We start from the raw sequence: 137273 nt of genomic DNA, 5'->3' as shown, positions 1-137273 counted from the left end.
AAATCCATTTTAAAATCTTGATTTTGAGGATGATGGCCTTTAAGATGCTCTTACTGGTGGTGATGGTGAGCTAAATGTTATCAAAGTGCATGCCCATGATGAAAACTTATATATTAACCTATGGTCCAATTTTTGTAGTCATAGCAGCCTCCAGCTAAGCAATATTTAAAACGAAAAAAATTGCAATTTTAATTTCTAAAATTCATGAAGTAAATAATGTAGTTTTTAGATAATAGTTATATTTCATGTTGAGAGGCTCCACTGGAGGCTGCTATGACTACAAAAAATGGTACATAGACAAGTTGTTGTAATGGTCATGTACTTAGATAACATTTAGCTCACCTTCACCACCAGTAAGAGAATCTTAAAGGCCATCATCCTCAAAATCAAGATTTTAAAATGGATTTTTTTAACACATCAAAAAAACATTTTTGTATACTTTTCAGGGTAATTTTTATCTTTAACATATATTTAGCTTCATCCATAAGACTGGGGGTCAGCAGCTGTCCTCTAAAGTGATAGGGATAGAATTTATTTTTTTCAATTATTTCTTATTTAGAAAAATCATTAAAATCTACCTTAAACTGTTTTTCATTATAATTAATGCATAAATCCCATAAAAAATTGTCATTTTATCAGAATTAATTTTTAAAAGTGGAGAAAAGGGCAAAACAAACATTTTCCCATTGATTTTCTTTTGATTTGCATAATGAAGGTAAAAAATACAAAAATATAGATTTTTATTGAAATATAAGCATTTTACTTTAACAAGAATCTTTTTCTTTTATCATACGTGTTGCTTTAACAAATAGAAACAATATACTGTAAAGCTGAACACCTATGGACTACCGTAGACAAAATATCCAGGAAAATGTAGATTGCATAATGAACTGGTTCTGGGTTTAGATTAATTTATCTATTCTTCATTATAAATATGTACAACAGAGATGTTCTCCTAACTTTGATTGACAGCTCGCTCTAATTAACGCATATACATCAGGGCACAAGACATCGCAAAAATAGTCAACCCTTAGGCAGTTCTTATGCATTATTAGGCCTATTTATTATCAGTATACTTCCATATATGGATAATATAGGCAAATCTATGGTAATCTATATGTGATTAACTAATGTAATATGTTTATAGTGAACTATGTAGCCATTGTTAAAATAACCATGTAACTATTTATGTAAACTAAGCATACCTAAAGCCATTGATCTATTTAAGCACTCGCTTAACATACAGACACTGTCATGAACAGACAGAACACTAAATCCGGGTAATATATTATCTTTATAGCTTGCAATCACTTAAATCCTCAGTTATTTATTAACTCTTGAACTAAAAGGTTCTCCTCTCTTCTCTCCTGGCTTAAAGGTAATGACTTAGTTAATTTAGCATGCATTGTATAGTTTAAATTTAGGCTCCTTTGTACTTGGCATGAATTGTGCATAGGTCTTATGTTAAAGGCCTAACACTATGCACAATTAGATGCTTTGGACTTAGGCACTCTCTTGTCCTACACTACTTATATTTATTATCTCCTATCCTGTAACTTTCATACTTAGCTGATTCACCTGTAATATAAATACACTTAAGTAATCTGTTTTCCTTCTTTTATACTTGACATACCTATATTATATAGATCAAACACCATAATCAACCATTTACTCTTAGTCTAAAGCAATATAATACCATGCGTGGGTATTTGTTGGACTGTCACGGGTTCAACCAAATTCGTATTATAGTTGTGGGAGTAAAAGGATAAACATTCTTCACTGACACCGATTTTGAGAATGTCTATGGGTATTTCATTGAAAGTCTAATTTAAGTAGTACTCATAGAAGAGCGATCTCCATATACCAGATTTTGGACAAGCGCCCCATTTGCACTACCATAACTATTATTCCAGTTTGGCTTCAAAATCGTTAATTTACGCTGAATTAGAACCAGTTCTCAGACATAATGAAAGATCATGTATTTCATCGTTTTACAGACAATTTTGAATGAATATTAAAATATAAGTAACTAAATTAATACCAGCTTTGTTAGCCCGGACCCTCAGGTCTACCAAAACTGAATGATTAGAGAGGTAGGGGACATTGGAATGTTTAGGTATTACATTACTGCCTAAAATTTTATGATAAAATCTTATTGGTTGGTTAAACATCTTTGAAGACTTTAATTGAAATTTCATTGATTGGTTTTTAAAGTTGAATGTGGAAACGTTTCAACCACTAATTTTAATCTTCAGAAAGGGTAATTTTGTGTGTCATCATTGGGGATGTACATCAATTTATCGGCCAGTTAGATCTTTTCCCTTTAGATCTCTGGAATTAATTATGAAATTGAAAGGGGTGGTGTTCAAACAAGAAATTTAAGCAGCATTTAAGGTTGGGGGGGGGGGGGGTGTCAGTGTCAAGTACCGCCTTGGTACATATGTTTTGGACAGAGTGACAAAAAACTTTGAGTGCCCTATCTTAATATTTAAACCATTTCGGTCATGTTTTACGGATTGATGCAACCTATGGCCCCTCCCCACAATCTGCCCCTATGTAGAAGAACTTCAGTCCCTAAATTTGATGACGGGTAAGAAAATACCATTTATCAAAGTCGTACGCATCCATACGCAATATTTGAAGGGTGACGAATTATCTAATTTACTTATTTTCTCTTTCAGATAAAAGCGATGCATTAAAGATTTTTTGATTCGTTAGGATATAAAGATGCATTTTTTCTGATATTTGCGTCAGTCTTCCAATATTACGTATGAAAGCGTACGACTTTGAAAAACAGCATTTTCTTACCCATCATCCATAACTTTTCTTAAGCTTTAGGCTACAACTAATGTATGTATGAATATTATTCAAATAAATATATTTTGTTGTGTTGTTTAATACAAAGTACTTATTTTTATATGTTATTAAGTAGTGAAATATGATTTTTCTTTAATGAAGTTTCAAGATGAATAAAGAATATTTAGAATAAAATGAGGTGACTTTAACCCTTTACAGTCGGGCCCCTTGTCGCACCTTAATCGGTCGGGGGGGGGAGGCGTTCAACGCCCCCCCTAATTATCTCAGTTCCTATTAGAGCTAGAGGGCTAAAATTTAATGTGCAAGTCCCCTGTTTGATACTGAATTTCCGACCTTTTATAAGTCTAAGTCAATTTTCGCTTCCTTCACCCTTTTATTTAACAACCTTTGTTTTTAGGTCTTTTTTATTTAAAAATTTCAAACGGCTGTAATTTTCTTATTTTTGAAGCTAGAAGAAAAATTTTTCCCAGAAAATGTTTATTTTTATGTAAATTTTACATTAGAAATATCAAAATATAAATTTCAGCGGCCGCAGCTGTACTTGGCAGCTGCCAGCCGCGGCAGTCGGCGGTCGGCGGGAAAACGGCGGCGGATCTTCATGAAATTTTAATATGTTATGTAGACATGTAAGAAAAGCTTAAGTTTAAAATTTGAAGTCTCTAAGTCAAAAATTGCGGCCACAGGAGCCTTTTAAAGATTTCTGGAGACCTGGAGGATCAGGACCTGCAGGATCATACCTGGAACCTGAAAGTGACTTGAACACCTGTATTTCATATAAGGATGTACTACTAGAGGATTTTTTAGTATTTTGGTATGATAAAATGCTTTGTTTTAGTCAAAAAAATATTTTTGCTCTTTACCTGGATGACCCTGCCAGGTTTGCTGGCATCTTGTGCCCGCCAGGATGGAGATATTCAAAAAATTCCAACTCTCAGTTATGTGTCATACCCATACTTAAAAAGTCAAGCAGTTTGGGCTCTTTATCTTTCACACACAGAAAATGAGATAGAAAAAACCGGATGGGGGGCGTTCAACGCCCCCCCCCCCCCGACCGTTAAGGGTTAAAGGGAGTGTGAACGTAAAAATTTCTCATCTGATTATCAAATCTTAACATTTACTAAGCACATTTCACTACACTGATCAACCAAAAATGTCCTATTCACAAAAATATCCAGAACTAATGCCTTGATTTTATGGTATTTTGAGAGGGAAAATGGAAAAAACAGGGAAAATCTGAACGTTTTTGTTTCTTATAATGTTTGTAGGGATATTTAACTTGTCATATATAGTTGAAACAATTTACTTACTGTTAAGGATTTATTTTATGCTATAAAATTGCCAATTCGTTTTTTTATAACGTAGTAATTAGGTAATAAAGACATATTTTAAATTCATATTATTGACAAAAAAAATACCTCACTGTCTACAAAGGGTTGAATCTCATAGGTTATATAAAATAATAATATCCTTTTTTATTGTGTTGAACAATAAATAACCCACTTTGGAGAATTAGTTTACACTTTTATCAGACTGTTTATAAAGAAATATTGCGTCTTTAATATTTACAAATTTGTAATTAAAGGTGGGCGAGAGATGGGCCATTTAAAGTTAATTGGATACTAATAAAAAACCTGTTTCTGGCTTTGTTATTGTATTTGGTTTTCAATAAAAAAAATATTGCTTATTTTATCAATTTCTAAGTAACTATACATTGGATTAAAGCAAGGATTATGTTAAAAGTCAGCTTAACTGTTAGGAAAAATCTAGAACTATGTGAAAAAGTATAATTTTAGCTATAATGGGAGAAAAAAGCAATTTAATGCACATTTTATATAGAACGGAAAATTTCTTCCTTTCCCCGTACCTTATAAAAATCGTCGGAAAAAGCCGTTTTTTAAGCAAACAAAAGCGCGTTTTGCTCTATCTGTGAGATATTATGAATGAGATAATGTTAAGATTTGATATTTAGATGAGAAAAATTTACGTTCACAGTCCCTTAAAGTGAAAATTAAAGCACCAAGAATAAAGGTATAAGTATAGATGTATAACCCAGACAACTACCTGGCCCAAGTGGTGGGGACCTTTTTCGTCTGCTAGCAAATTGCTTTTTGCTCTTTTGTAGTGACTTGGCTGTATTAATATTTTTATTCCTAATGGTTGATAGTTCAAAGACCCAATTGAAAGTCGGCACAGGGTCCCACCCAGTGAGTAGAGTTACATATAGTTCATATTTATTTTCCAATAACATTTTGTAAGTTAGAAAAAATTCTAAGGAAAAATTGATGGTAAGTTAGCAATAACTTTCCCACTCCCATCCCCTTTTTTTATTAGTAACTTAAGTAAGAGAGAATATTTTCCTTAGTCTAGTCATATAGGGTGTTTTTTTTCCCGTAGGGTTAGACACCGCAGGACAACCCCCCCGTAGGGTTTAGGCATAGGAAAAAACTCTGCAATAAATTTTGAAACCCAATAAATAGCTGAAAACCTGCCCCTGCTTCTCACTTCATGTTTAAAATTTAGCTTGAAAATGCATTAATATTGTTTTGTCTAAAGATAGTGCTGATTTTTATAAAACTAAGTTGTTTTTCCAATACAGCAAATTTTGTTTTAAAATGAGTAAAATAATGGTCAAAAATTTATATTATGAATTAAATTTAAATATTACATGTCTGCTTTAGTAATATCATGCAGGGAGGGACGGGAAATTGGATTGTTTATTACACTTGTCCCAAAAGTTTTGTAATAATGTTTTCTTATTCGATGGCTTAACAACTTTGTAAACTATATTAAATTTTGATTAGTTGTTTTATAGTGAGTGACCATACGTTTCTACAACTTATTATAATGTACAGATGGGGTAATTTTGTAAATCATTATTGGAAATTTCAATTTATTGGCCATTGTCTTATCCCTTTAGATCCCTGAATATCATTGATGCTATAATTTATTCTCACAAATTAAGGACTGCAAATCATTGCCCACCCCCCCCCCCCCTGCACCCTATATTTAAAAGTATAATTTCTACAGGGCTATCCTAATCCTTGGTAAATAAATTTAGATTAACATTTAAAAATTGATTTTTGTTTGTTTTTAGCTGAGTTGCAAAGATAAGAAAATTTAAGCATTTATTTCAATATTTAGTAAGTTCTTTTAAGTTCTAATTGTACATTCTATATCCGCGGAAAGCTGTTAATGATACGTTGCAAGAAATAACTTTTCTCGTACTCATTCGAATTCGATGGATAGGAACTGGTTCTCATTTATACGAAAAAACTATGTCTAGCATAGTATTATATCCAGCTTTCTACGAATATAAAAATGTACAATCATAAGATTAAAACCAGTTTTTTAGCCCGTTTTTTATCTTAAAATTGTACATTCTATATCCGTGGAAAGCTGTTTATAATACAATGCGAGAAATAACTATTATTCCAATCGTTCGTCTGTCTGTACTAAAACGAAGGATGCTGAATAGTTATTTATCGCATCGTATTATAAACAGCTTTCCGCGGCTTTAAAACTAGCTTTAATCTTATGATTGTACATTATCAAATTCGTAGAAAACTGGATATAATATCACGATGCTCTACAGATTTTCTTGTTTGGCTGAGATCTACTTCTAATCCACCAGATATTAATCGGTTTAGAAGCCTTACTGGAAAAAACATGATTTTTATTATTTTCGGATTTTAAAAAAAGATTATATTTATGCACTGAAAATCTACTCTATAATTTTGATTAGTTACTGTGATATTTCTATGATTAAGGATTTTATTTCTCAGTTCTTGAAAATGTTGACACCCCTCCCTCCTTTAAATCCAAATTCTGGGGGGGGGGGGTGGATAAACCCCCCTCATGCACGCCTCTGAATTAATCATTTTTTATGTACTAGCTGCTGCACCCCTAGCATATAAGAGCTTTTTATTTTAAGGGATATGGAAGGGCAGAAAAAAAGAATAAAACAAAACCAAGACTTATTTATAAAAACAAAATAGCCTAAAACCATTTCAGAACTTGGAAGTGTAAATGAGAACAATATCGGTCCTATACTATAGACAAAAAAAATAACCTTACTACTTAATATAATAAACTAGCGGCTTCGCCCCTAGCCTCTGGGGGCTTTGCCCCAAGAGGTTTGATCAAACCAATTTTTCGTATTTTAGATTTAAAAGAAAATTTTTTTTAAAAAAATCTTTGGGGGGAAATTTTTTTTTTTTTTTTTTTGGGGGGGGGGGGGAAGTAGACTCCACTATTTTAATTTAAGTTTTAAAAAGAAAAAGAAATTTTTTTTGGGGGGGGGTATTTTTTATTTTTGGGGAGTTTGGGGGTGTCCCACCTCCCAAGAAAATAGTTATAAACCTTCCCGGGACTTATGAGAAGCTACCCTGTAATGGAGAACCTGATCTGTTCAGCGGTTAGCGAGATCCTTTGCTACAAACAGACAGACAGACATCGTTCTACTTTGTATTATAGATGAGCTCATAAACGTTTTCATTCTTGTTTAATTTCTTCAAAATATCAAAAATGTTTATTTTGAGATTTTAATTGCCTATATGATAGAATCATATTACAATACTTTTGATTAAAAGGGGGACGTAACTGAAGACTTTTTGATGCAGGGGGGGGGGTTTTCTCCGGAACCACTTGATGAACCGTGCAGATTTTTTGGACTTAAGCTTTTATGGGTATGAACATCTCATGGTTTCGAAGTCACCCCCCTACCCCCACCCCCTAGCCCCCCGGGGCTCAAAAACCCCCTAAAAATGAACCTAACCTTAATTTTCTCAAAAACTATTTGACCAATAAATATGATTTCCTAGAATTAAGCTTTCATGCTAATCAACTACCTTTTAGATTAGAAATCTCCCCCCCCCCCCTGCTACCAACCCCTAGCCCTCCGGGGCTCAAAAAAACCCTGAAAATGAACTTAACCTTAATTATCTCAGAAACTATTTGACCAATAGATATGATTTCTTAGAATTAAGCTTTCATGCTAATAAACTATCTTTTAGATTAGAAGTCACCCCCATGCTGCCAACCCCTAGCCCTCCGGGGCTCAAAAAAACCCTGGAAATGAACCTAACCTTAATTATCTCAGACACTATTTGACCAATAGATATGATTTTTTAGAATTAAGCTTTCATGCTAATAAACTATGTTTTAGATTAGAAGTCACCTCCCTGCTGCCAACCCCTAGCCCTCCGGGGCTCAAAAAACCCTGGAAATGAACCTAACCTTAATTATTTCAGGAACCATTTTTATGCTTATAAACTGACTTATAGTTTCGAAGTTACCCTCCTGCCGCCAACCCCTAGCCAAACCGGGGTTCAAATTAACCCTAAAAATGAACCTAACCTTAATTTTCTCAAAAACTATTTGACCAATAGATATAATTTCTTAGAATCAAGCTTTCATGCTAATAAATTATGTTTTAGATTAGAAGTCACCCCCTGCTGCCAACCCCTAACCCTCCGGGGCTCAAAAAAACCCTGGAAATGAACCTAACCTTAATTATCTCAGGAACCATTTGATAAATAGAGATGATTTCTTAAACTTAAGTTTTTATGCTTATAAACTGACTTATAGTTTCGAAGTTACCCTCCTGCCGCCAACCCCTAGCCCTCCGGGGCTTAAATTAACCCTAAAAATGAACCTATCCTTAATTTTATCAGAAACCATTTGATCAATACAGCAGATTTCTAGGACTTTTATGGTTTAGAAGTCACCCCCCTGCCCCGATCCCCTAGACCCCCGGGGCTCAAAAAACTACTTTTCTAGGAGAAGAAGGATGTCAATCAATTTTGTGAGAGTTGGGACTCAATACTTTGTTTATTGAAAAATCTTACAAAGCAAAGCTTTTATTTAATTAGATATGGTCTGTGAGGGTTAGCTTTTTTCCCGTTCATTTTGACATGTTATAAATGTCCTATAGATTTTAAACTTTGCATGTTGTTTTCTATAGCATTTAGGTACGTCAGTCACAAACGGATAGCTTTTTTAGTTAATTTAGGCATGTTAGAATTGTCCTATTGATTTCAAACTTTCCATGGTGATACCTTTAGTAGTTAGGTACGATTTAGAAAGCGTAGCAACTCTATAATCATTACAAGAATGTCCGTACGTCCATTTTAAGCATGTTGATTTTTTACTTTTTTAACAACAAATTTTTTTGTGATCTAATCATCCGATTAATCTGATTTTTGGTATGTTTATTCCTGGGACAACAAAAAAAGTATAATGTTTCAAGCGAAGCAACTCTATAATCAAGTCCTAAAAATGTAAGTATGTCCATAAACATTATCCTGTATCAAGCAGTTTTTCAACAAAATTACACTTACAATTTTGCTTCAACTCTTATACATTTATATTTTGATTATTCAGTTCTGACACTATATAAGTGTTAATGTCTGTTTGTCCTACAGTTTCAGTGCTTCGCTTTTATGGATGTTGTCATCCTTGTTTTTTTAACATTGATTGATTTTCTATCTATATTTCACATCTAAAACATAATTTATTAGCATGAAAGCTTAATTCTAAGAAATCATATTTATTGGTCAAATAGTTTTTGAGAAAATTAAGGTTAGGTTCATTTTTAGGGTTAATTTGAGCCCCGGAGGGCTAGGGGTTGGAGGCAGGAGGGTAACTTCGAAACTATAAGTCAAGGTATAAGCATAAAAACTTAAGTTTAAGAAATTCCCTCTATCTATCAAATGGTTCCTGAGATAATTAAGGTTAGGTTCATTTCCAGGGTTTTTTGAGCCCCAGAGGGCTAAGATTTGGCAGCAGGGGGGTGACTTCTAATCTAAAACATAATTTATTAGCATGAAAGCTTAATTCTAAGAAATCATATCTATTGGTCAAATAGTTTTTGAGAAAATTAAGGTTAGGTTCATTTTCAGGGTTAATTTGAGCCCCGGAGGGCTAGGGGTTGGAGGCAGGAGGGTAACTTCAAAACTATAATTCAAGTTATATGCATAAAAACTTAAGTTTAAGAAATCATCTCTATTGCTCAAATGGTTTCTGAGATAATTAAGGTTAGGTTCATTTCCAGGGTTTTTTGAGCTCCGGAGGGCTAGGGGTTGGCAGCAGGGGGGTGACTTCTAATCTAAAAGATAGTATATTAGCATGAAAGCTTAATTCTAAAAAATCATATCTATTGGTCAAATAGTGTCTGAGATAATTAAGGTTTGGTTCATTTCCAGGGTTTTTTTTAGCCCCGGAGGGCTAGGGGTTGGCAGCAGGGGGGTGACTTCTAATCTAAAACATAGTTTATTAGTATGAAAGCTTAATTCTAAGAAATCATATCTATTGGTCAAATAGTTTCTGAGATAATTAAGGTTAGGTTCATTTTCAAGGTTTTTTTGAGCCCCGGAGGGCTAGGGGTTGGTAGCGGGGGGGTGACTTCAAATCTAAAAGATAGTTGATTAGCATGAAAGCTTAATTCTAAGAAATCATATCTATTGGTCAAATAGTTTTTGAGAAAATTAAGGTTGGGTTCATTTTTAGGGGGGTTTTGAGCCCCGGGGGGCTAGGGGGTGGGGGTAGGGGGTTGACTTCGAAACCATGAGATGTTCATACCCATAAAAGCTTAAGTCCAAAAAATCTGCACGGTTCATCAAGTGGTTCCGGAGAAACCCCCCCCCCCCCTGCATCAAAAAGTCTTCAGTTAAGTCCCCCTTTAATGTTTGTTTTTTACAGGGATTAGGTCAATTTTTGAAAGCTTTCGAATTTTTCACGCAGTTAGAGTCATTGCTAAATTAGAATTGTTGGTGGTTTACCTTAAAATGCATAGCGACCATAGAACCCACCTCAACATTATAAATAAAAAATGTAACAGGGGGGGGGGGGGGGGGGGCGGTGGATTAGTTTTCCTTTCCTATTCTGCCCCTGCTCTTATTTTTTAATGTATTTAAAATAATTGTAATCTACAGAAATGGTAGGTAATTATGTGTATCATCATTGGGTATTTTTGCATCAATTTATCGGCCATTTTTTTATCCCTTTAGATCCCTGGTAATAATGCTTTCTATTGATCATAGGGCTGTAGTAGGCAGTTACTTTTTTACTCTGATACTAATAATACACATTTTATAACCCTTCTGAAGTTTGTGAAAAATTCTCTAGTTATACCTTCCTTTGTTAGAGAGTGATAACTCTACTAATTCTATTCTTTTATATAAAGTAGAAATAATTTTTGGCTGTTGCTTAAGATATTGATAACCACTGAACTGATTATGTTCTACATTTTAGGGACGATTCACATGGGTCTTATAATGGTTTTAGGCATTTATTTTTGCTTGTAATTTGCGGATATTTGAATCCATTCTTAGCTTTGAACTGATTATGTTCTCCAATTTAGGGACAATTCACATAGAGCCTATGATGGTTTTAGGCTATTTTATTTTCAGCTCAAAGTTTTGGATATTTTTAGAGCTTTTTTAGCATTAGGGCTACGGGCGAACCCGGTAGTATAATATTAAGTTGTACATTTTTTTTAATGTACTTCAGTGCAGCATTAATGTCTTGGAATGGGTTTAGACAATTTTCCTAGCCCCCCCCCCTATCCCCTAGAAGCTACGGCCTAGTAGTTTTAGTTACATATTAAAATACATGCAAAAATGGTGTTGAAATAATATCTATGATTCCAGATTTAAAATGTCTGAAGATCTTACTATTGGAGAAAATAAAAGTTCTATTACCTGGACAATTAACACAAACATCTATAATCGAAATGTCCCAGATACATTTTTAAGTAAAACCTTCAGTGTCTGTGACAGAAGTAATAATCATGGTATTTGCAGGCTAAGACTTACTCGTTCTTCATTGGAGATAACTCTAGAAAATGTAGGCAATAATAAAATTACTTTAGATGGTGAAATACAATTTTGCAAGAAACAGTCAACAGTATTTACTGCCAAATTTTATGAGTATATAAATGAGTATATTAAATGGACTATAAACAATCAAACTATAAACAATCAAACAGGCGTCTATTTAGTAAAATTGAATCTTAATTCGCCATGTTTTATCATTGATCAAGACTTACTCACGAAATTTAGAGCTTATATCAAAGATGATAATGCTGCTGAAACGAAGGAAACTGCTAGAAAGGAGACGCCAGATCTTTCCACTGATCTTGAGAAACTATTGTATGAAGGCAAATACTCTGATGTTGAAATCATTAGTTCTGATGGAGAAATTTTGAAGTGCCACAAAGCTCTTTTATGTGTAAGAAGCCCAGTTCTGGAAGCAATGTTTAGCAATGATTTCAAGGAAGTGTCCAGTGGCCAAATCAAGTTGAATTACTTTGATACAGAAGTTGTGAAGGTAATAGTTTCATTGCATCTCAAGCCTATTTATTTTTTAAAGCAAAATTCATTGCATTTCATTGTATTTTTTAACAGGAATAAGGTAAAGCCTTCAAGCAAATAACATTTTCAACAGTATTTTCACCTACCCAACTTCTTTTCTCGCCAAATTAGACAATTTTCTACCATCTGAGATCATTTTTTTTTCATAAAAATTTCCCGTATATTTTCACTTGACACGTGTAATATTTCAAATATGTCAATATTTAAAAATCAAGTGTCAAGTGCAAATATATTGAACGGCATCATACTTCTAGTAAAACCACACTTCTCCTCTCCTGCATTTACAGCCTTCCACTTTCCTGTCGTTCCTTACTTTTGAATATAGCCACAAAACACACATAAATTTCGGAGGGAGCCGCGGTTCCGACGCCATTTCTTCACAGATCCATATCTTACCTCTTGAAAGCAACTGCCATGCCAAATCTTAGAGCTGTATCTCTTTATTTAATTGAATTCCTTTGACTTTTAGTTTTGGTTTTAAAATGTGTCACTTCCGCCTCCCCCCTTTATTGTGCAACATAAATAAGAAACATTTCTAAATAAGTCATTGCATACAATTATACCTTAATTGCAGGATTTGCTGAGCTACATCTACACTGGAATGCCCAAACATTTGGAGGACAACGCTGAGATTCTTATTCAAGCAGGAGAACAGTTTCAGATGGAGGCTCTCAAAGGTAATAAAAATAGATATTTTTTAGTAGAAAAGCTACTCTATAATTCACTATGTCAGTGTGTAAGGATATATTTGTTGGTTGGTCTGAAAGTTAGGCATCAACAACATTAATTTTAAAACAAAGAAAAATACACAATAAAGTCTTATTCATGACAAAATACCTTTATTTTTACAAGAAATAACATAAAGGGAGGGGTAGGTTTCTTGTAAAATCCGTAAAGGTTATGTGTTATAAGTTAAAAACAGTAGTAGAACAATAAAAATTTATGATAACTTTTTTTAAAAAAATTTTCTATAGTTCTTTTCAATAAGAAATGCACATATTTAGTGAATATAATCGTTCTACTACTATTTTTAAGCCTTAAAACACACACCTTTACGGATTTTACCAGAAACCTACCTCTCCCTTTTTACTACAATTTACAACTCTTTTTTTGAAGATGAATAACTAAACTATTGTTGGCAATTTGAATATTACATAATGACAGACAGAGGATGGACAGTCAAACATCCTACAAACTCTTTATTACTATTTTACCATAATCTCATATGATATAGAAATCTGTGGTAAGCATTTGATCAAGAAGCTGACTAAGGACAATGTGCTGGAGTATTTAGCTCTAGGAGACAAGTACAGGCAGCAGGATCTTAAGGAAGCTTCCCTTGAGATGATTGTTAAGAATGCAAAAGATATGAAGGAAGATACCAAGTTCACTGAGTTTGCCATCAACAATCCTGAACTCATGGTTGAAGCTTTCAGTGCTCTGGCATTCAAGTAAAGATATTTTTAAAAGCTAACAGTTCAAAAGTATAAATCTTTCTTATATCAGATATGTTGAAATACCCAAAATCAAAGTAATGAATTATTGTGTTGTTTCAAATATTGTTTTTGATAAAGTACACTTTCAAAGTTTTTTTTGGCTTAAACAACAGTTTGATTTATTAAGATTATTTAAACAATTTTTTTATTTTACGTTGCACATTTGATTTAGAATTAAAATTTCTCTTATATATCACAAAAAATAAACTTAAAAATATTGAAATCATAGTTCAGTGGTTGGTATTTGATCAGTATCACATAGTTAATTTTGATGGAAAATGGCATCACCTCCTTTCAATTTATTTCATTACTTTTTTTCGCTAAAAAAATACCTCCTATCCATCTATATTATAAAATAGATTTAAATTCCATTAACTTTTGTTGTTTCAATTTCATTTTTTGGTTCAACTTTATTATTTTAAGTTCCTTAATTATTTTTGCAGTTCTTATTTAAAGGAAAAAAATCTGGTATGCATATACATTCTATATCTATATAAAACTTTGCTTTTTGATAATTATTTACTTTTACCAAGGTAAACTAAATAATGTTGTGATTTATAATTACTATAAATAAAGTCTTTCTAACATGATTATTTGACAGTTTAAAAGATGTGCAAATTTTTTTCCATGAACTGAAGAAAAGTTCAGGGTGACCACGGTGTACTATATGTACTATATGTTCTATATAGTCAACTCTAGGGGCTTTGCTTCAAGAGGTGATCAAAAAAAATTAAGGCGAAATTGGTAAAAGGACCAAGGAAATCTTCAGCAAAAAAAAAGGACCAAGGAAATCTTCTGCAATTAAAAAAAAAAAGGACCAAGGAAATCTTCAGCAAAAAAAAAAAAAAAGTGAGGGAAGATTTTTTGTTTTTGGGGGGGTTGGGGGTGTTCCATCCCATAAGAAAATAGCCTAAAACCAACACAGGACCAGTAAGTATATTCCCTGAAGAATAGAATCTGATCGGTTCAGTGGTTACCGAGATCTTAAGTTTCAGACGGACGGATGGACGGATGGACAGACGGATGGACAGACAGACAGACAAAAAGACATCAAGCTACTTTATATTATAGAATTGAGTTGAAATTTTGGTACTATATGGTACTGTATGAAAATTTTTTCAATATTATTTTAAAACTTATTACCTACATAAGTATGATAATATTGTTTGTAATATTACAATGTACTTACTAAATAAAATTTGTAGAAATAGTATCTATTTTACCTGTTTTTTATATTATTACTAGCGGCTTCGCCCCTAGCCTCTAGGGGCTTTGCCCCAAGAGGTGAACAAAAAAAATTGAGGCAAAATTAAGGAAACCTTCAACAACAAAAAAATAAATAAATAAAAAAAAGTAAACAAAAAAAAAGAAAATAACAAAAAAAATAACAAAAAAAAAATTTAAAAAAATAAAGACAATAAAATTCATCCACATTCATATAAAAATCATTATTGAGTTTATTTTATATTACAACAATGCTTTTTAATATTTTTCTAAATTCCCTTCAGCCTTACAATTTCAGCTCTAACACAATAGAAATATAAGAATAGAAGCATATTATGAACCCTTTTTTCGTCAAATCTAAGAAGGAACATTTCTAGCAGACATAAGTATTGTTTACTTTTGACTCAAGCTGATGTGGATTCTTAAAAAAATGATAGACTCGCTACTCGATAGTGAGGCAAAATTATTTTTGTGAAAAGCACATTGAAAATCTACAAAATTAAACAAAATCATATGTTAATAACCCTTTCAAGATTTTATCTAATTTTTGTAAATTTTTATATGCGATTTTGGAGGATTTTTCACAAAAATAATTTTGTCTCACCAGCGAGTAGCCAACCTAACTTTTTTTTAAGAATCCACCTCTGTTTGAAGCTTTCAAATTTAAGACGAAATTTTTGGGCAATTTAGTCTGATTCAGCAAATCTTTCTACTAAGAAAATATGACTTTTATCTATGCATTAAATGAAAAAAAACATGCATTTGTAACAAAATGCGTACACAATTTCAACCAATGAGATTTAATGTATGTTCCAATGCAATTCTCCTTTTGGCTCAATCAGACATTACCTCTCTTGTTTTACTAACTTTATTAAAGTGTCATGTTGTTGTTTGTTGCCATGATTCTCTGAAGTTTGGATTCAGATGCACACGGAGATTGGAGGTGAGAATCCTTTGGCCACAGCTGGGTGTATTCTATGATACGTTATATGCTGACCCGCAGTTCTCGTGGAAGCTACTCAGTTATTACATCACCCTGGCCTAGAGTTTTGGCAGGTGTTCCATATTAAGCCACCCTAATTAATGGCACTTATATTTAATTTGCTTGATATGTAGAATCCTAACTTTCTAAAAATCTCCCCCCTTACAACCCTAGGGCATCTCAGGGAAGGTTGCGTGTATTTGACAAATTGCAACAACATTTGTCAACCAAATGGAGGGACTTGAACTCGGTTTCTCCTAACCAAAGCGTAGTGCGCTAACCACTACATTATGGGACACCCTGTTAAAGTGTCATGGACATCATTCTTGCCCATATGAGGCATTGTGGTAATCCGACAGACTGTCGTTTCCTTGAGGAACTTTGCTTCTAGCCAACTATTGATAAGATATCAGGTGTCTAATCTCCTCCCAACAAATTCCTCAACAACCCTTTTATTGTTTGACCAGCAGATTAGCACGGTCAAAACTGCCAGCCGCTAGCAGGGGGAAGGGGTTGCCCCTCCCCCCTCATGTTCCAGCCAACCTACCCTTTTCCGGGGGACACCAGCCTTACCCCCAAATGGACCTACCCTTCTTCTTCTCACCTTGACAACACTTTCCCATCATCTCCATTCCCTTTTTCTGCCTACCAAATATCTATAATTTGTGTATATAGGCTATGATTTTATTATGTAATATTAGTTCTAAATAAATCTTCAAACTGTAACCACTTGGAGTATTTGTTGATAGAATCATTAAGGCTAGGGGCTCTTTCGCCAGACTTCGCCAAATAGGGCTTGAATCGCTTCACCACTATTACAGTATCTTTTCTTTTAAACATAAACATGCCAACATTAAATTTAGACTAGCTAATTGGGAACTTTCATAACAGTAAAAACAAAATTTAATAACTTCATTTTAAAAAGTAAAACCAACCAAGAAAAATTGTTACCTAGGCTGATCAGGAAGGGAGGGGACAATGGGCATTTTGTTGCATTAGTCCTCAAAGTTTTATAATAACGTTTTCTGATTCGTTGACCTAAAAACTTTGGGGACTATTATTGAATTCTGATTGACTGATTCACTAAGTTGTTTGTTAAAACGTTTTAACTTTCAACCACTAATTTTTTATCTATATAAGGGGTAATTGTGTGTATCATCATTGGAGAAACACATCAATTTTTCAATCATTGTCTTATCCCTTTAGATACCTGTAGGCAGGCCGTATAGAAATCTATAATATCATCGGAAAAATAGCAAAAATGCAATTTGAAATATTGTGCTACAAAATGAAATAGTATGGCTTCAATACCGATAAATATCCGCTAGATTAGAACCGGTTCTCATTTATACTAAAAAATCATAAAGCATAGCATAATTTTTTTTAATATCATCGTATTACAGACAATTTCCCACGAGACTTTGGCCATTAGGGGCTAACAGAACAGGTTTTAATCTTATAATCAAGCCAAAACATAAAATCTACTTATACCAATTAATAAAAATAAATAATAAATAGCCGCCTAGCGGATATTTTTCTGTTAACTAAAATCAAAAAGGCTACCTGTTCTTTGCAACAACGATTAATTTAATTTTGATACTGTCACCCAAAAAAATTATAAAATCGAACCCAAAACACCAAAAATATAGAAAGGTGTGAAAGAAAAATTTACACGGGTTTGTTGATATGAAGTTTCAGCCCTATATCTTTTATAGATGCATAGAAAATTATATTTCTCCCAAAGGTTTGAGACATACATGCGAACCTAATTATTTATCACGATAATTTCTTCCATAAGTAAATTTATTACCTCTATCAATTTCAGAAAAGGCTTGATTATTTTTTTAATTTTACAGCATCTCTTTTATATTATTTTAATTTTAGACCACAGCGAACAAAAGTAAACGAAAAATATACAAGAACGAAAAATTAGAAAACAACGTTAGCCGCTCAAAAGCCAAATAGTCAGCTGCAGAGATCCAAAGATATTATCAACACGTAGCGCATCCGCTCGTTGTCGGGGAGGTTGTAGATTCGAATCTCGGCCTAAACTAAAGACGTTGAAAAGGGTCCCTACTGCTTTTAAGTCAGATGTGCGCCACGTAACTAGTTGAGTAGGGATAATGCCTTGGTTCATAAACAGGCGCAACATATTACCATGCACAGTTAGGACTTATCAGACAAAGGTCGTGTAATCAAAGGGTTGGTTGTCAGTCGGATGTTACTGAACCTAATATCCACAAGTTGGGGTTAGAGCATTGCATCCTAGGGTTCTCTAGATGATCTCTTGTAATCAAAGTAGAATTCCGCCCCAAATTAGGTTATAGTTATTAACTCAAATTTCTAGAAAACTTATCATTGTAGATCCATGCATTCGATGCGCTAATAGAAAACTACTTTTTAAAAAGCTAAGCTTTTCTATAATTAGGTTAGGTCCATCCGTAACGATTAGCTCTTTTGTTAATTTAAACATTTTAGAATTGTCCTATCGATTTTAAACTTTGCATGATGTTTGCAACAGTTCTGACACTCTTCACGTGTTAATGTTCGTTTGTCCTACCATTTCAGAGCCTTGCTTTTATGAATGTTGTCATCCTTTTTTTTATTGCAAACAAACAATTGCTGAACATTTTCTGATATTGGAGAAACTTGAGTTTTATATTTCTAGAGAAGGGATATTAATGTCTTACCAATGGTCAGAGATCTAAAGGGATAAGACAATGGCTGATAAATTGATGTACATCCCCAATGATTTTACAATGATTTTACATCCCCAATGAAAAAATTACCCCTTCTGTAGATTAAATTATGGGATGAAACGTTTAAACATTAACCAATCAAAATTCATTAAAGTGTATTTATCAAAGACTTTGGGGACTAGTGTAATAAACAGCCCATTGTCCCCTCTTTCTCTGTCAATGATCAGGGATAAAGGGGTGGGTTGGTCGACAGACTTTTGGACTGTTAGTGTTAATATCAGAAAGGGAGGGGACATTGGGCTGTTCACGACACTAGTCCACAAAGTTTAATAATATTTTTTTTATTCGTTTATGGTAATGTTATTTAACATTAACAACAATTATGTTAACTTTTTATTTTATTTTTTTGGTTGGTTCATGAATTTGAATGTCTGCACGTTAATATTATAATTATTAGTATTCCTAAATATTGTTAACTATATTTTAGAATCTACTTAAGGTTAACATAATACAAGAATTTAATACATTTTCCTGCATTTTCTCTTAAGAAGGAGCGGACCGGATTTCGGATTTAATACCATATATGTTTATAGTAAGAATTGTAATCTGGAATAATCCAATATAGCCTGTAAAAAAACACTGCTTTCACCTCCCGGCAACCAGTGCCCTTTTATTCTCATGACCATGCACAAGAGAAACCAATAATATCTATTTACTTTTCAGTCCAATCCTTAAACCCCTTTTTTTAGTTTTATGAAATGTTTTTGTTAACATTTCTCTATTAACATTTGAGTTACAACGTTTCAACCACAATTTGTAATCCGTTAAATGGGTAATTTTGTGTATCATCATTGGGGATGAAGATCAAATTATCAGCTTCGATAAAATTCTGATAGCTTTACTTGGTATATGTAGCTATTGCTATTTAAGAATCCAACTTTTAGTCTAATTCAGAGGGAATTCAATAACAAGGAAGATTTTTTTAGTGCAGCAATAATAGACAATTGATTTATTATTACTTGGATGTTGCACCAGATTTTCATGTACTCTGATAAAGTAATGCTTGTTGGCTAAAAAAACGATACCCCTTGTACCACACAACCGTTCCTCCTACTGGATGAACAAAGTGGTCAATAAATGAGATCCTTAGTAGCAAGTTGAGTTGGTGCCAAATTTTCTCTTTTCAGAATATTTTTGTATCACCTATATCCATGTAATAAACTAAGATTTAAAAGAACAATAGAGTAGAATACAGAGGTGCTAAAGTTTCTCTGCTTAAATGGAAGTAGCTTATAGTGTCTAAACAATGACGTTATACAATACAAACAACCAATGATAGGCCAGTATACATTTTAATTGACCAATGGGAAATGTATACTGGCCTATCATTTGTCATTTATATTGTATAACGTCATTTTTATAGGCCATATAAGCTGCTTTCATTTCGACAAAACACTAAAGGTTTTAAAAGGATTGTTAATGATCTTATTAAGACGGCCGGAGAAATGGCTAAATATACTACTATAGAGTAGATGCGCTATTAAAATACGAACTTGACCTAATATACAGTTTCCATTGGAATTCATTTTTTTACAAGTCTGCTGTAGTCTTGGTGAAATAATTTTGTACTTTTAAAATATTGATAAAAAAATGATAATAGTTGTTTATCACATCGTATTATAAACAGCTTTCCGCTAAAATGAAAATAAAAAAGATTTAAACCAGTTTTGACAGCCCCGAGGTGCCAAAGGTCCGGGCTAACAAAACTAAAGGTAATATTATTATTTCGATTTTAATAAACATGGAAAATTGACTGTAATACGAGGCTATACATGATTTTTCAGCATAGCTGCGAAACGGTTATAATCCAGCGGATATTAATCGGTTTTGAGGCCATAATAGAATAATTTTACCTATTGTTTTCTATGAAAATTGTCTATCTATTAACGCTGGACTCGTGTTTGAATAAATGTGAAGAAGCTTATAATGCCAAAAAAGGCGTCTTACATTACAAATGACCAATGATAGGCCCTACACATTATAATGACCAATGATAAAATGTATACTGGCTTTTCATTGGTCATTTGTATTGTATGACATCATGTTTTATTTTTTTTTGGCACTATAAGCTGCTTAAAGTGTAGGTGTATATTCCAGACAACTATCTCCCCCAACTAGCAAGGACCCTTTAGCTAGCAGACTTACCTTAAACTTTTACAGTTAAGCTGTCAGAAGCTTTTGCATGTATTTTTTTGTTTGGTTTGCTTTTGATAAAAGGGTTACATGAGAAGATACATTGTAAAGGTGAACCATATCGGTTCAAGATCCTTCAGTGCAAACAGACAGTCAGATACATATCCCGTTATGGGCACTTGAGTTATGGGTTGATAAATCCCAAAACCCATTTTTAAAAATTTAGATTAAAAAAATTGGGGGGTGGAGAGTGGGAGTGGTCGACCCCTCAACCCCCCCCCCCCATACTCAACCCCATTTTCTATCTTTTTTTAATCTTTGGGGTTATGTTAAGCTACCCTGTTAAGGAGAACCCAATCGGTTCAGCAGTTAGCGAGATATTCCGGTACAACCAACCGAAGACCATTATGTAGTTTGTCTGAACAGTGTTTTTCAAAAGGTAAAAGCATCAAACTACACCTTCTATTTTCTAAGAAATTAGTTAAAAGTACGTTAAATTAAGGACAAAATGGTTCAACACAAATTCCTTGGAAATTTTTCCTGATAAAATAATCTATAACACGAGGCAAGAAATGTGACCTAAACCATTCTTTTATTGACTTTTTGATGTAAAAATAAAAATTGTACGATTTATTCTTTTCTAGCGGCTACGCCCCTATTGGCCCCTAGGGGTACTTGAGTTTATGATGGCTTGAATTCGACCCCTCATCCCTTTTTTTTGGTTCAGAAAAATAAAGGGGAGTTTGGGGTGTTTTGGTTGGTGGTACCCTCTCTAAAATAGCTATAAACCTTCCCATGACCTATGAGATGCTACACTGTAAATAGGAACTGCATCGGTACAGTGCAGTGGTTAGCTATATCCTTCGCTACTTTATATTATAGGACTAGCCTCTAGGGGTATGCCCCAAGAGTTATAATTACATCTTTTATTACATGGAGATTCCCCACTCCACCACTATTTTAAATAATTAAAAAAAAGGCAGGAGGATTTTTGTTTTTTTGGGGGGTTAGGGGTGTCCCACCCCCAAAGAAAATAGCCTAAAACCACCACAGGACCAGTAGGTAGAATCCAGGACCAGTAGAATCCGATCGGTTCAGTGGTTACCGAAATCTTAAGGGACAGACGGACATACAGACAGACTGACAGACAGACGGACATACAGACGGACAGACAGACGGACAGACAGATAGACGGACAGACAGACGGACAGACAGACAGACGGACGGACGGACAGACATCATTCAACTTTGTATTAGAGATTTTTCCCAATGCTATAATGCTAAATCCGTGCTATCAAGTATCTAATATAATCTAACCTAACCTGAATTAATGTAATAAATATAAAAAAAAAGAAAACCACTTATTTTTAAATTTATTTTAAAATGAGTAGGGAGAGGTAATCAGTCCTCAAGAGGGTATTTTGTGTGTTTGTGTAAAACATGATATCTTTTTCAAGTCTTAAATGTATTTAAAAGTATCTTGGACTAAAAATTTTTAAACTAGATTAATAAGGGTAATCCCTGAAAACAACAGTATATGTGCGTTGGTTGAAAAGGTCATGGATAAGAATTAGTAATTTACACCCCCGATGATGATACACGAAATTACCCCTTCTCTAGATTATAATTAGTGGTTGAAACGTTTAGACACTCAACTTAATGAACTAACCATTTAAAATTCAATAAAAGTCCCCAAAGTTGTTTAGCCAACTAATAAGAAAACTCATAAATAACAGCTGAATGCTTAATAATTATCTTAACTACATAATTTTATGCATTTTTTATCTTTGACTTTAGAAAAGTGTTTGACTATCACCATTAAGAATATTCCACTAGCGGCAATAGACATTAAGTACCTAATTATTTTATACCAAATATTAAGCTTTCCTAAAAAGCACAACTTCACCCACCAATGCTTTCAGAGACCTTCAAACAAAAAACTTTGCTTCTTTATAATTAAGAATAGCGGCTACGCCTCTAAAGGCCTCTAGTAGCACTTTAAATGTTTTTTTTTTATATAAAAATAATACGCTACCTATCTATGTTGCTTTCAAGTTTCTACGATACCTTGCTATGTTGCGTAGGAGTCTCTATCAAGTTTCTACGATACCTTGCAATGTTACGTAGGAGTCTATTAAAAATAAAACATTTCGATTTATTGTGATTTCTCTTGGGAGGGTGGTGGTACCCTCCCCCAAAATAGTTATAAACCTTCCCGAGACCTAAGAGAAGCTACCCTGTTAAGGATAGCCCGATCGGTTCAGCTGTTAGTGATACATCCTGTTACTTTATTATAAGGACTAGAGGTTGCGCCCCAAGCATCTAGATCTTTACTATATAATATAAAAGATTATTCACGACAATGAGTAAGGATCCTCCAGTTACACAAAGTTTTTTGTTTGTTTGTCCTTTAATATCTTGCTGCCTTCATCTAGGCATGCGATTATTTTAGCTATCTTTTTTTAAAGACCCTGGATGGTTTTAATTTTTTTCATCTTACTTCACTCTTTTCTTTTTATGAAATTCAGTTTAGCTTGGCCGGAGTTGGTTGCATACCTGTATTTTGACCAAACCATTACCTCTTGGCGGCAGGATTCTCCCTCGATTTAAAGTGATCATCAGTTAAAGAGTAGCAACCGCTTAATAACAGATGCGATTATATAACACGAATGTGAGGTTAAGTAACAGACAACCATTCCTTTGATTGCACAATATTTGTCTGGAGGTCCTAACTGTGCATGGTAATGGAATGCGCCTATTTGAAGACCAAGGCATTCCCCCTACTCTAACGGTTAGTGTAACGTGGCAGAAATTGTAGCTTTAGATACAATTTTTAGCGTCTCTAGTACAACGCAATGTTGGGCCGATATTCAAACCTATCATATCCCCGTACTTTTTTACTTTTTAACGTCTTTAGCTGTATTGCATTTTAGAAGAGGCTAGAACCACTAACAATACATATAAAGTGGGCGTCGTGGCTTAGTGGTTGCAGACTGAACTACAATGGTGAGAGTTCCAGTTCAAATCTCCACGCAACTTCCCCCTGGTTGTGCAAGAAGGGAGATTATTGGGTACTGCCACATTTCAAGAGAGTGTCATTAATTTGGGACACCTGCCATACTCGGCAAATGTTAGGTATTAATGAAAGTTCTCCTGAGATAGTGGGTCAAGTCATAATATGATTGAACGTGGAGCTTGAGCTGGCCCTAGTGGCCATACAAAAATGTCTCAACCTACTCCATGACGATTTAGTTCCAAACCCTAAGAGACAATGGCTAATCAATCAATAAATATAAAAATTTTATATCAAATATATTATTTATTTGATTCATGTTAAACACATAATAATAACATTTTAAAAACAATTGCACAGTAAAATTATTAAACCCCAAACCACTTCATTATGCAATCTATATTTTGCTGGATATTTTGTCTATGGTAGTCCATAAGTGTACAGCTTTACAGTACATTGTTTCTATTTGTTAAAGCAACACGTATGATAAAAGAAAAAGATTCTTTTTAAAGTAAAATGCTTATATATCAATTGAAATCTATATTTTTTTATTTTTTACTGATCCACTTCATTATGCAAATCAAAATAAAATCAATGGGAAAATGTTTGTTTTGCACTTTTCTCCACTTTTCAAAATTGATTATGATAAAATAACAATTTTTAAGGGATTTATGCATTAATTATAATGAAAAACAGTTTAAGGTAGATTTTAATGATTTTTCTAACTAATAAATAATTTTAAAAATGAAATTCAATCCCTATCATTTTAGAGGACAGCTGCTGACCCCCAGTCTTATGGATGAAGCTAAATACATGTTAAAAATAAAAATAACCCTCAAAAATATACAAAAATGTTTTTTGATGTGTTAAAAAAATCCATTTTAAAATCTTGATTTTGAGGACGATGGCCTTTAAGATGCTCTTACTGGTGGGGATGGTGAGCTAAATGTTATCAAAGTGCATGCCCATAATGAATACTTATATATTGAACTATGGTCCAATTTTTGTAGTCATAGCAGTCTCCAGCCAAGCAATATTAAAAAAGAAAAAAAATACAATTTTAATTACTAAAATTCATAAAGTAAATAATGTAGTTTTTTGATAATGGTTATGTTTCATGTCGTGAGGCTCTATTGGAGGCTGCTATGACTACAAAAAATGGTACATAGGTTAATAGACAAGTTGTTGTAATGGTCATGTACTTAGATAACATTTGGCTCACCATCACCACCAGTAAGAACATCTTAAAGGCCATCATCCTCAAAATAAAGATTTTAAAATGGATTTTTTTAACACATCAAAAAACATTTTTGTGTACATTTGAGGGTTATTTTTATCTTTAACATGTATTTAGCTTCATCCATAAGACTGGGGGTCAGCAGCTGTCCTCTAAAGTGATAGGGATTGAATTTCATTTTTAGAATTATCTATTAGTTAGAAAAATCATTAAAATCTACCTTAAACTGTTTTTCATTATAATTAATGCATAAATCCCTTAAAAAATTGTTATTTTATCATAATTAATTTTGAAAAGTGGAGAAAAGTGCAAAACAAACGTTTTCCCTTTGATTTTATTTTGATTTGCATAATGACGTGGATCAGTAGAAAATAAAAAAAATATAGATTTCAATTGATATATAAGCATTTTACTTTAAAAAGAATCTTTTTCTTTTATCATACGTGTTGCTTTAACAAATAGAAACAATGTACTGTAAAACTGTATACTTATGGACTACCATAGACAAAATATCCAGCAAAATATAGATTGCATAATGAAGTGGTTCGGGGTTTACAAATGATACTAAATAATTTATAAAAACCTTTTCTATTAGTGGATTTTTTTATATAAAACATTAATTATTTTTTGTTTAAAAAGCTCGTAAACTTGATTGAAACCAATTTTCAATTATTATCTTGCAAAAATCCACGGTTCATAACATTTTTTTTTTGCATTAAATTGTTCACTTTAAAAAAGTATTCCTATAAATAAGACTTTTCCAATAACTCTTCAAATTCCTTTAGATGGACTAAATATTTCAATGTACATTAACATTTTTTTTTGAATGTTTGAATGTATGAATAAGAAGGGATCTAAAGGGATATGACAATGGCCGATAAATTTATCTACATCCTCAAAGATGATACACAAAATTATCCCATATGTAGATTACTATTAGTGGTTGAAACGTTTGAACACTCAAATTAATGAATCAAGCTATAAAAATATAATAAAAGTCCCCAAAGCTGTTGAATAAAAAAACATTATTATAAAACTTCGGGGACTAGTGTAATAAACAACCCAATGTCCACTCTCTACCTAGTTATAATGAAAAATGAAAATCCACAAAATCTCAAATATGTGAATACATTTTTAACAGTGAAACAATTGCAAAAATAAAAATAGATCTAATATTGAAAGTAAAAGATTACAAAATATTTTTATGATTTCATTCGATAATTCTTTTTCAATTTTCCTGGTAGTTTTTTTTTTATCAATTTATACTTTGATATATAAAGTTATTGTAAAACGTTGTGTATAATTTTAAAAGTATTTCTAAGTCTTTTTTGATATTTATGTTTGTTCTAATATTAATTACAAAAATGCCTAATTTTACAAGAAAATGGGAAAGATTTTTAGCGATTTTAATCGACTTTACTTGGGAATTGTTTGTATTAAATTAATGAAAAATCTATTGAATTTCCCAAAAGTTTTAAAAGTTTTTCCTGTATGGCTTCGAAACTGATTAATATCCGTTGGATTAGAACCGGTTCAACGCTATACTGAAAAATCATGTATAGTTTCGTATTACAGACAATTAACCATTCATATTGAAATAAAAATCATAAAAGTTTTCAGCCCGTGCGCTAGGTTCCCTTAAGGCTTACAAAACTGGTTTCAATCTTTTAATTTTTCATTTTAATATCCACGGAAAGCTGTGTCTGTTTTAAGAAATGTCGAAATCATTAAAAATCTATCCCAAATCCAGTAATTTTTACTACATTCATATTATAATTTATGATATATAAAAAAAGACACATTATTTTGTATATAATTGTATATATTGATAATATTTACTGTTTTAACCATACATATATAAATAATATTTTAACAAGGACATTTATGTTCATAAGTAGTAAAGCATAACTAGCTAAAATTATTCAGGGATCTAAAGGGATAAGACAATGACTGATAAGTTGATGTATATCCCTAATGATGATACACAAACTACCACTTCTGTAGATTAAAATCAATGATTGAAACTTTTAAAAACTTCATAAAATAACCAATCAAAATTTAATAAAAGTCCCCAAAGTTGTTAAGCAACCGACAAGGAAAACGTTATTATGAGACTTTGGGGACTAGTGTAATAAACAGCCCATTGTCTCCATTAAAATACTGTTAAATACAAACAAAACAGACATACCAAATTATAAAGTAGATGCGCTACTAATAATTTTACAACATATTTCACATGTAAATAGTTCTATATAAAGCTTTGATTTTAATTCTTATTTGATTACAATTACATATAATATTCATGTTTTACTTTACTTTAAAAAGTCTATATTCAATAATTTATTATTCCTACAAAAAACGAACCATGGAAAGAAAACGAAGTAGCGGGTTTTGTCGTATTTTCACAGTAGCTTTTGATAGGTTATTTTAGGTTAGGTAAGGTAACTATTAATGATTTCCCCGCAGGGTTAGAAAATTAGCCCCGTAGGGTATGATAAGAGCCCCCAGCAGGGGCTAACAATAGGAGAAAAGGTAAGGTAAAAATACGATGAAACCCGCTACTTCGTTTTCTTTTCGTGATCCTAATTTTTATAAATGAAATTTTTAAAACAGTTATACATATATCAAACTTTAAATATATTTTTTTTTAAACATTTGAAAAGTTTAATAAGTTAATAGTCTATGAATAAAAAGTTCTAAAAATGCTATATTTTGCTTTACAGTGAAGCAATTAAAATCAAATACTAAAAAAAGATTCCTATCTTAAGTAATATAATATAGTATTATAATGCCATAGGGGTTTTAATGTATTTTTATGGTCAAAATAAGTTTAACAAATAAGTAATATTTAATTTCACTATGTATATTGTATTTTTCACTTTTGATAATTTAAAATTTTATAATTAAAGAAAAACGTACTTTTTTTATTCTAAAATGTTTTTGTTTTTCCTAAAAGTATTTTCTTCGTTTTTTCTATTTGTTTATGGTTCTCTTTTCTAACCAGACAAAAACCTGAAAAAAATATTCAATTATTATATGAATTCTTTTAACTTTTAGTAAAAAAACTGGGATCTAAATGGATAAGACAAAGACCGATAAATTGGTATACATCCAACATGTTAAGACTCAAAATAAAAAAGTTCCCAAAATTGTTAGGCCAACGAATAAATTTTTTTTTCTAAAACTTTAGAAACTAGTGTATAATAAACAGCCCTTGTCCCCTCTCTCTCTGTATTTTTCTTGTTTATCAATAGGTTTCGAAAATTCAAAACATTTAAGAATTAAAATTAATTAGAATATCAAAACTGGGATGACAACAATGGATATATAATACGTGGATATATTGACAGGGGAATATTAGTCAATTAAATTACTAATATGGACCACGTCCTCATTTATTGATAAGTTTGTGCATTCAGTAGAAGAGAAGGGATAAAGCTATTGTTATTTTATCCTGCTGCGAGTATCACTTTAATAGAGTAGATGAAAATCTGGAACAACATCCAAATAATTATATATCAATTCTTATGACAAATAAGGAACTTTATCCCCCACCAGAGCTGGATCTTTAAATCATTTTAGTGGTGAACCAGATCGGGGTGAGCCAACTTTCCACCAATGAGAGCACAGCATTTTAAGAAATACCGCGCTGTGATTGGCTGAAATTCGGCGCACCTCGATGGAGATGCGATCCTCAATTTTCAAATTCTTTGAACGTACATATAAGACTTTTACAGAAATGCTTCGCATCCACAACTATCTATCTATGCTTGATATAAAATCAACACTATATAGATCATATTATGAACCTTTGATTGACACGCGCCCTGCAATTAACTAGTAGCACTCAGGGGCACGACACAATTACTTTAGCTAGGCCCAAGGCATTATTTGTATCAATTTATGCATTCATAGGCCTGTCTCTACCTATATGACACCATATATGGGTAACGAAAGCCTATTCATGGTAATCTGTATGTGATTTGCTAATAGTATATGTTTATTAAAGATATTATGTTTATAGTTAATGTAATCATATAAACAACCAGTACATATATGTATGCCTACAACCATGCCTGATTTACGTCACATATTAACACACAGATATTTAATTGCACAGACAAACACTAAAATCCTGGTCCAGAGCTAATGTTATAGCATGTACCTCTTGAATTTATTCAGTTATTTACTAACTCTCCTACCATCAACTTCTCTTTCTGGCTTTAAAAGGTAATGACTTAGTTGTTTGGCATGCATTGTAGTTTAAATTTAGGCCCCTTAGTACTTAGCATGAATTGAGCTCAGGCCTTATGTTAGAACTCTAACACTTAGCACAATTCACTGCTTGGGACTTAGGGCACATTTCTGTCCTACTCTACTTATAATTTTAACACTTATCCTGTAAATATTTCCATACTTAACTTATGCACTTGTGATATAAATACACTTTATAAAAACATTTTCCTTCCTTAATACTTAATATACTTATATGATTCTGATCGAATATCAAAACCAACCATTTATTCTTAGGTTAAAGCAACATAATACTTCGCGTGGGTCTTTTGTTGAGCTTCCACTAGCTCAACCAAATTCGTATTATACTTGTGGGAATAGAGGGTTAAGCATTCTAAACAAGCGAACCGACGATGAGAATGTCTATGTGTATTGCATTAAAATTAGGTTTTAGTAGTACTCATAGAAGAGCGGTCTCCATACCTAAATATGGACAAACGCCCCATTCGCACACACAATGGTGCAACTTACCGGTTGTATCTTGGAAAAATTTTACTTCATAAATTTTTTTTTCTTTTTCTTCCTTACCGTTCCCGAACCGCCTAAGGCAGGTATTTTTACCAAAATCGAATAATTGTAGCTATGGCAAAATCGGATTTACCAAAACCTGTGATACTATTTGAGAGCAAGGTTAGGACTATGAGGCGTTTGAAGAGATAGGGACTGAAAGGCACGACACAAATGCAATTGAGAGCCTCGTGTACGAGCAGTTGCACTAGCTGACACTCTAGAGGCCCTAGAGAATGCTAGCATATTTGTGGCCATTGGTCGCCGCCCTATAAGGACACTCGCACTGGTTGACACTCTAGAGGCCCTAGAGAATACCAGCACACCGGCACCTCCATGTCCGCCTCTCTTTAGTAAAACACTTGATTTGGAATAATCTATGATTGAGCTATGTGCAAAACTTTGATTTCTGGACTTAGTCAGAATTTTGAAATTTAGGAGTTGTGCTAGGTGGCGGAGTATATATAAATCTTCGGACTTAGTATGATTTTTACTTATTCGAAAATTCTCTAAGTGTTGAAATACTTGAATCTTTGATACTTAAACCAGAACTTATTAAGAATCAAGCATGGAGTAACTTTTCATTTATAAGCTATCAAAATACTATTTGTAAAGGACCATTTTGAACTGCCTTATTAAATGAAAACTTAGGAGCAAATCCTATAGAACACGGGAAACGCTGTTAGTTGGGATACATATTGTCTTTGGAGCCATGTTTCTGAAACAATATGCCGAAAGCAGTTAGTACTCTTGAGTCGTAGTAAAGGGCCAAAAGATTATTACAAACTTGTAGCATTTATACTCAAGTTAAACTGTACTAATACTTTGGTGCCGTTAGAACCGATTTTCTGAGATTTGCACTTACTTATACATGCCTAGGACTTATATTCTTAATGCAATTCTGATTTATACGCGGATGTATCAAAATAACTATCGCCTCAAAAAAAATTTGAGTTAAACAAAATATTTCAAAGTCTCAAAGATATTCTCAACATCGATCGGTTGGAATAATATAAGTGTAGACAAATTGCTGTATGCAATCAGAGAAATAACTCCAGAGACTTCCTGAGACTCTGAGCAAAATATTCCACTTTTGGACTTAGCACCGTTTCTATTTCTTTTGTTACAGAGAATCTCGAATTTCTGGACTTATAATAATTTCTATGAAATTGTGAACTTGGTTGGAAATTTACCAAAATTCGGACTTGTAATAATTACGATTTTTCCAACTAGATTAACAAATTTCATTTTCCACACTTAAAAGAAAATTTTGTCTTAGAGTATTTTTGTCTTAGCCAAAATATTCCAATTATGGACTTAGAGAGATTCTATTTCTTTTGGTGAAGGATAATTCTAACACTCTAATACTTTATAATTTTAAAATCCTTAACTTAGCGAGATTTGCATTTAGTCAAAATGTTCCAACAGTGGACTTAGAGTGATTCTATTTTTTTTGACTTATAGGCAATCTCTAAAGTAGCGTTGTGGATGAACTGTTAGGAAATTTCATCTTGGACAAAATATTCCACGTCTGGACTTAGAGTAATTCTATTTCTTTTGTCTCAAGAAAAATTCACCAATTTTGTACTTAGCATAATTTCATTGAAAGGTTATGGACTTAGTCAAAATTCACTAATTTTGTACTTAGCATAATTTCATTGAAAGGTTATGGAGTTAGTAGAAAATTCACTAACTTTGTACTTAGTATAATTTCAATAAAGAAAATTTACTAATTTTTGTACTTAAGATATTTTTAGATTTTTTTTTTCCAAGCCAAAATTTATTGATTTTGTACTTAGAATAATTTCATTAGAAACTTTTTGGACTTAGTCAAAATTTTCCAACTTTGGACTTAGAGTGATTCTATTTTATTTTGACTTAGAAAGTTTTAATTCAATCTTAACTTAGAAAATTTTTTGTATGATTCCTTACAAACACGTACATAAATACAATAAACAGTTCACTCAACAATAAGTAGGACATGAAAACTAAATTTTTACTTGCTTTGCTAATGCTAACATTTCTATTTCATGTACCACCAGGATTCAGCAGTGAAAGTGAAGACAAGTTAATTACTAGTGATAGTGACCATTAGTGATATAAAAGTATAGTCAACAATATAGGCCCTATATGTACTGAGTAGCACACTTTAAGAGACAAAGTTCTATACACCAAACGCAGCAGGAGGTTGCAGCAGCCTACCTTGGGAGAGTAGGACGTCTCTAAAAGAAGTAGCAGAAGTACTACGGAAAAGTACCCTACTGTCTTTAAATATCCGGAATCATAAAATTTTATATCGAGAAACGTATGTTTACTTAGGCTTACTAGCACATAGACTATAACCAAGTAACATAAAAGTGTGTCTACATATAGCCCAGAATTTTTATAACCTAACAAATTACTTTTAGATAAGTTAAAAAAAAAAAAAGTGCACTAAGATCAGTCAGATTAGTTTTCAGAAAAAAAAAAGTATAAGTATTGCTTAATTCAAAGTTGATAGGCTCCTTTGAAGTTTGATTGACAACCTCCACATTATAGGTTGGCCACCTAGTGTAGGATCTCACACTTCCTCAGAGTAAACTTGCACTTGAATATTGTAATACTACTAATTATAATTAGATTACATCCGGTCAGATAATTTTGAAAACAATCTTTACATATATAAATATAGGTATATCTAAATTGTATATCCCACTACAGTTATAAGAATTGAAGTCATAAGTGAAGCCCCAATTTTGCGCAAATTACGTTATAGGATTGGAAGGAAACCCCTAATACAACTATAAGTAAGAGGTGGCGAGATCTTTGACATTCAGGCAAAATTGTTGCAATATTATTAGAATATAGACGATCCTTTGGGAGTGAACCTTAGTAAGTTATATTCATAATAGCCTTACAGGAATAAGTAGATCGTAAGCTATAAACACATATCCTTGGAGTGAAGTAAGAGTTCAACAAGGATTATAAATTGCTGTTTCTTTTCTCGACAACCATAATTTGCTAGGAAAGTCGACTCCTGAGCAAACTAAAAGTTAATTTGTGATAGTATATAAGCATACCCAAATTAACTCCGCTGCAAACATTACTTAACTTAATAACCAATTTGAATAGCTAACTAGCTCAAATTGACTCCATAAATAAAACTATATAAAAGTTAAGTAGGAGTGTTTCTACAGTTGAGCCTAATTAAGGATAAGGGTGCATTAGCGCACATCTTTAGAATATCAATCAAAAGCTCACACGTACGTATATACGACGTAGAAACAACTATAGGTGAAGCATATATCATACCCATCTATAGCTAAACACAAGTTAAAGCAAAGAATTGTTAACTTAAACAGATTCTTGATTGTTTTAAACTATACCCATTATTTGTAATCCTCTCGAACTTCCGCTATTTTTATCATAAAAATAGTACAACATTCCACTGGCATCTAAAAGAACTTACAATTAGTTCTAAGACTTTACAACTATTATCATGTCATCTGCCCGCAAGCAAGGCCAGCAGGATGATGAAGCTGGTAAGGAAACCACTCCTTGTCGGGGACGCTCGACAACACCTGGTATGAACACCCCTTCAGCTAATACAGACATTAGAGACTCCGATGCTTATGAGGAAATACAAATATCCAATTTAGAAGAGTCAGAACAAATTGACAAGAGGAATATGGGCCCTGAGGTGAATGCGATATCTCTGGCCTCACTATCAACACAAGCTAACTTATCAGACTCATGGAAAACTGTTTCCCACAGGCGGACAAAAGTAGCAGAACCAGCAGAAGAACTTCTACTCTCACAGAAACTGAACACAATACAACTTGGTAGACCTAACACGAGTGGTTCACTCGAAGTTGGAAGGCATCTCTGCACAAACTGTACAACGAGTATAGAACACAAGAGAATCCACACCACCAACACTTCGAAATCTAAAGAGAGAAGAGCTAACTACGGAGACAGACAAATTGCCAAAATAGAGGCCATCTCAAATTATCATAGAAGAAAATCCACCGTTAAAGAAATGGCTACAAAGTCACCCAATCCCAAACCTCATCACAGGGATAACAGGGACAGGCATTCTCAGAGGAATACCAAACGGGATTATCAGGCTTCTTATAGGTTATCGCCTGGACGCTACTGTGTAGCATGTGGACAATATTCTCACGACATATCTGATGGATGTAGATTATTATGTGATGATACAGGGCGATTATACCCAACTGTATTGACATCAGCTTTCTGTACAAACTGTTATAAGACATATGGTAAAGAGTTATACCATTCTCGACACTTATGTCCTGGAAGGCCAGCCATGATGGAATTATACCATAGTGGTAAGGTGAGACCTAGTGGTGTCTTCAGGCAAACATATGAAGACTGGGCTAAAGCCAATGCTGAGGAATCATCTAGAGATTGTAACCTCAGTGGAATCACAGCTGCCACAGCAGAAATAGTTCCCAATGAGCCTAAAGATCAAGTAGGAGATAACATTACACCAGCAAAAGAGGAAGAAAGAAAATTGTACCTTCATTGCTCTGGTTGTATGCCAGAAGAAATAGATTGTAAATATGACTATGATGTACGCATGACAGCTTTACTTGACTCAGCAACAGATAAAAACATCATATCAGCCAGGTACTATAGCAAGTTGTTCGGCATAGTAATGAACGATGATGAAAATCAGCTGGAAGAAAGTCATGATCTACCAGTTACACGTGCAGATCACAAGATCCCCGAACCCAGAGAAGTAACTCTCATGATTCGCCCCACATCATTCTCAAGCCGTCACTACCCAATTCCCTTCTCAATTGTAGCTGAAAACCATGAGGATGTCGCACCTATGATAATTGGACTAAATGGTATTAGAAGCCTACAGCTAACATGGACGCCTGTCACAGACAAATACCGGTTAGCACCGTGTTTGTATTCCATTCTTCACCCTGAAGGACCGCTGAGCAGTATCTTCTGTTCTGAACTTGAGCTCCAGCTCTGTAAACACAACTCATTATCAATGATGATGGACAACTCAGTGGCAGAGCTTTAATAATCAACAACTCCGATCACACTATCACCAACACAGTTATCACTGGTTACATAGAGTCCAGCGACCAATCTATTGTCAGAGAGGTAGTCGTTGATTTTGACTTCTCAGGATCATTCATATATGGACTACCTATGCTACCAGAAGTAGACGAATCTGATGATGAATTGGATCAACTTGCCATAGCACGAAACACGCCAGCTATTAATTAGATCACTCTAGTTACTAGTAGCCAACCCAATAATACTCTTATACCAATCTGAAACACAAAATCAATTATTACATTGATTAACTTATTAAGCTGATAGATACACTTTAATTCATACAGCTATCAAACAGGGCACTCACATATCATGAGTGATCTTAATCTGATTATCATCTTAATGCTAAATAAAAACTCCAATCTCATCTACTCCTGAATACAGTAAATTCATTGAACATATAGATGATGATGTAGAAATTAGGTTAAGGTGTATGGTCAAGATTGAAAATTTCACACAATACTATTTCAAAAAAAAAAAAAAAAGAGAGAGAAACTTGAATAATAATATAGCTAATATTTTATGGCATAATTCTAAAATCTTCATACATTCACGTGTAGACAAAAGAAAAGGTCCTGAACAATCAACAGTGCCAAAATACCACTGGGACTTTGTCTAAAAGACTATCATTACTTGTGAAGCAAACTTTACACTAAGACTCACCCTAAGACAGACAAGACAAAATTGTAAAACAAAAATATATATTAAGGACATGACCTGGATAGTACACTCCACCCCAGGAGCCCAGTATACTTAGGGAGTATCCTTAAATTGATTGAACTATCTAAAAACGAAGTCAGAATTACTGAATATATATTTTGAATACTCTGAAGAAAGTTGTGGAGAATACGCACATAAAAGATAGAAAATTTAGTTTGAGAAAATTTCACTTACCTTGAAAAGCTGTAACTTTTCCTTGGTTCTAGTTTTACAGGTCTATTGCAGTATAAATTGAAACAAACATAGCAGTTTTCAAAAGATATATAGACTTACAGATTTTACAAAAAAAACTTTTTATGCGCATATTCACAACAATAGGCATAAATGAACCAATAGCACATTCGATCTCACTTATACCTTCGGGTTGGATGAACTTTTGTCTCAATCCTAGCACAACGGTGAAACTTAGAGGACACTATGAAAGTTTGGCAATTGAACCAATTTTGGTAAAATTAACTAGCGCATTGACATGTAAAATAACCCTGTCAAATAAAGCTAGTACCACCTCTAGCTTTTATGTAATAGTCTTATTATAAACTGCATTATTAGAACTCACAAACCACTTTTACCACCTGATCTAATCTTTATATAAGCATACAATACTATATCACGCCTGGTGATAAGATACCAAGCTTATCGTTGCCTTTGCAAGCAAGGGAAAACAGTATTGAATCGCTTGACTTTAAATTTTTATTATCTCGAAAACCCTATGAATTATAATTCCCAAGTAACCTTGCAGTTAACATTAAGTCTAAGAAACACATCTCGGATACTTAACCCATCAGCCTTTAATAATGCCTGAAACATGTATCCAAAACCATGCTGTGGCAAAGGTGCATCTAATTTGTATTAATTGTGATACAGACAAAAACTATCGATTAGAATCTGTACGAACAAAACTATATCTTTAATGCTCTTATTTAAGAACACAGCAACGGTATACATTGTGATATGCCACAATTTCACCCATCAATGATTCTATTTAAAAATCTAATAATTAAGCAAAAACCATTGCCCACCCTCAAAGAAAATTTCAATCAAACAAGATTAAGTTTTCTTTCTTGCATATTGTACTCAGACTTCTTTAAAACTTTAAACTTCAGAACTATAATATAACCCAAATACCAATACATCTTGTCAACAAATGATTAACAGGTATATTGCAGTTCTAACCAAATTAGATTTGAACTGCTACACCAACAACACAACTAATAATGATGCCATAAAATATTTAAGTTATAAACCATATGAACTAATTATAGCTCATACTATAAGAAGGGAACACTATTGCTCTTCTTTCCTTACGCAATATTATATGCTGTACGCAATTTTTGATGAAACAGGGATATTTAAAAGTTTAAATAATAAAACTCCCCTATATCTATTTTAAGAATGCCAAAACCTGTTTTAATTGCTAATTAAAGATAAGATTACAACTAAAAATCACATAAAAAAAATATATAAAGGTAAACTTACAGAAAATTCATGAAATTAACTAAATACTTTCCACGTGAGACCAATCCTAATATCACACATACCCTCTCACAGTATTAATAAATTGCAAGTGTTCAAAATAAACATGGTTGAAAGGAGATCTGATATAAATACAGACAAGTTAAATACCCTTTCAAAATCAAAGAGTTTCAAACCAATTGGCTAATATTTTGACACTTTCATAGAGAATACAAAAGAGTAATTATAAAGTCTTACAATAAAGTCATGGACTAAAAGATAATTAACTAAGCGAGACGCTTCCGCTTATAAGTTTGGCCAAAGCAAAATCTGCGACTAAAAATAAAATATGTGCACAGTCATTCCTTTATGCACAAATAAGCAACATAATGACTATCATCATAACAAAATGCAAACTTAATTAATACAAAGCCTATAATTCTGCACACGTACAGAATTCATATCTATAAAACATTAAACATAAATTATAATATCAAATTTCGAGAGATATAAATCAAATCCAATAACAATCACTTGCATTTCCGTTTACCCTGTAAACTCGGGAACAATATAATAGTATGTTATTCTAATCTGATAACAGAGATATCATAATTTATGTAGAATTTTCCCACTCAAGGTTATATATCCAGTGGTAAAAATTTACGTCTTCTCTCTTGACAGGGGGAGACCAACCATATACAATACATGTCGACTAAATAAGTCGATCCCTTCAAAAATATTTATACACAAAAATATATAAAAGGAAAATTGTATATGTATAAGTTTTGAATCTGTATAATCTAAACAGAGTCAAACGAGTAATACAAACTGTACAAATATACGCATGTCACTGCGTAACCCAATATATACAAAACTGAGTTAAAAGTTAAAATATCTAATACTTCTATGTAAATCACGCAAGCATAAAAACATTATTAGACAACCTATATATAAATGCCTTGAATTGAGATGAACTTGATTAGTTATTAAGCTTATAACCAATCTACATACAAAAAAAATATGTCAAAAACTTTAATTATAGTTTGAAGCCGGAAACGCCCACTCAGGATCTAGCAGTAGCGAAAGTGGGATAATAAATAGATTTTGGAAAAATAAGTCAGTTTATCATAGAACTCCAAGCAGTGAAGACCTTAACTATTAGTGTAAGTGTACCAGTCAGAAAAGTAACTTTTGATTGTGGATATAAGCATCTATTAAATAAACTTAACTGTTTAACAATGTATTCTAAGATAATATTAATAATACTAAGTATGTACTACTATAGTACAACAGCAGACACAATGACAGACTTGATACCCACTCACTATCAAAGTGGAGAATATATAGGCTACACAGCTGTAGCAATTTGATCCATTCAAGTTGATATATCTGTAGACAATACAGCGCCTGAAATAGCAATCTATGATGGCCTGAAGACTCAATTAGACATTAGCTACGATGGACGCACATTCACTTCAGCACAAACTAAACTTATAGGCAAGTTATATACCAAAAAGATTAAGGACTTGCTTAATGAAGTAATAAAACTTATCCGCAAAATCAAGGAAGCTATTGAAACAGTAACTCCTTTAATAAGTTCTAACCGCATTGAAGTGACTAATAACGTAAATAAGCTTTCTTATAAGCTAGATCATGATAAGTTTGACTTTACACAGTTATTGCTTGCGGAGATAGTACCACAAATTGTAAGTGGTATAATCCTTCATGCCAAAGCAGCTAACTTTGTGCAAACAGCAGAATACTCTTATGTTGATAGCTTGAGCAACTTAGCCATCACGAACTTAGAAGATCTTAAAGCAGACTTGAACTTCAGACTTACTCTAATTCAAGATCTTGCAAAGACAGACATCACAGACTCTATTAAAACTTTTGTAAGGCAAGAACTTAACTTGGACTATACTCATAATCTTGGATTGGAAGTCCAAAGTCGTTTAAGTGGTGGTACCACATCATTTACCACTATCCTATCCATGGAATTAAGTTCTGAGCCAATAAAAATCTACAGATACGCACCAATTCCTTTTGATGAGTGCTATATCGATTCCATTTATTATTTGGATAAAACCAAAAGAGTTTACAGACAATCTTACTATAACGCTTATCTACCGGTTGAAGCTGACCAGTGCCTTAAGGGACTACTTAGCGTTAATGAAACATTGATAACCAAGCACTGCCCTTTGGCAAAACAGACTTATCCCTACGCTCATGTGCAAGATGGAATTGTCTTTACTAGCTTGAGCGAGAATACTAACCGCAGTTTAGAGAATGCATCAATAACTATTACATCCACTCCTTTTATTATAACAGGAGGATCATATAATCTCACATTGGGAGATACGATCGCACAGTTCGCATTAGGATATGACCGACAGACCACGGCACGAACTTTACCATTTGCGTCAGAAGCACTGTGCCCACCAAAACCTAAAGAACCATTGACCGTTAGAACTATCTTCGCTCATATAGAAGAAATAGCTATATACGTGTCAATAACAATTATCATGGTCATAATATTAGACAGGATCACTACATTCCTAGTCAGACTCTTGAAAAGAATATTAAGAGTATTTCAGAGGAGTTTGCGTATACGCGGTAGAACGCTTGTCCCTCATCGACCAGATGCACATCATCATAACCTAACGGTAATCTACGGCAGGAGAGGTCACCCCGCCGCGACTAACGCTAGTTATCGACCTAGAAACTCAAACAGAATAGTTAGATAAATATACAAGTTAACATGACTCCTATAACTTAACTTCTAATGCATCCAGATGGAAAGACTAACGGACATTCCCAATGATATAAAAGACCTTGCCAAACGGAAAATATAATACTCTCGTAGTTACCTATACAATATTGTACTTGTATTCTTGTACGTTTCTTATAAAAATCTCCACGTTATTATTATATGAGTTATCTAAAAGGGTAATGATAGAAACGGTAAGAAAATAGACCACATATATAATAACTATAATACCAAAAGAACATAGTAGGTAATGTTAGTACTCATTTTAATTGTTATAAAATAAGCGAACTTTAAAACTAGGCTAGACGCTTCACAAAGGTAACAATTTAATTTAATTATTATCACTACTAACGTGACAAACAAACAAGTAACGCTTATAGAGTAAGCTACGTAATTTTATACAACATATGTTAAACCAGTAATTAACAAATTATGTATGTTACTTAAAAATCTCTATATTTATTTTAACAAGAGTAGATAATCTTTAGAAAAGGTATAAAAATTTGACAAATATTTCTCTTTGGTGAAAATTATAAAGTTAAGACAATTTCGAAAACAGAATATAAACTTTCATTTAACAAAAATCGTTGGAAAACAAAATTGTGATAATAAGAAAGATTTCTGACAAGTTTTAACAAATTTAGTTAATATTTTTTTTGGACTTAAGCTGTATAGTGGCACATAAGAAAAATTCCGAGATCATAAAAAAAAAAAAAAATAATTGAGCAATAAATGCAAAAACTTATATATATATATAGGCACACAGCCTATCAACGACTCTACTTGAATTAGGAAAATTCTATTTGGTGGAAATAAAAAATTTTTAGATTTAACTTTAATGACAGGCCTAAGAAATTCTACCCCGAAACTTAAGTTTTACGGTTATTGTAGTAAGAATTAAAGGGATGTAAAGTTCTATAGTTTTGAAGAGGAATGATATATATTCTAAACCTTAATAAGCTAAATAATCTTCCTTAATAAAATTACCCGATCAATGAAACTACTCTAATTGCTCAAATATTAAAATTTACAAACAGTCTTTACATATCTCTCTTATAAGTACTTGAATAAGCATATTTGAATAAGCTTTGTCTAACGTCAGTCCTTCAGTCTACTTAGATATTGGTTACAAAAAATATACGCTATTTACAGGTCCTCTATATATATCACAGCACAATTAAAATTCACGATTAATGCACAGGGATGGATATAAATGAAAGATCAGAGAAAAGGTACTGAGGCGCAAGTTCGATTAAATATCTATATACATAACCCTTAAAGCTAACAAGAATGAATAAATTGTGATATAAGGCTGAAAATTAAAATTGTAAATATAATATTGAGAAAAGAAATTTAGTTCAACTATGACGAAAGTAATTGAGATTACACGAAGTTTTAAATTAGGGGAAAAGAAAATACAACCTTATACCATTATTTCCTTACATACTAAGTCCCTTACAAGCTAACATGTAATGATATAACAAAAATAACAATGGTGTAAATTATTTGGTCTTGTACAGTATGAAAGTCATAACGTCTAATATTTTACTGAATAGTAATCACTATTTTGACTAGTTACATAGATTAAGAATTTTGTCACACGTGTCTGAGCAGTCTTTGTCTAATAAAATTTACAATGTCTATGACCAAGCTAACATTCGCCACTTCAACGCGTACGCTTAGGGCCGGCAGAACCCCGTCGCCGAGGGACACCTTCAGCATCGGACTCCTCTCTGCTGTTATCCGACGAACGCGCAACTGAGGTCAGGCTAGCAGTCTCGGAGGCAGTCTCTGGTGGAAGAGATGGGGTGGGAGTCTCGACTGTAAGACGCAGCCGCTCTAAACCTCCAACCATTCTCTCTGGCAATGGGAACCGAATCTCACTACCCATGGAACCAAACTGGCTGGATGGTATATCGATCTCGAACACGTTCACCAGAGGAAGGGTATTTTCCGCTTCCTAAAATAGGGAAGTAAATATTAGTTAAAATAGAAAATCTTAACAAATAATCAGGGAGAAATATAATAATGGCTACCCATATAGATAATTGAGCAGCCTTGACACTTTTAGAAAATTTTTATTAATTCCGCTAAAGTCATGATGCTAACCAATGGAACGGGAATAGCACCATGATTAAAATAACTTCTTGTATATACGCATAGCTAAGGTCACCAACTTCTTTACCTCACGTCACGTAGTTTTGGCGATTAATAATATTAAACGAATGTAGCAAACTTACCGCTGAAAGGTCCGCTGCAGATGGGGAATCAATTCGACTCAAGCATAGGGATGAACTATAGCTGGATCCTTCTGCAGACCTTCCAGAACTGGGTGGGCTAAACCTTAGCATGTTTGTATAGTGTTCCTCCAGATTGACTGAGTTGGTCGCCTAAAATATAATAGATCTTATTAGTTTAATCGCAATGCCAACAACGAGTCTAGGAAAATCAGGAAATGAGAATGCCTAAAATCCTGTAAAGCTATATGATTAGGTAGCAATTCAACCCACTTTATACTAGAATTAAAATCTTAGATCGGTTCAAAAATGCTTATGCAACCATACATTTTAAGATTAATATTCTACCAATAAAAGAATTTTAGTTGCAAATATCTCTAGATACGTGTACACATATACAGCCTCTTTCTGAAAATTAATAGAAAACGAAAGCATGGATACTTACATGTAAACGCTCTGTTTGATCAACAATCAACGGACGGAAGCCAGGACTTCCCGTCGAGGTTTCCAAGCCCACAGGCACACTTCTTCCAGTAATCCGATCCTCAGTGGCAGACAAACAGTGTACGGCAAACAGGCCAATTCTGGACCTTACTTCTGCTGGAGTCGATGGACTAGCAGAGGGAGCCTAAAACAAAAGGAAAACATTAAAGTCTTGATCTAACATTTAAACCCCAATGAGAAACGTACGGCACGAGCAAACTCTTAACTTTCCCAGAGGGAAATAATATTAGGTTGCTACTTAAGATTTTAGTAAATGTTAACTGGTATCTCAACTTAATTGCGGTAACCGAGCAGATTTCTCTGGCGACATAAAACGACGACAAACGGTGAGAGATATATATGGAAGAGCCGAAAGTCAACGTTGAGGAAGTGAGAATAGGACAGAACAACCCTGCCCCAACATGATGCTTTATTAGACAAATCGGGTGGCTAGAAAAAAAATTATACAAAACAAAAAAAAAGAAATATACAACAGAAGAAAACTCACCTGTGTATCCGACAGAATATCATCAATCTCAGAGGACGCGGCTTCATACATGGTGTCCGACGGCTCCGCAGTTGGCGACATAGCCCCAGCTCTAGTCCTGTTGGTCCTGTTACTGCAGTGGAGAAGCTCAATGGTCCTGACGCCTATGTTTCGGAGGCGCGTACATACATCTCTTATCCAGCGAGCCAGCGACCTGTCTGAGGTGTTGTCAATACGTGTAAGAGTCTCAAGCCCTACAGCGCCGAAGAAGACCACTATAAGAGCACATGAAAACAAGCCAAAACCCAACAACATGTTAATTAAGCCATCCATGTTGAAGGTGTCCAGACTCGTCTTCTGGTCTCTCCCCAACTCGGCAGACCCAGAATCACCTCCGGCAACATCGTCACCAATGTCACCGCAGGAGTTCTGCATCACCGAATTGAGGAGAGACCAGATGATTTGTATCGTTCTACTAAGCATCAGTGAGAGATGCTCGTTGCCGAACATCTCCCCTTGATCCCTTTCGGACTCTACAGTACTTGTACCCCCATAGTCATCGACATCAGCAAGGCTTGGCATCCCAGACTGATCGCTGTACACTGAACTCGAGTCGTCTAAGGAGTTTTCAAGAAACGAGGAATTGGCAAGAGTGGCCGCAGCCGCCCTCATTGATTCCTCGAATCTTTCCTTAATATTCTGATGCGCGTCCAGGCTGTCAGGCACATACATTATGAGCAAATGTAAATTTAAAATAGAGGACTAGTGATTCTGAAAGGCAATATAGTAAAGTTAATTTTGTGAAAAAGACTGTACACACGAATTTTTGTATTCTAAGCAACTATGGTTGAACCTCCTAACCATTAAACTTTGATTTATCATCTAAAAGTAAAATTCTTTAAGTTAAAGAATATGTAATTAATTTTACATGATTCAACGCTTGAAAATAGCTATCGTTAAGCTATTCAAACATTAAAACTTTGTTTTATTAGATTCAATTAAGTTAAAGAATATGTAATTAATTTTACATGATTCAACGCTTGAAAATAGCTATCGTTAAGCTATTTAAACATTAAAACTTTGTTTTATTAGATTCAATTAAGTTAAAGAATATGTAATTAATTTTACATGATTCAACGTTTAAAAATAGCTATCGCTGAGCTATCAAAAACATATTCATTATGATGTATTAAGCAATTAAAAACTTATATACTAGCTAAATCTGAGTATCTTCACTGATGTTTTAAAAACACTTTCGATAAAGCTAGCTAAATATAATTTTTGTAAGCGACCATTTTTTTTAATATGGTTGAGTTACTCGTAACGTAAATAATCTATCAATTAGCGTCATTATAATTGAATTAAGCAAAAAGAAAATCTTATTTTAAAACCTATAGTAAAATTGTTTTAGAAGATTTGAATCAGGACTCAAATAAGTTTTGATTGTAAAAAGGGAACGCTGTAATCAAAAGTTAAAACGAGTAGAATGATGGAATATATCTGTGTCATTATAGGTTTTGTTTACGATGAACGAATTTAACTTTTGCAGACGGAAAACGTAAACAAAACAAGGTACGTCAATTTACCTGCTGACTCAGATATGTCCTATCAAAACTACAAATATAATATAGAATAAAATTGTCATATATTGAAGATGTACCCATATTGTTTCTAACCCACTTTCGTTTAAAAACACAGTGATAAAGGCCTTATCGACAAAAAAAAAAAAAGATTCTTGAGTCTTAAATAGCGGCTAACGAATGCAATAATGGGCATATCAACAATCTATAACATAAAAACATTCATATAAAACAAACGGGTTACTATATTTTATCACTTTTATATAAATCCTCTTGGAATTTAGCGGTAAAATTAAACACTCGAACGCAAGCTCCGCTCGCAAAGACAATTATTATATAAATGAGCATAATTACTGGGCCGCCAGCTTTTTATAACCTCGCTCAAATCCAACCCCTATCACTTTTGACCGCCCAAACATAAACAAAGGGTTGACAACTTATTGTTGCGTAAAATTTAATTACGGACGTCGAACGATATATTTTATAGATATTAAGTTTAAAAGGTACACTTGATAGCGACGTAATGTAAGATATTAGTCTTTAAAATGATTAAAATTTATTCATGTTAAAAATAACATAAATACAGCTAATACCAACAATGGTATAAACCATATGTACATATACAAAATATACAAACAAAGGGTTACCAACTATTGTTAGTAAAATCTTATATTTTTACATATATACGAGTAATGTAACCAAAGAAAATAATACGATATGTAAATACTAATTGTACTTATACATTTTTATATAAAATATTGTTTATATTCAGGAAACAGTTATATTTAACAGAAATAGAGATAACTAACCAATCCATTATAGGTCTATCTGTAACGAAAGAATTTCTAGAATATCCCAGGGATAAAAGGATTAATAAAAGATTATTAAAACTTCTTTTGTTTAGATTACCATAGCCAGGATACCCCAAGGAACCGGTTGGAGCACGCGCACTAACTCTTTTTAGGATCTACCATGGACCAGCCTGGAGATAACCTAGATGATCATGGAGTATTGGAGCCCTACCACCACCCTACCTTGGACGGATTGCGGTTGTGTTCCTGTCAACACCTTGACACTATAGACGAGAACAACAACATCATCACCACACCAGAGTACGATGGATTCTCAGAGAACCTATCCATCACCATCAGGAATTTCTTGTTAAATACAGCCCTGACTACCAGAGAAGATAGTAGAGTGGAGACCGATAGTGACACCAGCTCCAGCAGCACACTGTCCCTCTCCACCGATGACCTCAACCAACTCTACTATGACCTGGAAAATCACTCAATCACCTTGGACGAGAATGGAAACGAGGTAGCACAAGTGGACGCCCTTGACTACATATCTACCTCACCCCCAACCTCAACCTACACTTCGAACGAGAGCACTTCACCACCTAGTTCATCATCAGAAGAAGCTGAACTATCCAGAACAACCAACGCAAAAACATTTATTGATGTGACAATGTTAGATAAAACTAAACCCCTCAAGAAAAGAATGTATTCTATTTGGGAGGTTTATCATCTTGTATACCCAGCTATGAAAATACGCAAATCATACTTTCTTAATGGAAAGCGTATTTAACTTAGCTTGGAATACATTTATAGTTTATTATATATGCCTATATACTGGGACTACTAAACTTTTTCTTTTTCTCTTTTTTCTTTTTTTAACAACTTACCCCCATTGGAGATGCGATCCTCAATTTTCAAATTCTTTGAACGTACATATAAGACTTTTACAGAAATGCTTCGCATCCACAACTATCTATCTATGCTTGATATAAAATCAACACTATATAGATCATATTATGAACCTTTGATTGACACGCGCCCTGCAATTAACTAGTAGCACTCAGGGGCACGACACAATTACTTTAGCTAGGCCCAAGGCATTATTTGTATCAATTTATGCATTCATAGGCCTGTCTCTACCTATATGACACCATATATGGGTAACGAAAGCCTATTCATGGTAATCTGTATGTGATTTGCTAATAGTATATGTTTATTAAAGATATTATGTTTATAGTTAATGTAATCATATAAACAACCAGTACATATATGTATGCCTACAACCATGCCTGATTTACGTCACATATTAACACACAGATATTTAATTGCACAGACAAACACTAAAATCCTGGTCCAGAGCTAATGTTATAGCATGTACCTCTTGAATTTATTCAGTTATTTACTAACTCTCCTACCATCAACTTCTCTTTCTGGCTTTAAAAGGTAATGACTTAGTTGTTTGGCATGCATTGTAGTTTAAATTTAGGCCCCTTAGTACTTAGCATGAATTGAGCTCAGGCCTTATGTTAGAACTCTAACACTTAGCACAATTCACTGCTTGGGACTTAGGGCACATTTCTGTCCTACTCTACTTATAATTTTAACACTTATCCTGTAAATATTTCCATACTTAACTTATGCACTTGTGATATAAATACACTTTATAAAAACATTTTCCTTCCTTAATACTTAATATACTTATATGATTCTGATCGAATATCAAAACCAACCATTTATTCTTAGGTTAAAGCAACATAATACTTCGCGTGGGTCTTTTGTTGAGCTTCCACTAGCTCAACCAAATTCGTATTATACTTGTGGGAATAGAGGGTTAAGCATTCTAAACAAGCGAACCGACGATGAGAATGTCTATGTGTATTGCATTAAAATTAGGTTTTAGTAGTACTCATAGAAGAGCGGTCTCCATACCTAAATATGGACAAACGCCCCATTCGCACACACATCGATCTGGCTTATAAACACAATTTCTCATCTGCTAGCTTAAACTTTGGGTACTATTATATAATATACTTTACCTCCAATAATTTTAATCTACAGAAAGGATAATTTGGTTTAATTCAATTATTGTCTTATCCCTTAAGATCCCTGATATGAGTAAACGTAACGTTGCATTGTCAATTTTTCAAAATTCATTTTGACAACGACACTCAGTTAATCTTTGACATGCAGTTTTTTATTACAAATTTTTCTCTGTTTTTCTTTTGGTAGCGCAGCTACTCTATAATTCAATTTGTCTGTCCGTCAGTCCGGCAGTCAGTAAGTATGTAACGCTTTAGGGAAAATGTGATAGACAGCTGAGCTGGATCTTTAAATTATTTTAATGGTGCGCTAAATCAGGGTGCGCCGAATTTCAGCCAATCACAGCGCGGCATTTCGTAAAATGCTGTTCTCTCATTGGTGGAAAGTTGGCTCACCCCGATTTGGCGCACCATTGAAATGATTTAAAGATCCAGCTCTGAAAAGACAGTTTTTACATATTCCCACTCTTTTCTATTCTTTATTATGACAACTAAACATCTGCTTTATAATTCACTTTGTCCGTTTGTCCATTCCATGATTATATTTGTGCTTTGCTACTTATGGATGTTGTCATCTTTGTTATTATTCCAGATAACTTTTTTTGTTTGTGAGCTGTTGTGTATGTATGAAATAATCCAGAGTGTTCAGCAAAAAAAATAATAGATAAATTAAAAAAAACAAAACAAGGACCTTAAATATACATAAGAAACGAAGACTGTGATTGTAAAGATTATTCTTAATAAAAGCAACAAGATGTCTATGTATCTGTCTGTTCCTAAATATCTCGCTAACAACTGAACCGACATGATTCTTATTTAGAATATAGCTTCTAAATTGTCCTTGGACCCCTCTCAATCTATCAAGTTTTTTTCACTATAATACTAAATTGAAAAGAAAGAGACTTTAAGCCCCCCCTCCCCCCAACAAGTGCCTCTTGATGCCTGTGACCAATAAAAGTCAGAATGAACATAAACCTATTTCAATTTATAAATTTTTGGACACCCACTATGAATATGTGTGTGTGTGTAAGTTTGCGAATTTGTGTGCATGAAAAAATTCGCGAAATTTGAAACATATTTTCAAGGGAACATCTTTGTATTCAACAACTTCTGTGTGCGTGTGTGTGTTTGTGTGTGCGTGTGTGTGTGAGTGCGTGTTTGTGTGTGAGTGTGTGTGGGTGTGTGTGTTGGAGTGTATTTGATTACATGGATCTAAAGGGATAAGACAAAGGCTGATAAATTGATGTACATCCCCAATGATAAAAAAAATACCTCTTCTGTAGATTATAATTAGTGTTCGAAACGTTTGGATACTTAACTTAGTGAACCAACCAATCAAGTCTCCAAAGTTATCAAGCCAACGAATAAGATAACGTTATTTAAAAACTATAGGGACTGGTGTAATAAACAGCCCAATGTCCCCTTCCATCCTGTCACATAATCGCTTGGGACAATAAATATTGATTTTCATTTTTTTCTGAAACATTTCTGACAATTAGAATTGTGTTCTTCAAGCATTTTTGTTGTTGTTCTTGTGTAGCAATTCTATAACATATAAGTACGTCCGTTTGTTACTCAGTCCCCAGCAGTTTGGACAGTTGACAGGTAGGGAGGAGACATTGGGCTGTTTATTACACTAGTCCCCAAAAGTTTTATAATAACGTTTTCTTATTCGTTGGCTCAGCAATTTTGGGGACTTTGATTGGTTAATTCATTAAGTTGAGTGTGCAAACGTTTCAACCACTAATTGTAATCTACAAAAGATGTAATTTTGTTTGTCATTATTGGGGATATACATCAATTTAACGGCTATTGTCATATCCGTTTTGATCCCTAAATGCCTTTATCTTAAAAATAGCATCCTATAATCCCTACAGTTATATTCTTTATAACAGTTAATTGTTCTTTTCCATTGCATTTGGGAAATATGTAGAAAAACTTATGAACACAATCATTGTTGTTTGATTGTGTCTTTAAACATTTTTATGTATTTCATAAAACAATGTACAAGATCTTTTTGTTGCATAGAAATGGATTTTTATTTGGTAGATTAATTCTAGTTCAACTTTTTAGGTGTTTGGTAGTGTTCTGAAGGGATAAGCCGATGGCCGATAAATTGATGTTCATCCCCAATGATGATACACAAAATTACCCCTTCTGTAGATTAAAATGGGTGGTTGAAAAGTTGAACATTCAAATTAATGAACCAACCAATCAAAAATTAATAAAAGTCTCAAAGGTTGTTAAGCCAACGAATAAGAAAACGTTATTTTAAGACTTTGGGGACTAGTGCCCAATGTCTCCTCCTTCCCTGGGGAGAGGTCAATGGTTGTTAAATTAATAAAACAACTTTTTTCGTTTGCTCTTTTGTAGCGACTTGGCTGTGTTAATATTTCCTATGCCATTGGCTGATCTAATTAAAGTTGGCACAAGGACAACGGGGTGGAGACATACGGTTAATGAACCTCCTTCCCCTATATTCTTTTACTTTAATGTTAAATTGATCAAAATTTAATCTATCCATATACCTAACAAGGATGACATCATTCATATGTAACAAAGCCAATTGAAATACTAAGGAGCACAAGTTCAGTAGTCAATATTCAAGAATAATTTAATTGAATAAATCACAAAACCTGTAACATCTTGGATGCTAATTGATAAAGGGAATCTTCACCAAAAATCATATATACCCCATAAAGTTACGGACAGACGGACAGATAAATAATAAGATAAAACAAACCTGGACTAAAAACTAAAAATTAAGCTCATAGATAAAGGGTTGAGGACAGATTTCGGCTGCGGCGGGTTAACGGCGATGCATCTGAGCCGCGCGGGATAACGCCACGGCGGAGGCGGGTTGTACCCAAACCATCGCGGGTACCCAAACCGTCTTGCCGACCTTTGTCCGCCACTAACAGACTTGGTTTACTCGAGCTCCTGAAAATACAAAAATTATTAATGCAGATCAGTATTATTTATATAATAGTACCCAAAGTTTTATATTTTTTGTTGGTTAAAAACTTTGGGTACCCTTGTTGAATTCTAATTTGAATAGTATCCATATCTTTCGGCCAGTAATTTAAATATACATAATGGGCAATCTTGTTTATCATCATTGGGGATGTATATCAATATATCGTCAATTGTCTTATCCCTTAAGATCCCTATGCAAATGTGGGAAAATTAATGTCAGATTAATAGTTGGTCAAATCAGATGCATTTTTTATTGCTGGTTTTGGAACATTTTTTTTCTTCACTGGTGGTTGGCGGATTTACCACCGACAAAGATTTTTTACTTTACCGGGATCTAAAGGGACAAGACAATGGCCGATAAATTGATGTACATCCCCAATGAGGTTACCCAAAATTAGATTACAATTATTGGTTGAAACGTTTGAAAAGCGTTATTATATGGCTTTAGGGACTAGTGTAATAAATAGCCCAATGTTCCCTTCCTCCCTTATTACTTTAATAGTGTCAAAAGGCCAACACTTATCTTTACATATTTTGTTAATAATAGATGTAAGGGAGGGAGGGGACATTAAGAAGTTTACTCCGCTAGTCCCCAAAGTTTTATAATAACTTTTTCTCATTCATTGACTCAACAACATTGGAATTCAACTGAATTTCAATTGGTTGGGTCATTTAGCTGAGTATCTAAACGTTTCAACCACTTATTGTAATCGACAGAGGGGGTAATTTTGTGCATCACCATCAGGGAGGTACATCAATTTATCGACCTATGTCTTATCCCCTTGGATCCCTGAAATCAATAAATAAACTGACAAAATAGCAACACTCGAAATTTTACTGTTGTAAATTTTCTGACTTTGCTGAGAAATTAATTTTATCCACAAGGTTATTTCATTTTAAGTAATAATTATTATTTTTAGTAATTATGATCACGGCGGAAAAATTACCACGAAAATATTTTTATAAAATCAGATAATTATAATTTATTATTAACAAAAGATGAATTTACTAGTATGGCTTCGAAACCGATTAATATCCGGTGGATTAGAACCGGTTCTCACCATACTGAAAAATTATGTATAACATCTAACTAAAGACAATTTCCAACAAAAATCAAAATAAATCATAAAATTATCACCATTTTTGTTTGCCAGTGCCTTTGGACCCTCGAAGTTAACAAAAAAAGTTTTAATCTTACAAGTTTTCCTTTTGATATCCGCAGAAAGCTGTCTATAATACGATGCGATAAATAACAATTATATGACTTTTATTCGTCCATATTTTAGCATGGAGGCAAATTAATCCACATTCCATTTTTTGTTGATGGAAACCCTCCCTTATCCCTGGCCAAATGAAAGAATGAATTTATTAGTCACTAAACGCCAATTCATTGTTATATATGTTCATTTTTTAGCCAAAATATAGTAATATGTTCATTTTTTGTGGTTTAATTAGTTTTTTTAAAGCGAAGGTTTTCTGTAATTATGGTCGGTCCTACCGTACGTCCGGAAAGGTTAACTCTTTTCTATAATTTAGCCATATTAGAATTGTCCTATCGATATCAAACTTTGCATGATATAACAATAAGGTATAATTCAGAAAGCGTAGCAACTCTGTAATCGTTACTAGAAAGTCCATACGTCAATTTAAAACATGTTGCTTTTAAACAACAATTTTTTATGTGATATAATTATCCTATTTATCTGCCTTATCAGTTCTGACACTATACAAGTGTTACGTTCACTTGACCTCTAGTTTCGGAGCTTCACTTTTATGGATGTTGTCATCCTTGTTTTATTTTAATGTTTTAGTACTTTTCAATGGCAAAGCAACTCTATAAGAATCATACCATAACTAACCTATTATCTAAAGTAGTAAGGTTTTTTGTGTGTGAAGCTTAAGATCTCGGAAAATGCTGATAACATTAGTTTTACTTTGTATGGCAGCTTTAATTAGGTACGTAGTAAAAAATCACGAAACCTTTATGATGATTACAATTTTTATTGGTATAGTGAATCTTCCCCCAAAAAATTTCCACCATCTACCTTGATTATATACGATTTTTCCAAATAAACGGACATATCTTTTTATAGAGTATTTTTACCAATTAAAAATTTCATTTAAGTTTAAGATTGTTGAATTTGTTTATTTCTTTATTTTGTAAACTGAAACAAAGAATTTATTTGAAAATTGAGAAAATTTGGCTTTGTTACATTTTTAATAAAAAAATTATTCAGGAAATTCTCATCGAGTAAAAGAATACTTTTTATCATTAGACAGGAAATATTATTATAAAAAAAAGTTGTTTATTGTATATTATTTCCAGCTTTCAGCTTTCCATGCAAATTAAGATGACTTTAGATTAAAACCAGTTTTGTAAGCCCCGAGTGGCCGACAAAAATGGTTAATTTTTATGAAATTTATTTTAATGCTCATGGAAAATTGTCTATTATGCGATGCTATACAAGATTCTTCAGTAAGGCTGAGAATCGGTTCTAATCTAATATCACTCGGTTTCAAAGCCATAATTAAATAGATTAGCTCACTTTCTAGCGAATAAAGAAGCTACTCTATATTACAGCCCGACTTAACATTAACTAACACTAAATATAGCGTTTACATAAGATAGCATTTTCGAATTTAATAACTCTGGTATTGCTGTTCTACTTCTTTAGAATCTTAAGTGATAAGACAATGAACGATAAATTGATATTCAATGATGATAAACAAAATAATCCTTTCTGTAGATTAAAACTATTGGTTGAATAGTTTGGAAATAATAGTCTCGAACCAACCAACCAACCAAAACTCATTACCCAAAGTTTTAAAACCAAATAATAAAACTTTGGGTACCAGCGCATATAATACTCTGAACAACTGCCCCTGTAGCTGAAGTTTTACAAGAAATTTTATGTTCGTCCGTTGGGAAATTAGAAATATACACTTCATAACTTTTATTTATTTACATAATGGGGTTTTTAGTTGCAAATATATTCTTTAATTTGGCAGAGATCTTAAGGGATAAGAAAATTAATGGCAGAAATGTTTGGACACTCAACTAAAAAAAAAACAATCAAAATTCAATAAATTTCCATAGTTGTTAAGCCAACGAATTACTATTATAAAATTTTGGGGACTAGTGTAATAAACATAATGGTACCCAAAAATTTTTAAAACATATTATCTCATTAGTTAGCTTTATAAACTTTCAAAAATTTCAATCTGCAGAAGGGGTATTTTTGTTTATCAATACTTCGATAGTACATACTGGTTGCTCATTGGTTAAAAATCTACAAACTAATTGTACTAATTGTAATCTACAGCAGGGGTACATTTGTGTATCATCATTGGGGATTTACATCAATTTATCGGCCATTGTCTTATCCCTTTAGATCCCTGACAAAAATATACTAAAAAGGCGGAGGTTAATGACATTTTATAATAAAAATTTCTACGTTTATGCTTTGAAGCTAAAAAATCTAATACTAACGGCTACGCCCCTACAGGCCTATTTATGATATGGTTGTATCTTAACCCAATCCAGGAACATTACCAGCAATCTACAGGGATAAGATATTGGCCGATAAATCGATGTACAACCCGAATGATGATACACAAAATTATCCCTTCTGTAGATTACAATTAATGGTAGAAACATTTGAACACTTAATTTATTGAACCGACCAGCCAAGTCCTAATAAGATTTATGTAATAAAACTTTGGGGACTTGTGTAATATATAGCCCATTGTTCCCTACCTTGTTATGTTTTAGCTAATTGGGGTAAAAAGTTTTTTGGCTAAAAGATAAACACACCAAAAATTTCATTATAATGTGCTCAGTTCATTTGATGACAGAACTAAAGAGTTCAGAGACCAATGGTGCCTCAAAAATACAAAACTTGTTATTCGTTTTTCTGAAACAAATTTACTTACAATAGTTTTTGACTCAACATTTATATTCTGATTTTTTAGTTATGACACTCTACAATAGTTAATGTTCTTTTTTTCAACTATTTTAGAGCATTGCTTTAATGGATGTTGTCATCCTTGTTTTTTTCCCTATAAATTGTAGCCCCTTCTAGTAAAACTAGGCGTTTCCGCTATTTGTTTTCTGTTTAATCTCATGCACATACATACAGAGATAGGTGTACTTACAATGTAACCAGTAATATCTATGTTTCCACTATTTGTTTTCTGTTTAATCTCATGCACATACATACAGAGATAGGTGTACTTACAATGTAACCAGTAATATCTATGTTTCCGCTATTTGTTTTCTGTTTAATCTCATGCACATACAAAGATAGGTGTACTTACAATGTAACCAGTAATATCTATGTTTCCGCTATTTGTTTTCTGTTTAATCTCATGCACATACAAAGATAGGTGTACTTACAATGTAACCAGTAATATCTATGTGTCCGCTAATTGTTTTCTGTTTAATCTCATGCACATACATACAAAGATAGGTGTTCTTACAATGTAACCAGAAATATCTATGTTTCCACTATTTGTTTTCTGTTTAATCTCATGAACATACATACAGAGATAGGTGTACTTACAATGTAACCAGTAATATCTATGTTTCCGCTATTTGTTTTCTGTTTAATCTCATGCACATACATACAAAGATAGGTGTTCTTACAATGTAACCAGAAATATCTATGTTTCCACTATTTGTTTTCTGTTTAATCTCATGAACATACATACAGAGATAGGTGTACTTACAATGTAACCAGTAATATCTATGTTTCCGCTATTTGTTTTCTGTTTAATCTCATGCACATACATACAAAGATAGGTGTTCTTACAATGTAACCAGAAATATCTATGTTTCCACTATTTGTTTTCTGTTTAATCTCATGAACATACATACAGAGATAGGTGTACTTACAATGTAACCAGTAATATCTTTGTTTCCGCTATTTGTTTTCTGTTTAATCTCATGCACATACATACAGAGAGGTGTACTTACAATGTAACCAGAAATATCTATGTTTCCACTATTTGTTTTCTGTTTAATCTCATGCACATACAGAGATAGGTGTACTTACAATGTAACCAGTAATATCTATGTTTCCGCTATTTGTTTTCTGTTTAATCTCATGAACATACATACAGAGATAGGTGTACTTACAATGTAACCAGTAATATCTTTGTTTCCGCTATTTGTTTTCTGTTTAATCTCATGCACATACATACAGAGAGGTGTACTTACAATGTAACCAGAAATATCTATGTTTCCACTATTTGTTTTCTGTTTAATCTCATGCACATACAGAGATAGGTGTACTTACAATGTAACCAGTAATATCTATGTTTCCGCTATTTGTTTTCTGTTTAATCTCATGAACATACATACAGAGATAGGTGTACTTACAATGTAACCAGAAATATCTATGTTTCCACTATTTGTTTTCTGTTTAATCTCATGCACATACATACAGAGATAGGTGTACTTACAATGTAACCAGAAATATCTATGTTTCCACTATTTGTTTTCTGTTTAATCTCATGCACATACATACAGAGAGGTGTACTTACAATGTAACCAGTAATATCTATGTTTCCACTATTTGTTTTCTGTTTAATCTCATGCACATACAGAGATAGGTGTACTTACAATGTAACCAGAAATATCTATGTTTCCACTATTTGTTTTCTGTTTAATCTCATGCACATACATACAGAGATAGGTGTACTTACAATGTAACCAGTAATATCTATGTTTCCACTATTTGTTTTCTGTTTAATCTCATGCACATACATACAGAGATAGGTGTACTTACAATGTAACCAGTAATATCTATGTTTCCACTATTTGTTTTCTGTTTAATCTCATGCACATACATACAGAGATAGGTGTACTTACAATGTAACCAGTAATATCTATGTTTCCACTATTTGTTTTCTGTTTAATCTCATGCACATACATACAGAGAGGTGTACTTACAATGTAACTATAGACGTACAAGGGTGGGGGCTAACTTCTAAGTTATCCCAAAAACTTTTAAACCTTTTATTTTACCCTCTTCTCCCCCCCCCCCTCTTTCAAATTTAAAATTAGACTACCCCCCTCAAACCTTAAAAACACCCTCATTATACCCCTCTAAAAACTAAAAATCTGCTAATAAAATCTTATTTTGATTAGATTATTTAGTAAGATCATTTGATATTCCGAATTAATAACTTTTTGCATTTTTAGATAAACATAAGTGTATAGATATTAAAACAATATCATAAAAACATAGAAATTAGAGATTTAATCTTTATAGCTTAATTTCTACTTTAATTGTTTTTTGTTTTGTTTACAAACTTAAAAATTTGGGGAAGCCAAAATTTAATTTTAGAAATCGCAATGAATCATGACTGGATCATGCAGACAAAGGAAGCTGTTACAGTGTTTATAGTGCTTATAAAAAAGGACGTCGTTCTGGCACCAATTGTTCTATAAAAATGTATACTGGCCTACCATTGATCGATTAAAATGTATACTGTTCTATCATAGGTCAATTTAAGTGTATACTGGCCTAACATTGGTCAATTAAAATGTATTCTGGCCTGCTATTGGTAATTTAGTTTGTGTATTGTTCATTTGTATTGCATGTCATTTTTTGTAGGCACTATAAAAAGCTTCAAGATAAAGGTGTAAGTGTCAAAGTGCCTGATTTAGAAAAACCTACCTTTTCAAAGTATCGCCACTACTGCTGTGATAATTAGCCGAGGACTTGTGATGTACGGGGGTGGCCGGCTGCGAGACACTAGGCCCAGACGTCCTAAAGTCCCACGCTAGGTTGGTCAGCGACTTTGGCCGCACCAGCTTGCGGCTCCGCTTCTCTGGAATGTTGCGACTGCCCGCAGAATCGAAGGACGTTTTGCCGCCGGAATTACTCGAGTCCAAAGTGTCATACTCCTAAAAAAGTTATTTATAGTATTAGGGTCAGCTTTCCGCGGATATTAAAACGAAAAGTTATAACATAATAACCAGTTTTCTTAAACCCGCATGGCCGTAGGCCCGGGCTATGATTCTATTATTTTATTTCAATATTCGTGGAAAATTGTTTGTAATCTAATGTTATACATAATTTTTCAGTATGGCTAAGAATCGGTAATAATTCAGCGGATATTAATCGGTTTCAAAGCCGTATTGTAAATATATGGGATTGTATATCGGCCATTGTTTTATCCCTTTAGATTTTGTTTTCTGTATTTACTACCACAAATAGGAAGTATATTATACAAACAGAATTAATTATAGAGTAGCTTTAATAAAGCCATAACATAACCATTACAGTGAACGTGCTAAAGTTTTGACTTTGAAATATATGTATCAAAAAGTACTCTCACTAAAAGGGAATTGTTTGTTGAAAAAGAATTTGTTTTAAGTCAAGTCCCTATTGTATTTAATTAGGGAGGGAGGCATGTTTTACCGTAAATTACACTGGTACCCAAAGTTTTATAACCAGGCCATGTTATCTTATTCGATTGTTAAGATACTAACATATTTTTGGTTCTAAACCAATAGTATCCAAACTTTTAAACTAATAATTTTAATCTAAATGATTGGTTCTTTTGTGTATCGTCATTGTGGATGTAACCTATTCTATCGTCCATTGTCTTATCCCTTAAGAATATCACACACAAAAATCTTTGATTGTTTATTTTCTTATCTGTGGATAATACCTAAAAATTATACCTATATTTATGAAGATAAAATTATTTTAAGAATTGTTATCACTATTTTAAAATTATGATATATTAATTTATGAAATAATTATTCTTAAAGTTTGAAACAAATGTGAAAAAAAGCAATCATCAGTGGGATACTTCCATACCAGGGATATAAAGGGATAGGACAATGGCTGATAAATTGTTGTACATCCCCAATGAGTATATATAAAATCACCCCTTCTGTAGATTAAAATTAGTAGTTGAAACGTTTGAACCAATGAACAATCAACTTAGTAAACCGACAAATATTCACAAAAGTCCCCAAAGTTGTTTACCCAACGAATAAGAAAACGTTATTATAGGACTTTGGGGACTAGTGTAATAACCAGCCCATTGTCCCCTCTCTCTCTCTCTGCTTCTATAACATTTGATATACAATATACATGGATATTATGACAGGGGTAAAATTGTCGTCAAATTAGGTTGATAATATGGAACTCAAATATTGGTCAGTTTGTTCATCCAGTAGGAGAGGAGGTAATCAGTTAACGGGGGTGGATGGAGATTTTAGCCAGCTGCGAGTGCCACTTTATTAGAGAGTATGAAAACTAAACTACTAAACCCAGGGAGGGAGGGGACATTGGGCTGTTTATTACACAAGTCCCCAAAGTTTCATAATGCCGTTTTCTTATCCGTTGGCTTATCATCTTATGGGACTTTAATTGCTTCATAGGTTGGTTAAGTTAAGTGTCCAAAGATTTCAACTAATAATTGTAATCTATAGAAGGGATAATATGTTTTATTATTGGGGATATACATCAATTTATCGGCCATTGTCTTATCCTTTATATCCCTGATTTATAACCACAAAATCTATACAGTTAAAAAATGATATGCAAATAACTATAAATGAGGAATATTACTTTTATAAGAGGCGCAGCTCAAACAGCAAGATAAGGGCAGGGATCTACAGGGATAAGACAATGACCGATAAATTCATGTACATCCCCGATGATGACACACAAAATTATCCCTTCTGTTCATTTCAATAAGTTGAACTTTATTGACCAACAAATCAAAATTCACTAATAGTTCCCAAAGTTGTTGAGCCAGCAAATAAGTAAACGTTATTATAAAACTTTTTAGACTAGTGTAATAAATAGTCCGATGCATACTATTAAAAAGCAGTTATTTAGTTCAAACACGTCCAAGTTATTGAGTAGCTACGCTTCTGATCTATATAATTATTATTTATTGTTTGTATGTGATTGTTGGAATTTTAAATGTGTGATTTTTTTGAAAAAGCGATGCTACTTAAAATTCCTACTTCCCGCTGCGACCCTAGCATCTAAGGTCTCAGTATTGGAAGGGAAGGGGTGGGAAGAAAATAGCCTGAATCCATCCCATGGCCTAGGTAAAGTTCCCTACAATTTAGAACTCTTATGATTGAATAGTTCTCGAAATATTAAGCTAGAGAAAAAAAGGTTACAACTTTAAATATTTGAATTTGTTGTGTAATTCTGATGAATCAACACCCAAGCACACACACACACACACACACAGCAGTAAGAAAAAAATGGCGGCTACAATTTGTAAAAACGCCGACTAGGCAAACTATTGAAAAAAAGGCTTGATTTCCTACAGCGGCGGTTGAAAAAAGCTGCGGCTGCCAAACCCTGGTAACTAATTTTCCATTATGGCTTCAAAATCCGATCCGCTGGATTAGAACCGGTTCTTAGCCATACTGAAAAATCATTTATAGCCTCGCATTTTAGACAGTTTTCCACGAATATAAAAAAATCATAAAATTAATCCTCAAATTTTCATTTTAATATCCGTAAAAATCTGTCTATAATACGATGCGATAAATAACTATTATTAGATTAGCAAAATTAAATTAAACCAATCAGATGTTAATTGATATAATTGAACAGTTATTGATGGCGAGTAAACGAGATATTTTTTTTCATTGGACTTGTCAAATTTTTAGTAATTATGAATTATTATGATAGGACATTCAGTGGATTTTTTTACTTCCTTATAAAAAGTCACACACATACACACACTCATACACACACACACAGAAACACAGACATACACACAAACACAAACAAACACACACACACATAAATACACACACAAACATTTATGCACACACACACATACACATACACACACCTACATTCACGAAAACACACAGAAAGAGGTGCAGATATATTTCAGTATGGCTTCTAAACAGATTAATATCCGCTGGATTAGAATCGGTCCTCAGCCATACTGAAAAGTTATATATAGCATCGTATTTCAGACAATTGTCCACGAATATTAAAATTAAAATCATACAATTTGAATTAGTTTTGTAAATCCGTGCTTCGGCCCCACGGGAAGAACTGGTTTTGATTTATAATTTTTTATCCGCGGTAAGTTGTCTATAATAGAATGTCATAAATATTCTTTTATTAATAAAAAAAATCAAAAAAATAATCATTCATTTTGTATAGTGTCCAAACGTTCAACCAATTTTAATCTATATAAGGGGTAATTTTATGTATCTCCATTGGGGATATACATGAATTTATCGGCCATTGTCTTATCCCCTTAGATCCCTGGGTAAAATTATGACAATAAATGGCAATATGTTACACTTTTGAACTAAACTGTGGTTAGGGTTATATCCACAAAATTTTATACATTTATTTTCTCGTATTCATTCGAATCCGGTGGATAGGAACCGGTTCTCATCCATATGAAAAAACTATGTCTAGCATCGTTTTATATCCAGCTTTCTACGAATATAAAAATGTTCAATCATAAGATTAAAACCAGTTTTTTAGCAGGTGCCTTCGGCACCTCGGGGCTAAAAAACTGGTTTTAATCTTATAATTGTACATTCTATATCCGCAGAAAGCCGTTTATAATACGATGCGAGAAATAACTATTACAGGCATCTAAAGGGATAAGACAATGGCTGATAAATTGACGTACATCCCCAATGATGATACACAAAATTACCTCTTTTGTAGAAAAAAATCAATGTTTGAAAACTCAACTTAATGAACCAATAAAAATTCAAAAAGTCCCCAAAGTTTTTAATAGATATAATTATGTTCATAAGTAAGGCATAAATAGCTTGGACGAAAAAGAACAGTAGAATTAAATAATCCTAAAATGAAAATAAAAATATAATAACCACTAGAAAAAAATTACCCCGCTTATTTTATCTCATTTATTTTTTTCTATTAATTCTTAAATTGAAAATGGATTGTGAAAGACTTCCTTCTCCCCCCCCCCCCCCCTCCCCCTCTATCTTATATACCCTAAGAGTAACAAACGTACTTACAGAAATATAGACATACATACAACTTTTAAAAGTAAAATTGCACATTACTTTTTAAAATGTTTGAATATGATACCATGTCCTAAAATAATGCAACATAATAATATAAATATAACTTAAAATGGATGTAGGGTGAGGTTAATTGCATGTAATTTTTTTGATAACTCACCCTGAGGGGGTTCTGAGGTGGGGGAGAGGAGACATTTTTAGGGCGTGTTTTTCTTGCTCCTTTAAAAAATAGCGTTAAACCACCCTATGACCAGTAGGCTTATTCCCAAACAAGTAAAGCACAAAGGGTACTACAGTTTAGACGGACAGAAAGACAGACATCGTTCCTTTTGTATTAAAGACAAAGAAATAAGATTGAGAATGATTTAGCTTCCATTGACAAATCCCTGTATTCCTCATAATAACAATGGATGTAAAATATACGTGGATATTATGACAGGGGGGGAAAACTATAGGTTCCTAACATTGAATTCATTTATTTGTCAGTTTGTTCATACAAAAGAAGGGGAGGGGATGGATTAAAGGAGGTAGATGGGGGTATAGTTTTAGCCCGCTGCGAGTTTCACTTCAATAAAAATGAACATGAAATGTAAGAACATGAAAATCTGGTGTAACATCCAAGTAATAATATATCCATTATAATAACAAAAAATGTAGGGAATGTACTTTAAAATCTGTCATTTTGTGGTTACACAAAAATTTAAATTACTGTATAATGCAGATTAAAAGAGAAAAAGCAGAAGAGAGAGAGAGAGAGAAAGAAAGAGAGAGAGAGAGAGAGAGAGAGAGAGAGAGAGAGAGAGAGAGAGAGAGAGAGAGAGAGAGAGAAAGAGAGGGAAGTTAATAAGAAAGAAAAAGAAAAAATGATGGATTGATAAAGGGATGATAAGTAAAAGACTTTTTTTTCATTATATTACTAAAATTAAAAGTGTAGGGGATCCCTTCTTTCTCCAAGGTTTCCATAGATGCCTCTAGGGGCGTAGCCACTAGTATATAGATAGATAAATTGTTTACCTGGGCTGTTAGATTGGTAAGACTTTTGTATCTGAGATGGAAGAACGAGGGAGGCTGAATCCCCAACCCCCCGCCGCCGCTCTCCTTGCTGCCCAACGGCGGGGGACCATCCTTATCCTTGTCTTTCTTGGATTTGAAAAACTTGTGCTTAATGGTAGAACTGCTGCCGCCGCCGTTTTGCTTGTGCGACGCCTTGATATACCGGTTTGTCTGGCTCGGCGTGGTATGGCCGTAGCTTGTTGTCTTGTCCTTATCTTTGCTGCCAAAAAGACCGCCGCCACGGCTGGCCGAATCGGCCGTTTTTGGCCGTTGGCGCTTTTTACTTTCACTTGACTTTTCGTACAGTCTTTCGGCTGCGGCGGTGGTATGGGCCACGCCCGCCGATTGAGTCCGTTCCAGCGTGCCATTATACGGCGATGGCGATGGAGTAATAACGCCATGCATGTAACAACCGTTAATATTATGTTTAGTATTATTATTGTTATTATTGGACGGGTGTAACGGTAACATATTAGAGCCGTTTTCGGCGGCTGGTTGATGTACCGGCGAGCCCCAGGGCGGGCTATAGTTAGGGTTAATCGGCGGCGTGTTGCAGTCAATATGAGAGGGATTATACTTGCGGGACGGAAGTGTCTCTAGGGGTGGGGGCTCGGGCGGCTCGTTTTCGGCTCCCGCGTCGGTTGTTGCCGCCGAGGCGGAAGTCGGTGATCTGATGGATAGCGGGGCAACATGGTGCTTTTCATAATCCTTGGAAGCTCTTGTTGTTCGACCATACCCTGTTTCCTAAAAATAAGATAATAGTTATTTATCGCACCATAGTATAGACAGCTCAAACATAGCCTAAAACCTCCCCGAAACCTTAGTGAAGTTTCCCAAAAAAAGAAAAACTCATTCTGTTCCATAGTTATTGAGATCTTAAGTTTCGGACAAAAAGCTTACTACTTTATATAATAGAATACATTTGCAGTATTACACAGCACCGGTTCACATCCAGCGGATATTAATCGGTTTCCAAGCCATACTGAAAAGGTGAAATACCTTTTTATCCTCCCCCTTGGCCTCTTTCCCTCTGGTAGCCGCTCCTCCCTCCGAATGGTCGTTAGTGTGCGGCCCATGCTCCGGAATATACTGCCAGCCCTTGGCGGACTTGGGCAGCGGCGCAAAGCCGCGGACATAGTCGTATATCTGGTCAATCTCGTCATAATCGTCCGGCGGCTGCTTTCCGCCGCTGCCGCCGTGATGGCTGCTCGTATGGCTGTCCCGGCCGTTATGGTCGGTTCTGCTTGAGATAATGCCGTATAAACTGGATCGCTTGGTCTCCTAAATATATAAAAAGGATAAGACAATGGCCCGATACATTGATGTTCATCCCCAATAATGATACACAAAAATAACCCTTCTGATTCCTAAAGGTAAAATTTGTGATTGAAACGAATTAAGCAAAAACGAAAAATAAATACAAGTTTCTATTATTTTGTCTATGCTAATCATCAACACAATTTTCCTTGTTATTTTATTTCATAGATTTCAGAAACTCATTTTGATGTTTGTTTAAAAAATTAGGAAAATCCACGAAAATAGGTTGATAGAAAATAATGTAAATATTTTGACAACTCAAAAAAAATTTATTTCACGAAAATTGATTTGAAAATTGATATAATTGATACAAATATTATTGATATAAAATATTCTTATTTTCAAAATCTTAATTTTTATGTCAAATTGATTTTTTTTTAAATTTAAATCTAAAAATAATGCTTAATTATCTAGGGATCTTAATGGATAAGACAATGTAAATTTATGTAATTGCTAATTTTGCAGCGAAGATACTATATAATTAACTTTGTCTGTCTGTCAGTCAGTCCGTAACGCTATGAAGGTAATGTAGTTTTCTCGGCTGCTTTTGAAGATATACAGCTGAAATTTTCCTATGATATCTAGTATGTATACTTTTTTTGTCCCTATTTCCATCAGTCATGTTTTCATTTTTTAATGTTCTGTGATATTTTTTAAATATATTTTATACTAAAGAAAAATATTTATTTTACTGCACGTATGGTTTTTAATGTTCATGTTAAGTTTAAAGTGAGGAAGGGATGTTACATTGGGCATTTCATTACACTACTCCCCAAAGTTTTATAATAATGTTTTCTTATTTGTTAAAAAAAATTATTGAATTTTGATTGGTTGGTTGGTTCATTAAGTTAAGTGTTTTTACTAAGGATTGTATTCTACAGAAGGGGTAATTTAGTGTATTAACATTGGGAATTTAGATCAATTTATTAGCCTTTGTCTTATCCCTTTAGTTCCCTGAAAGTTATGAATATGTAGATTATTTATAATTTCAACACTTCAAAGTTCTATATATCATTCTAATAGAACAGTATCATTAGAGTGAAGAAATCCAGGAATCTAAAGGGATAAGACAAAGGCTGATAAATAGATGTACATCCTCAATGATTATACACAAATTACCCCTTAAGTGGATTGAATTATTGTTTGAAACATTTGAACACTCAACTTAATAATCTAATCAAAAATCAAAAAGTCCCCAAAGTCGATAAGCCAAACGTTGATATAAAACTTTGGGGACTTGTGTAATAGATAGCTCATTGCCCCCCCCCCCCTCTCTCTCTCTCTCTACCTAAATCAACTTATCCTATATTTCAGCTTTCTATGTAATTATTTTACTGTTTTTCTACATATAGCAATGTATTTATGAAAATAATTAAACCCTTCAACCTTATTTTAAAAAGATACAAAGAAAAGCTACTCTACAATTTGAAATTAAATTTTAAAATGTTTTTTTTTTCTTTAATATTCCCCGTCCCCCTGGTCATCCTATATTAAAATAATCAGATATATTTCTGGCTGTTTGTAAGTCTGACTCTGTAGCTTAAGATTTCGCTAACCACTGAACCGATATGGTTCTTATATGCTCTTACATAAAAGAAACATCCTCCCCCCTATTTTCCTTTTAATTTTCTTTTCAAAACTACACCCTCTCCTCCCATCGCTCTCCAAAGTTTTATACTAAAGTTCTTTTATTCGTTGGCTTAACAAATTTATGCAATTTTATTGAATTTTGATTTTTTTAGTTGGGTCATTTAGTCAAGTCTCCAAACGTTTCAACCACTAATTGTAATCTTCAGAATTTTGTGAATCACCATTGGGGCTGTTAAACAATTTATCTTATTGTCTTATCCCTTTAGATCCCTGTGAAACTATATTGCATGTAGCAGTTTTAGTTTCAAGGATAACATATTTTTTTCTTCAGGATTGTTAAAAACTTTTCTCATGATATAGATATTTGTGCTAATGCACTCTAACATGCCAGGGATATAAAGGAATAAGACAATGGCTGATAATCATTTGATGTACATCCCAAATGATTATGCAAAAATAAAACCTGTAGATTACAATTAATAGTTAAAATGTTTGGACGATCACCTTTATGAACCAACCCATCAAAGTTTAATAAAAGTCCCCAAAGTTGTTAAGCCAACGAATAAGAAAACATTATTATTAATATTTGGGGACTAGTGTAATAAACAAATCAATGTCCCCTCTCTCCCTGCTAACATACAAACACACACACAAACTTGAAAAAAAGTTTTTTAAACAAACGAAACTTAACCAATGAAAAGAGCATTATTATACATACGTATTATTAATAATGAAGCTAATCTTTAATTGTTTTGGCCGTCTGTTTTAAAAGAAAAAACAGAGTTTTAAAATAAGGTTCCATTTACTAATAAGCAACTAGTATATTACTTATTTATAAATGTGATTTTCTTGACTAATTTTTCATGAACACTGTCCGTCTGTCTGTCTATACTATCATCACGGCAATTTTCGGGGATAAATTTAACTTCTGATTATTCATCTAATTAATGATTTATTTTGAAATTACTTTATTCCGCTATTCATTTATGTTTTCATAGTTTTTTATTGTAAAAAAATTTTTTTGGAAAACAAATTTTTTTTATGTATTTAAATTTACTTCATTCAAAAGGAAATAATTTCATAGGACTTACAACTATTTACCAGATTTAAAGGCTCTGTAATGGGTATTCCAGTATTCATGTCGTATTATGGACAATTTCTCACGAATAATAAAATAAAAACCATAACAATAAGACCAGTTTTGTTGACACGAGTTTTCGGCTTCTCGGTCCAAAGAATCTAGAATTATTCTTATGATTTTTCATTTTACTATCCGTAGAAAGCGGTCTATATAATACTACTAAAATATATGTTTACCTGTGTTAAAGATGTATTTTTCAAATTAAGCTGCTTCCTATCATGTAGTGTTGGCTCCTTGGGTATACTAACATCATACACCAGTATACTATCACTCCAATCTTCAAACTAAAATAATTAAAATAATTAGTGGTTGAAACGTTTGAACACTCAACACTAATGAATCAAAGTCCCTAAAGTTGTTAAGCCAACAAATAAGAAATATTATCACACAACTTTGGGGACTAGTGTAATAAAATGTCCATTTCTCTCTCTCTCTCTCTCTGGATTTCAGGAGCAAAGCTACTCTAATTTGTCCGTTTGAACTTGGGTATACTAACATCATACACCAGTATACTATCACTCCAATCTTCAAACTAAAATAATTAGTGGTTGAAACGTATGAGCACTCAAAACTAATAAATCAAAGTCCCTAAAGTTGTTGAGTCAACAAATAAGAAATATTATCTTAAAACTCTGGGGACTAGTGTAATAAATTGTCCATAGTGACTCTCTCTCTCTCTGGATTTTGGAAGCAAAGCTACGCTAAAAGGAATCTGTCTGTTTGTCCTTCTGTCTATCTAAAATGATAGTTTTGTTCGATTCGTTTTGAAAATGCCTTCAACATTTAAATAATAGCAAAAAATTAGATTGAAGCTTTTTATGGTGACTATAAAAAATTACGTCATAAAATACACATGACCTATGATAGGCCAATGCACAGACTAAATTACCAATGGAAGTATGACGTAATTTTATGGGTACTATAAAAAGCTTCATTTGTTGAAGTGTTCCTAATTCAAGTAGATAGTAACAGTATGTCGTTCTGTGTACTAACTGCTGAACCGATATGATTCTCCTTTAGTGAAGTGTAGCTTCCTAACGGGCATGGGAAGGCTTTTAACTATTTTGAGGGATTGTACCACGAGCGCATCCAAAATGAAATGGCCCCTAGAAAAACTACTCCATATCAAAAAAAAATTTAAACTGAAAATGAAAGTGGGGGTCGACTCCTCCTCCTCCCTAGAGGACTCTAGGGGCGTAGCCGCTAGTTGTAAATAAATAAATATGCATAAATGAAATAAACTGGTGTTTACCAGAATCAAATATAAGTTGCAATAAAAAAATATAGGTAAAATCAGGAGAAAAGGGATAAAGATCTATTTGTGTATCATTTTCTGGACTACTGCCAGTTAATTCAGAAAACGTAGCAACTGTAAAATCGTTACCAGAAAGTCCATACGTCTATTTAAAACATTTAAACCACAAGGTACAATGTAAAATGAGAAGCATTCTCCATAAAAATGTAAGTATATCATTAGACAGTATTTTATAAGTTTTCTTACAATTTAGTTTAGACTTATGCATTAATATTCTGCTTATTTAGTTCTAACACACTACAAGTTATAATTTGCGTTTGTTCTACAATTTCAGAGCTTCGCTTTTATGTATGTTAAAATACTTGTTCCCTAAATATTATTTGTTTTTTTTTCATACCCGTCCCTCCATTCCTGTAAAAATAGAGAGCTGCCATATTCTGCACAATTTGAAATTAAACTCGGTGCAAAAATTGAAAAAAAATAAAATGACATAATTCAACCCCCACAAATAACAAGGACAATAACCAGAGAGAGAGGGGACAATGGGCGGATTACTACACTAGTCCCAAAAGTTTTATTAAAACGTTTTCTTATTTGTTGGCTTAACAACTTTGTTGGGTTAGTTTAATAATTTAATCTACAGAAGGGGTAATTCTGTGTATCATAATTTGGGATGTACATCAATTTATCGGCCATTGTCTTATCCCTGGATAACAACAGTAAAAAGAAGCCCAGCAATAACACAATTGAATTTTCTTTCCAAACAAAAAACTGGTTTTAATCTTTTATGTTTTCATTTTAATATCCGCAGTAAACTGTCTATTACGATTCGATAAATATCTATTTAGTGACTAAAACACACAAATCTAAGAGTACAATTATACCTTTTAGACAACAAACTCTTCGATAGCAAAACATTTAAATAAGGTAATTTTTTCTATTGAAGACATTCCCTGACTCCATCCCCTCTCCTCCTATTGATTGAATAAACTGGCCAATAAAGGAGGTACCTATTAGCAACCTAAACTCCCCTATAAATATTACAAAACGTTTAAGGATAACTAAAATCATTGAGTGGATCCGCTATTAAATATAAGAATTGTCAATATCTAAAAATATCTTGCGGAGGTTGGCAGGGAGGGAGGGGACATTGGGCTGTTTATTACACTTGTCCCCAAAGTTTTATGATAGCAGTTTCTTATTTTTTTTGCTTAGGGGACTCTTACTTTAATCTTCAGAAGGGATAATTTGTGTATTATTATTAAGGGTATCCATTAATTTATCGGCCACTGTCTTATCCCTTTAGATCCCTGGGGAGAATGCATGGCGTGGCGAGGACAGCAAAATGATCACAAAATTGTAAAAATATTTGTTTTCAACGTCAATATTTGGAAAGTAGCACAGCTACTGCATAATTAGTTATCTATATTTCAAACAAAAAAGGAATAATATATCCCAGTATGGCTTCGAAATTGATTAATATCCGCTGGATTAGAACCGGTTCTTATACATACTAAAAAGTTATGTATAGTAGCGTATTACAGACAATTTTTTTACTAATATCAAAATTAATATTATTAGCCTGGGTTATAACAAACAGTTTAAATCTTATAATTCTACATTTTATATCCGCGGAAAGCTGTTTATAATGCGAACCAATAAATAACTATTCTGTAGTTTTTATGATGTAGTCATTCTTGTGTTAAAAAAGTAACTAATAATTTGATTCTCTAGTTTCCAATAAAGAAAAAGTTCTTCATTAAAATTAAACACGTCACAAAATTAAAAACTTTGTTTTTGATTTTGAAACTTTTTCTAAAGTATTTTTGTTCGTTAGTCTATATGTAATACTATTTCTTTCACTTACGGCTACGCCTCTAAAGTCCTATTTTTCAGGGGAGATATTTTTTTCCAGGGTTTATCTTGGGTGGTAGGGGGGGGGGGGGGTGGGGGTGGTACCCTCCTAGAAAACATTTTAAACCTTCATTGGAGCTGTATAAAGCTTTACTGTAAAGAAGAACCATACTGGTCTATCGGTTAGCGAGATCTTAAAGTACACAGACAGACAGACAGATAAGCATCATGTTATTTTTATATGGGAATCCTAAAATACCAAAATCCTAAAAAACAATAAGGGTTAGATTAATCAAAACTACTTTATTTTCTTAATATTTATAGGTATACTGTATTTACACCAGAAACCTATATCTTCCATGCCAGGCTATTCTAATTATGACAATTTAGCTAGATAAGTCTATTTCAATTAAGCTTTTTTGTTATAGAACTTGATCATCCTTGAATTGAAAACATCAAAAAGTTCTCTTTCTATTTTATAAAAATATAAAAGTTTCTCAAAAAGTACATTGTAATGTACTTTTTAATACAGGAAAATGAATGTTTGGTCAAGTTCTTTTATCATGGGAGGGAGAGAACAATAGATAGGGTCAGTCTGTCTGGACTTCCGTCCGTTACATATAGCTTTTTTCGTTAATTTAGGCATGTCAGTATTGTCCTATCGATTTCAAACTTTGTACGGTGATTCCTGTAGTAGTTAGGTACGATTTAAAGAGCGTAGCAACTCTATAGTCACTACCAGAATATCCGTACGTCCATTTTAAACATGTTGATTTTTTACTTTTTTAACAAGAAATTTGTATATGATCTAATTATCCGATTGATTTTTAATATATTGATTCCTGCGACAACAAAGTACAATATTATAAGCTGAGCAACTCTATAATCAAGTCCTAAAAATGTAAGTATGTCCAAAAACATTATTCTACATCAAGCAGTTTTTTAACAAATTTATTTACAATTTTGCTTAGACTCTTATCCATCTATATTATGGTTTTTCAGTTCTGACACTATATAAGTGATCATGTCCGTTTGTCCTACCGTTTCAGTGCTTGGCTTTAATGGATGTTGTCATCCTTGTTTAATGTAGAATTAAGGGGGAATCATTAGTTAATTGTCCATTATGATAATTCTGTATCCTGACCTTTATCATATTATCACCAAATGTAATCATATTTTTTACAGGGAAGCGGGGAGTGGTCAATGGAATAAAGGTTTGAATAATCAATGGCAGCATGGACGACCAAGCAACAGATCTATAGTATAGATGTATATATAGACATCTACCTCCCTTCTTTCTTCAAAAACCTCTTTCGTCTGCTTCTAAACTAGTTTCTGCTACTTGGCTGTGTTAACATAAGCGATACCATTGGTTGATTTTACTTATTCTTTAACCCGTGGGTATAATTCTTTTCTTTTGAAAACACGGGGAATCTATGCATGGTATTAGTTATTATTTAACACGGACAATTATTTTAATAAGTAGCGCCTCAATTAAAAAAAATAAATATTTACTTTTTCTTTATATTCTATAAATATTTTTATTTAACAATCCCTCCTAAACAACTAGCTAAAAAATCTTAATCTTAATCTTAATATTTATCGCCTTTTTATTAATCATTAATATGTTTAACGTAAAGCTGAAAAAAAACTCTAATTATGGAGTAGCTGCGCTACAAATAATGTACAAAGATTATACTAGTACATTATAAATCAGGGAGTGAAGAGACATTGGGCTGTTAATTACACTGGTAACCAAAGTTTTGTAATAATGGTTTCTTATTCGTTGGCTCAGAAACCTTAAGTACAATTCTACTAAAATTTGATTGATTAGCTCATTAAGTGAAATGTCCAATCGTTTTAACCAATAGTTTAATTCTACAGAAGCCTGTAGGGGTAATTTTGTCTATAATCATGGGGGTCACATAATAATTTATCATCCATTGTCATATCCATGATTATAAATTCCCACCCCAAATTATCATTAATGCTAAAATTAGGTTATGTACACAAAAAAAAGTAATTTTTCATATATAAAACGTTGGATAATAATAGGGTGTTAAAAATATAACTTTTTGCAATTATAATTTGGGGGCACCTAGGGGAAGATCTTCAAAGTACCCATAAAAAAATGAAGTCATACAATATGAATAACCAATGATAGGCCAAACCACAAACTAAATTACCAATGGCAGGCCAGTGTACATTTTAATTGACCAATGGTAGGCCAGTATGACATCATTTTTTATATGCATTATAGCAGGCTTTGAGCATAACTTTATCAAGAAAAAAATATTTAAAGGGAAGATCAATTTGTTATACTTTTACTTTTAAGTGCCCATAAAAAAATGAAGTCATACAATACTAATGACCAATGATAGGCCTATACGCAGACGAAATTACTGCAATAGCAGGCCAGTATACATTTTAATTACCTAAGGGTAGGCCAGTATGACCTCATTTTTAATAGGTACTTCAAAAGGCTTCCACAGGGGTAACGAAGCCCAATCTGCACCACTCTTAATTCTTGTGACGTCATAAAAATGAGAGAGATGAGAGGAGAAATGGGAAAGAAAACTGCTAAAAAAGAGATGGAAAATCCCTCATTTTTATGACCTCACAGGAATCAAAAGTGGTACAAAAGTGGTGCAGATTGGGCTTCGTCACAGGGGTTTATGTACCCCTTTAAATCCCCCTTCTATTCGTATCTGGTTAAAACATATTCCAGAAAACGACACATGGTCAAAAACGTGTTTTTTTTCTCCAAAAATAAACATAAAAAACATTCTAATTTACTTAGTTAATGACATCATCAATATTACATGTTTATTTATTTATTACATTTTACGATAAGATTATTTGTTTTTTTGTTTATATAGTTAAAAACTTTTTTACGTGTATTTTTGATAAAAACAGCAAAAAAAGATGGAATTCTCAATTTTTCTTTCTGCATAGTAAGGGGATTAGATAATGGGCGTTGATTAATGTAAATCCCCAAAATTAGCCCTTCTGTAGATCAAAATTAGTGGTTGAAACGTTTGAACACTCACGTAACAAAATTCACTCAAAGTCCCCAAAATTGTCATGTTAACGAATAAGAAACGTTATTATAAAACTTTGGGGGACTAGTGTAATAAACAGCTCATTGTCCCCTCTCTTTCTGTTTACTTTTATACATAATTGTCCTTGTTTAAGTAGAACTTTTTATATTTGTGAATACTTGCTTACATTGATTGGTCATGCAATTCCGTTATCCTTTTTTTTTTGTATACTTTTGTTAGCCGGGGAGGGAGGGGATATTGGACTATTTATTACTGTAGTCCCCAAAGTTTTATAATAACGTTTTCTTATTCGTTGACATAACAAACTGGAGACTTTTATTGAATTTTAGTTGGTTGGGTTATTAGATTGAGTGTCCAACTGTTTCAACCAATAATTGTGATCTACAGCAGGGGTTATTTTGTGTATCATCATTGCAGATGTATTTCGATTTATCGGATACCTGAGCACAAATAATCTATCTTATAGAATGTTTGTTCGTATAACAATATAACCTAACCTAAGCCTTAAACAAACTACCCTCCCCCCTTTTTGTCATTTAATTCAAGATAAGGAGGGGATGGGGTTTCTATGCTCGACTAAAAACGTTAATGGAAACTGCCTTAAATTTAGCCTCACCTGAGTTACTGCTCGTGTTTCTATTCTTTTTACTTCAGCCATTCCTAAACAAAATTACATTAAATTAAAAATTCTTTAAATAAATACTTCCTAATCTAAACCAGTCACTTAATTACGATTTTAAATTAACATTCTTCAATTCATGATTATATGTTTCAAGAATCTGACATTGCAGCAGCGAGAATATTTAACTCCATTGGTTACGAGTATCAGTAATATTTGTCGTATAATCATTTCACATGTATTCATTTTACATAAAACATTTTACATAAAGTATTAGTAGATAGATATAAACTCATTTCCCATAAAGGTACAATTCACACAAAAACTTTTTACATAAAGGTACACTTCACATTAAGAAATTAAATAAAGTTGCGTTATATTTATTTTAAGAAATTCTAAGGTTGAGTACCTGCCCCTGCTGCCCCATACAAAAAAAAAAACTTTACCTAAATGTTATATCTAGTACTTGCATCATTGTAGTTTATATTTTACAATTTTCTAATCCAGTTATAGTAAGTAGTAAAGTGTAAGGTTTATATTGAAAAAGTATTGAAGCGATTGGTCATTTTTAAATATCCTTCAGTAATGAGAAATCTATGATCTAGAAAAGTTTGAGAATTACACAAAAATTAACAAAGATAGGTAAAATATGTCGGACAGTCGACAGGAATTTTTAATTAGTACCTTTGCTACTAATAAGATAAAGATTGCATTGAATGTGTTAAGAAAGGGCACCACACACTTAAGGTACATTTCGCTCTTTAAGCCGTGATTCGAACTATTTATTGTTTTATCATGTACTTTTATTTTTAAAACACGTTTCAGAGATCTTTGTAGCCCACCTGAGATAAAGTCAGAGTTGGACACAGGCTGTAGCTTCAAGTTTCCAGTCAGAGGTAGGTACACACTCATTAGTTCCTAGATAGATAGATAGATAGATAGATAGATAGATAGATAGATAGATAGATAGATAGATAGATAGATAGATAGATAGATAGATAGATAGATAGATAGATAGATAGATAGATAGATAGATAGATAGATAGATAGATAGATAGATAGATAAATAGATAGATAGATAGATAGATAGATAGATAGATAGATAGATAGATAGATAGATAGATAGATAGATAGATAGATAGATAGATAGATAGATAGATAGATAGATAGATAGATAGATAGATAGATAGATAGATAGATAGATAGATAGATAGATAGATAGATAGATAGATAGATAGATAGATAGATAGATAGATAGATAGATAGATAGATAGATAGATAGATAGATAGATAGATAGATAGATAGATAGATAGATAGATAGATAGATAGATAGATAGATAGATAGATAGATAGATAGATAGATAGATAAATAGATAGATAGATAGATAGATAGATAGATAGATAGATAGATAGATAGATAGATAGATAGATAGATAGATAGATAGATAGATAGATAGATAGATAGATAGATAGATAGATAGATAGATAGATAGATAGATAGATAGATAGATAGATAGATAGATAGATAGATAGATAGATAGATAGATAGATAGATAGATAGATAGATAGATAGATAGATAGATAGATAGATAGATAGATAGATAGATAGATAGATAGAAAGATAGATAGATAGATAGATAGATAGATATATAGATAGATAGATAGATAGATAGATAGATAGATAGATAGATAGATAGATAGATAGATAGATAGATAGATAGATAGATAGATAGATAGATAGATAGATAGATAGATAGATAGATAGATAGATAGATAGATAGATAGATAGATAGATAGATGGATAAATAGATAGATATAAAGATAGATAGATAGATAGATACCTTAGTAAGTGGGACAGCTAGAATGCCAGTATCCTCAGTTCCACAAAGCACCCGTAAATCCGATGTAAATGTCTAAATAAATAATCCATCAAACACAAGAAGGGAATATTATTGGCTGATTTAGAGTGTGATAAGACATTGGCCGATGAATTGATGTCATCCCTAATAATGATACACAAAATTATTTCTTATAAAGATTAAAATTAGTGGTTGAAACATTTGAACATTCAACTTATTGAATCAACCAATCAAAGTTCAAAAAAGACCCCAGTTAAACATCATTATAAAACTTTGGGAACTAATGATAAAAAAGCCTAATGCAGCTTTTAGGCTATTTTAAGAAAACTATTAAATTATCACCTGAGATATTTTTTGTCCTTGTGGTGGATTTCCATGTACAAGTCTGGCCATCAAGGGTAACCTTTTCTTCAGCAGGTTCTGTACATTATGTACACCTGAGAAAGTACAAATAGTACAGTTATAGTACATACAAGAAGGTACTACAAGTCTGGCCATTAAGGGTAACCTTTTCTTTAACAGGTTCTGTATATTATGTACACCTGAAAGTACAAATAGTATAATTTAAGTACATACCAGTAGGCTCTGTACATTATGTACACCTGAAAGTACAAATAGTACAATTATAGTACATACAAGTAGATACTACAAGTCTGGCTATCAAGGGTAACCTTTTCATTAACACATTATGTACAGCTGAAAGTACAAATAGTACAATTGGAGTACAGATTCTTTACATTATTTACAGCTAAAGATGCAAAAAGTAAGCTGAAGTACCAAAAAGTTTATAATTTAAGTTTTTTTTTTAACAGTTTCTGTAATACAATAAAATAACCACTTTTGCTTTTTTTTAAAGTAAGTTATTTTAGTTTTTTTTTAAGGTTCTGTACACTAAAAGTACCCCCTAAAAGTACAAAAAGCACAATTAAAGTACATCAGTAAATCAAAATATACAAAAATGTCGGCTGAAGTACAAATAATAAAGTTAAAAGTCCCACCAAGTTAGCTATTACATCAGATTCTATACATTATTTTCCAAGTAAAAGTAAAGATTTTAGATTTTTTCACAGTTTCGTACATTTTAAATGAAATTCACATTTGGTTTCCTAAGTAGATAAAAACAGCAAATGATTATATGATTATTTTCAACTTATGGGGAAGTTAAAGGAAAATGTTTTGCCTTTAGATTAGGTCGAAAAATAATTATTAAAAGAGTGTAATAATCATAAAAAATATAAAACTAGAACATTAAGACAAAGGTGGAGATGCGATCCTGCGCCCCATTCGCACTACCAAAGGTTTGAAGATTAAAAAGGTACCTGAGATGTTCTCCTCTTTGGCAATGGCACTGAATTTTCCCTTGGTCTCCAGGGGCAAATATATATTCTCTCCTCCGCTGTCCAAACATCTAAAAAGTAAAATAGATTTATAACCCTAGATGACCAATAAGACAATAATGCAGAACTGCTACAGGATAATATTTAAGGACATACTTACATTTTTAGGACTTGCTATAGAGATGCTTCCCTTCTTATATTATACTATGTTGTAATATGAATCAGTGTTCAATAAATTAGACAAATAGGATAAATATATCACATAAAAATTGCTGTTAAAAAGTGTAAAAAAAACAACATGTTTTAAATGGACGTACAGACTTTCTGGTAAGTTGTAACGATTATAGCTATCATCATGCAAAGCTTGAAATCGATAGTATAATTCTAACATGTCTAAATTAACAAAAAGAGCGAACCGTTTTTGGCGCTCGGACGGACCGCTTTTAAAAATATGATTTAAAGGAAGATGAAATGTGATACTTTTGCTTACCTAAGGTATTAGAACTTCTTAGACGTGATTATAAACTTTTGGGACTAGTGTAATAAACAGTCCAATGTTCCCTCCCTCCCTGCATAGTTTTGCTTAGCATAGGTCAAGGCATGGTTTTAGGCTATTTTTACTTACCTAAGGTAACGAGATTGGTTCTTTCCCTTGGAGCTCAAGACCTCACCAACCAGTATTAAAACTTCCCCAGACATTAATCCCCAATTATGATACTCAAAATTACCCCTTCTAAAGAATCCAATTCGTGGTCTGAACGTTTGGACACCCATCTTAATGTACCAACTAATTAGAATTTAATAAAAGTCCATAAAGTTGTTCAGCCAACGAAAAAGAAAACGTTTTCATAAGACTTTGGGGACTAGTGTAATAAACAGTCCAATATCCCCTCCCTCCCTGCATATTTTTGCTTACCTAAGGTAACGAGATTGATTCTTTCCATTGACGCCCAAGACCTCACCAACCAGTATTAGAACTTCCCCTGATGTTCCTCCCCAATTAGGATACACAAAATTGCCCATTCAGTAATTCAAATTAGTGGTTAAAACATTTGAGCACTGTCCCAAAAGTCCCAAAAGTTGTTAAGCCAACAAATAAGAAAACGTTATTATAAAACTTTGGGGACTAATACTTTTACTTACCTAAGGTAACGAGATTGGTTCTTTCCCTTGACGCCCAAGACCTCACCAACCAGTATTAGAACTTGCCCTAATGTTCATCCCCAATTATGATACACAAAATTGCCCATTCAGTAATTCAAATTAGTGGTTAAAACACATGAGCACTGTCCCAAAGTCCCCAAAGTTGTTAAGTCAACGAATAAGAAAATGTTATTATAAAACTTTGGGGAATAGTGTAATACTTTTGCTTACCTAAGGTAACGAGATTGGGTCTTTCCCTTGACGCCCAAGACCTCACCAACCAGTATCAGAACTTCCCCTGACGTGATTGTCCGGGACTTGTCTTGTATACTCTCCACATCATCGCTCTTTGATACAAATGCCTAGAATGGGTAATTTTGTATATCATCATTGGAGATACAATTTATACTCCATTCTCTTATCCCTTAAAATGTCAATTGAAAAAATGGATAAAGAATACGTGGATATTGTGACAGGGGAATTTTTGTCGTCAATTTAGGATGCTAATATAGTACTCAGATATAAAGAGGGTGGGAGGGGGGGGGGGTATCGTTATATTAGCAAGCTGGGAGAAACATTTTATCAGGGTATACAAGAATCTGTTATAATATCAACATATTAGATATCTATTGTAAAAATGTAATTATTTAATGGTTTGTTTCTGTATATATTCCTTTATTTGGTCTGTTTTCATATTTCATATCAGATCGGTTGTTTATTGTCTGTACTGCTATCTGTGTGTTCGTCTGTCTGTTTGTCTATCTGTCTGTATGTATGTATGTCTATCTGTCTCGGTCTTGTCTGTCTGTATGTCTGTCTGTATGTCTGTTTGTATGTCTGTCTGTATGTCTGTCTGTATGTCTGTCTGTATGTCTGTCTGTATGTCTGTCTGTATGTCTGTCTGTATGTCTGTCTGTATGTATGTCTGTATGCTAGTCTGTCTGTCTGTCTGTCTGTTTGTCAATCTGTTTGTCTATCTATCTATGTATACCTTAACATTATCCCTAACAAGAACAGTTTCCGGAAATATCCTTGATAATTCTGTCTTGTTTGTCTGTCTTGTTTGTCTGTCTGTCTGTCTGTCTATCTGTATGTTTGTCTTTTCTGTCTGTCTATCTATCTATATATACCTTAACATTATCCCTAACAAGACCAGTTTCAGGAAATCTTCTTGATAATTCTGTCTTGTTTGTCTGTTTGTCTATCTGTTAGTCAGTCTGTTTGTCAGTATGTTTGTCATTCTATCTATATATACCTTCACATTATCCCTAACAAGAACAGTCTCAGGAAATCTTCTTGATAATTCTGTCTTGTTTGTCTGTTTGTCTGTATGTTTGTCAATATGTTTGTCTGTCTATCTATCTATCTATGTACCTTAACATTATCCCTAACAAGAACAGTTTCAGGAAATCTTCTTGATAATTCTGTCTTGTTTGTCTGTCTGTCTGTTTGTCTGTCTGTTTGTCTGTCTGTTTGTCTGTCTGTTTGTCTGTCTGTATGTCTGTCTGTATGTCTGTCTGTCTATCTATCTGTACCTTAACATTATCCCTAACAAGAACAGTTTCAGGAAATCTTCTTGATAATTCTGTCTTGTTTGTCTGTTTGTCAATCTATTAGTAAATCTGTCTGTCTGTCTGTATGTTTGTCAATCTGTCTGTCTATCTATCTACACCTTAACATTATCCCTAACAAGAACAGTTTCATTAAATCTTCTTGGTAATTCTGTCTTGTTTGTCTGTTTGTTAATCTGTTTAAAAATCTGTTTGTCTGTCTATCTATCTACAGGGTGGGGCAAATAAGACCGGACAAACTTTAAACGGCCATAGCGACAAAACTACTTGACCAATCAGGACGTTTGACCACACTATAAAAAGCTCAGGTAATGACCTTTTAGCACAAAAAATCTTTGGAGGAAGATGGACGTGTACTACGAGCTTGCCGCGCATATGCTCAACAAGGCAGATTCCAAATGCGCCGGTGGTTTAATCTGGATTCTCGACTAAGGCCCACTAAATCTGACCACAGCCCATTTGTAGGTGAGGTAGAGTTATGCAACTTGCTGGGGATACTGTTAGATACATAAGTAAGACACCAGAAAAGACTATAGCTCTCTATCTGAAATGGCTTGGCCGTAGTATTCCAGCAAAGTGAAACGGAAGAGATTTTGAGATGTAAAAAACGTCACAAAACCGTGAAAATTTCTCGGTTCTTGACTTCAGGGACCCATATTGAACTTTAAAACTTATTTTAGACTATGGGTTGCGCTGACAACCCTAGCTGAAACTTCATGCCATTTATAAAAAGGTAAAGAACGTCGTTCTAGCTCAACTGTGGTCCAAATAAGAGCCTCCGTGTCAAAGGGTAGCTTGAAAGTTGGGCGAATTTGGATCCTGCGGTTACTCACGTTCCTAAGAAAATGTGGCCTCCCAGCAGCCCGATCTTAATTCAATGGACTTTTGGGCCTGGGGCTACTTTGAAGCATGCACCAATAGACGTGCCCATACCACAAAGACCTCCCTCATTGCCACTATCAAGGAGAACTACGCCAGCTTGGACAGGTACATTTTGACCTGGACCTGCCGGCGGTTGAGAAGGCGGGTAGAGGCGGTTATTAGGGCTGGCGGCGATTTTATTCAATAATCTAATAGTCATATACCTATTTTTCTTGCCAGTTTTTAAAACTCAATAAATTCTTTAAAATTGACGATTTTATGTTTGTTTGTTTAGAATTAAGAATTTGTCCGGTCTTATTTGCCCCACCCTGTATATACCTTAACATTATCCCTAACAAGAACAGTTTCAGGAAATCTTCTTGATAATTCTGTTTTGTTTGTCTGTTTGTCTGTCAGTCAGTCTGTTTGTCTGTTCTGTCTGTCTATCTATCCACTATACCTTAACATTATTGTTTGTCAGTTTCAGAAAATCTTCTTGGTAATTCTGTCTTGTTTGTCTGTTTGTATTTTTGTCAATCTGTTTATAAATCTGTCTGTCTATCTGTCAGTCAGTCTGTTTGTCAATCTGTTTGTCTGTCTATCTATCTATAAATTAACATTATCTCTAACAAAAACAGTTTCAGGAAATCTACTTGATAATTATGTCTTGTTTGTCTGTCTGTCTGTCTATCTGTCTGTCTGTCTGTTCTGTCTGTCTATCTATCTATCTATACCTTAAGATTATCCCTAACAAGAACAGTTTCAGAAAATCTTCTTGATAATTCTCTCTTGTTTGTTTGTCTGTCTGTCTGTTTGTTTGTCAACCTATTTGTATGTCTGTCTGTCTATCTGTCAGTCAGTCTGTTTGTCTGTTCTGTCTGTCTATCTATCTATCTATACCTTAACATTATCCCTAACAAGAACAGTTTCAGGAAATCTCCTTCATAATTCTGTCTTGTCTGTCTGTCTGTTTGTCTGTCTGTCTGTCTCGGTCTTGTCTGTTTGTTTGTCAATCTGTTTGTCTGTCTATCTATCTATAAATTAACATTATCCCTAACAAGAACAGTTTCAGGAAATCTTTTTGATAGTTCTGTCATGTTTGTCTGTCTGTCTGTATGTTTGTTCGTCTGTCAGTCAGTCTGTCAGACTGTATGTTTGTCTGTCTATCTATCTATACCTTAACATTATCCCTAACAAGAACAGTTTCCGGAAATCTCCTTGATAATTCAGCTACGCTCTCTATACACCTAAAAACAAGAACGAATGCGTTTAAAAACAGCTAATTTTTTTTTACTATTTATCAATAAAAACTTGTATTGGTTTGTTGTTTGAAACTTCTTATTTTAATATAAATACAAAAAAAAATGTGGATGTTAATCGGATAAAGCTATTTTAATAACAGATTTCAAGATTAATTACGTATGCTCATTGTTATAGGGAATCTTCACAATAAAAAGCATCCGTCTAGCCGTCTATTGAAAAAATCACATTTACAAATAATATTAGTGACTGACCTACAAACTGACAAAGTGAAAAAAAAATGTTTCTTGTGGTTTTTATATTATAAATAAATCAAAATGACGTCAATACCAACCAACCAATTAACAAAAAAGACTTATAACAAAGAAGCTCTTTGTAGTGTCTATAAAAGATGAGATCATACAATACAAATGACCAATGATAGCGAATACACAGACTAAATTACCAATGGCAGGCCAGTATACATATTAATTAACTAATATGGTATGCTAATATTACGTCATTTTTAGTGGCACAATAAAAAGCTTCTGTAACAAAGAGCGTAGCTACGCTATTCAACTTACCTGACGCATCGTCCGTCCTCACTGAGTATTTCAAAGTACCCATCATAGGACCTGGGAATTGATAACTTGGGACCTACGGGTACAACTCGTTTACCATCCTTCAAATACAAAATGATTAGTAGCAGGGATAAGACAATGACCGATAAATTGATATACATCTCTAATGATGATAAACAAAATTATTCCTTGTGTAGAATTAAATTAGTGGTTAAAAGTTTGAACACTACGAGGTTTTGAACCAACAATCGAAATACTCAAACATGAATAAGATAAAGTGGATATAAAAAGTTAGGAAACATTGTAATTTACAGTCCAATGTCCCCACCCTCCCTATCAAAAGGACATTACAAGTAACGATGAGTAATAGGATGTCTGTCTGTGTGTCTATCTGTCAATTTGTTCCCAAGGATCTCGCTGATCACTGTACCTACATATATGGTTTCACTCTACAGGGTAGCTTCGGGAAGGTGTATAATAATTTTGGGGGGATGATACCACCACCCTCTCAAAACAAGTTGGGGGGTCAACTTCCTCACCCTAAAGTGCCCCTAGAGGCGTATTTGCTAGAGGAGAAATAAACAATCATTACCTTAAATTTAACAGATTGTGCTATGAGAGCTGGCCTTGGTTGTGGCGCAGCCACCAGGAGGACATTACATGTCAGGGATGGGTTGGACAGAGTTGATACTCCAAGGTTCTGGTACTGACCCTTGATTACCTGAAATTAGGACACATTATTTAGTTGACTTTTAATTATACATAATTGTTTCTCTCTGTTTTCGGCACATCGGGGCTAAAAAACTGGTATTAATCTTATAACTGTACATTCTATATCCGCAGAAAGATGTTTATAGTACGATGCGAGAAATAACTATTCCTAGTTATTATATTCTGTGCCAATGTGAATGTCCCCAGGGTTCAAAAGGGATAAGACAATGAAGGATAAATTTGCTTCCATATGATAATAATCCGTCCTATGAATAAAAATTATTGGTTGAAAAGGTTGGACATTTATTGTTTGGAATTAACCAATCAAATCAAACAAAATACCCAAAGTTTATGTGTCAACCAATAAATAAACGTGATTTTAAACTTTTGGTTCCCCAAAAATTACCAGTCCAATGTCCCCTCCCTCCCTGACGGCCTGGAATGTCCCTGACTGTAAAGAAATTAAAAGGAACCCAAAAACCGCAGTTTCGACATTTTGCTTCCCCCAAATGTGAACTTGTAAAAGCAGAGACGCGGTTATTTATTAGGAAATTTTCCTGGGATCTAAAGGGATAAGGCAATGCCCGATAAATTGATGTACATCCCCAATGAGGATACACAATGTTCCCCTTCTGTAGGATACAATTAGTGATGGAAACATTTGGACACTCAACTTAATGAACCAACCAATCAAAAGTCAATAAAAGTCCCCAAAGTTTTTAATCCAACGAATATTAAAGAGTTATTATAAAACATTGGAGACTATTACAATAAACAGTCATTGTTTCCTCCATCAATATTTCAAAAAGATAGGGGAATGATTTTGTAGATCGAAATTATTGGGTGAAAAGATTTGTAAAATATCCAACCTACCAATCAAGTACCCAAAGTTTTAAGCCAGCTTTGTTAACTTTGGGTACTAGTGCATTTTACTGTCTAATGTCTCCTCCCTTTCTGATCCTTTTAGATATCAGTCTGTAAAAATCTACAAAATGTTTTTCCATATATATTTCTCTCTGTCTTTGGTTAAAAATGTATTTTAAATAGGTCTTACTACATTAGGTTTTATGATATCCTATTATAATAATATTATATAAAGTAGTAAGTTTTTTTTTGTCTCAAGCTTAAGTTCTCAATAATTACTAAACCGATTGGTTTCTCTAATTTATGCAAACTTCACTAGGTATTGTGAAGGTTTTAATAATTTCTTTCTATCTTCTCTCTTGCCCTTCGAATGCTTAGCCTCTAGATGATAGGACAAAGTCAATAGTTCAATATATTTATAAAAAAGGGTAAAATTTAGCTTGCTAAAATAGTTCTCATTTATTGGTCAGTTCGTTCATTCACTAGGAGGAGAGGAGGTGGGGTTAATGGGATGGATGTGGGGTAACATTATTTCAGCCAGCTGCGGGTAGTACTTTATCAGAATACATAAAAATCTGGTGCAACATCCAAGTAATAATATGTCGATTACGATAGATAAATTTCATTCGACTTTGGTTTTTCGTTTGTTATAGCACCTCTATAAAATGGCTATTAAATATGACTTTAGGTTGCACCGATAGGTTCCAGGAACCATAAGGGATAAGACAATATACGTTAATTTGATGTACATTCCAAATGATGTTAAAAAAATCACCCCTTTTGTAGATTAAAATAAGTGGTTGAAATTTTGAACACTCAACTTAATTAAATAAAGGCTCCAAAGTTGTTAAATCAACTAATAATAAAACTAGTGTAATAACATTCCGGACAATGTCCAATTTCAAAACAGATTTTTATTTAAATCTGACAAAAGTTTTTAATCAAATGCTTAAAAATCTGAAATATGTGTAAATTAATATTAAATATATATAATCATTTGTTAATAATGTAGGGATCTAAAGGGAAAAGACAATGGCCGATTAATTGATGTATATTTCCAATGATGATACACATAACTACCATCTCTATAGATTTAAATTCGTGGTTAAAACATTTAAGCCATCAACTTAATGAACCAACCAATCAATATTCCCCAAAGTTGTTGAGCCAACGAATAAGAAAACGTTATAATAAAACTATGGGGACTAGTGTAATAAACAGCCTATTGTCCCTAATCTCTGTTAATTTTCCGGTCAATGTCCAATTTCAAACTAAAGTTTAAAATAATCTAACAGAAATTTCGAGTCAAATTTTTGAAATTATCTCTAAATTAATATTAAATATGTATAATTATTTGTTAATAAATGGCTAAATTAAAGATAATTTTCACACTATTAATATTCAAGTTTTACACATGACATTGAAATAATGGATATAAGATATATGTGGATATATTGACACTGTCAATTTGACAGTGAAAACTTTGTCGTCAATTAAGCTTGCTTATATAGACCTTATCTATTGGTCAGTTAATTCATCTAGTAGGAGGGGAGGGAATGGGGTTATCATTGTTTTAGCCAGCTGCGAGTATCACTTTGTTAGAGTACATAAAAATCTGGTGCAACATCCAAGTAATAATATATCGGTTATTGAAATGTATTAATTGTTATCATGTATTACAGCGAAATTTAGCGTAACTACATCATTATGTTTTTTTCGATTGTCTATCAAGATATTTTTTTCTTAGTTATGGAGCGGACTTTTCCATCAATGGTTTTAAAATGTATAGGAGTAATTTTAAACATCAATATGGGGACTTTTATCGTCCATTTAAAATTCTTATATGCCACTTTTATGAATTTGAATTTTTATTATTGTTACTTTTGTTTATAATATTGCCAAAATTGTTGTTTTGTGTTAATATCGTTAGATAGTTATTCAGAAAATTAGGATAATAGTGTAGATTAAAAATAAACTAATAATTATTTATCGCATCGTATTAAAGACATTTTTTCGCGGATAGTATACTAATGGAAAATGGAAAACTGTCTATAATACGATACGATACATGTTTTTTTTAGTGTGACTCAAAGTTCACAAGATTTATTCTAAACTTTACAAATATTGCTATCAAACTGTCTCAAGTTACAATAGTCATTACTTAGACGACATGTATTGTTTTCTTCATGTAAAGTGTAAAATATAAAGCTGTAATTGTGATCAAACAACTTTACAGAGCTGTATTAAGATAGGCGAAAAATGTTGGAGGTATAGTAGTTGTTCCTTATTTAAAACTCTAGCGGCTACGCCCCTAGAGGCCTCTAGTGGCACTTAATAAGATACCTTTTAATGTTGCGATGGAGTCTCTATTAAATTGCTACGATACTTTGCAATTTTACGTAGGAGTCTCTATTCGGGGGGAAAAAAATTCGATTTATTGTGATTTCTCCTGGGAGGGGGGGGGGGTGGTACTCTCCCCCAAAATAATTATAAACCTTCCCAGGACCTATAAGAAACTATCCTGTTAAGGTGAACCCGATCGGTTCAGCGGCTAGTGAGATTCTTCGGTACAAACATAAAAAAGTTTTTACACTGAAAGCAACAAATCAAAATTCAAGTACCTATCTTTTTTTGAGCCAACGAATAAGATAACGTGTTTATAAAACTTTGAGTACCAGTATAATTTCCAGTCCAATGTCCCCTCCCTCCCTCCCTGAATATTGTAGGCTAATTATGACCCCAGGCACTGTAACAACCAATAAAATTACTTTGGGTACTAGTATAATTTACAGTCCAATGTCCCCTCCCTTCCTCCCTGATTATTGTAGGCTAATTATGACCCCAGACACTGTAACAACTAATAAAACTTTAAGTACCAGTAAAATTTACAGTCCAATGTCCCCTCCCTCCCTGAATATTGTAGGCTAATTATGACCCCAGGCGCTGTAACAACCAATAAAACTTTGGGTACCAGTGTAATTTCCAGTCCAATGTCCCCTCTCTCCCTGAATATTGTAGGCTAATTATGACCCCAGGCTCTGTAACAACCAAAAAAACTTTGGGTACCAGTGTAATTTCCAGTCCAATGTCCCCTCTCTCCCTGAATATTGTAGGCTAATTATGACCCTAGGTACTGTAACAACCAATAAAACTTTGGGTACCAGTATAATTTACAGTCCAATGTCCCCTCTCTCCCTGAATATTGTAGGCTAATTATGACCCTAGGCACTATAACAACCAATAAAACTTTGGGTACCAGTATAATTTCCAGTCCAATGTCCCCTCCCTCCCTGACTATTGTAGGCTAATTATGACCCCAGGCACTGTAACAACCAATAATACTTTGGGTACCAGTGTAATTTCCAGTCCAATGTCCCCTCCCTCCCTGACTATTGTAGGCTAATTATGACCCCAGGCACTGTAACAACCAATAATACTTTGGGTACCAGTATAATTTCCAGTCCAATGTCCCCTCCCCCCTCCTCACTCCCTGATGATTGTAGGCTAATTATGACCCCAGGTACTGTAACAACCAATAAAACTTTGGGTACCAGTATAATTTCCAGTCCAGTGTCCCCTCCCTCCCAAAATATTGTAGGCTAATTATGACCCCAGGCACTGTAACAACCAACAGATAAAGCTCTAACAAGATACTTTAAATAATGATTAAATTTATAATCATCACCATATAATCACAGGGATGAAGGGGACAGTAGGGTGTTTATTACACTAGTCCCCAAAGTTGTATAATAACGTTTTCTTTTACGTTGGCTTTATAACCTTGGGGACTTTTCTTGAATTTTAATTGTTGGCTAATCTAGTTGAGTGTTCAAAAGTTTTAATCACTAATTGTAATCTACATAAGGATAATTTTGTGTATCACCATTGTCTTATCCCTTTAGATCCCTGGCATATTCATTATTTTAAATAGTTTCACTAGTGAGGAAGAGAAAATCAATTTAATTAGACGATTATACATGTAAAATTTATGCTCATTAAAGCATCATTTCTTTTTATTTATAACCAACTGAAGATTCTTTTTAACGTGAAACACTGTGTATTAGACTTATCAAATAAAAATAACATGTATAATTAAACTGTGTTGATCACTCTATGTTATATAAAAAATAACAGGATCTCTGTCTCGCTAACCGCTGAACCGATATGGTTCTCATTTAAGATGTAGCTTCTCCTAGGTCCTGGAAAGATTTATAACAAGTGTACTAAGTGGACTTTTCTTAAGTAAAATCGTAATACATATTGTTTTTATAGTTAATTAGAATTAATATTTAATACAAAAAAATATAAAACAAATGTTTATTTTATATAATCTTGTCAAATAATTAAATTGAAAAAGAAAACATTAAACATTTTAATTTTTCACCCTAGACCATTTTTATGAAGTTTTAAATCCCTAGAACATTTTACTTAAGATATGGAAACAGCGCATATAGTCAAATAATGACGTCATACAATACAAATGATCAATGATAATGTATACTTGCCTATCATTGGTCATTTGTATTGTATGACGTCATTTTTTTTATTGGACACTATACGCTGTTTCTAAGAGATGTCTTTCTTGTACATTCGTCAATTGGAGGGTTTGTTCCCTCCCCCCCCCTTAGTACGTTTGTCGGTGTACCAATAGAATTATCGAGCAGCTGCGCTGCTAGTAATTGATTGTCGGTAAAAAGCGAATTTGTGTATTTTCTCTCCCTCTCTCTCTAATTTCTCTATATTACATGTAGATTTAAATCAGGACTTGAGGAATAAATAATCTTCAATTTTGCAGCCTCTCGTATTAGTTATTATTTGTCGCGTCGTATTATAGACAGCTTTCCGCGGATAGAAAATATTTTTTTTTCTAGTTTGGTGGGCCCTGAGGCATAGGCGTCCAAGGGGGGGGGTAATGGGCCATTTGGCACCCCCAAACGATTTTGGGGGTGCCGTAGGCACCCCCAAAATTTTTTGAACAATACCCCCCCCAAAATAAAATTACCCCTACCTTGGGGGTGCCGTAGGCACCCCCAACGATTTTGGGGGGGGTATTTACCCCCCCCAAACCATTTTGGGGGGGGTAATTACCCCCCCAAAATAAATGTTCTTAAAAAAATTTTTTTTGGGGGGGGTATTTACCCCCCCAAATTGAATGTTCTTAAAAAAAAAATTTTACTGAAAATTTTTTTTTGGGGGGGGGGATCTATGATGTAATTGTAAAGCACTGAAGATTCCATAAAATAGATACCTAACTAAATTAAATATTTCATTAAATAATGAAAAAGAATTTCTATAGGCGATTTCTTTTGGGAGGATGTCAGGATGTCTCAAAACTAGTTATAAAACTTACCAGGACCTATAAGACGCTTCACTTTAAAGTATAATCATATTGGTTCATTGGTTAGTGAGTTAATTATTGTATTTTTATGTTCTAAAGAATGAGATACTACTATATATTTGAATAGTAGTGGCGCCCTTAGCATCTAAGAACTCGTGTTTTCTAAAGGGTAAAAAGGGAGGAGAAAAATAGCCTAAAACCACTCAAAGGATTGACCTATAATAGTGTGGAACCATCATGGGATCTATGTGAAGCTTTCCTAAAAAGGAGAACTCAGTATTAAAAGTAATGAAATCTGAAGCTATAGTCAAATAAACCTTACTTACTACTTTATGTTATAGGATAGTACTTATTTACTTAATAGATTAGGTAGGTGCTTTTTTTACATAATTAAATTACCCCCCCCAAAAATTTTACCCCCGGGGTAAATTAGTTTGGGGGGGGTAATTACCCCCCCCAACAGATTTGGGGGGAGTATTTACCCCCCCCAACAGACTTTAGGGGGGGTAATTACCCCCCCCAATCAAATTTTACCCCCGGGGTAAAAATTTTGGGGGGGGTAAAAAAAAATTTCGGCGCGCTTCGCGCGCCATTTTACCCCCCCCAAACACGAATTACCCCCCCCCCTAAAATTTTTTACCCCCCCCAAAAAAAAAAGCTTGGACGCCCCTGCCCTGAGGGGAATCGGTTTCGAAGCCAAACTGGAATAGTTATTTATCGCATAGTATTATAGACAGCTTTCCGTGGTTGCTAAAATTTACTAAACCAGTTTTTTACCCATAGTTTGACCGATTTGGTTTCACTTTTAAGTGCCCCTAGTGGCTTTCAAGGATTTAACTAATAAAAAATATTCTCGATTTACATATCCTTAAATTTGTGATATGCATAATCTTTGTAAAAAGATAATTGCTTAATATTTTATGCCTCCGGTAACTTAAATACAAAATAAAACAGAAAACATGTCAGTATTTATTTTATTGATAGTGGGACACTCATAACCTCTCGCACCCAGAGTGAGAGAGGTGACAATGGGCTATTTATTACATTAGTTCTCAAAAGTTTTCTTATTCGTTGGCTTTACAAATTTTGGGACTGAATTTTGATTGGTTGGTTTACTAAGTTGAGTGTTCAAACTTTTCAATGAATAATTGTATTCTTCAGAAGGGGTTATTTTGTGTATCCTCATTGTAAATCAATTTATCGGCCATTGTCTTATCTCTTTAGATCAGGAATATATTATATATATATATATATATATAGGATACAAATTATTGGCTGAAAAGTTTGGAACTTTGGATACTACTTGTTTGGAACCAACCTATACTTTGGGAAGGGGGGGGGGGAGTTAACTTGAGAAATAAAGGGTTCTATTTCTAACCTAGATGAATATCAGAGCTAAAGAAAAGTTAAATCGCATTGTATTATTGATATTTTTCCGCGAGTTTTGAAGCCAAAATTGGTAAAACTATATGCTCTAAAATTTTATTTTCTTGATTTTGATACTTAAAGATCTTTAAATGTAACTAATTTTTACTTCATAATTATTAAAAGGTTTACAAAAATTGATAATTGGAATGTACTAAACATGAATAAAATAGGTTTTTGAATTAAATTGTTTTTTACTAATCTTTTTCTCTCGACAAACGAAGGATAAGCATAAAAAAAATAAGAAATAAAGAGAAAGCGTTACAATAAACTAGATTCCAAATCGCTGAATCAAAACCGGTTCTGATCAATACAGCAAAATCTTGTTATGTATAGTATATATATATATATATATATACCTTTTTCTAAATGGTAAATAGATAGATAGATAGATATATAGAGAGAGATAGAGAGAAAGAGAGAGAGAGATAGATAGAAATAAATAAAAAGATAGAAAAACAATTTACAGATAGATATATAGATAGAGATAGAAAAAAGAAAAAGCAAGAGAGAGATGGAGAGAGAGGTAAAAGAAAGATAAATATAATAGATAGAAAGAGAGAGAAAAAAAAAATTTATAGATTGAAAGATTAAACAGAAATAGCTAAATGATATTCAAAAGATCAAAGAGCAAAATAAAAACTTTAAAGAAAAATTTATTTTTTTCTCAATACCTTTTGTCTTATTTAAGAAAATTTACAAAAGATACTTCTTTTCAAGTTAAAACAAGTTGATTATTATTCAGTAGTAGCGAATTTAAAATAGAATAAACTTGGTAAAATTGTCTTTTCACATTCTTACTTTAGACAATGACCGATAAATTGATGTATTCCCCAATGATGACACACAAAATTACCCCTCTGTAGATTCATATTAGTGGTTGAAATGTTTGAGCACTTACTTCAATTAACCAACCAATTAAAATTCGATAAAAGTACTAATAGTTAGATAGTCAACGAATAAGATAACAAGGTTATTTAACTTTGGTACCAGTGTAATTTACAGTCCAATATCCCCTCCCTCCCTGATAAAGACTGCCAAAGAATGAAAAAGTACAGATGCACGGTTATTTCTAGTTATAGAGAAGCTGCACATATATAAAGATCCGTTTAGTAATAAATTATAAAATTGTGTATGATCTAGTATTGGATATAGAATATACGTGGATATATTGACAGGGAAAAATTTGTCGTCAATTTAGGTTGCTAATAAGGACCTCATTTAGTAGTAATTTTTCACCTACTAAGAGGGGAGGGGAGGGGGTAAAGGAGATATTCATAGTTTAGCCAGCTGAGAGTATGACTTTATAAGAGTATATAAAAATCTAATGCAACATCCAAGTAATACTATATCCATTTCAAAGCTAATGGTAACAATTAGAGACGCGTTGGAACAGTTTTATTTAATTGCTTTTTAACACTTTTGTTTAGAGGCACAGATACCAGGGATCTAAAGGTATAAGACAATGGCCGATAAATTGATGTACTTCCCTAATGATAATACACAAAATTACCCCTTCTGTAGATCACAATTAATAGTTAAAACTCAACTAAATGAACCAACTAATCCAAATTCAATAAAAGTCTACAAATAAGAAAAAGATATTATAAACTTTGGGAACTAATATAATAAACATCCCAATGTCCCCTCCCTCCCTGCAATACTGAACATAGACACGCCCTCATATTAGTAACACGCAAACAGGGAATAGGGATAAAGATTTCTTTGACAGCAATGAATAGAACACTACAGACTAAGATTTGAGACAACTCTTCGCGGATAGTAAGAAAATGATAGGATTAATTCCAGTAATTCCAGTTTTGTTGGAAACGAGGGGCCAAAATCCCGGGCCAAGAAAACTGTTGATAATTTTATGATTTTTATGGAATTTTTCGTGAAATTTTTTGGATAATATGATACGATTTTTCTGTTTGACTCAGAGACGGTTCTAATCCAGTGGATATTAATCGGTTTCGGAGCCATACTGCCATTTACATTTCTAAATATTAGAAATAGCTAGTGTCTAATCAAAATTATTAAACCTTTTTTTTTGAGTTTTTCAGGGTATATATATTAAATTTTTTTGATGATTTTGAATATTAAGCATAGGCTTTTTATGAAGCATAATATTTCTTCTTTGTACTATATATTTTAACACTAAATAACAATTTAAAAATTTAAGAATCGATCACTAAGGGAAAGGAACTCCATTACTATATCAGCTGTATAAATTAAAATTAAAGAATATATTTGTATTTATATCTTAACAGTTTATTTTTTTAAGTACTTATATACAAACCTTTGTACAGTAAAGAACTAATATGAAGAAGGTTGACAAGGATTAGATGTGATTTAATCGAAATATATTCCTCCAAATTGAGCTGTGTGTTTTTCCTTGGATAGTCTCTTTTCAACATCGTTGCCGTGTATTATTCCACTTATATACAATGATTAGACAATCTAAAACTTTAAGGATTAAACTTTTCAGAAATAGGGCCTATAACTTGTAATCAATAACTATATTCCTATTATATCAAAACTGAATATAACAGGACTCTATGCATAATTTTTCAGTATGGCTGAGAACTGTCTCTAAACCACCGAATATCAATCAGTTTTTAAGCCATACTGGAAAATGTTTTAAGGATCGAGCTTTCAGGAAAAGGCCTGTAATTGATTTATTGTCTGTATTTAAAACAAAGATATTCTACACTGTGGGAGATTAAATAATCATATACCAAACTAGAACTGCCATACAAGTTTTTTGACGGCTTTAACTATCTAGGTATTGGAGTAAAACAATAGAGGGAGAGGGGTTAAGTAACTGTATGTCCCCCAACCCGAGGACCCTGTGCTGATTTTCAATTGGATCTTTAAAAATCAGCCAATAGCGTCGGGAAACAATTTGCTAGCAAACGAAAGTAGTCCCTAACAGGAGGATCCGGGTAGTTTTTTTGGTTATACAGTCATATTTATAGATACAAAAATTATCTAGGTTCTGTTTTCTAGCAACGATTTTGCTCTACAATTCATTTTGTCTCTTTGTCCATCTGTCCGTCCGTCAAGCAGTAATGTAGTCCCGATTATGTTTTGCGTCTTTGAAATCAGCTAATAGCTTCGGAAATATAAACAATAAACATAGCTGAGTCCCTACAAAAGAACAGAAAATAATTTGCTAGCAGACGGAAAGGGTCTCCACCACTTGGGCCAGAAAGTTGTCTTGATCATAAATCTATACTTATACATATTTATTGTTATAGGACAATATTTGTTTATCGCCCATTGCTCTTTCCCTCCCAGAGTATATTAATTATAAGTGGACAATTAATATATTTTTTTTGTTAATTATTCTAGTTAATTGTAATCTATTGAAATAAAGAGTATGTGATTTGTTATATTTCTTGGCGCTGTTTAATAAACTCATCTAGTTGAAAATATAGTTTTTTTTAATACTAGCGGCTTCACCCATAGACTATAGTTTTCCCATCCCAAAGTAAAGTTAGTTGCTGTTTATTACACTAGTCCCCAAAGTTTCATAATACAGTTATTATAGTTAGTATAATACCTTTGGGGACTTAAATAGAATTATAATTGGTTTATTCAAAACGTATACAAACGTTTCAATCATGAATTGTAATGTACAGAAGGGATAATTTTGTGTATCATCATTGGGGAAGTACATCAATTTATCAATCATTGTCTTATCCCTTTAGATCCCTACTAGATAGCAAATATAGACTCAAAGACGAGTTAAATTGTATATTTATAGCTTCGCTACTTAAATACAAGGTAAAAAGTACTTTTTATGACCAGTAAATATTTGTTTAATATAAAATCTATAATCAATACTGCCCAGACCGTAATTTAGTTCAGGGCCCAGCAGTAGATATATTATTACTTGGATGTTGCACCAGATTTTTATGTACTCTAATATAGTGATACTCACAGCTGGCTAAAATAAAGATACCCCCAATCTATCCTATCATCCCCATCCCTTCTCATTCTATTGGATGAACTAACTGACCAATTAATGAGGACATATTTTCCCCTGTCAATATATCCACGTATTCATTATATCCATTAGGGCAGCACAGTAAGAATAAAACTAATAAACATAGAACCTTTTTAATGACACGCGATTGATGGTCATTATTGGCTAGCAAACAATATTAAAATGGTATTACAATTTTACAATTTAGTTCTCCATTAAAGATAAGATTCTATAGATAGTTTTACTTTTTTTGAGGAAAGATATCTTAACCCTCAAAAGAGAAAACGCCACCAAATTTTTGTTTTACTTTTTCTTTTTTTTTTCTAAAAATTGGGAAAAACAAATATTAAATAAACATTTGATGATTTAAAATTGTTTAAGTACTTTTTGTATTCGGGTTGAATTGTATTGTATATTCATAAAATGTGAATTGTCTTTGGCCTCAATGTGATGTCATTTCTGATGAAAAATGTTGTACAGTTTCTACTTTTCAATACAAATTGTCGCGAAATATTTTATACAGAGGGAGTAATTTTGTGAATCATCATTTGGTATGTCACTAATTTAACAGCCATTTTCTTATCCCATTAGATTAATTCAATTAAAATTTGATTTAAAAATTATATTTATGTATGTTATGTACTTTCAGCAAAAAGTAAGAATTAATGAATTAATAAAATAAAAATGTTAAAACCGTTGAAAAAATATTTTTTCAAATGTTCAACATTTTTACACCTACGAAACTTTTACAACCCTAATTTCCTTTAAAATTTCAAACGATCTTAACCGTATTTTTTACATTAATGTATTACGAAAATTCCTTCTAATAATAGACAAATTACAACAGTACGTTGAAAAATGAACCGAAAAATGTGTTAATTTATAGTAAAGCTTCGCTTCTATAAAAGTGTAAGGGAATGGAAAAATGGAATATCGATACCGAGAAAAAACGCATGAAATGTTAATAGCAGAAAAGTTCGAGGGAAGAAAGAAATATTTAGAACAATAAATAGAGGAAGATTTTCTAATATTGGACAGGGATCTAAATGGATAAGACAATGGACGATACATTAATACCAGCCAATCAAAATTAATTAAATGTAACTAAATATTTTGAGCCAAGATAAAACTTTGGGTACCAGTATAATATATAGTCCAATATACCCTTCCTCCCTAAGTAGCTATGTTTTTAAAAAGTTGGATGTAAAACAGTTTTTGTTTGAGGAGCCATATCCCTACCCCTGGTGAAAGTAGGCCAAATGTCAAACCTTCAAAAGGGATTTTTCGTGTTTGATGAACTTAATGGATTTAGGATATACGTGGATATATTGTCAGGGGAAAATTTGTAGTCAATTATCCTGCTAATATGGACCTCATTTATTGGTCAGTTTTTTCAACCAGTAAGAGGAGTGGGGATGGCGCATAGGAAATGGTCGGGGGTAGCATTATTTTAGCCAGCTGTGAGCATCATTTTTTTAGAGTTCATGAAAATCTGGTGCTACATAAAAGTAATAATATATCGATGATGAACTTAGAACAAAGATTACATTCATAAGTGGAAAAGCACTAAATAAAACATGGATAAATATACGAACAAAGTGAACAAATATTTTTTTAAATCCCCAAACCAATTACTTTTGCTTTTATGTACACTTTTGTACCATTTCTGACAGACCGACGGACATGATCATGAACTAGATGTTCAAAAAAAATCAGGCGTCTATTTTGAATAGCAGTCAGAAAAATCATATTTCCCCCATAGCGTTTTGGATTGACGGACTGACGAAAGGCCAAGAAATCATGCACTTCATTAGCAAGATGTAGTTACAGGGTTACTCCGAAATAAGACCTTAAAGTGCATCATGTACTTTAGAGATTATTAAGTGAGGTCATATAAGCTCTTATCTAGAGAGAGAGAAGTCAATGGACTGTTTATTAAACTAGTCCCCAAAGTTTAATAATAAAGTTTATAATGTTGAGTGTCGAAACGTTTCAACCACTAATTGTAATCAACAGAAGAGAGAATTTTGTGTATCATCTTTGGGGACATCAATTTATCGGCCATTGTCTTATTCCTTTAGATCCCCCAATTTTCTAAGATTAACCCGGTTGCTATGAAAGATGTTTGAATACGTTTAAATTGAGATTTTAGAGATTTCTCTTATTTGCAAAAAAAAGTGTATATTTGGTTTTTTTCGGTTAATCTGTTAGGCAGGCGTGATATCAATATTTAAAATGTGTTTTCTCATTAGGGCTGTTTATTCCACCAGTCCCCAAAGTTTCATAATAATGTTTTCTTTTTCGTTGGCTTAACAACTTTGGGTACTTTGAATGGATTTTAATTGGTTGTTTTATTAATTTAAGTGTTATCCAATTTAATTGTAATCTACAGAAGAGGTAATTTTGTGCATCATTATTGGGTGTGTACATAAATTTATGGGCCATTGTCTTATCCCTTTAGATCACTGGTAAAAATCAGATCAAAATGTCCTGAAAGATCTTTTTAAACAAAAGAATAAACGAGTTGCAGGCAGGTTTTAAGCTATTGGCATATGTTCTAAATTTATGTCGTTTGTTATATTAGGTCTTTAATGTAATATAAAATATTGTTTTTGTTTGTTTGAAATGTCTTGGGTTGGCTTTAGGCTATTTTTCTGACCTCCCCAACTTTTTCGTAGAGGCTTGGGGCAAAACAACCAGTCCTAATTTTTTTTGCCTGAAGTTCAAGATCTCAATAACTACTGAACTGATTGAGTTCTCCATTTAAGGGACGCTTTACATAAGCTTTACTTAAATATTTAAGCCTTGTGATAGTTTTAGACTATTATTTTTCAGCCCCTTTAAATGAAAAACTCTAAATTTTTTTTTAGTTTTTTTGCACAAACGGTTTGATGATATTTGCAACATAATGAATTAAAGTTGAACGAACTCAAAACTTTGTACAGAAGTACATTTTAGATAAGTAGTATTTATATTTAGCGCATTTTTTTATTTTTTCATTTTTTTGGGTTACAGGTCTATGCCATTGGCAGATAAATTAATATTTCTCCACTTTTTCTGATTTGTTATGTTTAATTACTCTTTCTCTCTCCCTTTCTCCATCCTTATAATAAAGTAATAGGATGTGTTAGTGTGTGCCGAAGGATCTCGCTAACCTCTGAACCTAAATGTATCGCCTTTACAGGGTAGCTTCTCATAGGTCCCAGAAAGGTGTATAACTTTTTTTGTGGGGGGGGGGTGAAGTATTACCCAAAAAAATAAGGGGGGATTGAACACTAAAATTAGGTTGGGTCAAATTTAATTCGCCAACACCTAAAGTGCCCCCTAGAAGCCTCTAGGGGCGTAGCCGCTAGTATAATAATGTTATTCAATTTCGGTCTTATTTAAAATACTTTATTTTAAAATCTTTGTTCGTATCTGTTGTGTGTATTAACAATGAATTTGGCTTCAAACCTTTTTTTTCCATGATTATCTTAAAAATTGCTTCACTTTTTTAGGCTTACTTTATGTAGCGAATAAATCAATTTTTGATAATTGAAAAGTATTTTAGTGCTCTAATATAAACAAAGTAATGCCTAAATTGATGTACATCCCCAATACTGATAAACAAATTTACCCCTCCCGTAGTTTTAACTAGTAAGAAACCATTTATAAAACTTTGGGCACGAGTGAAATAACAGCCCAATGTCCCCTTCCTTCCTGATATTTGCCTTACTCCCACATCATTGTTACATCCAATACTTTGAGATCATCGACGGCATAATTGTCATGGATGGAGGGGACATTTGGCAGTTTATTAAACTAGTCCCCAAAGTTTTATATTACGTATTCTTATTCGTTGCCTGAAAAACTTTGGGGACTTTTATTGAAATTAGATTGGTTGGTTCATTAGGTTAAGTGTTCAAACGTTTTAACCACTTATTTTAATCTACAGAACTGATAGTTTTGTGTATCTTAATAGGGTATTTATATCAATATATCGGCCATTGTCTTATACCTTAAGATCCCTTCATAATAGAAAAAATTAATGGCGCGATTTTTAAGTTTATCCCATTTTGAAAATACTAGTAAATTGATAATAAATACTAAAGCAATCAAACAATAAATTTTATTTCAACTTCCTAACTTTAATTTTAATTATCTTAATTGTATTTTATTTATTTCAAATTAAACCTTCAAATTATTTAAGGTCGTTTATGTGAATTTGTTTGTAAACAGAACAGCTACTCTATTATTAGTAGTAAAGCTACTTTATAATTCAATTTGTCTGTCCGTCAGTCAGTACCTAACGCTATGGGGGAAATGTGAATTTTCTCGGCCGCTTGTAATATAGACATCTGGAATTCTTTGTTAAGAATTCTATGATATATGGTCATCTATTTTGTATATTGTAATGTCCGTATGTCTGTTTGTATGCTTAAAAAGATGTAAACGTAATTTTCTATATAGTAGTAATTTTCTCTGCATTTAAAGAGTGCATTAAAATCGTACCTTCTTATAATTCTAATTGCGCGGCTTGTGTTGATAGTAAAAATGTCATTCTCCTGTGAATATACTAGTATTCAAAGTTTTTTAAAAATGTTTTCTTATTCATTGGCTACAACATTTATTGAATCAAATCTTGATTTATTGGTTCAAAACTAGCAGTGCCTAAACTTTGCCACCAAACATTTTTTACATGGGTAGTAATTTCTATCTATAATACAAAGTAGAACGATGTCTGTCTGTCCGTCTGTCCGTCTGTCTGTCTGTCTGTCCCTTAAGATCTCGGTAACCACTGAACCGATCGGATTCTACTCTTCAGGGTATATACCTATTGGTCCTGTGGTGGTTTTAAGCTATTTTCTTGGGGGGTGGGACACCCCCAACCCCCCAAAAACAAACCCCCCCCCATTTTTTTTTTTTTTTTTTTTGCTGAAGATTTCCTTGGTCCTTTAACAAATTTCGCCTTAATTTTTTTTATCACCTCTTGGGGCAAAGCCCCTAGAGGCTAGGGGCGAAGCCGCTAGTACATAATAAGGTATGTAGAATTAAGTATTGTTTATTGTCTTATCTCTTAAGATTCCTATTAATCTCCCAAAACTAAGATTGTGGACTTCTCTACACAATTGGATGTCTGTCTGTTTAAAATGCAGTTATCTTTTACATACCTAGAAAAAGATATAAGAATCTTTAGAAAAAACATGTTTATCTCATTCTAACTCAACCCAATGAAGGAAAAATTTTATTAAAAAATAATAAAAAAAGAGCCAGTCCGCAGAGGCTAGGGTTGAAAACCACTAAACATCTAATAAAATTCTAAAAATTTTATTTCTATTTTCAAAGAAAATTTTAAACGCTTTACGGCCTATTAGTTCAAATAACTGAAGGAACAGGCAAACTGAAGATAATATTTTCTACTCAAAGATAGGATGTAATGAAAAATATTTTAGCCCAAATTCAATAAATCCTCTTATAAAAATAAAATCATAACGAATCATATTTCCTCTTTAATCTAAAAAAAACTATATTTTAGATTTATCAACCATTGCCATATCTCTTTTTCCCTGGTTGTCTATAAGAATTGATTTTCCTAGATTTTAATCTATTTCCAAACTCATAAATTAATCACTTTGATACAGGAAGGGCCACAAAAATAATAAATATACAACATTAAAATAGCTGCTTTGTGCCAATGAGGTCATGAGTTCGAATTTCAGACACAGAAAAAACTTTTTAGTATGGCTTCGAAACGATGCTGTGAGTATTGGTTTAAAAAATATGACGTAACAAAAAAAATTAGCCAATGAGAGTCCACTACGCATGCCGCCATTGGTCAATAACGGCCTCTCATTGGCTATTTTTTTTTGTTACGTCATATTTTTTAAACCAATACTCACAGCATCCTTCGAAACCAACTAATATCCGCTGGAAAAATCATATATCGTATAGAATTATAGACAATTTTCCACCAAAATAATAATCATAAAATCAAAACTATTGTTGTTGACCTATGGTCTTCGGGGCTAACAAAACAGGTTTTAATCTTATAATACGTAATTGATGATTAGAAGATAAAATTTGAATTATTATTCAAATTTTTATAATTTTGGAAGACCTCTCTTTCTATATTTATACTAATTTTATTGATCGGCCTATGCCCTGGCCTTAAAAACGGGACATGTATATCAAAAACTTTTTGTTTCACTTCTAGCATCTAGGGGAGGATGAGGGAAGGAAGGGGGTATGGAAAATAGCCTAAAACTACCCTACGTCTATTGAAAATCTTCCCTAAAGATTCGAACCAGCAATTCTTGAGATATCTTATGCTTCATACAAAAACTTTTTTACTTTATATTATAGGATGTACAAAACTTGTATATTTAATATTGGCATTCCCTGTACCTTCCTTTCCTCCCCCCCCGCCCCCCCCCCCTCCAAAAAAATATATATTTTTAAAGATAAAATTACAAGTGAAGGAACGACTCCTGCCCCCTTTGAAAGTGGACTTGGAGGCCTCCTGAAGCATAGCCAATAGTTTTTAATATTGTAATTTCCTGTCCCAACACCCAATTTTCATAAAAAGGTTTGATTATGGTTTTAAAACTGATTTCTTCTTTTCATTTGATATGAAGGCTAAGGTTAAATAGAAAGATTTTACTAAACAGGGAACCAACCCATTAATAATTATTTATCGTATCGTATTATAGACAGCTTTTCGCAGTTATTGGTATTAAAAGATTAAAACAAGCTTTGTTAGTCCCGAAATTCATAAAAAAAACTTTAGTTATAGTAATATTTATTAAGAGTTATCTATCGTATCGTATTATAGACAGCTTTTCGCGGATATTAAATATTAAAAATTCAAAACAAGCTTTGTTAGTCCCGAAATTCATAAAAAAAAACTTTAGTTATAGTAATATTTATTAAGAGTTATCTATCGTATCGTATTATAGACAGCTTTTCGCGGATATTAAATATTAAAAATTCAAAACAAGCTTTGTTAGTCCCGAAATTCATAAAAAAAAACTTTAGTTATAGTAATATTTATTAAGAGTTATCTATCGTATCGTATTATAGACAGCTTTACGCGGATACTAATATAAAAAAATATAAGATTGAAACCAGTTTTGTTAGACACGAGTGGCCGTCGACCCAGGCTAACAAAACTGGTTTAAACAAATATTTTGAGAAAAATCTAAATGTTATCCATATATTCCCTGATTTATCGATATTATCTAATACATGTAAAAAATTTCACTTTTAATGGTCAGATTCAAAGATTAATTTCTTTTTAATTGTTTTTTTTTGATGTTTTTAATGATAAAAATTGAAGCTTTTGGTCAGTTATATGGTCCGTCCGTTTGTCCGTAAAAGATAGCTCTGATTGTTGGAAGTTTACTCCTATTGATTTTAAACTTAGCATGATGATTTTGTAATAGTTTTTATCGCCTTGTATTATAGGATTCCGAGGATATTTAAATGAAAAATTTAAATATTGAAAATAGTTTTATTAGCCCTAGGGCCTGAAGGCCCGTGCCAAAAAATTATAATTTTAATTTTAGCACTTGTCGATAATTGTCCATAATACGATTATATACATGGTTTTTCATATACTATAATCATTAAATTCATTGTATTTTTAAAGGATTACTAATAAAATTAGATATTATATCATACGATTTTATTGATTAGTAACAACCCCAAAAAATATATTACATTGTCCCATCCCTACAGATTTGAATAATAATATTTGAATAAATTTTCTCACATTAAAAAGATTTGGAAAATTCCAGGTAATCGTTTTTTTTCAAAGGAGGTACTACAAAATTTTAAAAAAATAATCACTGCACTTGTCAAATACAAAGCACAGATGATTATAAACTGGTCGTTTCTGCTGTTTATGAGATCTTACAGACCACACATATGAAATTATTTTTATTTTATTGAAAAATAATTTTTTTAACATTTGAATTAATTGACTACTTTCAGAAATATAAGTAAGGAGAAAACCCGCAAAAAATTGAGAAAAATACCTTGGATCTTAAGGGTTAAAACACTGACCGATAAATTGATGTACTTCTCCAATGTATATAGACAAAATTACCCTTGCAAGGAATTAGTGGTTGTAACGTTTGGACACTCAACTTAAAATAAGAAATTAAAACTCATTAAAAAGTCTACAAAGGTTTAAGCTAACTAATAAGATTAGTTATTTTTAAACTTTGTGGACTAATGTAATAAACAGCCCAATGGCCCCTCTAAGGAAAAAAGTAGAATTTCTGCACTTCTTTTTGAAGCACCACTGTAAATAAGATTCATTTACTACATTAACAAATTGCACTGTTTAATAAAGCCCCGTTAGTCAGCAATTATAACAACATGCATTCACCTATCTAAAGGATAAGACAATGGGCGATAAATTTATGTACATCCTCAATGATGATACACAAAATTACCCCTTCTGTAGATTATAATTAGTGTTTGAATAACTTGGACACTCAACATAATGAACCAACCAATAAAAACCAACCAACTATCGAAAAAAAATCTTTTCCCTATTTCTTGTGTTTAACTCTGTGTTCTGTGTTCAATTCTGCCTTTTGTAGATTAAGTTTAATGAGCGAAGGTATGCAAACATATCCAAGAAAAATATTCCCGCAATCAGATCTTTCCCAAAGGACGGTCAAGCTTTTTAAGCTTCTCCAAACCCCCCCCCCCCCCGAAAAAAAACTATCCCTATAATCTATACCAACAACTATATGAGAATCAAATTAATAATCTAGATAGAAGCTTGGACATAAATGAATGAAATGAAGTTAAGACACACACCCTAATTATATGGTATCCTAATCGATGCAGGGAGGAGGGAGAGGACATTGGGCTGTTTATAATACTAGTCCCTTAAGTTTTATTATAATGTTTTCTTATTCGTTGGCTTAACAAATTTTTTAATTCTTTTTCATTTTGATTACATATGTTTCAATCACTAATTTTAATCTACAGAACGGGGTGATTTATGATGTATCATGAATCGGGATGTATTTATCGGTCATTGTCTTATCCCTTTAGATCCCTGTAATCGATGCTATAAGGAAGTAAGTCGATCTCGTACAATACTTGAAATTAAAAATTCTCATAGTTAGCAGGGATCTAAAGGGATAAAACAATGACTGATAAATTTATGTACATTCCAAGTTATGATACACAAAATCCCTCCTTCTGTAGATTAAAATTAGTGGTTGAAACGTTTGGACAATGAACTTACCAAAGGAAATTCAATAATAGTTAACAAAGTTGTTGAGCCAACGAATAAGATAACGTTGTTATAAAACTTTGGGGACTAGAGAAGTTAACAGCCCATTGTCACCTCCCTCCCATAAATGGGATACACAACGATATCTTATATTTGTAGTAACTTAGAATCTCTGAAACAAATCTTGCTATTGAAATGCATAATCATACGGTAAAACGCACTTTAGACAACCAACCCTTTGATTGTACGACCTTTTTCTGGAAGTCCTAACGCTGATATTATTATACGATTGATCTGATTTTTTGTAATACTGATTACACAAAGTACAATGTTAAGCAAAGCATCCCTATAACTCCTAAAAATGTCAGTATGTCCTTAAACATAATCCTGTATTTAAGCAGTTTTTTTTTAAAATTGTTGTGACTTGTATACATTTATATTCTGATTATTCATGTCTTACAATCTAAAAGTATTAATGTTCGTTTGTCCTACCGTTTCAGAGCTTTGCTTACGGATGTTGTCATCTTTGTTAATATGTACTTTTGTTCACAAATCTGAAATTATTTTGAAGTTTGCTCCTCCATATGATGACCTTAAGTTGTTGTAATTATTGAAAAATCAATTGTTATGCGCGCGTTCATGGATTCAAGAGATTAAATAGTCAATGGACGATAAATTAGTCTTCCCATTATTAAAGTAAATATTAGGGAGGAAGGAGACAATGGGCTGTTTATTACACTAGTCCTCAAAGTTTTATAATAACATTTTATTTAATTTGGATATATTGGTTCATGAAGTTGAGCGTTCAAATGTTTCAACCAATAATAGTAATCTACAGAAGGGTTAATTTTGTGTATATCATTGGGGATGTACATCAATTTATCGGCCATTTCCATATCCATATATCCATGATTATTATATGTGCGTTATGCCGATATTCAATTGTTTAATTGTAAGCGTAACAAGGATGCTAACATTCAAAAGAAGCTTAGTTTCAACCCAGGGATCTAAAGGGATAAGACAATGGCTGATAATATGATGTACGTCCCCAATTAGGATACAAAAAAAAATACTTTTTCTACAGATTACACTTAGTGGTTGAAACATTTACTCACTCTACTTATTTAACCAACAAAGCAAAATGTAATAATAGTCTACGAATAAGAAAATGTTATTGTAAGACTTTGGGGACTAGTGTCACAAGCATTCAAATGTCACCACCTGCAAATTAAAATGTTTATCTGTGAGCGTACTTTCTTCAAAACTCACGTACAATAAAAGTAGTATAGTAGCTGCGCTCCTAATATTAATTATAGAGGAATTTGGCTGTGTGGTGTCGATTAAATATTTACCATACATTCATATAAACAAAGCAAACTGACAACCCACATTTTTGATAAACATTGTTGTACTTTTGGCAAAAAAAACACTGCTTCTATTTTTACATACTCGTGGTATCTCATATTTATCTAAAGGGATAAGACAAAGGCCAATGAATTTATCCCAAATTACCCCTTCAGTATATTAGAATTAGTGGTTGAAACGTTTAGGGCACTTAATATAATTAACCAACCAATCAAAATTTAACAAAAAATTTAGACCGACAAATTATAAAACCATAAAACTAAAAAAAACATGGTATTTTCATCTATAAGCAGAGCTTAATAGATTCAGTAGTTACCGTGATCTTAAGCTTTGTAAAGACAGAATATCTTCACCTTTTTATCTGAAGATATTTTGATGTCATAAAAAATGCTAGTTTTAAAATCTACTTTTGGCAAGTTCCTTTCATTGATAAAATTACAACCGTCATATATTTGTTGGTTGATTATTTTCACAGATCTAAATTAATTTATCGGCCATTGTCTTATTCTTTTAGATTCCTGAAAATAGTGCTAGTTCAATAAATACCTTTTTATTGACAAAAGTACAACCGTCATATATTTGCTGGTTGATTATATGCCACAACAAATCTATTTCAGTGATCCTTCATTTACGCACATGTATTACATAATCAAATTGTCAGAATCGCAAATTGTTATAACAGCACAAACTGTCAGAGAGGAAGGGGAAAATGGGCTGTTTATTACGCAAGTCCTCCAATTTGTATAATAACGTTTTCTTATTTGTTAGCTTAATAACTTTGGAGACTTTAATTGCATTTTGATTTGTTGGTTTATTAAGTCTACAGAAAGGGTAATTTTGTATATCATCATATGGGATGTACATCAATTTAACACCCATTGTCTTATCCCTTTAGATCCTTGTTATGTAGAAGTGAATGCATAACAATTATTTCAATACTTCCTATTATAATAAATTCTAATGATTTATAAACCATTATTATATGCATGTTATTCATTATTATAAGATTTAAGGCCTTTAGAGGTGTTAATATACTTTATTATTAGAGATAGACGGCCGCGCTTCTAGCATCTAGGGAATGTGTGTTTAAAGAGTCAACGAAAGACAGAAAAATAGCCTAAAACCATCCTATTTATAATAACATTTTCTTATTAGGTAGCTTTTCAACTTTAGTGCTTTTTTATGGAATTTTGATTTGTTGATTCAAGAAGTTTAGTGTTCAAACGTTTCTACCACTAATTATAATAAACATATGAGGTAATTTTGTGTAGCATCATTAGGAATGTACATTAATTTATCGGCCATTGTCTTATCCCTTTAGACCCCTGCGTAAAATCTCAATTTAAAGACGCACAATAATTAGAACATAAAAATCCCGTTTTTTTCTTCTGATTTTCGCCTCAGCGCTTAATGAAGCGGAAAAAAGACAAATCATTATAAGGAGAGGCTCTGCCACTTTTATTTATTTGTAAAAAAAACTATTAATGTGGATAATAATTATTCATCGCATCGTATTATAGACAGCTTTCCGCGGATATTAAAATGTACAATTATAAGATTTAAACCAGTTTTGTTAGCCACGAAGGGCTGACAAAACTGGTATTAATTTTATGATTTTTATTCTCATGTTCGTGGAAAAATGTCTATAATACTATGCCATACATAGTTTTTTATTATAGCTGAGAACCGGTTATAATCCACCGGATATAAATGGGTTTCGGATATTAATGGGTTAATGAGATTCTTATTTAAAATAAAATTTAGAAAAATTTCTATTAAAAAATGTTTTGCCTCATACTTTAATTTAATCATGTTCGCAAAAACGCATTTTGAAGAAAAAAATAAATTTAAATGGCAGAAAAGATTAAATGAACTATTTTAAAGTGAAGTGTCTTACTCTTACTCTATATTTTCTTTCTTTATTTCCATTAACCCTGGCCGAACTATTGCAAATGACGTCACATTAGAATGAAATGTTTCACATACCTAAAATTAAATTTAATCATAAATAAAATGTTATTATCTAAAGTATTTATAAACTTTAATTTGTGGATATAGATTAACAAGAAAGATTATGCCTAGCAAAACTATACTTTACTTGATTTATTTAAAATTTAAATTCAGCCGCAGCCGAGCGGCTAAAGGCACGGCTGCCGATTCCTTGTTTAAAATTTCTGAACAACTGTCGCTGTCCCTCAAAAGTTTAAACACGATGAGAAATAAATTCTGTTAGATGTAAAGATTCTCTATAATTTTCATTCCAGTATGGTTTCAAAACCGATTAATATCAGCTGGATTAAAACCGGTTCCAAGCCATACTAAAAAATCATTTATAGCATCGTATTATATACAAATTTCCACGAATATTAAAATTAAACATTCAGCCTATCGGGGCTAACACAACTGGTTTTAATCTTAATTTAAATATCAGCGGAAAGCTTTTTATAATACGATGCAAAAAATAACTATTATTGCTTATGGAAACCAAAAGAAAAAATAAACTTTTTACTAGTTGGAAACCCTTTTTCTAACTAATAAAAAGCTTTTTATAAAAAGCACATTATAATAAAAACAGACAGATAAACAGATACTCATGTAAAAATTTTGTAAAAGCTCTCATGTTGTACTGTTTACGGACATAATTGGCCCTGTTCAAAGATTTAAAATTTAAATATTTAAGTTGCATGCAGGGATCTAAAGGGATAAGACAATGACTAATAAATTAATATACATCCCGAATGACGATACACAAAATAACCCCTTCTGTATATATTACAATAAGTGGTTTAAACATTTGGACATTCAACTTAATTAATCAACCAATAACAATTCAATAAAGGTGACCAAAGTTGGTTAGCCAACGATTAAGATAACGTTTTTTTATAAAACTTTGGGGACTAGTGAAATAAACGGCCCAATGTCCACTTCCTCCATGAGTTGTAACTTGTTGAAAGATTTAAATACTGAAGTTTCATGTCTATATTACCAAGGAGGTAGGGGACAATGGGCTATTTATTATACCAGTCCCCAAAGTTTTATAATAACATTTTCTTATTTGTTGGCTTAGCAACCTTGGGGACTTTAGTTAAATTTTGTTTAGTTGGTTTATTAAAGTGAGTGTTTAAACTTTTCAACCATATTTTGTTATCTATGAAAGTGGTTATTTTGTGCATCATAATTGGGGATATACATCAATTTATCGGCCATTGTCTTATCCCTTTAGATCCTTGAATTGCATGTCTGTATTACAGTTTCTAGTGTAACCAGAAAAGGATAATCATTCTACAAAACAAAAGCGATCAAAAGCAATTCAGCTATAAATCTTTCACAACTCAAATTAAAAAGAAAAAGTATAGTTTAGCATTCCCTTATATATTTCAAGTCAAAATACAAGCAATTATATGTCAACCACTATGAATTTTCGTTATGATCTACAGTTGATACATTTTTTTGTATCATTTGAACAAGTGATTACAAGGATAAGACAATGGCCAATAAATTGATGTAAAACCCTAATGATGATACACAAAATTACCCCTTATTTAGCATAAAATTAGTTGTTAAAACCTTTGAACATTCAGTTCCCAAGGTTGTTAAGTCAACGAATAAGAAAATGTTAATATAAAACTTTAGGGACTTGTGTAATAAACAGCCCATTGTCCCCTCTCTCTCTCTCTGAATTTATCTTGAGATTGTCTGTCCCTGTCTGATAATTGTTTGAATGTGTTTTTAAACAATCCTTAAGTGATGTAATTACACTTTTTAAGTGGTTCAGAAATTGGCATTCAAAATAATGGTGGTATTCTGACACTTTATCTTAGTACTAGTGGTAACGCCCCTAGAGGCTCTTAGGGGTACCAAAAGGAGGGGAGAGGGGTTGAATTCATTAACATGAACAACAGTTTAAGCCTTTAAAAGTTCTTTAATTGTTAAGTAATAAATTAGCTAAAGCTAATATATTTAACGTCTTAAGCATGACGCTGCATTTGATGTATTTTTGTATAAACATTCTGTAATAATTTGTTTATAACTATTTATACCTCTAAGCCCTAGACCTTGAATTTTACTATTCTTAAGCAGTTTGGGTTAAATTAAGAAAATGTTATAACACAATAGTTATTAATAGCATTGTATTACACAGCTTTCCGCGGATATTAGAATGAAAAAATAAAAGATTTAAACCAGTTTTGTTAGCCAAAAACTAAAACTAGCAAAACTGGTATTCGAATAATGATTTGTATAAAATTTTTAAAAACCTGCCAGAATTCCAAACCTGACCCAAATATGACAATCCCCCTTTACAAAAAAACATCCAAACGAAAATTTGATGCTTCTTCGCGGCTGCCGAGCCCTGATATTATTGTTCTAGTTGTATCAAGAGAGAGAGAGAGAGAGAGGGGGGGGGCAATGTTCTGTTTATTACATAAGTCCCCAAAGTTTTATAATAACGTTATCTTATTTGCTGGCTTAACCACTTTGAGTACTTATGTTAATTTTTATTAGTTGATTCTTTGAGGTTAATGTTCAAACGTTTCAACCACTGCACTAATAATAATAAAGAAGGGGTAATTTTGTTTATAATTGTTAAAGATGTACATCAATTTATCGACCATTGTCTTATCCCTTTAGAGCCTTTAGTTATTAGTATCTTGTTCACTTGCAATATATAACGGAACATATTAAAACAAAAACGATAATTTCTAAATGAAGCGCAGCTTTATAAAGTTAGGGTTGGACCATACGTCTATTCTAAAGAATATATTTTACAATTAATTTAGGCATGTTAGAATTGTCCAATAGATTTCAAACGGAGCATTGTGATTTCTGTATCAGTTAGGCACAACTTAGAAAGCCTAACAACTATTTAATAAGTACCAGAAAGTCAGTACATCCATTCAAAATCTGATTTCTAGCTTTTTAAAAACACTTTTGTATGACATTTTTGTTTAATTCAAATTAACATTTAATATAATTCTATAATAGCTACACAACTAAAAAATAACGTATATGTATTATGTACTTAATGAATAGAAATTTTGATAAATGAATAAAAATGTTTGTTGCTAAATCAAAACATTTATGTTGCCCTACAGAATTTAACTGTAAAGGTTTTCAAAAAATGCTTTAATAAGCAATAACTATTGCTTTTTATACATTCATAAAGTTTTTAATTGCAAAGTTACTCTATGATTTAATTTGTATGTTCATACGTCCGTCAGTCAGTCAATTATATTAGCATTTATTACTATAGTAAACTTTTTGTTTAAAGCAATGATACTTTGAATTAAAAATATATCCCATAATTTTTTGAAAAATAAACAAATTATTTGTTTACTAGAAAACAAGGATGATAACGCTAGTAAGTTCTTTGTCCATAGGATTAAATCACTAATTCTCAAGAAGAGACAATTTTGTGTATCATCATTGGAGATGTATACATCAATTTATCGGCCATTGTCTAATCCTTTAGATACCTGCTTTTACTTTATGTAAAGTTTAATAAGCAATTTGAATCAAATATCAATTCAAAACAAAATTGGCAAGAAGCCACCAGACAAACGGACGGACAAAGACAATTATCCACCAGCTGCGCGCAACTAATTATCCAGACAACAAAAAAATCACAAAATTGATTTTTTCCATCTCTAATTGCACCAAAACTATTTGGATTTTTTTCAGATTGATTTTTGGTTAACTTACAATCTTACAAAAAATATTGATTTTTTTAGGTTTAGAATTAATATTGGTTGAAAAGTAGGGATCTAAAGGGATAAGGCAATGGCCGATAAATTGATGTACATCCACAATGAGGATACACAAAATTTCCCCTTTTTTAAGTTACAATTAATAGTTGAAACTTTTTGACACTCATCTTACTGAACCAACCAATTAAAATTCAATAAGAGTCCTCAAAGGTGTTATACCAACGTTTAAGAAATCATAATCTAAAGTTTAATTTAAGATTACTTAAAAAGCTAAATAAATGACAATATCATTAAATCACATTTTTTTCTACATTGGAAAAAAAATTTAAATTTAACTATGGGAAAAAATCGTCTATGGTAAACATGATTTATAAGGCGTGGTTACATTTCACAAGTTTTTATAATAAAAAAAACACAGGGATCTAAAGTGATAAGCCAATGGCCGATAAATTAGTGTACATCCCCAATGATGATACAGAAAATTACCCCTTCAGTAGATTAAAATTAGTGATTGAAACGTTTGAATACTAAACCTAATGAACCAACTATTCAAAATTCACTAACAACCCCTAAGTTGTTAAGCCAACGAATAAAAACTTTATTGTAAAACTTTGGGGAAATCTATACATTTAGGCTAGCATTGAAGTTCATAATTTTGCATTTAAAAGGGTTGTGCCTGTTTTATCGCTGATGCATTTCCACTAATACATCTTTTTTTTAGAGTTTCATTGGTTAAAATTATTACTATATAAAAGGTGTTATGTATAACGGCCTAATGTGCATGGTATAATTTTAAGTTGACTTTGAAAATTCTTTGTTTATGTTTGTATTATAACATTAGTAAACTAACACAGATTATTTAAAGTAAACAGACAGGTAGCTAGAACTGAAACTCAGTCATACTGAAAAATAATGTATAGCATCGTATTACAGACAATTTTCCACGAATAAAATTAATAAAATTAATACTAGTTTTAATATTACACTTTTTTAAACTAATAGTTTTTGAAAGCTGTCTATAATACGTTGCGATAAATAACTTTTCGGCATTTTTTACAATAGCATGCTGTACTTATTATCAACAACGAAAATAATTCATTTTATGTTGATGTTTCTTATTGTCAGAACAATAAATGTACGGATGTAGAATATACATGAATATTATGACAGGGGAAAAATTGTCATCAATCTAGCTTGCTAAAATGGAAGTCATTTATTGGTCCGTTCGTTCATCCAGTATTTATCTTTATTAGAGAACATAAAAATCTGGTGTAAGATTCAAATTGATAATATATCCATTAATATATATGTTTATAATACATGTTTCACATTATTAGAGAACATGAAAATCTGGTGTAAGATTCCAATTAATAATATATATCTATTAGTATAATTGTTGGCATGCTATAATTTTCTATGTATTAGTACCTTACTAGCCATTGCAATACAGAATGTTTTGACAAAACTAAAAAAAATTACAATTAATAAAAACTTCGATTGTTGATAGTTCTTTATTGAATTGTAAGGGGAAAGGAGGTGGATGGGGGTCTCGTTATTTTAACCATTGCAATAAAACTCCTTTCCAAAATAAATATTATTATTACAATCTTATGTAATTCAGGGATCTAAAGGGATAGGACAATGGCCTCTAAATTGATATACATACCCAATGTTGATACACCAAATTGCCCCTTCTGTAGCATTAAATTAATGTTTGAAATGTTTGAATATTACTTAACTTAAAAAACAAGAAATAAAAATTCACTTAAGTCCCCAAAGTTTTTATACCAACGAATAAGAAAACAGTATTATATAATATACAGCCAATTATCCACTCTCTTTCTCTGTTTGTAATTACAATAAGAAATAATTGCTCAAACGTGGGAACTCTTATTTTGTATGTTGCTTTATTCAAAGGTTTAATTAATTAATACAGCGTAACATGAATAATCATTGTTGTGTAAGCGTAGCTACCCTACATATTAATCCTACTAGTCTGTACGTCCATTCAAAGGTTTAATTAATTAATACAGCGTAACAAAACTGGGTTTAACTCATTCATTTTTCATTTTAAAATCCGCAGAAAGCTGTCTATAATAGGATGCGACAAATAACAATTCCTCATTTTCTGATTCTTTGTAATGCTGTGCTAGTATTGAATATAGTGGTCCTTGGTTTTTTTCCATAATGACCAACTGTTTTGCTCTTGTTATATGCTTTTTTTGTTCTTTTTTGTACATAATTATTTTTAGTATTTTTTCTAGCTAATATATCTTAATTGTATTAAGAGTATATTTTGTTTATTTCATTTACCAAAAAGAAGCAAAAGAAGCAGGGATATAAAGGGATAGGACAATGGCTGATAAATTGATGTACATCTCTAATGATGATACACAAATTATTCACTTCTATAGATTACTGTTAGTGGTTGAAACATTGGAACAATCAACTTAAAGAATCAACAAATCAAAATTCATAAAAAGTCCCTAAAGTTTTTAGCCAATGAATAAGAATAGTTATTTCTCGCATCGTATTATAAACGGCTTTCCGCGGATATAGAATGTACAATTATAAGATTAAAACTAGTTTTTTTTAGCCCCGAGGTGCCGGAGGCACCGGCTAAAAAAACTGGTTTTAATCTTATGATTGTACATTACTATATTCGTAGAAAACTGGATATAATACGATGCTAGACATAGTTTTTTCGTATGGATGAGAACCGGTTCCTATCCACCGGATTCGAATGAATACGAGAAAAGTTATTCTTTTCATCGTATTATAAACTGCTTTCCGCGGATATAGAATGTACAATTAAAAGATTAAAACTAGTTTTTTTAGCCCCGAGTTGCCGAAGGCACGGGCTAAAAAAACTGGTTTTAATCTTATGATAGTACATTTCTATATTCGTAGAAAGCTGGATATAATACGATGATAGACATAGTTTTTTCGTATGGATAAGAACCGGTTCCTGTCCACCGGATTCGAATGAATACGAGAAAAGTTATTATAAAACTTTTGGGACTAGTGTAAGAAATAAGAATTTAATCATCTGCTAAAAGAGGTAAACTTCTAAAATTACTTGTCAATGAAAATCTAATATACAACACATTTTCCCCTCCTGTGGATTAAATTATTAGTTGAAAATTTTGGAACCAACCAATCGATTTACAATAGAAATACACAATTAATAAAGATAGTTGCTTTAAAAGTTTTTATTAGTGTAATTTACAGTCAAATGTCCCCTCCATACCTGCTAATTCTATACTTTGCAAAAAATCACAGTAAAAATATAAAACTTTTAGTCTTGTTAAAAATAGGATATATCAAACTTTTCTATTATGTTGATTTTCTTATTTTTCACACAGCAAAAAAATTGTCCCCTTGACTTATTGATGTTTTCAAATTATAGATATCATTATTACGAGTCGATACTACGGTCAAAAGAAGGTGTATCAACTATTTTTTTTTATAGCTAGCCGGTTCTTTTAGTAAGTAGTAGATGTAAAATTTTTCATAGAATTCAGATATGCAATCGGTTTTTTTGTATACCTCTTATTTTTTAAGTAATTTAAGTTTTAAAAAAAAAAATTAAGTCGATTTTAAGGTACTAAAATGCAACAAAAAAAAGAAAGAAAATGGTCATTATGAACAAAAATAGTAAGATCTTTAATTTGACACCTTACTTTTTCAATTCTGTCAGGTAATTATTGAAAAAATCGATTTTTTTTAACCCACGAGAATAAAAACTTTGAACTTAATTTTATTATTTCACAAATAAAAAAATATGGGTTCATATATACCTTCAGAATCAGAAAAATATTACGAATCCATTGTAAGCAAAATTGAAAAAAAAAGTTTACAATATAGTATATAAACTACAATAAAAGGAATTATATGAAAATATCATATTATATTGTACAGGCAACGTCTTAATTCTTCAATTGAGTATAAAAATGGGAAGGGGGTAAAGAGGGGGTAAAGAGGGGGTAAAAAAGGGAAGACAATAGTGTTGTCTGAACAAAAAAAATAATTGGCCATTTCTTAAATTTTTTAATTTTTTAATTTTTTTCAATTTTGCTTACAATGGATTCGTAATATTTTTCTGATTCTGAAGGTATATATGAACCCATGTTTTTTATGTCTGTTTGAGAAAATATTTAGGTCTAAAGTTTTTATTATACCGAGGTTAAAAAAATAGATTTTTTCAATAATTACTCAACAGAATTTTAAAAGTAAGGTGTCAAATTAAAGATCTTACTATTTTTGTTCTTACTGGCCATTTTCTTCTTTTATTTTGTTGCGTTTTAGTACCTTAAAACCGACTTAATTATTTTTTTAAAAAACTTAAATTACTTAAAAAATAAGAGGTCTACAAAAAAACCGATTGCATATCTGAATTCTATGAAAAATTTTACATCTACTACTTACTAAAAGAACCGGCTAGCTATAAAAAAAAAAGTTGATACAACTTCTTTGGCAAAGTTTAAAATCTTTAATTTAATACTTATCAAATAAGTGTTAGAACGGAAAAAGTGTAACAACTACCATTTGTTCAGGGAAGGAGGGGACGTTAGATTGTTACTTTAACTGGTACCCAAAATTTTGACCCGTTTTCTTATTCTTCGGCTTTAAAAAGTATGGTACTTTTATTGGATTTTGATTATTATTTTATTCTGCACAAGAGGTAATTTTGTTTATCATCAATGGGTAAGTTGATCTATTTATATTTCATTGTCTTATCCCTTAAGATCACTGTCAAACTCGAGTTAATATATCAATATTCAATGTTTAACTTATCTGTTATTATTGACCTATGAAAAGTTTGATTTATAACAAATTTTTCCTTCATTGAAATATCCCTCCCATATACTTTTGGCAAGTGCTAATTTATTAAGAATAAAGTTTGCCACAAATTTACCCAAAAAATCTCATTGTCTTATTTCAGCAGGGAGGGTTGGGATATTATTACACTAGTCCCCAAACTTTTATAAGAATGTTCTCTTATTCATTGGCTAATCAACTTTGGGGACTTTTATTGAATTTTAATTGGTTGGTTAATTAAGTTCAGTGTCCAACGTTTCAACCACTAATTAAAATTTACAGAAAGGGTTATTTTGTGCATCATCATTGCTGGTATTAAGTTTATCAATTAATCGGCCAATGTCTTATCCCTCTAGATCCCTGATTATCAAAGAATTTTTGAAATATTTGCTGCATATTTTGTGGCAGCCTATGGCAAATTGTTTTTTTTCATAAAAAATAAATTTAAAATTATAATAATAATTTGGTGAACTATACAAATGCACTTGAATTAAACAAGTAACCAACGGCTACTCCCATAGATGTCTCTAGGAGCACTTTAATGAACTAATGGGGGGGGGGGATAGGTTTCCATTGAAAGTGGGTGGAAAGTGTTGGTACCCTCCCCAAAATTAAAACTTTCCCGAAAGCAATAAGAAGCTTCATTGTAAAAGAGAAACATATCGGTTCAACTGACGTTAGCAAGATCTTTTAGTACATACAGAAAAAGTCAGGATTAATACAGCAATCCTGTTACTTTTATGTAATTATTAGTTTAAGGATAACTTTAAGTATGTATGATTTCAGGGATCTAAAGGGATAAGACAATGGCCGATAAATTGATATACATCCCCAATGATAATACACAAAATTATTCTTTCTTTGTGGTTGAAGTGTTTGGACACTCAACTTAATGAACCCGCCAATCAAAATAAAGCCCCCACAGTTGTTAAGACATCATAATTTTTAAACTTTGAGAACTAGTGTAATAAACATCACATTGTCCCCTCACTTCCTGTATTGCAACGATTTTTAAGAATATTATTTTACTTGTTTACATCTAAATATTTCCTATAGATTTATCTTCCTTATATGTTTTTTAATAATTATAAATTTAAGTTTTCATTGTCATGAGAAAATTTTAGGATAAATAATGTAATTAGTTTTTTTATATATGAAACACGTTAGCAGATTTATTTTAAGTTTATATCGACAGTAGATTAGAACATATATCTAAAGGGATAAGACAATGGCCGATAAATTGATGTACATCCCCAATTATGTTACACAAAATTAACCCTTTGTAGATTATAATTGGAGATTTAAAAGTTTGGACACTCAAGTTAATGAACCAACCAATCAAAATTCATTGAAAGTATTGAAGCTGGTAATAATCTTGTGATTTGTATTTTAATAATCGTAGAAAATTGTCTGTAATACGATACATTACATGCTTTTTCAGTATAGCTGAGAACTAGATCTGATCCAGCGAATATCAATCGGTTTTGAAGCCATACTGGACATTGCTATAAGAGTTTGAAATGTTATTTAACAATAAGGAGATAAAAAGCGACATTATAAAATAAAAAGTTGGTTTTACAATAACTTTTTCTTATTCGTTGACCTAATAACTTACTGAATTTAGGTTATTTGGTTTATTAAGTTGAGTGTTCAAACGTTTCACAACCACTAATTGTAATCTAAAGTAGGGGTGATTTTGTGTGTCATCATTAGAGAATTACATAAATTTATCGGCCATTGTCTTATCCCTTTAGATCCCAGGGAAATTGATATAATAGTTTAAAATCATAACAAAAAGTTCCATTATGAAAGATCTGTTTATAAAGACAATTAATGTTTTTAAGCTTTTTTTCTAAACTATAATTACCAGGGATCTAAAGTGATAAATGGCCGATAAATTTATGATGATGATACACAAAATTACCATTTCTGTAGATTATAAATAGTGGTTGAAACGTTTGGACACTCAACTAAATGAATCAACCAATCAAAATTATATAAAAGTCCCAAAGTTGCTAAGACAAGATGAAAACGTTATCATAAAACTAGTGGGGACTAGTGTAAAAAGCATTCCAATGTCCCCTCCCTCCCTGGATTTTAAGCTTCTTTTCAAAACTATAATTACTCTGTAATTTACTTCAAATTGACCTTGTCACTTGCTTTATACGTAGGGTATAGGGATAGTACAATGAAAAATTAATTCAACTTTTTGCAATTTACCAATTGTAATAAATATGTATTTATCGCATCGTATTAAAGGTTTTCGCGGATATATAATGAACAAAAAAAAGATTAAAAACAGTTTTGTTAGCCCCTGCTGATACAATTTGAATATTAAAAAAGGAGGCATTTTTCCACTCCCTTTATCAAACTTTTAAACAGCAAGGTTTCCATGCATCAAAAAACAACATAAATTACTATTTATTTTTCTCATAAAAGTCTCTTTTTTATGTTTTATCCTTTAAAATTTTCCCTAAAGTTAGCCCCCTGCTGTTTAATAATAAAAACTTACAATGGCCAGGGTTAACTTTTATATCAAACAAGGATGACAACATCCATAAAAGCAAAGCTCTAAAATCGTAGGACAAACGAACATTAACATTTGTAGAGTGTCAGAACTGAAAAAACAGAATATTAATGCATAAGTCTAAACAAAAGTGTTTTTGTACTATCGATTTTAAACTATGCATAATTATTCCTATAACAGGAACGATTTAGGAAGTGTGTAACTCTATAATCGTTACCAGAAAGTCTGTACGTCCTTTTAAAACTATGTCGATTTTAAACTACTTTTTTATGATATACTTATCCTTTCAATTTTAAAAAAATAAGAAAAGTCGCCAAAGTTGTTAAGCAAACGAATATAAAACTTTGGGGACTAGTGTAATAAACAGCCTAATGTCCCCTCCCTCCCTGATATGAATCTATTATTTTGATAAATTTCACCTTACGCTATAATATTAGAATCTAGCGTGTTATCTTGTCATTAATTATAAACAATGTGGTAAAAGCACTTTCATTGCCAGTAAACTATCCATCCCCCTTTAATTTTATAAAGTAGTAAGCTTGTCTTTAGTGAAGGATCTCACTAACCGCTGAATCGATATGGTTCTCCTTTATAGTGAAGCTTCTTATAGTTCCTGATAATATTAGAATCTAGCGTGTTATCTTGTAATTAATTATAAACAATATGGTACAATCACATTTATTAATAAAGTAGTGAGCTTTATTGTCTGTATCGAATGATCTCGCTAACCGCTGAACCGATATGGTTCTCATTTATAGCTTCTTATAGTTCCTGGTAATATTAGAATCTCGCGGATTATCTTGTCATTAATTACAAACAATATGGTAAAAGCACTTTTATTGCCAGTGAACTTTCTCAATCCCCTTTTTGGAAAATTTCTGAACACTAATCCAGCAGGTCAAAAATCCTTATTACAGAGGCCATGTGGGACTTTCAAGCCCTTTACTTAACCTAACCTGCTTTGATTCCAGGGATCTAATGGGATAGGACAATTACCGATAAATTGATTTTTATGAACAATCATGATACACAAGAATACCCCTTTTCTAGATTACTTATAGTGGTTAAAAAGTTTAGACATTCGTCTTAATGAACCAACCAAAATCAAAGTTCATTAAAGTCTCCAAAGTTCTTAAGCCAAAAAATAAGAAAACTTTGGGGACAAGTGTAATAAACAGTCCAATGTCCCTTATCGCAGGAATTAGACATAAAAAAATAAACTAACCCCTCCCCCTTTATTTTCAATTTTTTTCAAAAATAAGAGGGGGGGGGGTATCAATGCTCAAACGGCACTTTGTGTGATATGACCATACTAAGGTTACAGTAAAATTAATCATCTTTGCGTATGTTTTACAAATACAGGGTGACACTAAAACAATTTTGTTTTGCACAAAATAATGTAATTGATAATAATCGATCAATAGTAGCAAATGATATACAATTAATCAATTTTGTATTCTATAGAAAATGTATTACAGCGATTCAATGAGTAGTTATTTATCGCATCGTATTATAGGCAGCTTTCCGCGGTTATTGAAAAGAAAATTTTAAGATTAAAATTAGTTTTGTTAGTCCCGAGGGGCCGAAGGCCTGGTCGAACAAATAGTCTGTAATATTGCTATACATGGTTTTTCAGTAAAATTAAAAACCAGTTCTAATCCAGCGGCTTTTAATTGGTTTCAAAGCCATACTTGCAATTACAAAGCTACCACTTTTCTAAAATCACCCTGTAAACATATTTATTATAATATTATTTCATAATTTCAGGGTGAGAAAATAATTTTGTTTACTTTTTATTTTAATTTATGTCTTATTTGTGCAACATTTTAATTAATTTATCCTTGTTTTATTTTTTGATTACAAGCCTTCCCTGGACCTATAAGAAGCTTCACTGTATTGGAGAACCATATCAGTTGAGCGGTTAGCGAGATCCTTTGCTACATGCAAAAAACTTACGGTATTATCCTCTTAGAAATTTTTTTTTAAAAATTGAAAATTTGAGTACCCCCCCCCCCCCCCCGACAGCGAACTATGAACTCTGGCCGCAGCGCTCGGCTCCCTAGCCTGCCTAGCCGCAGCGCTCGGCCCCCTTGCCTGCCTAGCCGCAGCGCTCGGCTCCCTAGCCTAAAACCTAACCTAACCTAAAATAGTTGTTCGTCGATAGTCGGGAGGGGGGGGGGGGAGACCAAATTAAAAAATTTTCTAAGAGGATAACGCCAAACTTACTACTCTTCATTAAAGTAATTTTATGAGTTTTATTTCAATATATGTGGAAAATTGTCTGTAATACTATACAATACATAATTTTTAGGCATGGCCTAGAACCGGTTCTAATCAAGCGGGTATTAATCGGTTTCAAAGCCATACTGGAATTTTATCTTCTTAGTACGTCTTTAATACTAATATATAATCGTATTCAAAACGTTAAGGATTAAAATTTAAGATTAAGATTTTAAACATAAAATATAAAATTAACTACTTGTAAAACTTTTAAATATATACAATACAGACAATACAGATGAGCAGGGTTATAAAGGGATAAGACAATGGCCCATAAAATGATTTTCATCCCCAATAATGATACACAAAATTACCCCTTCCGTAGATTACAATTGGTTGTGAAGCGTTTAAACACTCAACTTAATTAAACAACCAATCAAATTCAATAAAGTCCCCAAAGTTTAAAAGCCAACCAAAAAGAAAAGGGCATTATAAAACTTTGGGGACTAGTGTAACAATCAGCCCTATGTCCCCTTCCTCCCTGATCAAAATAAGACTTAATAATTTTGTTTTAGAGCATATATTTAATGTATAAAGTGTAAATTAAAAATCACGAAACCTTTTGCATAAACTATATATATTGTTTTTTTGTAGCATGACCGACAGACCGACGGACCAAGTAAGTTAAATACATTGTGTTCATCAGCGCAGTGAATCTTCACAATAAATGTTAGCCGTCTATCTTGAATTCCGTGCGAGAAAATTACGTTTCCCTCATTTAATTTGTTACAGAAAGAAGGACAGACGGACGGACAGTCATTTTGTAGTATACTGTGGCTTCGTTATTTTTATGACATAAAAAAATAGAAAAACATCTTAATAATTTTAAAATTGTAATTTGTTAACAAAATCTTATATTATTTTTTTAAAACCTTTCAAAGAAAAGATTGACGTAATTTCTAAAACTTTAGACACCTACTTAAGAATAAAAATTTACGTACAAAAGATACAATTTACGTTATTTAAACATTTTTTAAAATAAATTCTAAATATTTGAGAGAAAAAATACTTAGATACTTTTCAATTTTTTGTGTTACAAAATAAATTTGAAGATGATGAAATTCCCTCCACAAATAATGACGCCATACGATAGAATAGCCAATGAGAGGCCAGTATACAATGTATTTGACCTTATGGTAAAATTTATGCTAGCCTCTCATTGGTTATTTTATCGTATGGCGTAATAATCTTTGAAGGGACTTTTTCTTTTTTTCTTCTTTTTGTATCAAGCAATAGATCACGAAAACGGCTCGTACTTTTAAGGGGATACAGGTACTAATTGTTAACTGATTCTAACAACTAATAATTGAAGCTCTTTATAGTGCCTATAAAAAAGGGGATAATTATGAAAACTTTTGGCCGAAATGCCCTGAATGACGGCATATTAGAATAATCCATTTGGAGCTTCCTATGACTTTTGGTCTTGTTATTTTCTTCTTATTTGTTAATTAGGGTTCTGTAAACTGATTATATTTATCTATTACAGACTATTATCTATCTATTTATTGTCTACTTGTCTAACAAAGAATTAGGGATAAGACAATAGGCAATTAACTAATTTAATAAGCCCAAAACCTGTGAAAATCTAAAAGAATAGTTACACAAAATTCTATAGTAGCTTAGCCACTAAATAACAAGGATTACAAAATCAATAACGCGAAGAACTAATACGGTATGACAAATAAACATTAGCACTTATAGAGCACAATATAAATGTTTAAGTCTAAACAAAATTGGAAGTAAATTTGTTGCAAACCTGCTTAAATACAGGATACTGTTTAAGGACATACTTACATTTAATGACTTGATTACAGATATGTTACGCTTAACTTTTAGTAAAAATTTAAACAACTTACCTTAGCAACCTGTGGCAACTTGAATTTATGGACAAACTCTTTTAGATAGTAGCTATCTTCTGCCCACTTCGCCGACGATAAAATCGCGTTTATTTCACTCATTTTTTCGCCACCGCGAAAAATCTTCACAATTTAATGAAAAAATCGCCGAAAATTGGCTATAAAAATGTATTAATAAATGTTTTTAACAATCACTTTGTTGTTAATATAACCATATAAATGTAATAACATGTTATTAAAAATAAGTTTCATTTTTTTTCACGTATAAAATTCTTCTTAAAAACACATTACATTTTTTCACAAAAATTTGTCACTTTTGATGCAAATATATGTTAAACATTTTTGTATAAAAATTCTGACATTTTTTGTCTGAAATATAAATTAAAATTTATTTAAATTTTATTTATAGATTATTTGCAAAAATTTTAAGAATTAAATCAGTCACCTAAATTAGAATATACTTTAAAAAAACAATAACAATTCAACCTTAATAGCTTTGGGGAGTTTTATGAATTTTAAATGGTTGATTAATTAGGTTGAGTGTTTCAACGATACAACCACTAGTTGTAATCTACAGAAGGGAAAATATTGTGAATCATCATTGGGAATGTGCATCAATTTATCGACCATTGTCTTATCCCTTTAGATCCCTGAGTTAATATTATTATAGGGAGGGCGGTTTATTAAGTTGAGTGTCCAAACGGTTCAACCCCTAGTTGTAATCTACAGAAGTGGTAATTTTGTGAATCATCATTGGGAATGTGCATCAATTTATCGACCATTGTCTTATCCCTTTAGATCCCTGTCATATATGAAGACAAGTGAATGAATAAAAATATAAATAATGAGACTTTATTTATTTTCCCAGTCTTCACGAATAGAAGGATGGGCCAATGGAAATTAAAATAATCTTTCAATAATATTCATGCATTGAATAGTTCTTTTTAAAATCTATGGGGGAAAAAGGGATGTAAATTATTTTTCTCTCAATGTCCCCTCCCCACTAAGTCTGGTAATGTATGTCTAGATTAAATAATAGATGCAGTAAATAAAGGATAAAATAGGTTTGTTTGTCTGTTAGTCTGTATGGTTATTATCTGTCTGTCTGTTTGTCTGTCTGTTTGTCTGTCTGTCTGTTTGTCAGTCTGTTTGTCTGTCTGTCTGTTTGTCTGTCTGTTTGTCCGTCTGTTTGTCCGTCTGTTTGTCTGTCTGTTTGTCTGTCTGTTTGTCTGTTTGTTTGTCTGTCTGTTTGTCTGTCTGTCTGTCTGTATGTTTGTCTGTCTGTTTGCCTGTCTGTTTGTCTGTCTGTTTGTCTGTCTGTTTGTCTATCTCTTTGTCTCTCTGTTTGTCTCTCTGTTTGTCTGTCTGTTTGTCTGTCTGTTTGTCTGTCTGTTTGTCTGTCTGTTTGTCTGTCTGTCTGTTTGTCTGTTTGTCTGTTTGTTTGTCTGTTTGTCTGTCTGTTTGTCTGTTTGTCTGTTTGTCTGTTTGTCTGTCTGTCTGTCTGTTTGTCTGTCTGTTTGTCTGTCTGTTTGTCTATTTATTTGCCACCTATTAATTCACTTATTTATCAATCATATAATCTATTCATTTATCTATCAATCTATTTTTTATCCATATATCTATTCATTTATCCATTTATCTATTCATTTATCCATCTATCTATCCATCTATCTATTTTTCTTTCCATCTATCTATTCATCTTTCCATCTATCTATTCATTTATCTATCTATCTATTCATATATCCATCTATCTATTCATCTAACCATCTATCTATTCATCTATCCATCTCTCTATTCATCTAAAAATCTATCTATAGCCTCTATTATCTTAACCACAAAGATAATTCTAGCAAGCTAAAAAGAGGAAATGCTAATATGAGTAAAAACGTGTAAAAATGTTTAGAAACTCTTTCAAAACAATCAACAACAAAAACACACAGAGAAAAGTGTAAAAATTAAGTAATACCTTCTAAATTTAAAGTGATAAGACACTAGACGATAAATTAATGTACATTCCCAATTATGATACACAAAATTACCCTTTATTTAGATTAAAATTAGTGAATGTAAAGTTTAAACACTTAACTTAATAAACCAACCAATCAAAATGCATAAGACCCCAGAGGTTTTAAGCAAACGAATAAGAAATGTTATGATAAAACTTTGGGGACTAAAAATAAACAGCCCAATGTCCCACCCCCTTCCTCCCTCATTAAGTTTCTAACAGACGGCTGGACAGACGGTCATATTAAATTAAAGAGTAGCTGCGCTTCGGAAAAAAAGTTATCTCACATCCGGACTTCAAGATGTTGTTGTCAGATGTTGATTTATTAAGAATGATGAAGGGTAAATACTGTGGCGGTGGGAAATATAATGTTGTTGTTGCAACAACATTATAACAGGGCAGACAAAGATTTATAAATAATAATAAAGGGTAAATACTGTGGCTGTGGCAAATATAAAGTTGTTGTTGCAACAACATTTTAACAGGGCAGACAAAGATTTATAAATAATAACTATGGGTAAATACTGTGGCGGTGGGAAATATAAAGTTGTTGTGGCAACAACATTATAACAGGGCAGACAAAGATTTATAAATAATAATTATGGGTAAATACTGAGGCGGTGGGAAATATAAAGTTGTTGTGGCAACAACATTATAACAGGGCAGACAAAGATTTATAAATAATAATTATGGGTAAATACTGTAGCTGTGGTAAATATAAAGATGTTGTTGCAACAACATTATAACAGGGTAGACAAAGATTTATAAATAATAACTTTGGGTAAATACTGTGGCTGTGGTAAATATAAAGTTGTTGTTGTTTCTACAACATTATAAAAGGGATCTAAAGGGATAAGACAATGGTCGAAAGATTGATATACATCCCCAATGATGATACACAGAAGTACACCTTTTGTAGATTAAATTAGTGGTTGAAACGTTAGAGCACATAACTTGATAAACCAACCAATAGAAATTCATTGAAAGTCCCCAAAGTTGTCAAGCCATTGAATAAGAAAACATTATAGTAAAACTTTGGGGACTAGTGTAATAAACAGTACATATGGCAAAACACAGAATCTTTTTTATTAATAATGACAAATTTGAGGCAATTTTTTTTTCTTCAGAATAAAAATCCATCCCTAGGAAGGCCGGAAATAAAGTCTCAAGTTACTTTTTAATTATTGAAAACAAAATTACTAAATTTATCATCAATGTCATTTCTTGTTGTTATTATATGTGTGTTTAAATCTAAATTAAAGAGTTGATTTTAATTTGATTTAATATGAGAAATAAAACTTTTTTTGTAACAATTATCTGAGTAAAGCAACTTATTAACTCATTGTGATCAACAAGGGATCTAAAGGGATAAGACAATGGCCGATTAATCGATATACATCACTAATGATTCCAATTGGACCCTTTTGTAGATTTAAATTAGAGCTTTTGCACACTCCACTTTATGAACCAACCAACCAAAATTCGATGAAGTTTCCAAAGTTGTTAGGTCAACCAATAAGAAATTTTATTATAAAACTTTGGGTACTAGTGTAATAAACAGCCCATTGTCCTCTCTCGCTCTGTGTTAATCACTATGTTAAAAGCTAAAATTTGTTTAAGGAAAGGGGGGGTTGTCACACACCCCTATGCACGCTTATATTTCAAAATATTTATCTGTATACTATAGTAAAAGAATAGAGTGGGAAGGGGTTAAATAACTGTATGTCACCACTCCGTTGACGATACAAAAGAGCAAAAGCAATTTACGAAAAAGGTCCCCAGCACTGAATCCAGGCAGTTGACTAAGTTATACATCTATACGTATACATTTATTATTTGTATTCACTCCTTCTTCTGCATTCTTCAAATTACCTGAAAATAAAAACATAAACGTGGATATGATATTAATATAATTATTGTATAGTTTGCCGTACTGACTTAATAAGTTTTAAATTAGTACTGGTATTTAAAACAAGGATGACAACATCCATAAGTAGCAAGAAAGTGATTTAAGAGTGCATATGTTCAGTGGTCATTATCAAAAATAAATTGATTAGAAAATTATCATGAAACCTTTCATATGTCTAATATGTTTTATTATCATTCTAAATTTTTGTAAAATCTTTAATATCAGTCGAAAAAATCCCCTTTCCCCCATAGCGTTAAAGACTGCCGGGCGGACAGGCAAAGTAAATTATAGAGTAGCTTCGCTTCTACAAAAAAAAACAACTTGAACTATTTGTAAATATAAAACTGGAAATAACCAAATAAATACATAAATAAAAAGTTTGAAATATTGAGTGCAATAATAAGTGCAATTTTATTCACAGGCATGACTCAAAGCGTTACAGACTGACGGACGGACGGACAGACAAAGTAAATTATAGAGTAGCTTCGCTTCTACAAAAAAAAACAACTTGAACTATTTGTAAATATAAAACTGGAAATAACCAAATAAATAAATAAATAAAAAAGTTTGAAATATTGAGTGCAATTTTATTCATAGGCATGACTTAAACGTAACAGACTGACGGACGGACGGAAAGACAACGTGAATTATAGAGTAGCTTCGCTTTTACAAAAAAAAAAACTTGAACTATTTGTAAATAAAACTGGAAATAACCAAATAAATAAATAAATAAAAAAGTTTGAAATATTGAGTGCAATTTTATTCACAGGCATGACCAAAAACTTTGTCACTTGTAAACACTGCAAAAACATTATATCCTCACAATAAAATAACAGGATCTCTGTCTGTCTTTCGGTTTGTTTGTCCCGATAGATCTCGCTAACCACTGAATCGATATGGTTCTTCTTTACAGTGAAGCTTTTTACAGGTCCATGGCAGGTTTAATTATTTTAAAAACGAGTATCTATACGCGTTTACTTGGAAATGGGGATGAGTTGACCCCCCCCCCATCCCTACCTCAAGTGCCCCTTGAGGCTTCTAGGAGGCGTAGGTGCTGTTTTTTTTTATAAAATCAGGATTATCATTTTCGTATTGCAAAAGCCAATTTTATTATTTATAACAAAGATGACATCATTCATGAGTAGTAAAGCAATAATCTTTGCTAGAAGGATAAAGTAGAGATTTAAAAAATAGATATTAATGTCCTTCTGCCCTTCTGGGCTAATAAAACTTGCAATCTTATAATTTGTATTTATATATTTATACAATTAATAGACAACTGGCTGTAATAGTATACAAGATTTTAAGGTATGGCTCAGTATTGGCTCTAGTTCATCGGATATTAAATGGTTTCGCAGTTATACTGAAAAAAATGTTCAATTTACTCTTTTTTAGAGTATAACTTAAATTGCACATTAAAGTTTCATGCTTTTAACATCAATATAAAATTATAACACTTGAATTTTACGAGTTATTTCTAGTTTTTTAACTTTTAAACTATATGTCGTATGGGTGAGTTGCACCTGGACTGAACAGTCAACTTGTCAACTCAAGGCCAGACACATGGTTCTTCACCTCATACCCGTGGTACATTACATAGCAGACAACCAACTCTTTGATTGCACGATCTTTGTCAAGAGATCATCACTGTGTGCATGTTGATGAGTTGCGCCTGTTTCGGGCCAAGGCTTTCCCCTACTCAAACTTTATTAACTTCAAGAGCCGAACAAAGCTGGTAGTTACCATTTTTAAAGTCTTTAGTATGAAACTTTTAAACTAAAAATGTTTACAAAATATTTTTTTCTCTTCAATTAAAGTATCCCTGCATTAGTTTCCAAGGAGGTAGGGGACATTGGACTGTTTATTACACTGGTCACCAAAGTTTTATAACATATTGTTTTCTTATTCGTTGGCTCAACAACTTTTGGGACTAAATTGAATTTTGATTGTTTAGATTTTTGAGTTCAGTGTCCAAACGTTTCAACCACTAATTGTAAGTTACAGAAGAGGTAATTTTTTGCATTATTATTGGGAATGTACATCATTTTATCGGTAATTGTCTTATCTCTTTAGATCCCTGGTTATTTTTAAAGAAGAAGATACACACAATATGTTTTGTTTTTACTAGAGTTGTAAACTTTTATTTCAGAGAAAAATAGATAGATATGTATTTCAACATTAAAGTATAAAAATAGAGGGGGCATGAGCTATATGTCACAGGGCAGGGACCCGGTCCCAATTTTGTATTGGGTCTTTGAAATCAGCTAATAACGTCGGAAATATAAATATGTAAACTTTTATTTTAGAGAAATGAAAAACTAAAACATACAGAAATTAAGTTATCAATGTTTTGCATATTAGAACTTATATATGTTTATAAGGAAATGGAAGATTAATTGGTTAACATCCCCAATGATAATACACAAAATTAATACCCCTTCTGTAGATTACATTTAGTAATTGAAACGTGTGGACACTCAATTAAACCAACTAATCAAATTTAAATAATAAGTCTCCAAAAAGAAAATGTTATTATGTACTTTGGGGACTAGTGTAATAAACAGCTTAATGTCCCCTCCCTCCCTGAGCTGTGCAATTAGAGAATCATTTAGAATTCATATACATTTTTCTTGATGCGAGAAATTTATTTTCCCAAAATCATGTAAAGCCTATATATCTCTATAAATAATGGAGTACTGTTGCTAATTTATTAGTCATTTAACTTTTCAAGGACGCACTGACGTTGTTAATTGTAGCGCAGCTACTCTAGTTTTTACTTTATTTTGGAAATCACACCAAAATAACGTCTTTTCTGCCTTAAATTTATCCTATTATATAAAGTTTAAGTTTTTCTTTGTCTGAAGCTTATGATCTCAATAACCACTGCACCGATTGGGTTCTCTATTTCAGATAAGCTTCACCTAGGTTCGGTGATGGTTTTGGGCTATTTTATTTTCAGGTTTTAGTCGGATGGTTTTAATCTATTTTTCTAGTTCCGTCGAATACAATGCCCCTAGATGCTAGTCAAATTATATAAAGAAGTAAGCATTTTTTGTCTGAAGCTTAAGATCTCTTACTACTGAACTGATTGAGTTTAGGTAAGTCCCAGGATGGTTTTAAGCTATTCTGTTTTGAGCTTTAGGTCTTAAGGTGGTTTTATGCTATTTTTCTTTTCTTTCCTACCCCTTAGAATACAGAATCTCTATAGTTTCCATAAATGTATCAATTTAGGGACAAACGGACTTCTATAACTTGTAGAGTACTATAACCACACAATCTATAGAAATGCGCTCTGTTTTGAGATATTGTCATCCTTGTTCTACGTTATTAAATGTTAATAATAAATACTAGTTAATAAATAACTTAGATTATTTAAATTTTAAAATACACAGAAATCTTTAGGGATAAGACAATGGACGATAACCTGATATGCATCCCAAATAATTATAAAAAAAATAGTCTTTTTGTTGATTTATAATAATCGATTGAGGAATCAACCAATCAAAATTCAATAATGGCGTGCGCAGAATTCACCAAGGGGGTGTAAAACCATTAGAATGTGAAAAAGGGCAATATTGGACTTCAAAATTACAGTTTTAAAGGGGGTGTAAAAAACACTTTATACTCCCTTTATATAATGCAACTGATTACGAAATTTTAGAAAATTAGCTCAATTAAAATTTTGAGATAAATTCTTATATTTAAGTGATCTAAAAATATTTCTAATTAAATATCGAAGACACTTTTGACATTTAATTTTTATTTCATAATTATTAACCCTAGAAATTTTATGGATCTAAAGGGATAAGACAATGGCCGATAAATTGATGTATATCCCCAATGATGATACTCAAAATTACCCCATCTATATATTACAAATAGTGGTTGAAACGTTTGGACGCTCAACTAAATGATTCAAACAATCAAAAGTCAATAATATCCCCCAAGATTATTAAGACAACGAATAAGAAAACTCTATTGTAAGACTTTGGGGACTAGTGGAACATTCCAATGTCCCCTCCCTTCCTGATTTTTTCACTTCATATATAAAATGTATAAAAATTTTCAAGTTTAATCTTTGACGTTTTAAAGAAATAGAGTAGATTCGCTAGAAAAGTGACTAAATGAATCAATTCAATACTATTATTAGGTGCAAACAAACCCCCTCTATGTATGTAGTAGGGGGGAGGTGTATAAACTCCCCCTCCGGAAATAGAGTTAAAGTCGCCATATGGCTGCACCAACCAACCATTATAAAGGCCTTTAACCTAGAGTTATAGCACGCATGGATCTAAAGGGATAAGACAATGACCGATAAATTGATGTACATCTCCAATGATGATACACAAAACTACCCCTTCTGTAAATCACAATTAGTATTTAGACACTCAACACAATAAACCAACCAAGTAAAAACAGTAAAAAAGTGTGCAAAATTGTTAAGCCAACGAATAATACAATGTTATTACAAAACATTGGGGACTAGTGTAATAAATACCCCAATGTCCCCTCTCTTCCTGGTTATAACACAGCAAAAATAAAGAGAATGAGTGTTTATACATTAAGTAAAATTATTAATTAGCCAGTTTTGTTTTTAGCAAAGCTATTCTATAAGTTGTATGTGTTAGTCTGTATCAATGGAGGTATGTTTCATATAAAGACAATTAGTCAAAATTATATCGTTATCTAACAACATATTGTTTATAGTTATATTGTCATTAAAACTGTAGATTTGCCAATCATTTAAAAAATAGCATATTGATGTAATGTCAGTCATTCTTGACAAAAACTATTGAAATTGAAATCGAAAAAAATACAACATTTACTCATTAATTTTTTTCCATCGCTATTTGATAATGATATTTTAGCGGGTGGTTAAAAAAACATTTTTGTACTAATTGTTCGTCAATTGAAGAGTAAATCAGCTTCTTTTCAATATGTCCATTTAAAACAGCTAAAATTGACATTTTATTTATTGGTTCTAGTTTAAAATATAACAAGGCATTCCTTATATAAAAGTAACATGTGTCTGTTAGTCTGACTGTCTATCTTTCTGTCTATCTGTATGTCTGTCTGTGTGTACTGAAGAATCTCGCTTGACCCATGCACCGATATGGTTCTCCTTATAGCATCTTATAGAACCTGAGAATGTTTATAACTATTATAGGGGAGAACCATCACCATTTCAAAAGAAATCTCCCATAGAAAGAAATAATACCACTCAAAATAGTGTATAAAAAATTTGCTAAAATATTTGTAAGTTAAAATGTGAAAACACATTTTTTTCAAAGTTATGATGGTTACGTGTGAAATTGTTTGGTATTTTTATGTCATTGTCTTTTTAAATACATTTACTCTAGGCTATCAGGGATCTAAAGGGATAAGACAATGGCCGAGAAGTTGATTAACATCCCTAAGGATGATAAACATAATAGGCCTTCTGTAGATTAAAATTAGTGGTTGAAAAGATTTGAAAACTTAATAAGCCAACCAATCAAAGTTGTTGATCCAACAAATAAGAAAACGTTGCTATAAAACTGTGAGGACTAGTGTAATAAACAGCTAATTGTCCCCTCTCTCTTTGCTAGGCTATACCGAATTTTTAGTTGCTTCTTTTTCTAATCTAGAAGCTTCATGCCCTAGCCTCTAAGAATACAATTTTGTTTCTGAACCCAAAGTTTTTCAGTGAGTGATAATAAGCTAATATGGTTCTGGTCATAGGGTACTTACAGAAGAACAGGTCCAATATAAAGCTTCCCTAAAAATTATAGAAAATCTTTGCATCTGCCTATTAAAGACTATTTCCCTTTTGATGTCTCTAGAGGTTAGGGGTGAAATAACTGATTTTAGTCGGGGAGGGAGGGGACAGAGGGCTATTTATTACACTAGTCCCAAAAAGTATGATTTTGTTTTTTCGTTGGCTTAACAACTTTGTGGAGTTTTATTAAACTTTGAATGGTTGTTTTTTTTTCAGTTGAGTGTCCAAACGTTTCAACTACTAATTGTAATCTAAAGAAAGAATTATTTTGTGTATTCCCATTGGGGATGTACATCAATTTACCGGTCATTGTTCTATCCCTCTAGTGAAGTCTTTGCTATATTTGTTGATTACTTTGTAATTTGTAATTTATCTGTGTATATGAGAATTTTGTGTGTAGCTTGTGTGTGTGTGTTTGTGTGTGTAGCTTGTGTGTGTGTGTGTGTGTGTGTGTGTGTGTGTATGTTTGTGTGTGTGTGTGAGTGTGTGTGTGTGTGTGTTTTACTATAAGCGAGAAAGTGTCTGAAAAACAGAGAAAAATTCTACAAAAAAGAATTATACATGATTAAATTAAATTAAAACTGCTAAAAGTATGTTTATGTGTAAGGGGATTAACATGACTTAAACATTAACACTTAAATGACTTAAAACAATAGAGTTGAAAGGGGTTAAATAACTGTATGTCCCCACCCAATGGACCCTGTGCCGACTTTCAATTGGGTCGGAAATAGAGCAGAAATCAATTCAGGTAGTTATCTGGTTTATATATCAATTCTTATTCTTGTATTACCTAAACCCCTTGCAAACTCCGAATAATTATAAGCTAACAAAGGCATACAATTGGAAAGGGGGGGAGGTTAATTTATCTTCTAAGCCCTATCCCTGTTAACTTTCGAGGCAAAATATTTATTCATCAGTATGCATATCCCCATCCCCGTGAAAATTTGAAGTAGTGATGAAAAAGCAATGTCAATGCCACTTTAGGCTTTACTACAGGCCGCATTCTTAAAACGTCGCTAGGGATTTTTTACAAATAAAAAAAACAGCCATATCTTCCAAGCTAAAAGTGTACCAATTTCTTTTTGATAAAACTAATGTAAACAAGGATGACAACGTTCATAAGTAGCAAATCACAGTGATATCTTAGATGGGATTACGGCATGGTGACTTAAAGAACAGATGCTTATATCAACAATAAATTTATTAAAACCATTTACATAATTTTTTATTAGCATAACTGACATACAGACCAACGGACAAATTAAATCATGTACTGAAAGCTCATTGGTACAAGAAATCTTCAGAAAATATTTAAGATGTCAACCTAGAAATCCACGTTTCCCCCTTCATTTTCTTACAGGCAGACAGACGGACAGTAAGACATTTTGAATTGTATTGTAGCTTCGCTACTCAAAATGTAGATATTTGAAGAATCCACTCACTTTCTTAGTTCTAGTTTTCGGGGAAAAGCGTTGGCAAACCATCAGATGTGTGGGAGGAAATTAAACATGGATCTAAAGGGATAAGACAATGGCCAATAAATTGATGTACATTACCAATGATGATACACAAAATTACCCATTCTGTAGATTATAATTAGTGGTTGAAACCTTTGGACACTCAACTTTATGAACTAACCAAGCAAAATTCAGCAAAGTCTACAAAGTTGTAAAGCTAACGAATAAGAAAACATTGTTATAAAACGTTGGTGACTAGTGTAATAAACAGACCATTGTTATAATATTTGAAGACAATTGAAAGTTATTGAAATTGTTAAAACCTTTAATGGATTTTTTCTCGGTTATTTAAACGAAATAGCTTTTAAGTTTTGAAAAAATTAAAATTATACTTGGTTTTTAAAAAAAGGTAACAGAATTTTGTAATAGCAAATTTCAAAAATTACCATCAAAAATAAAATAAGGTCGATTTTATTAGAAAGTGGAATTATTTAGATACTATTGGCGATTTTTCTTGGGATGGTGGTGGCACCCCTCTGTTAAATAGCAATAAACCTTATCAAGACCTATGAGAAGCTTCATTGTAAAGGAGAACCATATTAATTCGGCGATTATCGATATCCTTCAGTAGAGACTGATAGACACATAGCCATATGCAATAGTTTTGGTGATTCAATGCAAATTTTTGTTACTAAAATCTTTTATTACATTGAAATGACACCTATTACATAGGTATTTACCCTACAATGGCTAATTATTGATGACTGCTAGCTAGAGCCCTTTCAAATCATAGAACTTAGGGAAACATACTTTGCGATTTTAATTGGTCTTTATCAGAAAATATTTTTGTGAATTTATTTACAATAAAAGAGTCTACTTTTGGTATTTAAGAAGTTTTTTTTTAAACCCACTACCATAGGAAGGTAGGTTAAAGTGGTGTTAACCCCCCTCAAACTTTGAAACCCCTCATTTTAACCCTTTCAAAAAGATACATTACATCTAAAACCTTTGAAACACTTCATTTTATTCTTTTTAAAAAGCTTGGACGTCCTTGCCCACTAACCCTCTACGAAAAGCTGCATGTTAACATAATAAATGTGGGGATTAATTTATATTCCATTGTACTATCCATTTCTCCCTGGTAGAAAATAAATTCATAAATCATATTTAAATTCCTTACATTCACAAAATTTGATTACATGAAAGTCCGGGATCTTAAGGGTTAAGACAATGGTCAGTAAATTGATGTTCATCCCCAATGATTACACAAAATTATGGATATTGTCGTCCTTGTTTAAAAAGAATGAAAGAAAGGAAAGGCTTTTATTCAAACAACACACATAAAAATAATAAACTTCCTCCATATGAATTATCAGGGACCTAAAGGGATAAGACAATGGCCAATAAATTGATGTACTTCCCCAATAATGATACATAAATAATCCCTTCTGAAGTTTACAATTATGGGGTAAAACGTTTTGAGACTCAACTCAATGAAACAAGTAATCAAAATTAAACAAAGGTCCCCAAAGTTGTTAAGCCAACGAATAAGAAAACGTTATTATAAAACTTTGGGGAATAGTATAATAAACAGCCCACTGTCCCTTCTCTCCCTAACATAAAAGTAATATGCATGTAAGTATATACAATATACATCACGGATTTTAAGGGATAAGACAATGGTTGATAAATTGAAGAACTATCCCCAATGATGATAATCAAAATTACGACTTCTGTAGTATACAATAATGGGGTAAAACGTTTGTATGAAACAGTAATCAAAATTAAACAAGTCCTCAAAGTTGTTTAGCTAACGAATAAGAAAACGTTATTATAAAACTTTGGGGAATAGTATAATAAAGAGCCCTATATCTCCTTCCTCCATGACATGAACGTAATATGCATGTATGTATTTACATTAGGAATCTGAGGGATAAGACAATGGACGCTAAATTAATGTATATCCCTAATAATGATAAACAAAATATTACACTTTCCCTATATTATAATGAAAAGTTTGGAATCTACAAGTTTATAACCCAACAATTGAAATTCAATAAAAGTACCCAAAGTTTTAGCATGTACCCAGTATCCCTGTATACAATGAATGTATTATAAAAGTTTGGGGATAAATACCAGGAAGGAAGGGTACAATGGACTGTAAATTACACAGGTTATTTATTTGTTGGCTAAAAAAACTTTGGGTACTTGTATTTTAATCTATTATAATATTCTTTATCATAATTGAGGATTTTTATTAATTTATCGTCCATTATCTTATCCCTCTAGATTCCTGCTAAATGATCAATAATAAATTGACTGATTTTAGGTAGGCAAATTTTATACATTAATGAGTCTTAGAACTCAGAGAGAGGGGACAATGGGCTGTTTATTACAGTAGTCCCCTAAGTATTACAACAAAGTTTTCTTATTTGTTGGCTTTGAAAGCTTTACAACTTTGGCGACTCTAGTAAATTTTGATTAGTTGGTTTATGAAATGGACCTTTCAACCACTATTTTTACGCTACAGAAGTGGTATTTTGTGTATAATCATTGGGGATGTACATCAATTTATCGACCATTGTCTTATCCACTTAGATCCCTGCTTGGAAGTGAATATACTCTACAAGTTTGTCTGTAGGTAGGTGGATCATTTATTCTATGTTTAATTCTTGCTTTGCCCCAAGTCCCTAGAGGAGGGAGGTGGTTAGGTCCAACCGCCCCAAGACATTAACAAAGCTTTCCTGAAGAGTACAAACAATTTTGGTCAGCAATTTCATAACTTCCTACATAAAATCTTTAAGCAATAGCATAATGGAGAACCATATCGGTTGACTGGTTAGCAATGTCATTCAGAATAGACAGACACACAGACATATATACTAACACATAGACAGACAGACAGAAAGACATCCAGTTATGTTTATGGCAATACTATTACCTCATATCAAAGATAATTTAGTAATTAAAATTCCAACTACCTCTTTGGAAAATAATCAACCATACCAATTAACCAGAGATCTAAAGGGATAAGACAATGCCCGATAAATGGATGTACATCTTCAATGATGATACACAAAATTACCACTTATGTAGATAATAATTAGTGGTTTAAACATTTGAACACTCAACTTAATAAACAATTAATCAAGATTCATTAAGAGTCCCAAAAGTTTTTAAGAAAAGTTATTACAAAACTTTAGAGACCATATTCCCCTCCAACCATGCCAATAACAAAAATTATTAGGATGTCCAAACACCTGAAATCTTAAACTTGAATTACTAAAAGAAAAACTATTTGACAAACAACTTTTTGACCAGTCAAATTTAACTGTCCCTTAAAACCTAATTATCTAATTTTCAGTATGGCATCACAACCGATTAATATCTGCTTGATTGGATCCGGTTCTGCGCTAGGTTGAAAAATCTTGTATTTCATCGTATTACAGACAATAACGGCCCCTCGGAGCTAACAAAAGTGGTTTTAATTTCATAATTTTTAATTTAATATCTTCGAAAAGCTGTATATAATAATATGCGATAAATGACTATTCTTGTACAACTCAATAGAGACAATTTTTCTTTAGTTTTTTCTTACCGAAAACCTAATTTTAAGTAGCTACGCTACTACAGGCAAAACATATAAAATACATGTTCTGTATGGCCTACTGACCAAGTATCAATGTATACTTAATGTCAGAATATATACATATATTAAGAGAGGAGACAGTTACTCATAAAATTTTAATCATGACATATTTTTGTCAAATTGTCTGCTATGTATTCCATTCAGGGAGTGTGAGGACATTGGGCTGTTTATTGCACTAGTCCCCAAAGTATTATTATGAAATTATAACAGCCTTGGGAACTTTAATTGAATTTTGATTGGTTGGTTCATTTAGTTGAGTATCCAAACGTTTCAACCACTAATTGTAACCTACAAAAGGGGTAATTATGTGTATCATCATTGAGGATGTACATCAATTTATCGGCCAGTGTCTTATCCCTTTAGATCTCTGGATTCCCTCTATGATTTAAAGTATTATAAAAAAGAAGAATTAGAAGAATAAAATTCTA

At 32.4% G+C, this 137273-nt stretch overlaps 2 protein-coding genes across 2 annotated transcripts; one reads left to right on the top strand and one right to left on the bottom strand.

The window, feature by feature from the left end:
- Positions 1 to 11469: 11469 nt before the first annotated feature.
- LOC145331651 (uncharacterized) lies at positions 11470 to 14260 on the top strand. The gene is made up of 3 exons (XM_080176428.1): positions 11470 to 12144; positions 12763 to 12865; positions 13423 to 14260. Exons 1-3 carry the CDS (start codon positions 11473 to 11475, stop codon positions 13641 to 13643), a joined length of 996 nt encoding a protein of 331 aa, XP_080032554.1. The 5' UTR covers positions 11470 to 11472; the 3' UTR covers positions 13644 to 14260.
- A 13643-nt stretch (positions 14261 to 27903) lies between these two features.
- On the bottom strand, positions 27904 to 122438 carry sano (CABIT domain-containing protein serrano). The gene is made up of 16 exons (XM_080177961.1): positions 122068 to 122438; positions 82542 to 82670; positions 81953 to 82050; positions 81307 to 81376; positions 77929 to 78059; positions 76537 to 76625; positions 75560 to 75654; positions 75200 to 75271; positions 74200 to 74275; positions 73355 to 73398; positions 66744 to 66851; positions 63519 to 63800; positions 62481 to 63263; positions 57133 to 57362; positions 50217 to 50413; positions 27904 to 28044 (listed from the first exon to the last, which is right to left on the bottom strand). The coding sequence occupies exons 1-15, from the start codon at positions 122167 to 122169 to the stop codon at positions 50242 to 50244; spliced, it is 2481 nt and encodes an 826-aa protein (XP_080034087.1). The 5' UTR covers positions 122170 to 122438; the 3' UTR covers positions 27904 to 28044; positions 50217 to 50241.
- Positions 122439 to 137273: the final 14835 nt, after the last annotated feature.

The sequence above is a fragment of the Acartia tonsa genome, chromosome 11 (assembly GCF_053477335.1).
Source record: "Acartia tonsa isolate MP-2025a chromosome 11, ASM5347733v1, whole genome shotgun sequence".
Classification (NCBI taxonomy): Eukaryota; Metazoa; Arthropoda; class Copepoda; order Calanoida; family Acartiidae; genus Acartia; species Acartia tonsa.
This window is presented reverse-complemented; position numbering and strand designations above follow the sequence as displayed.

Coding starts and splice junctions, on each gene's coding strand:
- LOC145331651 (XM_080176428.1), top strand. CDS start 11,473: ATGTCTGAAGATCTTACTATTGGAGAAAATAAAAGTTCTATTACCTGG. Junction 12,145..12,762: donor TTGATACAGAAGTTGTGAAG/GTAATAGTTTCA, acceptor CCTTAATTGCAG/GATTTGCTGAGCTACATCTA. Junction 12,866..13,422: donor TCAGATGGAGGCTCTCAAAG/GTAATAAAAATA, acceptor CATATGATATAG/AAATCTGTGGTAAGCATTTG.
- sano (XM_080177961.1), bottom strand. CDS start 122,169: ATGAGTGAAATAAACGCGATTTTATCGTCGGCGAAGTGGGCAGAAGAT. Junction 75,655..76,536: donor CAAAGAGGAGAACATCTCAG/GTACCTTTTTAA, acceptor GTACTTTCTCAG/GTGTACATAATGTACAGAAC. Junction 75,272..75,559: donor AAGGACAAAAAATATCTCAG/GTGATAATTTAA, acceptor TTATTTATTTAG/ACATTTACATCGGATTTACG.